Genomic DNA, 144179 nt, shown 5'->3' on the forward strand with positions numbered 1-144179 from the left:
TTTTCTTGGACATCTACTAATGACAGTTTGTAACATTACATGGAAGGACCATATATAAGTGTCATCATTTTATTTAATTGAGCAGAGAAATCATACCAGTAATGAAGTAGTCTTTGGTTAAACATACATATCTAATCTTGAAAACAGATTTGACACTCCACATGCATTACAGAGCACAGAAAACATAACTTCCTTACAATTCCAATTTTACAATAATCAATTTGCTGGTAGAGCAATCAAACGAGCATCAATGAATTATTCTAGAGAGGTTTTATTTTCAGAACACTATTTGATAGTTAAGTTATTAAAAATGAGACCACATTCTGGAAAAATTGTAGAAATGCTCTTCAACCAAAAGACAACTCTTTTATAAAGAGTGACTATGGTTTTTTTTTTATATACAAGGCATAGCGAGACAAGAAACATCAAAATTACTTGATGCATGTCAAGTTGAGGGATCTGTACAATCGCTGTAAACAAAAACACTGGGCCAGGATATACTTTAGTTAGCCTATTCACAGAAGCAAACAGAGAAACAAAATGAACTATTTCCCAGAAGACTTAGAGAAAGAGAGTGGGAATATAGTTCTTCACTATAAACATCCCTGGGGAATAATTACGTCACTCTCAGGTCCCTACACACACCATAGCTTACTCAGTATGTGTATGTCAAAATCTTAGACATCCTTCCCTTCTAAGGGTCCCATATGGACTCTATACAGATTTGTTGAATTCTTATTAATTTGTAATCAACATTAAATTGCACACCTTTAGAAAACTTCTAAAGAAGTCTCTCTCTTCCACACATGCATACATTAACGGTTAACAAAAGATAACTAATATTGTCTTATCCTCTTTTCTCCTAGGTTTTGGCACATAGCTCAGGTGCTCATTTTATTAGGGACCAAGAAGAGAGACAGCACATATTCCTCAGTTAAAGTAAGCCTTAACTTTACAAATTTTTAAACTTTTTATTCTGGGATAATTGAAGATTCACGTGCAGTTGTAAGAAATAATATAGAGATCTGTGTACACTTTTACCCAGCTGTAACGTCCTGCAAACTATAGTACAATATCACAACCAGGATATTGACATTGATACATCAAGATACAAAATAGATACATCAAGATACAAAACAGTTCCAGCAGCACAGGGGTCCCTTGTGTTGCCCTTTTCAAGTCACTTCACCTCCCTCACTCCCTCTGCCCCCAACCACCTTGCAATCAGTAATCTGTTCTCCATTCTTGTAAGTCTGTCATTTCAAAAAATGTTATAGAAAGGTCAGTGTGTGTGACCTTTTGGGATTGGCTTTTCTCATTCAGCATAATTCCCTTGTGATTCATTCAAGTTGTCGCTGTGCCATTCTTTTTTATTGCTCAGTAGTATTCCACCGTATGGATGTACCACAATTTGTCTCACCATTCATCTGTTAAAGGGCATATGGGTTGTTTCCAATTTTTGACTATTATGAATAAAGCTGCTATGAATTTTCATATCCAGGTTTTGTGTGAATACAAGTTTTCATTGGATAAGTGCCCATGAGTCTAACTGCTGGGTTGTATGACAGGTGCTGGTTACTTTTATAAGAAACTTTCAGAGCGTTTTTGCAGAACGGCTGTTCCATTTTACATTCCCACCAATAACACATGGGTGACTCGGTTTCTGAGCATTCTTGCCACCATTCAGGGTTGTCATTCTTTTTTTTTTTTTTAATTTTAGCAATTTTGGTAGATGTGTAGTGATTTCTCATTGTGGTTTTAATTTGCATTTCTCTAAAGAATAATAGTGTTGAACATCTTTTCATGTACTTATTTGCCATTTGTATATCCCCTTCAGTGAAGCGTAGGTTCATAGTCTCCATTTTCTAATTGGATTGTCTTATTTTTTTTATGGTTGAGTTTTGAGGGTTCTTTATATCTTCTAGATACTAGCTAGTCCTTTGTCAGGTATGTGGTTTGCAAATATTTTCTCCCAGTTTGTAGCCTGACTTTTCATCCTCTTACCAGGGTTTTTTGAGAGCAAAAGTTTTAAATTTTGATGAAGTTTAATTTTTCAAATTTTCATTTCATGGACAGTACTTTTGGTATCAAGTCTAAGAACTCTTTGCTTATCCCTAGGTCATGAAGATTTTCTCCTTAAAGTTTTATAGTTTTACATTTTATATTTAAATGTATGATCTATTTGGAGTCAATCTTTGTGTAAGGCGTGAGGATTATTACTTTTTGCCTACAGATGTCCACTTGCCCCAGTGCCTTTATTGAAAAGACTATCCTTCCTCCACTGAATTGCTTTTGACCCTTTATAAAACATCAGGTGGGTGTATTTATGGCTCTCTGCCTGGGCTCTCTGTTCTGTTCGGTCAGTCCATGTGTCCACACTGCTTTGATCACTGTAAGCTAAAGTGTGAGGGTGACTTGTGGGGTATTTTTGAGCATGTAGTTTGTTCCTCGAGTTTTCACCCCTTACCTATAAATAGGGGGTAAAAAATATGAAATACCCTCAAAATTACCCTACTCTTATGTATTGCCACTGTCAGGAATTCCTTTGAGCACTGGCGTATCTTACTATGTTTTTTAGTAAAGGGCACTGAAAAGTATACTTTGACAACTCAAACTCTCTTTATGCCTTAATTTTTTAAATAACACTTTTACTTATTTTAAAAATGTATATTTTCTATATATGGTCATGAGCTTTTATGTTCTATAACAAACCAAACCCACCAAAGAGGGTGTATAGTCATTACAGAAAGACAGAAAACTTGGGTCCTGCTAGATCCTTTGTGGACTTCAGTTCTAAGAGGTCTTGGATGTGTACACACAGGCTCACACAGGCCTTGAGTGCGTACACAGTTTAGTTTCTTGCAAACACAAGCAGGACTCCTGCATATAATTTGTAGAAAATATTAAATCTGTAGTCAGACTCAAGACTCAACCAGACTGAGTCCAGCACAGCTAGACGGTGCTCAGCTACCACCAATGACTGCTCTGGCAGGGGTCACAATAGAGGGTCCCCAACAAAGCTGGAGAAAAATGTAGAACAGAATTCAAACTCCCCAAAAAAGACCAGACTTACTGGTCTGACAGAGACTGGAGAAACTCCAAGAGTCTAGCCCCTGGACACCCTTTTAACTCATTACTGAAGTCACTCCTGAGGTTCACTCTTCAGCCCAAGATTAGACAGGCCTATAAAACAAACCCTTGGTAAAGTACAGCGTCGGTGAAGAAGAGGAAGACCCTCAATGAGAAAGACTGACACAGTGGCTGCAACAATGGGCTCCAGCATAATAACGATTGTGAGCATGGTGCAGGACCAGGCTGTGTTTCATTCTGTAGTACACAGGGTTGCTATGAGTTGGAACCGACTCAATGGCACCTAACAACAACACAACATAAAACAAATAATAATACATGTAGTTCAACCATGTATATGAGACTAAATGGGCACACCAGCCCGGGGGCAAGGGCAAGAAGGCAGGAGGGGTCAGGAAAGCTGGACAAATGGAAATGGGGAACCTGGGCTCAAGTGGGAGAGAGTGTTGATACATCGCAGGGTTGGCCACCAATGTTACAAAACAATATGTGTATTAATGGTTTAATGAGGAACTAATTTGTTCTGTAAATCTTCACCTAGAGAACAACAACAATAAAAAAGAAAAAAAGACTCAAGACTCAAACTTAGACCTTTTTTTTTTGGGCAAAAGCCATGGCAAATCACTCCAGGCAGGTACGTCATTCTGTTTTACATTCGCTTTACTGATTTTCCCAGTTCATGGCTACCTGTGCCTTTCCAAAACTTGTCTCATTCTGAAAACTGGAAAGCCTTTAGGCACTACTCTCTCTGCTATGTGCAGTTAATTCCAGAATCTGTACTTGGGGATTTGACTTGACTTCTCTGAGCCTCAGTTTCCTTGTCTGTAAGTAGCAATGATGGCAAATGTTTCATTGGTTGTAGGGTTGACATGCGATGACTTGTGTAAAGGGCCTGGACATGGAGTAGGCCCTCAGTTACACCAGACTCCTTTCCTTCCTTCTCTCACGTTACCTTTGCTTCCTTCCCCTCTCCTGGGAGTCTCCTCTACATACCACAGACTGAGGTGCTTCTTATTCTGGATGCCCCCTGAGAGGAGCAGTCCCTGTCAGAAACATGAGCTGCAGGGATACAGGGAGCCTGACACCAAAGCCACCCCATCCTCTTACTGTACCACCACGGCCTGCTTACCAAGGGCATGGCTGTGCACTGATTTATGTGTGTTCTCCACCGCTCGTCAACTACAGTGGGAAAAGGCTTCAGAAGTGATCTACACATTCTAGCAAACGTGCCTTCATGATACATTTGCATTCCAGCAGCACAGTGAGTAATCCATAGACCAACAGTCCTCCACTCTCTCCCTAAACACAGCACTGGGGTTGTATGATGCATGCTTAGTTCTTTTGTGGTTGCACTGCACTTGAACCCAGACACTGCTTTTGGTACAACAAGCAACAACAATACTCTCAGGATACAATGTCATCACACCATACTCACAGGATACAAAGTCATCACACCGTACTCACAGGATACAAAGTCACTCACAGGTGTAATTTGTTTTTCTAAAGAATGGAACAGCAACTGTTTTAATGTGTCAGTTTGACAACGAAGATGGCCCTCAAGTAGGTGAGTCTCGACCGCATACAACGTAAACAAAGGCTGGGTAGGTGAAGAACCTGTGTGAATGGACGATTGGCAAATGACCACTTTAATTTCAAGTCTAGCACAGTGTTCCCTGTTCATCCTCTTCTGTTCTTCAGTAAGGACGACAGGGCTGCTGTGAACCTTTCAGCAAAGAGACCGCAGACAATAGCTTTCCAGCAGTGTGACTTACAAGTTTTTCATGTTAAAGCACAAACACTGAGGTCGTTTTTCTTCCTCCATCAGGCCTTTCTTGGAACTGCTTTGAAATATTCCTCCCTTGGAATCTCGGATACCCCTCCATACCATTTCTGAAGCCAGATGTGTTCTACCCTCATCTTCATGAAGAACCACTCGTATTGACGGGGCCACTTCCTCATAACTGGGTGCCTGAAGGAACAGAGGAGAGACCACACTGAAGCTTTTCTTACCAGAGGGGTGTGCCTTCCGGAAGCATGGGTTAGGAATCCATGTTGTATGGGACCACTGTTAGAAGAACTCAAGAAAAGGCTTAAACAGAAAAAAACATTCTTTGATGGTTACAAGGGTGGGGAGAGAGGGAGAGGAGAAATCATTAAAAAATAATACTAAAATTGAGGTCTATTAGTTATTTACCAATCAAGATAGGACTGATTTTAAATGGCTGTCAACAAGACTAATTTCTCAACCTACTTTTCTGGAATCCATTATCTTAAAATAATTTTTTTTTTAATTGGTCAAAAAAGAATCTACATCTTCTCAGCCAAGTTGTATATAACCCTTCAGGCTCCAGTCGTCATCTGGGCTGAGAGAAGCTCAAACCATGCTCAAGCCAGCTAGAGTGGAAGCCAAGAAGCTGGGTATCGGAGCCTGGGAGAGCCTTAGGAAGGCAGGAAACTATAGACCCTACACCTAGTAGCTAAAAGCTCAAGATTTGAGCTAGACTTCCTGGTTCAAATCCCAGCTCCACTGCTGACGAGCTGTGACACCTTGGATGTCCCTTTTGCTCTCTCGAGCCTCAGCCTCCTTGTCTGTAGTGTGGGTGATACTGCTGGTACCAGATCAGAGGATTGTACGGGGAGCAAATGAATAAGCTCAGGTATGCATCTGCATAGCGTAAGTGCTGAGTAAGTGTCTGTTATTGTTACCTGCAGAGACCCTGGGTGGTGCAAAAGGATAATGTACTCAGCTGTTAACCGTAAGATTGGAGGTTTGAGTCCAGCCAGACGTGCCTCAGAAGAGAGGCCTGGTGGCCTACTTCTGAAAATCAGCCACTGTAAACCCTGTGGAGCACAGTGCTACTCTGACACACATGGGATTGCCATGAATCAGAGAAAACCCTGTGGAGCACACTGCTACTCTGACACACATGGGATTGCCATGAATCAGAGAAAACCCTGTGGAGCACAGTGCTACTCTGACACACATGGGATTGCCATGAATCAGAGAAAACCCTATGGAGCACAGTGCTACTCTGACACACATGGGATTGCCATGAATCAGAGAAAACCCTGTGGAGCACAGTGCTACTCTGACACACATGGGATTGCCATGAATCAGAGAAAACCCTATGGAGCACAGTGCTACTCTGACACACATGGGATTGCCATGAATCAGAGTCAACTTCATGGCAATTTTTTTTTTTAATTGTTATCATTAAACATAAAGAAGTGCTTTATGGATGGTGTCTGTATGAATTGTTAAAACGAAAAACTGTGGGCCTACGAAGCAAGTCTGTTCACAGGGAGATTTCCACTCCTGCAGTGTGCTTAGAACTGTTGAGACAAAGCGGAACCAGAGCGGACAAGGACCTTTATGTTCTGCCTCCTGTTACTTGCTGAGCCGCCTTCTCCCCCTAAACACACTGTAATATCCTGGAGGGCAGGGGCTGGGGCTCACTTTTTTTTAGACTTCATAAAAATAAGAGTTTTCCTTATATCAAAAAACATTATAGAAAAAATTCAAAGACCAACTGCAAACTGGGAAAAACAATGAAACGATATAATAGGTCAGTGTTCTGTTTTAAAAAATAATTTATGTTGAAACAATCATAAATTTACAAAGAAGTTTAAAGTACAGTAGAAAGAACTTTTTTTTCCTGAACCACGTGATAGTGAGATGCTGACCTGATGCCCTATCACTTCCAAACACTCGCGCAGCCGATGTCACCATCGTTACTTTAAGCCACTCGGTTTTGTAATCCTAACTGGGTCAGATCTGGGTGCCAGAAGTGCAGTGCTGCCATAATGAGACCTAAATCATGGGGCCTCGAGGAGGCTGACAGTGATTGATGGCTTAAAAGAAAGTAAAGAAAATGTTACTAGAAGCTGGATGAAAGGGGCCCATGTTATGCAGTGGTGAGAAATTTGGCAACACTGTGGCCTGCTGTAATATGGGAAATCGGAAACGTACCTAATGAACTCAGTGGTCTAAGAATGTGTCACCTGGCTTCTTCTCATTGTTCATCATAAAGCTCAAGAGGAGAGAGGTGAACTAACGGCTTGCTGAATTTGTAAACAAAACATACATCTGTGTTTACTTCTCTGTCTCCATACTGAAAACCACAAATGAACACTGATACACCCAATTCCAACTCAATTCCATGGAGTTCATTCTAGTTTTCTGCCTTTACGTGTTTGTAACTAATCTGTGGAAGTGAGAATCCTGGCTTCCATTATCCTCATTACATTTACTCATTTGATTGTTCTCATCTTCGTGGTTGTGGATGGCTCATCCAACTTCACATCTGCCTTTGTGCCGTTCCTCCCTAATTTATAAAATGGCCAGTTTGCCTGTTCTCATTGCCTGTGTGCATGGACACCCCCCACCCCCCACCGCCCCTTGTCCAGCTCTGACTTTTCATTACAGGCTGTCCCTCATGGATACACTCATCGCCCCGCTTAGACTTCAACACCCCTTGACAGACCACCCCTCCGTGCAGACACCACCTGTCATGGATTGAATTGTGTCCCTCCAAAACGTGTATCAACCCGGCGAGGCCATGATTCCCAGTATTGTGTGGTTGCCCTCCATTTTATAACCTGATTATCCTCCCTTTTGTGATGTGTTTTAAGTCCTAGCCTCTTTGCCTGTGGTTATGGTCTCATTTGGGAGTGAGCTGTCTGTTATGTTAATGAGGCAGGATTAGGTTACATTAAAGAGGATTAGGGTGAGATGCAACACCCTTACTCAGGTCACAGCCCTGATCAGATGTAAGGAGTTTCCCTGGGTTGTGGCCTGCATCACCTTACAAGAGAAAAAAAAGAGAGACAGGAGCAGAGGGAGAGGGACTTCCTACTACCAAGAAAGCAGAGCTGGGAGAGGAGTGTCCTTTGGACCTGGGGTCCCTGCTCTGAGAACCTCCTAGACAAAGGGGAAGATTGATGCCAAGACGCGTGGAGATCTCCAAGGAATGCCAGGCCCACAGATGCTGAAAGGAGACAAAGACCTTCTCCTGAATTCAGACTTCTAGCCTCCTAAACTGTGAGAGAATAAATCTGTTTGCTAAAGGCATCCACCTGTGATATTTCTGTTATAGCAGCACTAGATAACTAAGACGGCACCTCCCCTTGCACAAGTTCTGCCGTCCACACTGGGCTGCCCCCACGTAGTTGCCTTATCCCCTGCCCAGGCTCCAGCTCCCACTGGACAGCCTCTCGCTCTACAGCAGCACTCTCAAACTCTAGAATGCATAATGTTTCCTGGGGCAGACTTTTCAAAAATTTAGATTGAACCTTATCTCCAGAGAATCTGATTCAGTAAGTAGGTCAAGGGGCAGGGGTGGGGGGCAGAAAGCCACATTTATATAAGCATCCTAAGTGATTCTGTCTGTGGGAAGAGGCGATGAAAAAGCTTAATATCAGTCAGAACAAGGCCAGAGGCTGACTTCAGAACAAACCATCAATTGCTCATATGCAAGTTCAAGTTGAAACTGAAGAAAATTAGAATAAGTCAATGAGAGCCAAAGTATGACCTTGAGTATGTCCCACCTGAACTTAGAGGCCATCTCAAGAATAGATGTGACATGTTGAACACTGATGACTGAAGACCAGATGAGTTGTGGAATGACATCAAGGACATCATCCATGAAGAAAGCAAAAGGTCATTAAAAAGACAAGAAAGAAAGAAAGAAAAGACCAAAATGGATGTCAGAAGAGACTTGCTCTTGAAAGTCAAGTATCTAAAGGAAAAGGAAGAAATGAGGAAGTAAAAGAACTGAACAGAAGGTTTCAAAGGGCAGCTTGAGAAGACAAAGTAAGCTATTATAATGACATGTACAAAGAGCTGGAGATGGAAAACCAAAAGGGAAGAACATGCTCAGCATTTCTCAAGCTGAAAGAACTGAAGAAAAAATTCAGTCCTCGAGTTGCAATAGTGAAGGATTCCATAGTGAAAATATTAAACGATGCAGGAAGCATCAAAAGAAGATGGGAAGAATACACAGAGTCATTGTCCAAAAAAGAACTGGTTGACGTTCAACCATTTCAAGAGGCAGCATTTGATCAGGAACAGATGGTACTGAAGGAAGAAATCCAAGCTGTACTGAAGGCATTGGTGAAAAACAAGGCTCCAAGAATTGATGGAATACCAACTGAGATGTTTCAACAAACAGATGCAGCGCTGGAAGCGCTCACTCGTCTATACCAGGAGATTTGGCCAACTGACTGGAAGAGATCCATATTTATGCCTATGCCCAAGAAAGGTGATGGGTATGTAAAAAGTGTATGTGGAAATTATCAAACAATATCATTAATATCACATGCAAGTAAAATTTTGCTGAAGATCATTCAAAGCGACTGCAGCAGTATGTCGACAAGGAACTGTCAGAAATTCAGGCTGGATTCAGAAGTTGTGGAACCAGGGATATCACTGCTGATGTCAGATGGATCCTGGCTGAAAGCAGAGAGTACCAGAAAGATGTTTACCTGTGTTTTATTGACTATGCAAAGGGATTTGCCTGTGTGGATCATTAACAAATTATGAATAACGCTTCAAAGAATGGGAATTGCAGGACACTTAATTGTGCTCATGAGGAGACTGTACATAGGCCAAGAGGCAGTTGTTTGAACAGAACAAGGGGATACTGATTGGTTTAAAGTCAGGAAAGGTGTCATCACGGTTGTATCCTTTTGCCATACCTGTTCAATCTGTATGCTGAGCAGACAATCTGAGAGGCTGGACTGCTACGAAGAAGAGTGTTGCGTCAGGATTGGAGGAGGACTTATTAACAATCTGCATTATGCAGATGACACAACCTTGCTTGCTGAAGGCGAAGAGGACTTGAAGCACTTACTGATGAAGATCAAAGACCACAGCCTTCAGTATCGATTACGTCTCAACATAAAGAAAACAAAAATTCTCACAACTGGACCAATAAGCAACATCATGATAAGCAGAGAAAAGACTGAAGCTGTCAAGGATTTCATTTTATTTGGATCCACAATTAATGCCCATGGAGCAGCAGTCAAGAAAGCAAAAGATACATTGCGTTGGGAAAATCTGCTGCGAAAGACCACTTTAAAGTGTTGAAAAGCAAAGATGTCACCTTGAAGACTAACGTGTGCCTGACCTAAGCCATGGTATTTTCAGTCGCATAATATGCATGTGAAAGCTGGACAATGAATAAGGAAGACTGAAGAACTGATGCCTTTGAATTGTGGTGTTGGTGAAGAATATTAAATATACCATGGACTTCCAAAAAAAACAAACAAATCTGTCTTGGAGGAAGTACAACCAGAATGCTCCTTGGAAGCAAGGATGGCGAGACTGCGTCTTACATACTTTGCACCTGTTACCAGGAGGGATCAGTTCCTGGAGAAGGATTTCATGCTTGGCAGAGTACAGGGTCAGTGAAAAAGAGGAAGACCCGCAACGAGGTGGTCTGGCACAGTGGCTGCCACAATGGGCTTAAGCATAACAATGATTGTGAGCATGGCGAAGGACCCAGCAGTATTTCGTTCTGTGGTACCTAGGGTTGCTATGAGTCGGAACCAACTCAATGGCACCTAATAACAACAAGTGACTCTGATACACGGGGCCAATGCACCACACTGAGAAGCGTAACTTCTGGTGACCTGGGTGGTGCAGACAGTGTTCGATCGGCTTCTAAGCTAAAGGTTGGCGATTCGAACCCACCCAGCAGCTCTTTGGAAGAAAAGACCTGGTGAACTGCTTCCGTAAAGATTACAGCCAAGAAAATCCTATGGAGCATTTCTCCTCAGTCACATATGAGGTCACCGTGAGTCAGGGGCTGACTGGACAGTAGCTAACAACAACAACATAACATCTGGTACCATTCTTTCCTTGTAGGAGGAATTTGAAATGTGTGTCATGTTGACTATGAAGACTCAGTTATTTTCATTTCAAGGTAGGGCACTGACAAGGGTTGGCAGCATGTGAGAACTGTGTCTGGGACACCTCAATGTGGGGTGCTCTCCAGGGGCAGTGTCAGCCCTTTGCAAGGCCATCTGCCTGGTCTTTGCAAGAAACAACTAGAGCTGGCATATGGTTGGCAGTGCTGGGCCACGGAAGGAAGTGTGGCTCAGACCAATCGCTGTCATTGCATCAAAAAACCGAAACCGAACCCATTGCCGTTGAGTTGATTCCAACTCACAGTGACCCTGCAGGACAGGGTAGAACTGTCCCATAGGGTTTCCAAGGACTTTCTGGTTAGTGGCCAAGCTCTTAACCACTGTGCCACCAGGGCTCCTGGAAGCATATACGAACCTTGAAAACATGGCTTGCTTGGCAAATTCTACTTCTTCTGGAGACACGGCAACCATCTGGCCGGTGAGCGTTAGTCGGGTGCATCGGGGATCTTCTGGGTCAACGATATTTTTTCTGTACGCAAAGAACATTTTCATGCATCACAACAGTGATCTCACATCAGCCTGCAATACTAAGGATTTTACTAAAAAATTCAATATTCCGACCTTACATGGAGATCTCACTTGTTTCACCTGACTCAATCCAAGAATTTTGTCTTTTTTTCTCATCGTATTAAAACATAAACCTCTGATTTTCCCAGCCTGGTAAGCCGCACGAGAGAAGTCCTGGTTCTGGTTTTTGGTTTCATCTTCATTGTTGACCATGGCATTTACCCTCATTTCTTGTGAGCATGTATTTAAGAAATGCTTATCTTCCTATTGTTTTTCAAATCGATGAAGTCTATGGTTGTATTCTTAAAACTTTAAATAATGAACTTTTTTCTTAAAGTTTATAAAAAACAATTACCATGTAGGGAATTTGGGGACTTATAAAAATATATATATGCGAAAGTAAAAACCAGTGTGTTTTTAAAATAAACTTGGAATTATTGCACATTCATAGTTTTATCTTTCTTTCACTTAGAAATTGTGAACATTTTATGTTGGGAAGATCAGATTTTGAAATCTGTTTACTCACAGAATTCTCAGCTGCAGTTTACCTCAAGCACTTTTTTCTACCAGTCCTGTCTCCCGAGTATACAAAGCGGCTAGGGAGCTGCAACCCTGAGGTCGAATAATCTCACTTGGCGTTTGCGAGAGCTGTGGGGTAGCTGAGCAATAGGAAAAGCACTGTCTAGTCTCAGTGCTGACGTTCAACGTGAGGGTCGGGCGGGAAGGACTGGACCTCAGTTTCTGCTTCTGTAAAATGAGGACAATAATTTCTCACCTGCCTTCCTTGCAGGGTCCGAATGAAATGATGGATGTAAAAGCACTGTGAATATCATGAAGAAATACAGAACAGTGTTATCTTACATGTAAACACGCTGTTCTAACTTTGAGACGTTCATAAAATTGCAGCAAGTTGATGGGAGCTGGTTAAACATGGAACACCCTTTGAGGTGGTGTTGAGTCAATTTTGACTCATGACGACCCCATGGGTGCAGAGCAGAACGGCTCCATAGGATTTTCAAGGCCGTGACCTTTCAGAAGCAGATCACGAGGCCTGTCTTCTGAGGCACCTCTGGGTGGGTTCAAACCACCAAACTTCCAGCTGGCTAGTAGTGGAGCGCTTAACAATTTGCACCACCCAGTGAATCTATTCCTTTGAGATGGACTGAATATATCACTCCTCTTTTAGCTTACTGGCTTGAAGGACTTTATGGCACGGCGTTTTATTATGTAAGGCTAGGTGAGACACCTGTAAGGTGGATTGCTCTCTAATATCAGAGGAGAGAAGGTAGCGGGAGAGGTCCTCAATTTCCCTTTTGTTTGGGCCAGTTACAGTGGTGGTTCAGGGGTAGCTTTCTCCCCTTCCCTGCAGGACACCTGGTTCAATTCCCGGCCAATGCACCCAAGCGCAGCCATCACCCATCTGGCAGTGGACAACTATGTAGCTATGATGCTGAACTCTTAGAAGAAGTACAGCCAGAATGCTCCTTAGGAGCGAGGATGGTGAGATTCCGTCTCACGTACATTGGACATGCTATCAGGAGGGACCAGTCCCTGGAGAAGGACATCGTGCTTGGTAAAGGAGAAGGACAGTGAAAAAGAGGAAGACCCTCAACAAGACGGACTGACACAGTGGCTGCAACAACGCGCTCAGGCACAGCAACGACTGTGAGGATGGCACAGGACCGGGTGGTGTTTCATTCCGTTGTACACAGGGCCGCTATGAGTCGGAAACAACTCAATGGCACCTAACAACACCCACATGATGCCGAGCAGGTTGCAGTGGAGCTTCCAGACTACAACAGGCTAGGAAAAAAGGCCCGGTGAACTAACCGAAAAACCCGCCAATGAAAACCCCCTATTTCGTACCATTTGTAGACTTTGGCGTTCTGATACGGTGATTCTGTGAAGTGGGAAAAGGACATGAAAAGCATAGTATGTGGTATGAGGTAAGAGTGTGTGGGCGCTGAGCCAGCCTGTCAACCTCTGAATCCCAGCTGTGACTCAACCTCTCTGTGCCCCGGTTTCCTCACCTGTGAAAAACAGATAAACATAGTTCCTGCCCGATGGTGTTGTTGTGAGGTGTTGAGGGGGAGGGATGACAGCTTTCTTCCATCCGCTGATTTTTTTTTACCTGTAGAGGGGGCTCCACTAGCATAAGACTCTTCCCCTCTCCACTCCTCAGACTGAAATGAGTTGGTGAATTCGGAAGACACCGGACACATGTATTCAGTCCCCACCTGCCTGCAGGAAGTACACCTTCTGCCCTGCTCCTCCATGCCATAAATCAGCCAGGGGCCTGCTGCAGCCTGGGGAGGCCGGGGCCCAGTGCTGCCTGGGACTGGGTGTGTAAGTCTGTCTCCTGACGGAGCTTCTTTTCAGGAGGTTCACTTGCCCACAACTGTAAGCCACGTTTTCCATGTTGGCTTTATCAATATTAAAGGTGATATTTTGCTATTCTGTCTACTTTACTCTTTTACTTCTCAGTTGGTTTAGATCAGGTTTAGGGGTGGCCTGCCACCTATTTTCATTTAGCATGGGAGATTGTAATGGATTTTACATTTTTAAATGGTTCAAAACATAAAAAGAAGACTAATGTTTTATAACACATGAAAATTACATGAAATTCAAGTCTTGATGTGCTTAAATGAAGTATTATCGGAACACGGCCACGTCCATTTGTTTGCATACTGTCCACGGCTACTTTTGCACAACAGTATAGTTGAGTAGTTTGTGACAGAGACTGGATGACCACAACATCTAAAATATTTACTATTTTCCCTTTATAGAAAGAATTTGTTGACCTCTAGTTTAGATTGAGGACCCCTGGTGGCACAGTGGTAAGAGCTTGGCTGCTAACCAAGAGGTTGGCAGTTCGAATCCACCAGCTGCTCCTTGGAAACCCTGTAGGGCAGTTCTACTCTGTCCTATAGGGTCGCTATGAGTCAGAATCCACTTGACAACAATGGGTGAGTTTAAATTGTGAGAATGGAAGAGGGATGCTGTTTACTGAGCCCCTTGGGCCCCTACAGGAGGACTACGCCCATGAATTCACAGGAAGCACAGTGTCTGGTGTGTAGTAAGCCCTCAACGCAGCTGCTGTTTATGGGAAATTTCAAAGGGTGGGATGGCTGGAGGGCTCTTGGCAGGAGGCTTTACTCTCTAAATTTGTTAGTGGTATTGATCATGAAATATCAAGGAGATGGTAAAGACTGAGTACCCGTTGCTACAGAGTCAGTTCCGACTCATAGTGACACTATAGGACAGAGTAGAACTGCCCAATAGAGTTTTCAAGGGGAGCCTGTTGGATTTGAACTGCTGACCTTTTGGTTAGCAGCTGTAGCACTTAACCGCCACGCCACCAGGGTTTCCAGGAGAGTATCAGGTCATATATAATGCGGCCAAGAGTTAATCTATAAAATCTTAAAAGTTTTTTTTTTTTTTTTCAGGCTTAAAATGGAGACAGGCTGCGTTTGTGGCTTGTCCCCTTCCTGTATTGGGACCAGTAGCTTCTAAGGAGCCCAAGGAAATCTGGGAGCGACATACTCTACCTGGCTCCTAGAAATGTATATTTTCATTGTCCTAATGATTTGATGGAAACCGTGGTGGCGTAGTGGTTAAGAGCTACGGCTGCTAACCAAAGGGTCAGCAGTTCAAATCCTCCAGGCGCTCCTTGGAAACTCTGTGGGGCGGTTCTACTCTGTCCTATAGGGTTGCTATAAGTCGGAGTTGACTGGACAGCACTGGGCTTGGTTTTTTTTTTTCTTTTTTTTTTTGGTTTTTAATGATACAATGCCCTCCAGCATCATGGGAAAAGTTGGGTCCCTCTTTCAGCAGACCTTGACAGATTCTGGGTTGCTGCTGTGAGCATCATTTCAAATCTACCTACCCACCTACCTGTTCATTCATTTGGTTTTAAAATTTGATTAACATTTCAGAAAACAAGCCCTTTGCCTCTGAGTTGATTCCAACTCATAGGAACCTTATACAACGAGTAGAACTGCCCCATAGGGTTTCTAAGGATCGGCTGGTGAATTCGAACTGCCAATGTTTTTTTGGTTAGCAGCCGAGCTCTTAACCATTGCGCCACAAGAGCCCTACATAATTTCTAACTTTTTCCATTTTGAATCAGATATGCTTATTTAGCATTTACATAACTTCTCATATTTTAATGAATCTGATAACTTTAAATCTCGTAATATCCATGTGACATAGGTCACATACCATCACTTCTGCAGTAAAGGCTTAACTTGGCCGGCCCGAGTTGCTCAAATCATGTACTTTCCAAAGAAAGGCTTATCTTCAGGAAGCCTGAGACCCTGGGCCATGCTGTTTGGTTTGACCTCTTGGGGGCTAGAGACTGAATAGCTAAGGTCAGTAACATGGGCACTGTGTGCCTATGTGATTAAACCCAGTAAAATCCCTGGCCACCAAGGTCGCAGTGAGCTTCCCCAGTTGGCAATACTTCACACATGTTGTCACACATTGTTTCCTGGAAGAATTAAGCACTTCCCCATGCAACTCCACGGGAGGGGACACCTGCAAGTTTGTGTCTAGTTTCTCCTGGACTTTGCCCCATCTGCCTTTTCTACCTGCAGGTCTTGATTTATATCCTTTTGCTATAATACATTGTAATCACAAGCTTCTGGGTCTTGCAAGGCCTCTTAGCAAATCATCGAAACTGAGGGTGGTCTTGGGGACCCCCAAAACACCTGGACAAGCAGACTTTGGCAGGTCCTATTTTCTCAGATGGTTGTTGTTGGTGTTGTTAGATTCCATCAAGTCAGCGCCAACTCATGGTGACCTTATGGATAACAGAATGAATGTTGCCCAGTCTTGTGCCATATTCATGATCATTGGGTTGTTTGAGCTCATTGTTCTAGCTTTTTTTGTCAGTTCATCTCACTGACAGGTTCACTCATTTTTGCTGACCCTCACTCTACCAACCATGATGTTTTTTTCCTGGCGATTGGTCTTTCCTCATGATGTGTCCAAAGTAAGCGAGCCAAAGTCTTGCCATTCTCATTTCCAGGGAGCATTCTGGTTGTATTTCTTCTAAGACTGATCTGTTTGTTCTTCTGGAAGTTCACAGTATATTCAATATTCTTTGCCAACATCACAGTTCAAATGCTTCAGTTCTTCTGTCACAGATGGTACATATTATAAAATGGTTGTCTGAAGGCATGATTCATTAAAACGTTACATTTAAAATCTTGAGAAAGGTATGTCTGTCAAGCAAAGCATGTTTTGCTTATACTTAAGGAACTTGTTTTTACTTACATGGAATTTTTTCTTTATCACACGCCCTGTTGAGATGTAACAAGAGAATAAAGGTGGACATGCCCACATATTCAGGTAAATTGCTTCACACGGGACATTGTGTACCATTTGAAAGTATTACCATCTGCAGTGTTTTTGACACTGCAAAAATGGACTGCTGAATTGTGAATGTTTCTTGTGAGTTAAGATGAAAGAATGATGGGATGCAATATGTATCTGAAAACCGAATGTACACTGAATTTAGTAAAGGACCTAAAATGGATAGAAGAAAATAAGTAAAAAAAGGTAAACAGGAGCTAAATTTTCATGTGCTGAGTATATGAGAACTGGCGTCTGGACAAGACTGTCATCAGTTGTACCCAATTTGTTTGTTCACTATTAAAGCTAATTTCTTCACAAATTGCTCTGCGATGAAAGCAATGAAATTAGCAGTCATAAGTAAGTCATGACAGAATACTAACACATTTCATTTAAATAGGGAGCATTTTTGCTTCTCCACTAGTGGTGATTACATTGAATAGAAAGGAGATTACATATTTAAATAGGTAAATAGAAAACTTGCTATTTACACAGTGGGCAACCCAGCTGATCTCGATACAAACTTCCTTCCACTCTGTAGTAGACAGAATAATGGTCCCCTAAAAAAATTTTTTTTTTTTTTAAAGATATCCATATCCTAATCCTAGGAATATGTGACTGTGTTATCTTACGTGGCAATGGGGAATTAAGGTAGAAATCAGTTGACCTTAAAATAGGGAGATTATCCTGGATTATCTGGGTAGGTCCAAAGCAATCACAAAGAAGCCAAAACCACTGCTGTCAAGTCAACTCTGACTTATGGGGCCCCATGTGTTACAGAGTAGAACTGAACTCCATAGGATCTTCTTGGCTGTAACCTTTATGGAAGCAGATCGCCAGGTCTTTCTTCCATGGTGCTGCTGTGTGGGTTCAAACCTCCAGCCTTTCATTTAGTAGTTGTGCACAGACGGTTTGCTCCTCCCAGGGTGTGATGGTTAAGATTGTGAGTCAACTTGGCTGGGCCATGATTCTCAGTGTTTTGGCAGTTGTATAACGTTGTGATCACTTCCCTATTGAGATGTGATATGTGATCACCCCCGTGATGGGATCTGCTGTGAGTAGCCAATCAGTTGAAACGGAGTTTCCTTGGGCATGTGGCCTGCATCCGAATATAATTGAATGTTCTGGCTTTTGCCTGTTCTGCATCCTGCTGTTGGTTCCTGTTCTTTTGACCTTCAGTTCTTGGGGCTTGACCTAGCAGCTTACCTGTGGTCTTACATCCCTATCTTGGGTTCATCAGCCCCAACGCTGTGTGAATCAGGAGAAGCCTTGTGGTCTTGCCTGCTGATCGGGATTTGTCGATCTTCATAGCCTGTGAGCAAAAGCCCTGCTCTCTGACCTGCCAGTCTTGGGTTCGCCAGCCCCTGCTGCTACGTGAATCAGGAGAAGCCTCTATGATCCATGGACTTGGGACGTTCCAGCCCCTACAACCTCATGAGCCATTTTCCTTGATATAAATCTCTCTATATATACATATTTATATGCTTTACTGGTTTTGCTTATCTAGAGAACTGGCAGCAGCAGAACAAGTAGACCAGTGCCACACAGTGCTGCAGCCAACCCACACAGAGAGAGAGCTGAGTGCCTTTGGCAGGAGGCTTCCTGGCAGAGTGGGGTGCTTTTGGGTGCTTATGGTGGAGCTAGGCTTGCTGCTCCAAGGAGCAAGACAGCTGAGTGCCTTCCGGCCAAAGTTTACTGGTGGAGTGGTGTGCCTCCAGGCACTTATCAGTGGAGCTGAAGAGCTTTGGGACACTTGTCCCAGCAGGGCAGATGTGGGTGGTGAGGCCCGAAGGGCCGAGAGGCCAAGCAACCAGAAACTGAAGAGACAAGGAACACAGGAAGCTATGCTGCCTCGGCCTCAAAGGGTATGGCCACAACCTCTGGAGTCTCAAAGGGTAGAGCCATGGCCTCTGGTATTTCTAAGGGTGGAGTCGCCACTCAGATGGACTAGGAGAATGGTGAGTCTAAAGCTGAGGGAACAGAGTTGCTGTCCCAGTGGGCCTGGAAGCCCTGATTCTGTGCCATTCTCACAATTGTTGCTACGCTTGGCCCCGTCGTTGGAGCCACTGTGTCAATCCACCTCGTTGAGGATCTTCCTCTTTTTCACTGACCCTCTACCAAGCATGACGTCCTTCTGCAGGGACTGATCCCTCCTGACAACATGTCCAAAGTATGTGAGATGTAGTCTCGCCATCCTTGCTTCTAGGGAGCATTCTGGCTGCACTTCTTCCAACACAGATCTGTACTCAGAACTCTGCTCACCACTGATCTAGATCTTATCACTGACCCACTAAGGAACGTAGGCAGTTTGACTCAGAGTAAAAGTTTAAGAATGCTGGAAGGAAAGGCTGAGGAGCATAATTTTTTACAATTGTAGTGCCTCTGTGTACAACAGTTCACACTCTCCTTTTATCAGTTACTTGCGCAGGTCCGACAATGGAAAAAGCAATGAGTTGTTAGGTCAAATAACTATGGAGATTTCCAGGAATACTACTGTACCCAAAAGAAAGGGGGAGGGGGTGGGAAAAGAAGAAATAAGCAGAATGTGTGGCTGAGGACTGAACAACTTTGTGAGGGCTTAATATCGCACTAAAGCAAAGGTTTGCAAAGTCTGGTCCCGGAACCAGCAGCAGGAGTGTCCCACGGGGAAACTGTCCCATCACCACCGGCTGCCTTCAAGTGGATCCAACTCCCGACAGCCCCACGTGTGTCAGAGTAGAACTGTGCCCCACAGTTTCTGAATGACTGACTTTTGGGAAGTAGATCACCAGGCCTTTATTCTGAGGCACATCTGGGTGGACTTGAGCCTCAGAGAACCCAGGAATCTCTGTTTTAATCAGCCCTTCAGGTGATTCTGATGCATACCCAAGTTTGAGGATCACTAAACAACTGCAACGATCTAGGGAAGCCCAGGGAAAAAGTTACAAATGAAGCTGAGGCTGGATGGGAAGAGGTGGTTTGAAGACTGGGGAAAGGGACACTGGTAGGACAAAGGAACTAGAATTGTTAGTGGATTCCTGAGATGGATGGTGTTATGGATTGAACTGTGTCCCCCCAAAACGTGTGTCAACTTGGTTAGGCCATGATTCTCAGTATTGTGTTGTTGTCCGCCATTTTGTAATCCGATGTAACTACCCTACGTGTTGTAAATCCTAACCTCTGTGATGGGAATGAGGCAGGATTAGAGGCAGTAATGCTCATGAGGCAGGACTCAATCTATAGGATTAGGTTGTATCTTGAGTCAATCTCCTTTGAGATTTAAAAGAGAATTGAGCAGAGAGGAGAGAGACCTCATTACCATGAAGAATGAAGAGCTGGGAGTGGAGTGTATCCTTTGGACTTGGAGTCCCTGCACTGAGAAACTCCTAGACCGGGGAATATTGATGACAAGGACCTCCCCCCAGAGCTGACAGAGAGAGGGAGGCTTCCCCTGGAGCTGGTCCCCCGAATTTGGACTTCTAGCCTCCTAAACTGTGAGAGAATAAACTTCTGTTTGTTAAAGCCATCCATTTGTGGTATTTCTGTTATAGCAGCACTAGATAACTAAGACTGATGGAAACCACAGAGGTAAACCTTCATGGGCAGAAAAAAAAGGAGGGGAAGAGAAGTGGCTGCAGGCCCCTAAGAGGACTGGCTGTGGAAATGAATGACAGACAGAAGAGTGGTCAGACTCCTGCTCACCAACCTTTCTCTCTGCAACTCTCTGGCTCTTCCCAGATGGCTCTTTTAAAAGCTACTCAGACTAATTCTCGCTCTAGGAAGACAGGACTGCGTGGACAAAGGAGAAGAGGCAACACAAATCTGGACAGGGAGCAATTTATTTAGAAGATTTATACTTTGCCTTCAAAGGGAATGAGCCAGATTCAATGAAGAGAAATTGAATTCAGCTTCCGTATCCGATTAGGGCTGCGCCCTCTACTTTGGAAGGCACACCACGTCATAGGTGTTCAGAGACTCCAGGCAGAGACACGTATTGGCTATCAGCAAGCAGGTCGCTGCCAGCACGTACTTATTCTGAGTGCTCACCTGATTGAGCTCATCTAGAGAACGACTGAACAGAGTATCTTCCAAGTGAAGCTCTCCAGGACAACAAATTCCAGTGCCTGCCTTTGGAATTAGGCTGGCCGAGGTGTCTGTCTATCACGTGAAAGTATCTTCTCTTCCTACAAGAACAGTTGAAAAGATGGGGGCGGGGAGAGGGGTGGCGACGAGGCATTTACATTTCCTGAATCTCCTTTATCTTCTGCTTGGAAGAAATGAGTTGGCTCAGTACGCCGTAATTGAGTTGTTTATATTCATGACCCTAAGCGTTTAGCTGGTATTCCCAGCATAAATACAAGCCATGTCTCTCATCACCACCCTCGCCTTCATTATCTGGTCTCACAGGGAGCTCCTCTCCCTGTCAACGTGCCTACAAAACACAGGGCTGCTCACAGGATGAGGCAGGGGTCCCATCTATGTCCACACAAGTTGTCGCAAACACTCTAAGGGGAAGCATTACCTTTTCGTTGTATGTTGAATGATCTCGGCAGTATTTACCCCTCCAAGCAAGTGACTCAGAGGGATCAGCATTTTGGAAGGGCTTCCCTTCTGTATTTTATACACCTGCGTGACTTCAGCTAACTCTTGCTTTGGCATTTCCTCTTTGAAACTAGCTTCCTTTGCAAACTAGAATCTTCGCATCTCCTCTGATGTTAAACCTCACCAACCAACAGCCAGATGCTGTCAAGTGCGACTTGCGGTGACTCCATGCGTGCTAGAGCAGAACTGTGCTCCACAGGGTTGTCAATAGCTGATTATTTGGAAGTGGCTTGCCAGGCATTTCTTCCATGGAGCCTCTGGGTAGATTCAAACCTCCAGCTTTCCAGTTAGCAGCTGAGCGTGTTAACACTGCACCACCCAGGACTCCAAACACCAAAGTCTGGTCAATTCAAGTTCTAACAAGAGCCACTGTTCATAGGTAGGGCAGGTATGCATTCAACTCAGGGGAAAGAAAGTGGGCCCTGATCCACGGCAATCTTTCATTAAAAGCCTTTTGGGGAGAAAGGGAAAAAGTGTTTTTATGTCCTATTTTCTTGATAGTGAACTTGGTCTACTGAAGAACCTAGCATTTATCTAAGCTATGAGTGAAAAATTTTCACTTCAGAAAAAGTACCTCATAAACCTCTTTTGGTTTCCTCAGGATATCCTGATCTTTGAAATGAAAACGGATCCAACGCCATCAAGCAGCCTGTTGTTTAGAGAATGTCTGAGCACCTGCCTTGGCTCATTAAGAAGAAGCAGACTCAAGCCCCTGGCATTCAAGCCTACACGCTCCACAAGAAAAGGCTTTACAACAGAAGAAAAATTTCCTAGGTAGCTTTGCTTTGTCAGCCCATAGATATTGAATGTTTTCACACAACTGCATCTCTGATCTGAGCATAAATTCATTTCTTTGCAGGAACATCTGTACATTTTTATGTTAAAACAAACAAAAAAACGAAATAGCAGCCCCATGTGTGTCAGAGTAGAACTGTGTTCCATACGGTTCTCGATGGTTGATTTTTCAGAAGGGGATCGCCAGGCCTTTCTTCTCAGGTGCCTCTGGGTGGAATCGAACATCCAACCTTTGGATTAGCAGCCGAGCGTGTTAACTGTTTGCATCACCCAGGGACTCCATGTATGTTGAAGGGAGAGGAAAATGAAGAGATGAGGGGATGGCTAATTGCAAGTGAATTTATTAAGCTGGAGTCTTATTCTCAATTTGCCTTCTTATCCTGAGCTGGGGAATAGATTTCCGCTCCTAATTCATCTAATTAATTAAATGAAGGCATCACAGCACCACGAGTAAACAGCATAACAGCATAAAATGGCCTTTAAAGAAGCAAACAATTAAAAGGCAAGACACGTTTGTAGGTGTGGTTTGGCTGTGGACGCTGTCTGCTTATTGAACACGCACATGTTACCTATCAATTGTCTTTTATACCAAATGTCCTGGGAGCAGTAACAGCTGCTCCGTCGGCTTGCATCCCTCTCAGCCTGCCCGCCTGCATTCTGCTTGGATATTTGCCTTATCCTGGGCCACGTCCTGTAGGTGGAGGGGAAGCTCCCCAGCTGTCCTTGTCACGCCTGCAGGAACAGGGCTCAGCCCTGATGGCTATAGAGGAAGGCTGGCAGCTGACCCACCCTCCCTCCAGGGGCTGCCCCAGGGGAAAAGAAGATGGCTCTCTGGCCCCCCTTTCCTTCACTCAGAGTGTCCGTGGCCACATCACTTCCTCCCTGCCTGTCCTTGCTGAGGCGGCTGCGTGGAGCATTCTGGATTACTGCTCAGTTTCTGAGGGCTCTGCAGCCCCAGCATACCCTCCAGGCCCAAGAAGCCCTGGGGACCCATCCAGGAGAAAGGCCAGGCCCTGGTGTCACTGCCCACCGAGAATGGAGCGGGGAAAACCCACGCACATGGAATGCTCCAATGAGACGATAAAAATGTGATTGTCAGGATCTTTCAAGGCAACCTGCTTCAAGAATGAAGGTGCCTGTCATTTTTCTGAGGACGAGCAAGACTTCTGAAGGCAAAGGGATGAAGCGGCCTTGATTTACCGCCATCCTCAGGTCAGATGTGTGTTGTCTGGATCCCCCTGCACTGTGGGGAACGCTATCCAGCCCAGGAAAATGAATCCTGGTCTTGCTGGTGGTTCTCTTCAGACCCTGGGGTCAGGTAGGCGGGGCGGCAGGTTGGCGCTTTGCCAGGCCGGCCCTCCAAACATCGTACCAGGTGCTTGTCAGGGCAGCTCTTGGCTGTGGACACTTCTGCCAGATGCTTTGATATGCTCGGTGGTCCTAGGAGCCCCCCACTGGCTGGTGTACTCACGGGCCAGTATCTGTCTTTCTTTCAGTGCTGATGGACCGCGTGACTTTGCCAGCGTCGATGTCTCAAGTTGGGACCGCATAACTAAAGCAGTTGCAGGTTTATTTTTTTTACAGCTTTTTTCCCCAAAATGATTTGTAATTGTCTGGGCCGCACTTTGTCCTGAGATGTGTGCTGTACAATAAAAAACCAAATCTAATATACTTTGGGGGGGAAAATAAAAGACTGGAGGCAAAACCTAAAATGTGATGTTGAACGTGGAAAGTGAACCTCACATAGATGAATCAAGCCTCAGTTTAAGCAGTTTCTGGGAAATAGCGCAGCAGATAAGTTCGCTCTGGGGTGCTAACAAAAGCCTCCTTGCTCAGTAACCTTTGCTTTGAAGCATGTCTACTGGGGTTAAACTTAGTTTTGTAGATATTTATTTATGTGATATTTTAATACTTCGGAAGGGGGTAGCAGTTCCAGGAAACAGGAGTTCCACACGAGACATGGGAGTACCAATGGGTGGTGACCCTGGCTTCCTCTCCCAGGCCAGTGTTACAGGTGTGCCCAGGTGGTACCTTCTGCAGCCCTCAGGTGGCTGGGCGGGGCCTGGGGTGGTCAATTCTGGCCATGAGCAGCCTCAACCACCTACTGCTCAGATATCTGTACTTCCTGTGGGTGGCCGGCCATGAAGAAGGTCTACACGCATGGCTCAAGACCACATAGGCAAGCCTACCTGGTTATCGAGGGGGCTGAAGGAAGGCACTCTGCAACCAGGCCCCCTGTGAGTACCCCTCCTCAGTGGAATTTCTCACCACTCTCAGTTCCAGCTCTTGCCTGTTAATGCTGACATCTGCCTGGTGCCTGTCATTGCTGACGTCTGCCTGGTGCCTGCCAATAGACAATTCCCTTCCACAAACTGAGTGATGTGACGGCTTATTCATTCATCTAGATTGTCTTGCCTGTCTCAGGAACAGGTGTGTTCCGGGTTCTGGGATTAACGTGCCACAGCACAATGACTGCTTTCAGTACCTGCATGCAGGTGATCAGCTGTCTGAGGTAGGAAAACACCTGAGAAGTTAAGAAAGGTGTCCTGGAATATACTTCTAATGACAGACAGCCTGACTGACCAAGAACAGGGAGAACAGCCTATGCAAATAGAAACATTGCTTATCCTGGCTTCTTGCCATAACCCGCTGGGAAACTGGGTCAGTGGGTCAGTGGAAGCATCTCCAGACAGACTTAGCCAAGTCTCTTATTGCTGGTGTCTGCCAGCGTCGCAGGGCAAACAAGCCTGGGATCCACAGGGTCTCATCCAGGCTGCACTTTACAGCTTACTGTTGCTTTGATTATCCTCCATAAGAAGTAACAAATTTGCTTAGTTACTATGCTTTTCATGCCTTGCATAAAGAATAATAGAATTTCAGGGCTGGGATTTTCTAAAGCATCCCTACCTTCTACGGGTGAAAACAATAAACGCTCCACAGGGTGAGTATCCCAAGACCTCCTGATGCACGTCCTGCTCCCTGGGCTGGTCCCCCACAATGATCTGGAATATAGTTTCAAGCTGTGCATTTTGAATTCAGACGAAGGTGTTAGGATCAGCGTTCCATTTGTGCTTAACTATCTTTAGAAGCCTTTTCGTGTAGAGAGTTTGAGGGTCTTCATTGCACACATCTCTCAGGGTGGAACAGAAATTCATTTGAAAAACAATAAATAGACGCTGTGGTGCACCCGTTGTAGAGACCTACCGGCTCTTCCTTCACCGAACCCCTCTCTGTCCTTTCTCATAGTAACAAGAGTCGCCATTTGCCCACCTAGGTTCATGGTACCCACCCAAGGCACATCACACAAACAGCATTTCCATCCCTCATAATAACCCTGTGAGGTAGACACTATTATTCCCATTTTACAGATGACAAAACGCACTCAGGGAGGTTAGGTAACTTCTCCCTAATCTCACAGCTTGGTGAGTGACAGAATTATATTTCTCTGAATCCCAGGGTATACTCTTCCCGTTTCAAGTTGGCCAAGATACCAGTTTACATCTCAGTTTAAAAAACTGCAGGGTTCTGTTAAAGTTGTGTGAGCCAGAGAGCAGCCCATTCCCCTGCTTCTCTGCCCAAAGCATCCTGGGACCTGCGCGAGCAAGGACAAGCCAAGCCAGAGGTCTACCTGCAAAACTCGCCCTCCGATTCCGGCAGCGTCAGCGATGCCATGGGGTTCCTCATCAGATCGGCCACAGTGGGGTCCTTGGGTGACAAGTAGAAGAAAGGAACCCCAGTGCTGTTGTTGATGAGGCCATCGCTGATGGGCAGGCAGTTCCCAAAAGGCACTCCCCGGATCTAACAGACACCAAAGAAGGTTTTGTCAACGCAGAGGCATGAGCTGATCTCTGCTGAGAGCTTAGCTTGTCTCCAGCCAAGACACACAAGACCAGGGATGCGAGGGGGCATGGCACCACAGTGATTTTGACAACACACTCATTTTATTAAATTTAATGCTATTTTGGGGAGGGGCAGCGAAATTTTGGGGGAGAGTGTTAAAGCCTCTCACATGAGCCCTGCTGGTGTCCCGTTGCCTTCACTGCCTTCCTCAACATTTCTGGTAACGTTGGGACTAGAACGGAAGTCTTAACTTTGACATCTTACCTGGTTTCTGGACTTCAGGAATTTTCTATCATTGTTACTTTTAGGGCCACAGCACTGTATCATTTACTAATCGTTTTTTAAGTTGTAATCAATAACACGTCATTTTAGGACTCAGCAAGGTACGGGAAATTCTCTTGTTACACTTTTGCCTTAGAGGAAGTTAGAGAAACATGAAATAGCAATTTTTCCCACGATCACCTAGCAGTGTGGGTGAAATTCTCAGACCTACACAACAATATTTAGGTCTTAGTTTTCCCAAACCCTGCTGTTTAAAGCTTTCCATCTCCCACGGGTCTTGCTCCTTACAAAGTATACTAGCTCACCATTACCTAGCTCAGAACTCAGGGGCCGTCTTAATCTTTGGAGTGTTGTATGACAAAGGTGATAAGGGAGGGCTTTACATTTTTAAAAAATCTTTTAAGAAAACAAAATGTTAAGGAGCCCTTCAGAATGCTAGCCTCACTTCATCAACAGGTTCTGTTTTTCAGCTCCTCATAAACTATTCAGAGTCATGCTTAGCATATGTGGTGGGCGCTTGGTAAAGGTTTTCTGAATTTATTGAATTTAGATTAAATGTCAATTTTGGAAAGAGAAACTTATAATGAAGTTAATGAAAACGATGTCGGAAGTTAAAATGCATTTCTTTAATAGATCTGTATTAGACTTAAAACTGCTTGAAAAGATCTGTGTTTTAAACCAAGATAGTTCAGCTTCCTATCTTCTTATGGTGTGTTTTAGGAGCAGCAGACGTAACTGTGAAAAACCATTTGGATGCTGTGAATATCCAACTGGCAGCAGAATCTGCCATAATTGGAATAAAGTTGTCACTTAGATAATATTTAAACAAAGACGTTCAAAGCTACCTAGTTAACCACTTCATTTTACAGACAAGGAAAGCAAAGTGGAGAAAGGAGTGACTTGGCCACAGACTCAAAGCTGGTGAGATGCAGGGCTGGGGCGGGGAGAGGGGGGGACTGCTCCCTGGCCAATGTCATGTACGTTCTACAAATTATTATTATTAATAAAGTAAATAGCAGTTCAAGTTACTGCCCTGTAATATAACCCTTACGGCTATCTCGACAGCCCCAGAGACTTCTGCAGGATGTATATTTATGGGAGTTTCACCCTCATGATTGATTCATGTCCTCTCAGCTCATGAGGAATCACGTCTAACAGGTGAGTAAACATTCGTGAACTTCACAATAAAAACTGGAGCTGATAACAGCTCATTCCAGCACGCACACACTTCCCACAATAAACCTCCTTTCCAGAAAAATTCTTGCGTTCAATTTTTAACCATGTAAATTTCTGCACAGGCTCGGTTTGTATCTTTCACTCAGTCTCTGCCTCTGTCGGCAACCCTATGTCAGTAGGTAAGGGGGGAAGTTGGGGGTCCCTTGGGCAGCGCTGTGAGCTGGGAGGGGCAATAGGTGCCTTCTCTCCAATTCTAAATGCAGCTCTGGCTTCCTTTGTCCAGGTCTCTGGTCAGGCGCTGCTTATTTGTGTGTCCCTTTGACTGACGACCATAAGACAGAGCTTCAGTCCCCAACCACCTGGCAAGAAGCCTGATTTTCAGTGCCCCCCGCCCCTTGCCAGGCTAAGCGAGCATAATCTGGTCCCGTTGTTGACATGGGGTAGACGGTCCAGGTTAGCCCACCAGGCACGTCTCTAGACCTGGAGAGTACCTGCGTGACCGCCAGCGCTCCCTGCCCCACGGCTACACCGCCTGAGGTCCAGGCCGCGCCCAGGCAGACCCCTGCAGCCGGCTGTCCGGCCGGCCCGGCCCGAGGGTGCCTTACCTTCTCCCGGGCGGACAGGGTGGCCAGACAGCCCCAGGCGTTGGAGTGGGCCAGGAAGCGGGCGGTCCCGGGGCGCGGCGCCTGGCCGGCCGGGGAGGCCTCGCGCCGGTAGGAGAACATGCCGGGCGTGCCGGGGGGCGGCCGGGGGCGGCCGGCGGAGGCCCGGGGCCGCAGGTGCGCGTCCTCCTTGTGCGCCGAGGCCGGGAAGCTCTGCCTCCAGATGCGGCCGGAGTCCTCCAGCAGCGCGGGCAGCGCCTCCTCGGTGGAGACGCTGTCCAGCTCGTCGTCCACCTCGTCGGTGACGGCCCAGGACACCGAGCTCACGAGCACGTACCCCGCGGCCGGGGGCAGCAGGGCGCTGCAGCAGAGCAGCCCCAAGAGGCCGGCCCCGGGCCGCGCCCGCTCGCCGCCGCGCACCGACATCTTGGCGCCGCCGGGACCGCCAGCAGCGCCCCCTGCGGCGGGTCGGGGAGCCGGGCCTGCCCGCCCCGCAGGGCTCCTGGGGGTCCCCGGCGCGCGCCCCAGGGTGCCCGTAGCGCCCCACGGCGCGCCGCGGAGACCGGCCGCCGCCCGGCAGCGCCGCACCCACTGCGGCCCCAGGCGCCCAGGTGCGCTCGTCGCCCGCGGGACCCTCGGGCCCTGCAGCCAGACCGTGGGCGTTCGGCGCCGGCCCAGGACGGCCCCTCCACCCGCCAGCTGGGTGACCCGACAAGCTACTTCGCCCCTCTGCGCCCCACTTCCTTTATCAGAAAATGAGGAGATTGTAGCGGCACCCACTTCCGAGGGGTGTTGGGAGAATTCAGTGAGCTAATATCTGAAGGCCTTTGGAACAGTGTGTACCATGGAGTAAGCACTGTATTTTGTTAAACTAAGACGAAGTGGGAGCCCTGGTGGCCCAGTGGTAAGAGCTTCGCTGCTAACCAAAAGGTGGGCAGCTCGAATTCACCGGCCGCTCCTTGGCAACCAGATGAGGCAGTTCCACTGTGTCCTACAGCTACAGGGTGGCTGTGAGGAGGAACCGGCTGGACCACAGACGGGTTAGGGTTTTGGTTTAATACAAAGCAGGGGTTGTTATCACCATTTTACCAGTTGCTGTAGAATGGATTCGACTCACGGTGACCCCACCTGTTCCAGAGTAGAACTGTGCCCCACAAGGTTTTCAATGGCTGTAATGTTCAAAGAAGTAGATTGCCAGGCCTTTCTTCCAAGGCCCCGATGGATGTATTCAAACTGCCAGCCTTTCATGAGTAGCCTGGCTTAATCAAGCACAAATTGTGCCACCTACGGGCCTATCGCCATCTTAGAAAAGAGGAGGCTGAGCAAACGGCAAAGGTCAGGTTAGAACCAGCTCTGTCTGATGCCGAAGCCCGTTTTCTTCCTCAGCAAGGAGAACAACTATCTTATGTTTTGCCAAGGCAGGGAGGCATCGCTGCCAGTTTATCTAAAAGCAGAATCAAGCTATTTACATACAAGCTAAAATAAAGGGAAGCCAGCAGCCAGAGTGGAGGTGGCGGGGTGGAGTGGAAAGGGACTTGTGTAATTGTAGCACGACTTCAAAACATTCTTTTATTGATCAAAATTTGGATTGTTTCCAGTAATTAAGTTTTATAGGCATCCAAATAATTTTAGATTATTTATACTTTCTTACGTCTGCTTACAGCATCCACAATTTGCCCCCGGAAGACGTTTTCTACTCTAGATTCTCTCCCTAGAATCTATAGAGCTCTTCATATCACATTTATTCTAGACGAAAATAACTTGAAATAGCACTCGACTTTTGTCTTCCTTATCTACTATGGCTATGACAGAAATACCACAAGCATTTAACAGACATTTATTTTCTCACAGTTTGTTGCTGTTAGGTGCCACTGAGTCAGTACCGATTCATAGCAACCCTATGTACAACAGAACGAAACACTGCCGGGTCCTGTGCCATCCTTACGATTGTCGTCATGCTTCAGCCTATTGTTAAAGACACTGTGTCAATCCATCTCATTGAGGGTCTTCCTCTTTTTTTATTGACCCTCTATCAAGCATGATGTCCTTCTCCAGAGACTGGTCCCTCCTGATAACATGTCCAAAGTATATCAGACTTAGTCTCGCCAACCTTGCTTCTAAGGAGCATTCTGGCTGTGCTTCTTCCAAGGCGCATTTGTTCGTTCTTCTGGCAGTCCATGGTATATTCAATATTCTTCACCAACACCCTGATTCAAAGGCATCAATTCTTCTTTGGACTTCCTTATTCATTGGACAGCTCTCACACGCATATGAGGTGATTGAAAACACCATGGCTTGGGTCAGGTGCACCTTAGTTCTCAAGTAACATCTTTGCTTTTTAACACTTTAAAGAGGTCTTTCGCAGCAGGTTTGCCCGGTGCAATACGGCATTGGATTTCTCGACTGCTGCTTCCATGGGTGTTGATTGTGGATCCAAGTAAAATGAAATCCTTGACAACTTCAATATTTTCTCTGTTTATCATCATGTTGCTAGATGTCCAAATTCGGGGTGCCAGCTCTAGGGGAAGGCTTTCGCTCCCCGTCAGCTCTGGCGGAAGGTCCTTGTGTCTTTGAGCTTCTGCTCCTGGGTGATCTTCATGTGGCTTGGCATCTCCCTTTCCCCATCTCTGCTTGCTCACTTACTTGTTTAATCTCTTTTATATCTCAAAAGAGATTGATTTAAAATGCACCCTACACTAATACTGTCTTATTAACATAACAAAAAACTCATTCATTCCCAAATGGGATTATAACCACCAGTCTAGGGGTTAGGATTCACAACACATATTTTTTTAGGACACAATTCAATCCATAACAACTTTATTTTAGGTATTTTGAGAAGTGTTATATTCCGAGGCAACTAGAGGATCCATTGTCTATCCAGTCCCACTCGAGCTACCCCCTCCTCTTCCCTTCCATTCAAAGCCATCTTTCTTAAGAAAGTTTATGTAACCTCATCAGTGCTCTCCAAACTGGCCCCACTCCCTCTCCAACTGGCCATCTCCCGGAACCCTGTAAACCTCTTTCTGGTCTTTATCTTGCCTGAGCTCCTTGAAGCCTTTGTCGCTGGCTGCTGACCTCTCTCTCCTCCTTTGGGTCTTGCTTACCTCTCTGGCTGCACCTTCTCAGTCTTTTTTGTGGGGTCCTCCTCTGTCCACTGCTAAACAGTGAAAGTCTATGGGGAGGTCTGCCCTTAGCCTTCTCTTCCGGCTCTCTGTCATCTTCCTGAGTGATCTCATCTACTCCCATGGCTTCTACCCCATTCTGCAGGCTGCTGACTTGCAGACCTACATTCCTAACTTACTATGTTCCTTCTTTATCTCCCCCAAGGCTCCTACCCGGCCTCCAGAATAATGTACCTGGTGGTCTTGGAGAAGCACTACGGTCAGTCCTTAAAAACTGTCGTGAATTCAAATTCTGCCCTATCCCTTAATAGCTGTGTGATACTAGCACGTCATTTGACCCTCTGAGTCTACATTTCCTTGTCTGCAAAGTGGGGATACTGACATCTGTGTCACTGGGTGGCTGTGATGACAGTATGGGATGTTGGATGGGAAGGACTTCAGGATGGGGCCTGCATGTCACCCACACATTACATTTTCACAGAGGAGATGGATGCTCACTCCCACCTCTGGAAAGGGAACATTTGGAGAACCATTGCAGGCTTCCAGCTGTCTTCTTATGGACGCCTGCCTCGCCAGGGGAGGAGGAATGACTCAGCGGATGGATGATCTTGGGAAGAGGAGCACAACATGTGGGGATATTCTTTTCTGAGTAGCCTGCTCACCCTTCTCCTCTTCATCCCGGAGCTGGCCACCCCTGGACGAGGTGTGCTCTTGCCCTGCTCCGTCTACGGCTGAGGGATTAACCTTGGTTGCAGAACTCATTAAGAGTACTATTTAGTCAATTTTTTCCCGATTAGCTTTCTCTCTGTTGAGCTTTCTGATTTCTGAGTTTTATTACTGAGTTAGATGCAAAACTCAAAAGGGACTTAAGAGGGTGGGTGAGCAATAATCACCTCACAAATCCCAACCCTCTTATGATGGATGGATCAGTCTGGCAGCGCCTGAGCCCATGAATCAGCCTTAATTTCACCAAAAGTGGGACAGAGAGACACAAGGTATTTCCTGATGTCACGCAGTAGGGTGCAATAGGAAATATGCAACACTATCTATGAAGTGCTTAAAAAATATGAAACCTGGATCAGCTCCAGCCTCTAGATTTAACTATGAGCTTACAGAAATACAGAGGACAATGGGACAAGTTACATAAAAGAACGCTCTATAGCACAAGTAACCCAGCTTCTTCAAAAAATAAATGGCATGAAAAATCAGGGGTGTATGGTTACAGACATGAAAACATTTAGGAGATACAAAACAAAATGCAACGTGTGGACCAACTGTAAAAAGCCGTTACTGAGGTAAGTGGACAAACCTGAATATGGACCAAGTATTGGAAGATATTAAATAACGATATTGTTAATTTTGTTGGTTTAGTGATAAAGGAGTTTTTATTAGGGGGAAAACAAATTCTGTTCTAGGGGCAGACTGACGTATTTACTAGTGTAATATTCATGTATCTCACAAGGGACTTATATTCAGAATATATAGAGCACACTTACAGCTCAATAGCAAAAAAACTAAACTGTCCCGGATTGAATTGTGTCCCCCAAAATATTTGTATCGATTTGGCGAGGTTGTGATTCCTAGTATTATGTGATTGTCTACCACCACCATTTTGTCATCGGATGTGATTTTCCCAGGTGTTGTAAATCCTGTCATTATGATGTTAATGAGACGGATTAGTGACAGTTATGTTGATGAGATCTGCAAAATTAGATTGTGTTTTAAGCCAATCTTTTTTGAGATATAAAAGAGAGAAGTGAGCAGAGATACATGGGGGCCTTATACCAGCAAGAAAGCAGTATGTGGAGCAAGGTGCATCCTTTGGACCTGGGGTTCCTATATGGAGAAGCTCCTAGTCCAGGGGAAGATTGATGACAAGGGCTTTCCTCCACAGCCAACAGAGAAAACCTTCTCCTGGAGGTGACACCCTGAGTTTGGACCACTAGCCTACTAGACTACGAGAAAATAAATTTCTCTTCACTAAAGCCATCCACTTGTGATATTTCTGTTACAGCAGCACTAGATGACTAAGACACAACCCAAATAAAAAACAGGCAAAAAAAGGCTACCATTACTGAATTTTTTTTTTTTTTTTTTTTACCATTACTGAACATTTTAATCAGAGAGTCTATAGATGAGTCCTGATCAAAACGGGGAAAATGTAGAACAGAATTTTAAATTCTCATGGAATCCAGACTTTATGGACTCATGGAGGCTGCATGAACCCCTGAGGCTATTGCCCTGAGATAACCTTTAAACCTTAAACAAGAATATTCCCTGAAGTCTTCTAAAAACTAAACGACAATTTAACTAGTAGATAATGTCTACCTTGAGCCTTGTGCTCTCATAAGAACTATCTATATAGGATCAAATTGACGACAATAGCTCAGAAGATTAAATAGGGACCTTAGGGAATAGTGAGTTTATGTTAATGGGGGAGGAACAATCTGGAAAAGGAGAGTGAGAATGGTTGCACAACTTGAAGAATGTGATCAATGTTACTGCATCGTACATGTAGGAACTGTCGAACTGGTGTGTATTCTGCTGTGTGTATTTTCAATAACAACAAAATAAATTTTTAAAAATGGGCAAAAGATTTGAATAGACTTTTTTCAAAAAGGCGATATGAAGATGGCCGATAAGAACATGAAAAGATGTTCAACATCATTAGTCATTAGGGAAATGCAATCCAAAATGACGATGAGCTAACAGGTCACATCCACTAGGATAGCTATAATAAAAAAAGGCAGGTAATATGTGTTGGGGAGGATGTAGAGTAATTGAAACCTTTGTACATCGCTGGTGGGAATATAAAACGGTACAGCCATGTTGGAAAACATGTTGGCAATTCTGCAAAAGGTTAACTATAGAGTTATAATATTACCCAGCAATTCCATTCTTAGGTATTTACCCAAGAGAAATGAAAATATATGTCCACATAAAAACTTGTATACAATGCCTGGAAATTGTTGAATTGGCAAATGTTGTATTGTATAGATTTTTACAGCAATAAAAAATTAGGAAAAAAAAATAGCAATACCCCCACCAAAAGCAAAAGCCCTGGAGCAAATGAAAAACAAACAAGCAAAAAACCTGTACACAATCATTTTTAAAAGCATTATTCATAGTAGTCAAAAAGTGGAACCAATCTAAATGTCCATAACTAACAAATGGGATAACTAAAACATGATATATCCAGACAACAGAACAGTATTCAGCAATAAAAAACGAGGAAGGACCGATACACGCCAGAACGTGGGTGAACCTTGGAAACATCATGTTAAATTAAAGAAGTTAGTCACAAAGGGCACATAGCATATGATTTCATTTACATGAAACACCCAGAGCAGGCAAATCCACAGAGACAGGAATTAGATTAGTGGTTGCCATGGGCTAGGAAAGGAGGAAGAAGGAACGCCTGCTAGTGGGAACGGGTTTTCTTTCTGGGGTGGTTGTGTTTTCTTTTGTTATTACACTTACCACCACCTATCACATTACGCTTCTGTCCATCCATTAGTTCCGTGTCTATCTTTCCCAAACAGGAATAAAAGCTTCATAAGAGCAGGGGTTTGCCTGTTTTGTTCATTGATGACCCCGAGTGCATAAAAGAATAAACAACTGACAAATGCTTACTTTTTGAAGACATTGTTTTAAATTTTAGATCAGATAGCTGTTTTTGGAAATCTGTCTTCTGCCAGAATGTTAGTGGGTTCCCAGCTATCATCGTGAGTGAAGATTTATGTTCCAAGATATATGTGGGTGGAGCTATTAATAACACGAAAAAGTTTTGATGTGCCTGTCTTTCTGTAAGTACCATACTGACAATCAGTGATGTGCCCTGTGGAAATTTCTGTCTGTACAGGATCTCATTATTCATGCCATTTCACATTACTGTTTGGGAGAATACTATTATTCCTATGCATAATTGAGGATCAAATGTTTATATTCCTTATCACATTAGGTTGTATAGAAGGCTGTTGTTAGGTGCCATCAAGTCGATTCCGACTCATAGTGACCCGATGTACAACAGAACAAAACACTGCCCAGTCCTGCGCCATCCTCAGAATCGTTGTTATGCTTGATCCCATCACTGCAGCCACTGTGTCAATCCATCTCGTTGAGGGTCTTCCTCTTTTTCCCTGACCCTCCACTTTACCAAACATGATGTCCTTCTCCAAGGACTCATCCCTCCTGATAACATGTCCAAAGTATGTGAGACCAAGTCTTGCTGTCCTTGCTTCTAAGAGGGCAGTGCTGGAATAACTTCCCAGCTGATGATTCTGTGCCAGTGACGGGAATCTGTACAGATGATTGAGATCTCATTGCTGGCTGCCTGACCTTGAACCAATCATCTTCACTCAAAGGCTGTCTTTCTAAGAGAACAATTGAGATTATCACTGAGAAGTTATTCTGAGCGACTTGAACTTGATAAGGTGTGTGGTAGATTGAATGCATGAATGACTCCAGTCGTTTCCCTGTGTTAATATCCTTCAGTGGGTCCCTCTCACATGACTGTGAGCTCAGCAATGTGACATGCTTTGGCCAATGGGACAGGCACAGACTGATGCAAGCAGAGGCTTGAAAAAGTGCTTGGGTCTATCACTTCCTCTCTCAGAGGGTCTTCCACTTTTTCGACGACCCTCTAACTTTACCGAGCATGATGTCCTTCTCCAGGGAATGGTCCCTCTTGATAACCTGTCCAAAGTACGTGAGATGAAGTCTCCCCATCCTTCCTTCTAAGGAGCATTCTGGCTGTACTTCTTCCAAGACATATTTGTTCATTTTTCTGGCAGTCCATGGTATACTCAATGTTTTTTTTACCAACACCATAATTCAAAAGCATCAATTCTTTTTTGGTCTTCCTCATTCATTGTCCAGTTCTCACATGCATATGAGGCCAGTGAAAACACCATGGCTTGGGTCAGGCACACCTTAGTCCTTAAAATGACATCTTTGTTTTTTAACACTTTAAAGAGGTCTTTTGCAGCAGATTTGGCCAATGCGATGCATCGTTTGATTTCTTGACTGCTTCTTCCAAGGGTGTTGATCGTGGATCCAAGTAAAATGAAATCCTTGACAATTTCAACCTTTTCTCCATTTATCATGATGTTGCCGATTGGTTCAGTTGTGAGGATTTTTGTTTTCTTTATGTTGAGATGTAATCCATACTGAAAGCTCTAGCCTTTGATCTTCATCAGTAAGTGCTCCAAGTCCTCTTCACTTTCAGAAAGCAAGGTTGTGTCATCTGCATAATGCAGGTTGTTAATGTCTTCCTCCAAACCTGATGCCCCGTTCTTCTTCATATAGTCCAGCTTCTCGGATCATTTGCTTGGCATACAGATTGGCTAAGTATGGTGAAAGGATACAACCCTGCCACATACCCTTCCTGATTTTAAACCACGCAGTATCCCCTTATTCTGTTTGAACGACTGCCTCTTGGTCTATGTACAGGTATTCATAATTTGGTATGGTTGGCACAGTCCAATGCCTTTGCATAGTCACTAAAACACAGATAAGCATCTTTCTGGTATTCTCTGCTTTCAGCCAAGATCCATCTGACGTCATCAATGATATCCCTCATTCTGCTTCTTCTTCTAAATCTGGCTCGAGTTTGTGGCAGTTCTCTGTTGATGTACTGCTGCAAAAGCTTTTGAATGATCTTTAGCAATATTTTACTTGTGTGTGATAGTAATGATACTGTTGGATAATTCACGCATTCTGTTGGATCACCTTTCTTTGGAATGGGTACAAATATGGATCGCTTCCAGTAGGTTGACCAGGTAGCTGTCTTCTAAATTTTTTGGCATAGACAGGCGAGGACCTCCAGTGCTGCATCTGTTTGTTGAAACATCTCAGTTAGTATTCTGTCAACTCCTGGATCCTTGCTTTGTCTTCAGTGCAGCTTTGACTTCTTCCTTCAGTGCCATCTGTTCTTGATCACATGCTATCTCCTGAAATGGTTGAATGTTGACCAATCCTTTTTGGTACAGTGACTCTGTGTATTCCTTCCATCTTCTTTTGATGCTTCCTGCGTTGTTCAATATTTTGCCCAGTATTTTGTCCTTCAATACTGCCACTCGAGGCTTGAATTTTTTCTTGAGTTCTTTCAGCTTGAGAAATGCCGAGGGTGTTCTTTCCTTTTGGTTATTCAACTCCAGGTCTTTGCACATGTCATTATAATACTTTGTCTTCTCGAGTCGCCCATGAAATCTTCTGTTCAGGTCTTTTACATGATCATCTCTTCCTTTTGCTTTAGCTACTCTACATTTAAGGGTAAATTTCAGAGTCTCTTCTGACATCCATTTTGGTCTTTTCTTTCTCGTTCCCTTTTCCTTTTTTTCACGTATGATGTCCTTGATGTAATCCCGCAACTCCTGTGGTCTTTGCTCACTAGTGTTCGATGCATCAAATCTTTTCTTGATCCTCACTGCTGTTGAGTCGATTCCAACTATAGTGACCCTATAGGACAGAGTAGAACTGCCCCACAGAGTTTCCAAGGAGCACCTGGTGGATTCGAACTGCTGACCTTTTGGTTAGCAGGCGCAACACTTAACCACTATGCCACCATGGTTTCCCTATTCTTGAAATGGTCTCTAAATTCAGGTGGGACGTACTTAAGGTTGTATTTTGGCTCTCACAGACTTGCGTTAATTTTCTTCAGATTCAGCTTGTATACCAGCGAGGAGTGATGCATAAATGGTGTTGTCTCAAGCCATTAAGGGGTAGTGTAGTTTGTTATACTGCAACAAAAAACAGGCTTTGAGACCTGCTCTGTGGATTATTTCTGGCTCTTGGACGAAATCTCATCTGGGGGTAGATGTAGGGATGTCACGTTGATTTTCAAATAATACAAGTGCACCAGCTACTTTCAGTCATGAAAGCCATCTCAGTACAGTAATTAAAATGTCCAGTCCAGTGTAATCATCAAAATGTCAAACTCTGTTAAAGATAAAGACTCCTCTCTCCTGGCTGAGTGTTGCTTTATGACTTGAAGCCTTTGGTGGGGGAGGTGGGTGTGGTTAGATTCTTTGCCTCCTAGCTCTGACTCCTGCCTCAGATTATCAAGGACAGGGATTGGGGGTGGGGGCTGGGGAGCAGAGAGGCAGGTGTTGTGACCTCATGTAAGTGCTCCAAGCCTTGGCGGCTGTCTAAACCTGGCTGGCTTTCTTTTGGAATCCTTGTGTGTGCTTCTTAGCCATTCTCCAGCCAGGAACCTGCGACACAGCTCCCCCTAATGTGGGCTGGCCTTTTAATTTTTTTAAGTACATTTTCATACACACATACATAAACAAGTAATCAAATAGAATCACGAGCTTGATACATTTTCACAAAGTGATCACACCGCATGACCACCAACCAGACCAAGAATCAGAACATTAATCAGAAACTGAAGCCCCCCAGCCCACCTTCCTCCCTGTTACTAAAACCTGTTGCCATGCAGTCGATTCCTACTCAGGGCAACCCCGTGTGTATCAGGGTATAACTGTGCTCCATGCAGGGTTTAATGACTGGTTTTTCAGAAAAAAGATGGACAGGCCTTTCTTCCGGGGCACCTCTGGGTGGACTCTAACCTTTTGGTTATCAGCCAAGTGTATCACCCAACTGTTTGCCCCAGCCAGGGATTCCCTGTCATTACTCACCCTCGTTCCCTATCCTAACTTCTAACACCATGGATAGACAATCAAAATGGATTTCTCTGGTAAACCTGGTTGGATTTCTCAAGGACAGGGCGCCCAGAATGACCTCTGCTAGCTTTCAGCGATTCGAGTTTCCCACGAGTATGCAAACAAAATCCACTGTTCCCAGACTTGTAAATACTGCTGTTGACTTAGTTCCTTGACTCAGTTCATCAACTACCTACTTCCACGCAAGCAAACAAATTACACGGAGAATCACTGAACAGTGAGAATAGTAAATACCTCTGAGTTGTTCTTTGATAATTCACAACCACTCCCAGGAAGTTTAAGAAATGAGATGATATATCAAATACAGTAGTAACGGGCTCTAAAATACCACTTTTTAAAAGCCATACCGCCACCAGTTACCACAGAGCTGGTTCTGACTCCTGGCAACCCTGTTGCAACGGAGCAGGTCTGTGCTTTTCAGAACGGGATCACCAAGCCCTTCTCCTGAAGCACCTGAGGGTGAACTCAAACATCCAACTTTTTGGTTATCAGCTGAGCGTGTTAAACATTTGCACCATCCAGGGACTCCCTTTTTTAACTACAAAGACCAATAATTCCTAACGCATCCAGGAACATGTAGTCCTTAGGTTTCTTTAAAATGTCCACGAATTTAGGGAAATTTAATTAATTTCATATGTAATATGTGATGAATAAAATATCCTCGATTCTTCCCGTATATACCCAGTCAAAAACCCAGTGCTGCAGCTATCATGTTAAGCATGAGTTTTTCAATGCCTTTTATATATTATAGTCAGAGAAAAATGGATGTGGTCTAACAATGAACTATTTTTAGTTTCAACATGTTTTTAAGAGTTTTGCTACTAAGAAGTAAAAAAGGATTCAAAGCAGGACAGCATCATTTGTTGCAGACATTGTTGCATTCGAAATCCTACCTCACTTTGAGAAAGTTGGGATGGTGAACCAAAGACTGGGCCAGAGAAGGAGTCTAATAGTTTGTCTAACCGAGTTCTTCCCGTCCCTGACTGCCTGAGGGGCTCTTTCTACAAGTTCTACTTTGATTGCGGCACTACCGAAGGGGAGGAAAATCTACCACTGGTATTTTAATGCTTGGACTGGTCTGTATTTTTCAAACTTTGCTAGTTTTCTCTGGAGACCTAACCATTTCTTTACTCCCAGAGCAAGATTTCTTAACGTTTTCTTAAGTCCCAAAGTAGAAATACTTGGAAAATCCCCAAAGAAAATCAACAGAGGCAAAAATTATTCTCCAAACCAGTTTATGTGTGTGATCAAAACCAACTCCTTGAACTACATCTAAACATGAACTAGACAACACGACATCTATTATGTACATAAAGTCTTCTCCCACACCAATACGAAAGTTTTAGCATTTAACATATTTTTAAGAATCAAAATCTATCAGTTGTCTCATGCCCTATTGAAATAATAATCTTACATATTAGCATTACTTTCCCTGAAATAAATATGTTCAGAGCTTTGGGGTACATCTGACACGTGCATCACAAATTTTTGTCCATCTCTGAGGGTTATGAGGGCTTCTTGCCCCACGGGAAGGCTGAGTCTTACGGTGTTTTCGGTTTCCCTGTCTTCCAACAGTACCTGGATGAGCTACATGGGGGAAATTTTAAAAAGGAAGAGAGAAAAAGAGAAAGTTACTCTACTCCCTGCTGCAGGAACCACGCTTGACTTATTCTCCCACGCTCTCTCCCACCTTGGGAACTAACCGGGAAGACAGTGTATTTATTCCTACTTCTGTTGTTGCTGGGTGCCACTGAGTCACTTTTCACTCATAGTGACCCCATGTGACAGAGCAGAACTTCCCCACAGGGTTTTCTGGGCTTTAATCTTTATGGAAGCAGATTGCAGGTCTTTCCGACAGGTCTTTTTCCCGCACATCAGTTGGGTGAGTTTGAACCACCAACCTTGTGGTTAACAGCTGAGCACTTAACCACTCACACCACCAGGGCCTTTTACTCCTACTACTAAAACAAAACAAACACCACCGCCACCAAACCCGACTGCCGTAGAGGCCATTCTGACTCATGGTGACCCCATGCGTTAAAGAGTAGAACTTCTCCATAGGGTTTTCTTGGCTATAATCTTTAGGGAAGCAGGTCCCCAGGCCTTTCTTCTGCGGAGATGCTGGGGGTGGGGTTTGACCCATCAGTCTTTAGGTTAGTAGCTGATCACAAACCATGTGCACCACCCAGGAGATCCCAATTTCTCAGGGAACACTCAAGGTCTGACGAGGACTTCCTGGGAGTGTTCACAATTTGGGGATGGTCCAAGAAAGAGGGGAGCCTTGTGCAGAGAGTAGACAGGCGTTCTTTAGAAACAGAATGGAGGCCTGTGGTTGTTTGTGAGAAACACCCTGGAGGCACTGTGAAAGCAAGTCAAAACTCTTCCTTTAAAGACAGGGAGAGAGTGGGTGAAAATCAGAAGGGAGCGTGTACAATGTAACGTGGGTCTCTATGTGGCTGCAGGGCCCGTCATTGTGGCGGCCTTCCAGATGGATACCAGTCCCTGCATGTCCCATCCGTCTCTGAAGCAGACAGTCAGCTCAGGTTCCCATCCGGACTCCCCCTCTGCCATCTGACAAATACAACAATCACTAAGAAAGAACGACTGTGAAAACAATCAGTTGATATTGGTTGAAATGACACTCCATGGGTAGCAACGGACTGGAGAGATTCATAGATTATTATGTTAGTTTAAGTGTCAGCTTTTTAGGTAAGTTATTTAATCTGTCTGAGCAAGTCTTCCCATCAGAGAAACAGATATGATATGCTATTGGTCCCTTAGCTCCTACGGAGGTGCTCTGCTCTGCTTGGACGTGGTTAATTTAAATCCGAGTGTACAGTCGTCCCTCAGTATCCCTGGGGGATTGGTTCCAGGACCTACCAAAATCCAAGGGTGCTCAAGTCCCTTATATAAAATGGTGTAGTGTTTGCACAGAACCTGTGCACATTCTCCGTATACTTTAAATCGTCTCTACATCATTTATAACACCTAACACAATGTAAACGCTATGTGAATAGTCGTTAATGATTACCCTTAACATTTAATGTTTTCCATATTTGCAAGCACTTCATCATGAACCAGAGAGACCATCTTTTCCCCAAGTATTTTCTATCCACGGTTGGCTGAATCCGCTGATGAAGCTGGCAGCTATGAAGAGCCGACTGTATTTTCTCGGTCTGATTTAATCAGTTAACCCATGTGTTCAAACCACCAACCAAACCCAGTGCTGTCGGGTCGATTCTGACTCATAGCAGCGCTATAGGACAGAGTAGAACTGCCCCATAAAGTTTCCAAGGAGCACCTGGTGGATTCGAACTGCCGACCCTTTGGTTAGCAGCTGTAGCTCTTAACCACGACACCACCAGGGTTTCCAAACCATGTGTTAAAGAGTAGAAATGCTCCACGGGCCTTTCTTGATTTAATTTTTAGGGGAGCAGATGGCCAGGCCTTTCTTCGGTGGTGTTACTGGGTGGGTTTGAACCGCCAAACTTTAGATTAGTAGATGAGTGCAAACCGCTAGCACCACCCAGGGACCTCAAAGCCTCCATGACCTAATGCAAGCTCTACTGGAAGGTTAACGAAAGCCCATTTCTCACTCTCTCTACATTCAACAGTGACCATCACCACCCAGTGAGAAGATGTTTCTCTCCTTTCACAAAACACTGTCTTCGCCTTTATCCTACAGCTGAAGAGTCATCTATTTATTTTTTTTTTGTGCTTTAGTCCTTGAGCACATGGCCCAAAGTGAAAACCACGTAGTATGTTTTCAAAAAGAACAGGCTTTCTTTAATGTCAGCATCGTTTTTGCATTATATTTAAACATGGCTTGGCATTTTACTCTCTTGAACATTGCAAGAATGTGGGGAGCAACACATGGGCTTGGCAGACTGGAATGCTGACTTCGGTTGTTAGAGGTGCAGGGCACCCCTCCATCGTTCAGAGACTGCAGCGGCCGCAGATGTGCAGACGAATGGGGCATTAACTCCAGGCAGCTGGATGCAGACAGCACACAGAGGGCGTGCTTTTTTTGTTGATGACGAGTGCAGATGCTGAGTAATGAATACAACGAAAGCTAGATGAGTGTACCTTTTGGGTGTTCGATCGTTTAAGTCATTATAGCTAATTCGGCAGGCCTGAACAAATAGAGGCAGGCTTAATTGTTCTCTAGTGCATATTACCTTGGATTATATGATGCTTAATCCGCTTGCATTGCTTTATTACGTAGTTCAATCAAGTATCTAATGTCATCTCTATTGTTTCGACCAATTAACTATTGCAATGCATGTGTGAGGAGCTGGGGGCTTGGGTGGACAGTGTTACGTCTGGCAAAGGGCTCAGATGAGGGGGTTTTGCTAGAATAATAATAATGAATATTGGTTAGTGGGGGTTTGCTCTGTTTTAAGAAACAATCTAATTATTCTACAATGATTAACTTATTTAAACCTCATAAAAGGCCTGTGGAATTTGATATTAGATATTAGAATCCCATTTTGTCTATGAGGAAACTGAGGAACAAATAAGCTACACAACTTGCCCAAGGAAGAGGAGACATTTGAGCCCAGAAGTTAGGCACCTGAACTGCATAACCCTAGCTTATTAATTATAGTGAATGTTACCTAATTAAACAGAAAAAGAGTTGTGGCTTGAAAATATTTTGCCAGGTTGTATTGGGGCACCCACAGTATAGATAACTGGGCCTGTGACTAAGCTCATTGGCTCTGCACTGGCATCTTCCAGCCACAGGATGGAACGCCAGCCACCAGTCCAGTACCAGTGTATCCTGTGTAGTTCTACTACCTGTGTCACATCTGCGTAACTGCAAGGTCATGTTTAAACAAAAATTCCCCAAACTGAAGAGTATTTTAAATGTCTCAGAGGGCTCCTGCTTAAAACCATTTTATGATACATCCTGCTGTAAAGCTAGGCATCTCTATGAGGCAAGAAACTACCCCCTACTTGTCTTTTGTCTACGTTGTCTCTCTGGAGAACAAACCTTAAGGTGCTCAGTGTATCCACTTTTCGGATGTCTTTGTCTATCTGGCCAACAAAAGCTGAAGTCAGGGTGAAGTCAGGAACTCAAAGTTCTGAACAAGGAAGCAGCGCACGGAACAGGAGCACGGGAGCTTTGACATTTGTGTTTCAAGCACACAGGACAATCTGAAGTACTTCATATTTATATCTTCCCCAGCATCCTCTCCGCAGAGGGTGTTCTGTTCTATCTGAAGTAGATCTTGACGTATTTCTAGTTTCTTAGCAAGCATTTTCCTCCTCTTGTTGTTGTTAGTTACCGTCGAGTCGCTTTCGACTCATGGTGACGCCATGTGTGCAAAGTAGGACCACTCCATAGAGTTTCCAATGGCTGTGGCCTTTAGGAAGCAGATTGCCAGGCCTGTCTTCTGAGGCATCTCTGGCTGGGTTTAAACCACCGACCTTTCGGCCAGTAGTCAAGTGCTTAACCCAGCTACTACCTCCTTTCCTCTGTTGTGTGCCGTTCAGTCGATTCCAACTCATAGTGAACCTATAGGACAAAGCAGAATTGCCCCATAGGGTTTTCCAGGCTGTAATCCTTAGAGGAGCAGGTTGCCAAGTCTTTCCTTCTGCAGGGCCGCTGGTGGGTTCAAACCACAGATTTTTCGGTTAACAGCCAAGAGCTTTAAAAATTGTGCCGCCAGGGCTCCTTCTCCTTTCTCCCAGCCCTGAGCAAATGGCTTTTTGCGGTGGTAGTGCCTTGAAGACGGGAACTTATATTAAGACTATTTGAGTTTTCCAGAATGATTTTCTGTATTTGACTAAATGATCAGACTTCAAGATATTTTAATTAATGCCTAACTCCCTTTTTTTGGAATTAGAGCCGGTAATCCTCTGGAGAGAGGATGCTGGAAAAAGACAGTCTGGGGAGCCTGGAATCCCTTCTTTGCCAATTATTAGCTAGGTGACCTTGGGAAAATGACTCAGGCCCTCTATGAGCCTCAATTGCACCATCCGTGAAATGGGGTAATGACAACGCTGTCTCATAAGATCACTGTGAGGAAAACATGAAGTAATGCGTTTAATAAGCCTACCACAGGGAGACCATCAGTGTCTGCTCTCCACCTGCTTCCAACTGCAGCAGAAAAGCTAAAGGCTTACTCCTGGTTACCTTGGCAATTAAGAGCACCTAATTTTTTTTTTTTTTTTTTAAGACTGCCATGTTACAGTGCTGCCTCTTGCCCAGCCAGTGAGAGGAGAGGTCTGCTCACGCGGAGCTGAACGCTGTGGACCCGCGCACGTGCTCCTTTTGTTGGGGCTCCACAGAATACTCCAGAGAGGACGCTCAGCCAGGCTGGCTGCTGGCCCAGCCCTGGATGGACTCTGCCACCACGACTGGGTATGTTCTCAGGAGTGTCAGGAGCAAAGCCTTCTCCTGGGCACGGGCTGGCCAAGCGGGTCTTTCTTCAGGACTAAGTGGACCTTTTCTCTGAGAACAATGCAGAAATACTAGGCTCCATGGTTGGCACCTTATCTGTACCCAGCTGTTCCCCTTCTAAAGAGGCCCAGTTTACACCCACAAATTGGGCTTCATGATTTGGGGTCAGCACTTCACTATTTCCTGGCTCATTTTTCATGTTTCCTTCACATACACACTTGCAAAGGAGTTTTCTTATTTACAGACATGTGTCTGAATCTACTGCACAGAGGACGTCAAATGCAGCTGGGTACATGAGTTTAGCATCCCACCGGAAAAAGCAAAGACCAAATGTGGACGAAGTAGCATTTGTTGACCTGAGAGGTGCACTTCCTTTGTCCCTGTTCATATTAGTGTTAGTTAACAGGTATCTTGCCAGAACAGGTGATTAATGACGGTTTGTACAGGTCCTCAGCGATCTGAAGATCTCAGAACAAGGGCTTTGTTTAGGAAGGAAAGGACCCTGGAAGGCTCTGGTTATTTTGAGGACTGTAGGTCATGAACAGTACTATGGATTCAATTGTGTCCCTCCAAAATATGTGTCGTAAACCCTAACCCCTATGCCTGTGGTTATAACCCCATTTCGGAATAGGTCGTCCTTGTTATGTTACTGAGGCAGGATTAGTGCAGGGTGTATCTTGATTCAGTCTCTTTTGAGATATACAGGAGATTAAACAAGCAAAGTAAGAAGCAGAGATGAGGGACGATTGATGCCAAGCTACATGGAGATCTCCACGGAACCAGAAACAAGCTGAAGAGACAAGGACCTTCCCCAAGAGCCGACAGAAAGAGAAAGCCTTCCGCTAGGGCCAGCACCCTGATTTTGGACTTCGAGACTCCTAAGCTGTGAAAGAACAAACTTCTGCTTGTTGAAGCCACGCACTTGTGGTATTTCTGTTATAGAAGCACTACGTGACTAAGACAGTTTCAGGTTGTGACTCATTCAGACAGGCATGGCCACTACTCACCAACACTGAGGACAACATGCCTCTCCAAGGTCTCCTGCCTAGCACAACCCCTCATCTATCCCAAAGGGTACAAGAGAGAGCCTTTGTAAAGCGGCTAAACATTTCAAACATGCGTAGACGTTTTTGAAACTAGTACAAAGACAACCGTTGTCACTAATTTTGCTTTTCCTTAAATTAGCCTACTCCCTCCTCCCCAGTAGAGGAGTTCCAGTTGCTTCCTGCATCAGGCCGGTCTCATCTTCCTGGCATCCAAGGCACTGTCTTCAGTCTGAGTCTTACTCTTGCCTGGGCTGAGCCGTCCTCCAGTCGACATTGGAGACACTGTTGTGGACTGTTGTGGGATAAGAACAGGCTTGAGGCCAGGAAGGCCAGGGCTCCCATCTCTGTTCCACTATCTACCTGCTATGTGACTTTTTGCAAGTCACTCAGGTTCTCTGAGCCTCAGTTTGTTCGTCCATCGCACGAAAGTGATAAGAATAGATACTCTGTAGAATCGTACGGCTTTGAGATGATGTATATAAAGGGCATGGCTGGGTGGGTCCAAACTACCAATCTTTCTTCTGGTAGTAGAGCGCTTAATCATTTGCGCCACCCAGGAGCTGAATACCCAGTGCCATCGAGCCCATTCCAACTCATAGCAACCCTATAGGACAGAGTAGAACTGCCCCATGGGGTTTCCAAGGTTGTAATCTTTCCAGAAGCAGACTGCCACATCTTTCTCCCATGAAGCGGCTGGTGGGTTTGAACTGCTGAACTTCCAGTTAGCAGCCAAACTCTTAACCACTGTGCCACCAGGGCTCCAAAGGGTATATAAAAACTCATTCCTATCAAGTCAATTCCGACTCATAGTGACCCTACAGGACAGAGTGGAACTGCCCATAGGGTTGCCAAGGAGTGGCTGGTGGATTCGACCTGCCAACCTTTTGGTTAGCAGCCAAGCTCTTAACTACTGTGCCATCAGGCCTCCAAAACAAACATAACCAAACCCGTTGCCATCAAGTCAATTCTAACTCATAGCAACCTTAGAGAAGGGTATGTATTAAAAAGCCAAACTTGTTGCCATTGAGTAGATTTCAACACATAGCGACTCTAAAGGACAGAGTAGAACTGTTCCATAGGGTTTCCAAAGAGCAGCTGGTAGATTCGAACTGCTGACCTTATGGTTAGCAGCTGTTGCTCTTAACCACTACACTACCAGGGCTTCAAAGGGTATATACAAAAAAAAAAAGAAAAGAAAAAAGCCAAACCTGTTGGCATCGAGTTGATCCTGACTCATAGCGACCCTATAGTACAGAGTAGAACTGCCCTATAGAGTTTCCAAGGAGCACCTGGTGGATTCAAACTGCCGACGTTTTGGTTAGCAGCTGTAGCACTTAACCACTATACCACCAGGGTTTCCAAAGGGTATATAGTAAATGCTAAATAAATAGCAACCTTCATTTTTATTTTTCAAGATGTACCCCTGTTCAATCTTTGCAAGTTTTTTTCTACTCAGGCTCCTCCGTGTTCCCTTTCTTTAAACTCTAGGGGCATTTCAAGTCCATACCACCCCGTTTAGCAGCTAGTAGTCTTCAATTGCTTCGTTAGTGTAACCACGGCAGCTAGATGGTGAGCAATCCAAACATTCCCCATCTCTAATCGTGCCAGGCACGTGTCAGTGCTCTGCAAACATCAGCCAGCCATGGTCAACATATAAGCTGTTCTAATCACCCCTAGCAAAGTCCCGACAGCAAAGATGGTTCTAAAACTCAGTTCTTGCACAATGTGATCTTTATGGGTTTCCTATCCACCTTTGAGTTCTTACTCTCTAGAAACAACTATATGGAAATTGGGGTCCTGGGGGCTCTACCTGATTGCCCGTGGCAGTGTCCACAAGGAAGCCCAGGACCCTGAGTGTCATGCTGCTCAAGCCTGCGGCACACCAGCTCTGGCTCGTGTGTTTCAGCATCAGCTGGGGCGGTTCCCCACGTGGGCTTTCACACTCCTGAGTTGGTGAAGAATCTGGAGGGTAGAAAAGCGCCTGGTGTGGCTGGATGAGAGACTGGTCATCTGACAGCACTTCGTCGAGATTCTCCACGTCCTCCTCTACACTTGACTGAAGCACGTGAATCACATATTCCAAAAGCAGCAAGTGAAACAGATGCCAGGAGCCTACATTTAGAGAGCGACCAAAAATGAAAAGACAGGCAGATACATAAAAAAATCTCTGCGGAAATGACAGCTTTTCTGGGGCTTTTACCTCCTGTTTACCAGAGATACATTCCTGTAGTCGATCCCAAAGGGGCCGGTGGGGTCAGTCATGAGGGCAGCATTCCACACCCAGAGAACCCGAGCCAGGGCAGCTTTTGGACAGAAAGAAAACCAAACCCCAAACAAACCAGGTGCTGTTGAGTTGATTTTGACCCATGACAACCCCATGTGTGTCAGAATAGAACTATGATCCCCCATGGGGTTTTCAATGGCTGATTTTTCGGAAGTAAGTAGTCAGGCCTTTCTTCTGAGGCTCATCTGAGTGGACTCAAGCTGCCACCCTTTTGGTTAGCAGCCGTTTGCACCACCCAGGGACTACTTCATTATTTCCACCACCTACATACAATGGTGACTTTATCAGTTGTTATTCCCCAAAGTTAAATGGGAGTACCCCCAAGATTGCATTTTCCTTCCGCCTCCATTGTCTCCCTTGGTGCTTTGCTCAAAATGTCACAAAGAACATAATTCAAAAACAAGGGGACGCGTCCTACTTGTTCAACAATGATGGAATGGGTGAATGAAACATGGTTCCCCTATTTAATGGACCATCGTGTTGCTGTTAAAAAAAAAAAAAAGATTACTACGGTTTTGTCTGGTTTTCTGTATCTACGTTTTATTTTATACTAAAAGGTTAAAAACAATGACTGCAGATTCTATATAAAACCCACTGCCGTCAAGTCAATTCAGACTCATAGCGACCCTATAGGACAGAGTAGAACTGCCCCATAGGGTTTCCAAGGAGTGGCTGGTGGATTCGACCTGCCAACTTTTTGGTTAGCAGCCAAGCTCTTAACATAGCAATATGGAAAACACTTATGAGATAATAATGTCTTCAAAGGGTAGAGTACAAATTTTTTTTTGTCCTCTGACTTACCGAAACTGTCCCTGTGGCAGAGGGTCATAGCTTTGCTCACGGCAGTGAGAAGGAAGTTCCATCTTAGCTGGAAGCTGGCAGCCAATTTGATAAACTCCTCTTTGCTTCCGCTTGCCTATTAAATTTTTGTGAGAAAAAATGCTGGGGTTGATGAAAAAGTAGAACAGTGTGCTTTTCCACTGCACACGTTTGTCAGGAACAGAAATTTTGAAAGGGCCAGGTGAGAAGAGGAAGACAAACAACGTTAGGGACGAGGACTGAGGCCGCGCTCCTGAGGGGCCTGTTCCTGGTCTTGCTCCGTCGCCTGTGGAGATGATTCCAGGGCATACCCTTTGAAGTGGGGGGAGAGAGAAGGGAGGGGGAAGACTGACCTACTTTTTAAAATCCCCACACGGCTTTTAAAAAGAGGTCACTTGTCAAGCACAGCAGAGAAACCCTGCAGGGGCAGACCCCGGTCTGCCTGGAAATGGCTACAGAACTGGTGGCTGTCTCACACTGGCACTCCTGTGTGCTACGTCTGATTATGAAAAGCGGCACAGGATTCCAACAGAATGGAAATGAACAGTGTTTATTTCAAAACTGGCCGCTGCACGTGGAAATGATCACGGGATCCCCAGTACTGCCACTGCCTCCAGCGGAAAGAGGTCTGAAGAGCACTACTAACAAGGTTCCTCTATATGCGGACCAAGACATTCCCTCTACCTAGGTTTACTTGGGTCATACTCTAAAATTTACTACCCAAAAACTAGTTGCCGTCAAGTAGACTCTGACTCGTGGCGACCCCGTGTACGTAGAACTGTGCTCTATAGGGCTTTCAATGGCTGATTTTTCAGAAGGTGATCCCCAGGCCTTTCCTCTGAGGCACCTCTGGGCAGACTCAAACCTTTACCCTTTTGGCTAGCAGCGAACCGTGTTAAACACTTGTACCACCCAAACCCAAACTGAACCCATTGCGTCGAGTCAATTCTGACTCATGGCGACCCCATGTGTATCAGAGTAAAACTGATCCATAGGGTTTTCTTAGCTGTAATCTTTACAGAAGCAGATTGCCAGGTCTTTCTTCTGTGGAGCTGCTGGGTGGAACTGCCAACCTTTGGGTTAGTAGTCAAGCACAAACTGCTGGCACCCACCAAATCAAAAAATAACCAAACCCATTGCCAGTGAGTTGATTCCAACTCATGGCGACTCCCTGTGTTACAGAGTAGAACTGCTCCATAGGGTTTTCTTGGCTGTAATCTTTGTGGAAGTAGGTCGCCAGGCCTTTCTTCCACAGTGCTGTTGGGTGGGTTCGAACCGCCAACCTGCTGGTTAGTAGTCAAGTGTAGACTGTGTATATCACCCAGGGACCTTTTCCACTACAAACCAATGGAATCAGGTAAACTCCAAATGCCATTGCTGAAATGGATGCCCCTGAAACCTCTTCTAATCCAATGCTCTGTGGCCCGCCCACTCGGCTCGAAAGCTTTTCTTTGAGGAAGAGATGTAGAGACTGGTTGTGCTTCTCTTCCCTTCTGTTCCCGTTGGCAGGGAACACATAACGTACAGAGCATTTCCTGAGCTTTGGGCGGGTCTGAGCCCCTGGCAGCACCGTCCTCCTCCACCTTCTAAACCCTGGTTTCTTACCAGCTGAAACGGGGCTCTCAGGGGAGCCCTGATGTTCAACGGAGGATTTTAAGTTGAAGGGACAATGAGCGTACCAAAAGCACATGGGAACCCTCTAAGATTATTGGGAGGGTCGTGCTGGACGCTCAGAGAGAGCTCTCTCTGCACAAATGTTTAGACATGGACCCTAGCTGCACCAGGCCTCTTCTCATCTTCCCACAGTGGGGCACTTCCTGGTCCTCCATTGAAAAATTACTCCTGGGCCCAAAGTGCATGAGAACTGTGAGAGGGAAACACGTGACCAAGGTGAACACTTCCTGGTCCTTCATTGAGAAATTACTCCTGGCCCCGAAGTGCACAAGAACCATGAGAAGGAAACGCATGACCAAGGTCAGCACTTCCCTCTGCTAGCGTGCTACCAGATGCTCACAACTGACGCCATTAGTCATCTCTGACAAGCCCAAGGGCTTATGTTTTAATAGCCTGAGTATTTTACTGACAATAGTCTTTTTTTTAATCAGCTAAGCTATTTTTACAAAAGCAAGCCCTTCAAAGGCACGCAGTTACAAAAACACCATTTTTCTAACATGCCTCATTTGTGGAGGCTGAAGGTAGGGTGATGGAGGCTCGGGAAACGTGTAGTATTACATGGTTTAAATATAGGACGAGACTCTCGGGCTGATTCTACCAGGATTTATATTAATGAGCTCTGTGGGCTTATCTGGAAGCCCTGGTAGGGTAGTGGATAAGAGCTACAACGGCTAACCAAAAGGTAGAAAGTTCAAATCCACCAGGGGCTCCTTAGAAACTCTATGGGGGCAATTCTAAGGCGCTCCTTAGAAACTCTATGGGGGCAATTCACTATGAGTCGGAATTGACTCGATGGCAATGGGTTTTTTTATTTTTTTTTTGGTGGGCTTATCTTGGTTAAAGTGATAGGCTGAGTGAGAATTCAAAACAAGTAACCACCTACTGAAAGCCTCTGTCAGTGATGGTTTGTACCCCTTCAGCTATCACATGAACACAGGTCTTGGCAGCAGTGCAATTCTAGGCAGGTTACTGCTGTTATAACTAAGTCACACTTAACACCAAAAAGGAGGACTGAAAACCATACAGTAGCTGGGATGGTTACATTCAAGAAGCAGAGAATGGAAAGAGACAATTAGCAAAGGTTGGAACCGACTGTCAAGCTCCTTTCTGAGTTTTCAATTCACCTCTATGAGGTGGGGAAACCCTGGTGACTTAGTGGTTAAGAGCTATGGCTGCTAACCAAAAGATCTACAGTTCAAATCCACCAGGTGCTCTTTGAAAACCCTACAGAGCAGTTCCACTCTGTTCTATAGCATCGCTAAGAGTCAGAATTGACTCAACAGCAATGGGTTTGTTTTTTTTGGTCTGTGAGGTGGACGACTCCCAAGACTCCTGCAGTCTTCATGTACTCATTAATTATTTCTGCCCTTTACCTAGACTGAGAGGACAGTGGTCCTGACAAGGCCAGGCTGCCATGGGAAATGGGAGTGGCAGAAACATGGCCAGAGGCTTAAGGGAGGAAGCGGAAGCGGAAGTCCTATTCCTGGTACCTGGGCTCTCGGAATCTCAGCTCTCTGACACAAGCTCTCTCCTCCAGATTTGTCCATTTCTTCTTCCCTAAACAGGCCTTCCATCCTTCCACGTGCTCACTTCTCACACAGTGCTCTCTCCGGCGTGCCTGCTTCCCTTTCTCAGCTTATTTTAACGCTACCCCCCTTCACGTCCCAGAGTAAGTCCCAGGCTTCCCCAACTGCTTTATTCTTCAGGGAAGACGACGCCTCAAAATGTCAGAGACCCACAGCCCCCAGCTCCCTGCCCTGCTCACCGGTGACAGGGATGCAGCGACTTCATCTGAAGCATTCTCAGCGCTTTAAGGTGTGACTGTGGATGAAGATGATGAAAAACAAGCCACGAGACCCCGCTGAAGTAACTCCCCAGTGGCACCTTGATCAGAAGGGCCAAACCCACGCGGATCGACAACCAGTTCATCTTTGATTTTGAAAGCAAACCAGGCACTTTCCTGGAACGTGTCTGAGAACACCCAGAAAACTGCCTTCCTTCCCAGCCAGATGAAACCTCCTCCGCGTACCCGCTTGGTGCAGACACGTGCTTATGTGCACCTGTGCATGCACGTTCACTCAGGCACGCATCCACTCACCTGCACACACACATGCTCACTTGCACGCACACATTTACCTGTGCACGCATCCACTCACCTGCACACACACATTTACCTGTGCACACATACACTCACATGCACACACACATGCTCCCTTGCACACACAGGTTTACCTGTGGATGCATGTTCACCCATGCACACACACACTCACTTGCATACACACAGGCTCACCTGCACGCACACATTTACCTGTGCACGCATCCACTCACCTGCACACACACAGGCTCACTTGCACACACAGGTTTACTTGTGAACACACGTTCACCCAGGCACACATACACTCACCTGCACACGCATACACTCACCTGCACACACACAGGCTCACCTGCACACACAGGTTTACCTGTGAACGCACATTCACCCATGCACACATACACTCGCACGCACACAGGCTCACTTGCACACACAGGTTTACCTGTGAATGCATGTTCACCCAGGCACACACTCACCTGCACACACAGGTTTACCTGTGAACGCACATTCACCCACGCACACATACACTCGCTTGCACACACACAGGCTCACCTGCACACATTCACTTGTGCATGCATACACTCACCTGCACACACATACACTCACTTACACACACACAGGCTCACCTGCACACGTACATTCACCTATGCACGCATGTTCACCCATGCACACATATGCCCACCTGCACACACACACAGGCTTACTCGCACACACAGGTTTACACTCAACTGTGCGCACACATGTTCAGCTGCACACATGCTTACCCACACACCACACATGCTCACCCACACACAGGCACTCACACGTGCTCACCTGTGGTCACCCACACACACACTTACCCACACGCTCACCTACACATACTCTACCCATGTATACCCATGTTCACCCATGCACATACATGCTCACCTGTGCACACACTCACCAGCACACCATGCACACACACACACATGCACACACTTGCATGCTATGCCTGTTCTCTGAGTCTTGCCTTGCTTCAAAATCGAGAAGTCGCTGCCCTGCCCTTCACAGCCACGCAAGCCATGAACGGCTCTAGAGAAACTTCTTTTTTGTACCACAAGGCAATGGATCTTGCTAAAATGATCGACACCCACTCCTTCCCTTTAAAAAAAACTCATTTTTGTACCTGGAAGACAAACACTTGGAGATTCGAAGACAGACAATTTAGGAATACACTGAGATCTGCTGATGTTCCCAGCAAAGAAATCAAACTGCTTAAACCTATAAAGAAACAGAGGAAAACACACACAAAGATGGCTTGCCACCTAGCAGAGTTTTTCTGCGTATTTGTATGCTATGTAACCTAGGAACAGCTTCTACACGATAATAGTTCAAAGGAATTCCCTACGGCCTCCCATTAATTCCGAAGACAAAGGATGGATTCTAACAGCTGGTTTTGTCACGTCTGTGGTCATTTAGTTCCTAGTCTTGTGGTTATGCCTGTTGCTAAGCACCTCTGCCACCTGTTGAAACGGAAAGACGTACTTTGAAATAAAAACCACACCTTGTAATTATACAGAACCTGTCTTCAAATGAGCTCATTGCACAGGTCAGACATGACCTCACCTATCCTTGCCATGTTCAAAAGAGGCGTAAATGCCATGTAACTGATGGTGGAAATTAAGGCAGCTGAGAGAGTGAAGTGCTTTGCCTGGGGTTAAACACTCAGTTGGTGCTGACCTACGGGTGGGACCCCAATGTGTGTGACATCAGGTCTTGGATCCTTCACCTGGGCAGGCAACACCGAGGGTGTGCTAGAACAGCCCAACATTTAGAATGCCACTGTATACCGGGCAGGGTTTAGAAAACCAAGTAGGTTGCTGTGGCTGTGAGCTGAGGCTTGGCCAATGTTGGGCAGTGTTCAGGGGCTCCTGTGTCCCTGCTGGGCTCAGCACCATCTTGGGCTGGAAGGACATACAAGGAGTCCTGGCAGGCTGGCTGGTGGTCTTGCAGATACCTTGGGGAGCACATACCCTCCTGGGGCCCCCTGGGCTTTGACTAGGGGCAAGACCAGGGCTTGGGTGGCTGTCTGGGACTTTGGGGGAAGCCAGTGACTTGGGAGGAGGATCTTTTGGGAACTTAATGTTCAGAATTGCTGTCTGTAGCCCTTAGCCTGCTGGCTTAAGTGTTAACCTTCTGGATGCTGTATTGGTTCGAGGTGGAGGGTCCTAGGGGGGATCTGAGACAGCCAGGGGAATGGGCGGGGGCGGGGGGTGCGGAGAGCTAATCTCAAGACAGGAGGGTAGGCCTGGGCAGAGGCTGTTTATGAGCCGTAATGACGGACGTATTTTAATAACTGGTACAGCCCTACTTAAAGGTCAAAGAAAGAGAAGGGGATAATTTATTGTTGTCACCACTGTGTAGTCCTGAATCCATGTACCCATTCAGGCAATGGATACTTACAGAAGTGCTACTGTGTGCCAGCCAGCAGGCTGGGCTTATCACGACGGACAGGACAAGTGACAACCTAAAGGAGCTCACAGGTTACTGGGAGGCAGCTTTATACACAACTGAGTGTGCCAGGATGGGGTTATGTCCACAAGGGAGACGTGATTAAATCTTCCTGGGGCATCTTGGTGGGAGGGTCTGCAAAGTGAATCCCGGGGAGCCCAGCATACTGGCATTAACAATCAGGCAAAGGCCAGAACTTTCTGCCCCTTGCCTAGAGCTTGGCCCTTAATCGAGGAGGAGAGGATCTTTACTGGCCTTCAGCTGCCCTCCAGAAGCAGCTCCCTGGCTCCACCCCCCACCACCAGTGACATTTCCTTCCTTCCTTTTCTCACTACTTCTACACGGGGAGGTAGCCATGCCGTCAGCCAGCTCTCCACGCTCTCTGGGGAAGGGAGATTTTTTTCATGAAAAATTAATTAGAATTACCAGCTGGCAAAGGCTAAGAATATCCACACGCTTAGTATCACTTGTTGGTAAGATAGTGAAGTATAGTGAAAGCACAATTATTAAACTTCATGTTATTAAAAGTAACGCTTGGTGATGCTAAGAGTAATGACGGCAGAGGCTGGCAAGGCAGAGGGCTAACTAAGTCCAACTCAGACATGATGGAAGAGACGCTGTTGAATCTGTGCAGGTACAAGATGGATATACCCCCAATTTTTTTTTTCAAGTGAGACATTCCAGGTTGATTTCCAGAAATTAATATCGTCAAGCAACAACCGCACTCGTGTGCCCATTCATTTGCTAAACAAATATGTATTAGCATAGCCATGTTGGGCATTTGGGTAGGCCCTAGGAGACCAGGGCCACCAAGTGTTCCTGGGGCATTCATTGCTCCCTGCAGAAAAAGATGTGTGAGCAGATAAATTACAAAAAACCAGATAAACCAAAAAACCCAAACTTGTTGCCTTTGAGTCTATCCCAACTCCAGCTCAGTTTACAGAGTAGAACTGAGCTCCACAGGGTTTTCTTGGCTATAGTCTTTACAGAAGCAGATTGCCAGACATTTCTTTCATGGAGCTGCTGAGTGGAACTGCCAACCTTTAGGTTAGCAGTGGAGCACAAAATCAAAAAATAACCCAAATCAAAAAATAACGAAACCCATTGCCAGTGAGTAGATTTCAACTCATGGCAACTCCTTACGTTACAGAGTAGAGCTGCTCCATAGGGTTTTCTTGGCTATAATCTACATGGAAGTAGATCGCCAGGTTTTTCTTTCATGGTACTGTTGGATGGGTTCAGACCTCCAACGTTTAGGTTAGAAATTGAGTGTAAACCAACCACACCCAAACAAACCCAAACCCACTGCTGTTGAATTGATTCTGACTCATAAAGACCCTATAGGACAGAGTAGAACTGACCCATGGGGTTTCCAAGGAGGAGCTGATGGACTCGAACTGCTGACCTTTTGGTTAGCAGCTGAGCTCTGAACCACTATGCCACCAGTGCTCCCAGGAACATTTAAGTGATAATATCGAAGAGTAAATAATGTTCTGCTTTCTATTAAGAAATCCCTACATTAGTGATGGCCATGCTAGGCCCAAGCATACACCAAACACTTAATGATACAGAAAGCTGCAGAAGAAAAATTACATTTCATCTCTGTGTTGTTCTGTAGTTCATCCACGTCCACGGAGCTAGTCGGCAGGGCTTTCTCAGAAATACCCAAAGTGCCTTGGCTGATGATGGCACGTAGATCCGACTTCAAAATGTTGACTCTCCTGTTATTTCTCAGCACCGATCTCATAGTCTAAAGGTGATGGAAAAGCACGAGACTGCTCTTCATTTTACCTTTGCTGAACCCCCTCCCCGAATTACCAAGAGTTCTTGTTTAAGGAGAAAGAAAAGTGAATCTGGGTATTACCCATGACAATGGAATCCTATGTGACAAGTGAAATGTCCAAACGTCACCCATTCTAGAATTTGTCTTTCTGAAAATGGTCATCAGAAGGCCCCTGGTCAGGTGTCTTTGGGGCTATCGGGATGCTGCGGCTCCCCCTCTCCATGTTTTAATTTCTCTGCACCCCACCCAACAAGACTAAATCACTCAAGAGAGGAAAACCATGAGTGATGGGTCGCCTGCAAGGAAGACTGGGGCCCCGAAGGAACAACTGAGTTGACTGATCCCTGTGGGATTCGGGAGCTGTCTCTGTCCTTTCCTACTGGGAACTTTGGACCGTGAACTTAGCCTCTGTGAGCTGACATCCTCAGCTGTTAAATGGGGATAAGCTAGTCCCTTATGGTTTTTGGGGGCATAGTAGGAGCACTTGGTCATCCTCACAGCAGCCCCATGCGTAGGCATTATGCCTACCCATAGCTGTGGGGTTGATTCTGACTCATCGCAACCCCACGTGTGTCAGGATAGAACTGTGCTCCACAGGGTTTTCAGTGACTGATTTTTCAGAAGTAGATGGCCAGGCCTTTCTTCCGAGCTGCCTCTGGGTAAACTGGAGCCTCCAACCTTTCAGTTAGCAGCCGAGCACCACCCAGGGCCTCCAGGCGCTGTTATCCCCCCCATTTTACAGATGCGGAAGCTGAGGACACGTGGAGTGTTAAGTAAGCTTTCCCAAACAACAGGCAGTGTGGCACTTCGGTTGTGTTGAGATGAGGATCTTGCTGCCCGGTGAGTGCCAGGGCTGACCGAGTCACAAACGTGTAAGAACTGGAGATTGGGCCTGGGCCCTGAGCGTGCAGGGCGGTGTGACAGTCCCAGTGGAATGCCAGTCTGGGGAGAGTCCTGTGCTGGGAAGGTGGAGACAGGTGAACACAGGCCCGGGTGAGTCCCCCTCCGCTGAGACTGATTCGTAGCCGAGTGACAGTCCCCTCTCTCTGTCCTGCCCTGGTGCCCATAGGATTTCAGAGCAGACTCCTGGTGTCCACGTGCCAGTATCTTAGAATCCTTTTTCAATCCTCCTCTACCTTCCTTTAAAACTGAAGCTACGAAATGACTCAGAGTGGAAAGATTGGGGCTGAGGAACACGGCTGCCTGAACACACAGGGTCAACAGGACCTTGTGCAGTGTAACGGGGCCTGTCTGACCTAGGCTCTGCTATGATGGCCTTTCACCTCTGACCCCTGCCAGCCCCGTGAGGGCACCTCTGTGGGGCCTCCGACTGGCAGCTTTAAAACTACCTGTTTGCCCTGCTTTCTCCTATACCCAGAGGGAGATGTGAAGATGGGAGCCTCTCTGTTGAGTGGAGGAGAGAGGTGAGTCTTTAGCTCAGGGCGGGTCGGCCCTCAAGGCCTTCCCAGCGAGTGCCAACGAGGTCCTGACACCTGCTGTCACATGCGTGGGAGCCCCTCCCTAAGGGTGCTACCACCTGCTCTTAGGAGATACCTGCAGCTCTTAGTTTTCACTTCAGGAAATGGCTTTGTTCCCTGCGGTCTGGTTGGCTGACACCTACCTTTGCCATGTTGGAAAGGTATGTCTTTCTTCTCAGTCTTTTGACAAACACAGTAACTTCTGTTAAGAACAATACACATGGCCATTACTGATACTGTAACTTCCAATTCCTACGAATGAACGCAGGGAAGGGGTGGTGCACGTGGATCAGTGGAGAACTGCAAGGGCAGGTGAACTTGCCTTCCACAGAGTGAGGCCTCCTGGTCAAAGCCGCCCCATAGTCAGAGCATCCTCACCTACATGCTGTCCGCCAGCCCCTTCCCAAGTGGCCAGCAAAGATTACGGCGGAGGCCATTTGACTGAAACATCCCCATGTCTGTAAAAAGTACGTGATCCCAGCATCCGGCATGATTGCTCAAAGGAGCTTAGTTTGCTCATTGTTGCCCAATAACTCCGAGTACCCCTGACTTCCTCATCTCTACTGTGCTGTTCTTGAAAAACAATCAAAGGAATGGATGGGGAAAAAAAAAAACAAAACAAAAACCAAACCAATTGCCATTGAGTCTATTCTGACTCATGGCTACCCCATGTGTGTCAGAGTAGACCTGGGCTCCAAGAGGTTTTCGATGGCTGATTTTTCAAAGTAGATTACCAGGCCTTTTGTCCAAGGCACCTCTGTGTGGACTCAAACCCCAACCTGTCGGTTAGCAGCCAAGTGCTTTAAGCATTTGTACCAGTCAGGGACTCCACAAGATGGGGGGGGGGGGGGGAAGATAAAAAGAAAACATGGGAGCGGGGAGCTTTCCTCTGAAACGTACCCATCCATTCATTTGAGAAATATTTACAAGAGGTCAGCCTGTACCAGGTCTTTGTTCAGTAAATGTTGGCTGAGCTGATGGATAAAGGAGAGCTGCCTATACTCTCAAGGGACTCCCTCCCTAGAGAACGGCTCTCAAGATATGCAAACATCTTTCTAACAGCAAGGTACGTGCCCCTTCCGAAATGTGGGTTTAGGAAAAGGAGAAGCCTGTTAGGAAGAAGGTATCTGGAAGGCTTCGTTTAGAGGGTGACATTTAATCTGGGCATTAACCTTTAAGTAGGAGTTAGCCAGGGCAATGAGGGTGGAGAACGAGGAGGCAGTCCAGGCCCAGGGAACAGCAATATGAGCCAGAGAACTACCTGCTGGCCGTCCTCAGAAAACTGATTTATAAGGGAGAGCACTGGGCATGGCCAGCCATACGGGGTCATTTTCTCTCTTTCCTGTAGAACAGTCAGCAGCATCTTTTCCACATCTCTGACCCCTTACCAAAAAAGCAAACCAGATGCCGTAGAGTCAATTCCAACACATGGCAACCCCATGTGTGCAGGGTAGAATTGCTCCTCAAGGTTTTCAAGGCTGTGCTCTTTCGGGAGCAGATTGCCAGGCCTTTCTTCTGAGGTACTGCTCAGTGGGTTCAAACTGCCAACCTTTTGGTTTGTAATTGGGCACTTAACTGTCTGCACAACCCAGGGACTTCTCCAACTCCTTGTTGTTGTTGTTAGGTGCCATCAAGTTGGTTCCGACTGATAGCGACCCTATGCACAACGGAACGAAACACTGCCTGGTCCTGTGCCACGCTTACAATTGTTGTGCTTGAGCTCATTGTTGCAATCACTGTCAATCCACCTCACTGAGTGTCTTCCTCTTTTCTGCTGACTTTGTACTTCGCCAAGCATGATATCCTTCTCCAGGGACTGATCCCTCCTCACAACATGTCCAAAGTATGTAAGACGCAGTCTTGCCATCCTTGCTTCTGAAGAGCATTCGGTTGTACTTCTTCCAAGACAGATCTGTTCATTCTTTTGGCAGTCCATGGTATATTTAATATTCTTTGCCAACACCACAATTCAAAGGCGTCAGTTCTTCTTCAGTCTTCCTTATTCATTGTCCAGCTTTCACATGAATATGATGTGATTGAAAATACCATGGCTTGGGTCAGGCACACCTTAGTCTTCAAGGTGACATCTTTACTTTTCAACACTTTAAAGAAGTCTTTTGCACCTCAACACAAAGAAACAAAAATCCTCACAACTGGATCAATAAACAACATTATGATAAATGGAGAAAAAATTGAAGTTGTCAAGGATTTCATTTTACTTGGATTCACAATCAACAGCCATGGAGGCAGTAGTTAAGAAATCAGATGATGTATTGCATTGGGAAAATCTGCCGCAAAAGACCACTTTAAAGTGTTAAAAAGCAAACGTGTCACTTTGAGGACTAAGGTGCCCCTGGCCCAAGCCATAGTATTTTCAATAGCTTCATATGCATGCAAAAGCTGGATGATGAATAAGAAAGAATGAAGAAGAATTGATGGCTTTGAATTACGGAGTTGACGAAGAATACTGACTACACCATGGACTGCCAGAAGAAAGACAAATGTGTCTTGGAAGAAGTAAAGCCAGCATACTTCTTAGAAGGGAGGATGGTAAGACTTTGTCTCAAGTACTTTGGACATGTTATCAGGAGGGACCAGTCCCTGGAGAAGGACATCATGCTTGGTAAACTAGAAAAAGAGGACGACCCTCAACAAGATGGATTGATGCAGTGGCTGCAACAATGGGCTCGAACATAGCAATGATTGTGAGGATGGCGCAGGACCAAGCAGTGTTTCGTTCCGTTGTACATGGCGTCGCTATCAGTTGGAATTGACTCGACAACACCTAACAACGAGAGGGGACAGGTAAACAGTGTGTGGAAGGATCAGCGCAAGAATCCATCATGGCACTAAAGAAAAGGTTCGCCAGTCTCAACGGGTCAGGCCGTATGGACTGCAGTCTAGCACAGGAGGGGAAAGTAAGTCATTCAGCAGCTGAAAGGAGCTGCCCCAGTTTGAAAGCCAGACAGTCTTACACTCCTACAGATCTTGCTTATTCTGTTCATTGAAACCCACCTTTGAGTTTAGAGATCTGTAAGAGGGCTGGGAAGCCTTCCAAAGCATTCAGCAGCCACAGCTTAAAGTTCTTACTAAACAGCCTGACAGACTTCAGGTACTGAATAGGAACATCTTCCAAAAAGTCGTGCAGGAGGGTGTCCTCAATTCCCTGAAACAGAAGTCACACGGCACCATGTATCGGCTGGTTAGTGCAAACCTGAAACCAAGCCCACTGCTGTCAAGTCGATTCTGACTCACAGTGACCCTGTAGGACAGGGCAGAACCGCCCCCTAGGGCTTCCAAGGAGTGGCTGGTGGGTTCCAACTGCCAACTTTTTGGTTAGCAGCCAAGCTCTTAGCCACTGCGCCACCAGGGCCCCAGTGCAGGTACCCTCTGGTTACAAGTGCCAAATGACATGTGTGCCGCAGACTCAGGTGTCTGCAGCGACTGAGCAGACCACAAAAACTCTGAGAGAGGCCCCTAACTGGCCTGCAGGGGCAGCTACCACCCAGCCCAAACTAATCGTTATCACGTAGGAAATCAGGCTGGTGTGGCCAGAATTTGAATTTTTTTTCCAAACATTTAAAAATATGGATAATTGATTCAAATTAAAAACTAACAAAGAAACAACACCGGTGCCAGGCAATACAAAGTTAGGGTTGAACCGAGCCTCCCATGTTCAAGTTTTGTGTTAAGAATCTTGAAAGCACTACATTATTTCCTAAAAAAAATAAGATGAAAGATGAGGTTCAAGACTAGTAGAAGGAGGATAAATTTTCACCACAGAAATGATATATTCTTGATGACCCAAATAAAATAATTTATTTAGATATTGTTGTTGTTAGGAGCCGTCGAGCTGGTTCCGACTCATAGCAACCCATGTACAAAACAACAAAACCCTGCCTGGTCCTGTGCCACCTTCACATTCGTTGCTATGCTTGAGCCCATCATTCAGCCACTGTGTCAGTCCATCTCGTTGAGAGTCTTCCTCTCTTTCGCTGACCCGCACTTTACCAAGCATGATGTCCTTCTCCAGGGACTGGTCCCTCCTGCTAACATGTCCAGAGTACTGAGACAAAGTCTTGCCATCCTCACTTCCTGGCTATGCTTCTTCCAAGACAGATTTGTTCGTTCTTTTGGCAGTCCATGGTACGTACAGTCAATACTCTTCACCAATACCAGAATTCAAAGGCATCAGTTCTTCTTCAGTCTTCCTCATTCATTGTCTAGCTTTCACACGCATATGAGACAACTGAAAATCGTCTATCTAGAGACAGACCTTTAAAGAAAATCCTGGCAATCAAAATTTCAAAGCAATTATTTCAACTACTCATTTTTAAAATATTCTTTTGTTGAAGTTGCCCAGGAAAGAAATTTGACTTAGTTCAGGATTCATCGGATCTAGAATCACAGGCCACCACGTGTTGGCTTTTTCTTTACCTGAGGTAACACAGACGTTGACTGGATTCAAAATGAAAAGCTGGATTTAGGCAGAGATCAAAAGGCTCACGGTCCCTCAACCCCACTATCTACTCCATACAGAGCTTGAAGTCCATGGAGATTGCAGAGGTGAGGAGGGCTGTGGTTGTGACCTGAGCATTAGGGTTTCCCTAAAAGAGGATAAACCAAAACCAAACCCACTGCCATCGAGTCTGACTCACAGCGACCCTATAGGACAGAGTGGAACTAACCCGTAGAGTTTCCAAGGAGCACCTGGCGGATTTGAACTGCTGACCTCTTGGTTAGCAGCCATAGCACTTAACCACTACACCACCAGGGTTTCCCAAAAAGAGGACAGAAGCCAGCAATTCAAACAAACGTCCTCCTACCTTGTACAGCTGTACATCGTAGCATTTTAAGAGTTGGCACACGTCAGGCAATGACATAAACATGACTGTGTCTTGCTGCAGAGATTTCCAGAAAGAAGTCAGAAAATCCCCCACCTGATGTAAATAATAGAACGTATCATCAAAAACTCATTTTGTGCCTAATGAGACTAATTCCCCGTATAATACTTAATCAGCCCCGAATGATAATAGGATTAAGTTTTCTCCCAACTAACGGAAAGCTTTGCCTCTATCAGGTTTCCAAGCTGTATTTTGGAAGCTTTCTTTCTAGCAACCTCTCACGGAGTGCCTGTCAGTTGGATGGGATAATGTGGAACACATTTTCATGAGGAAGTTCTGGAAAGAAAGGTGTTTCTGGCCGCAAGGGGGCTCCTGTTGATTGTAATAGGATGCGGATGGGCCCACAGGGGGCAGACAACAGCTTAGAATAAATGTTCGTTCAATCATCGTTCAGCTCAGAAAGACGTGTAACAGTGTTATCTAAGAAGCCTTCTCCTTGCCATCAGGTCAGAATCCATCTAAGGGTTGTGCAAGCAAAAGGACGAGTGAGAGTCTACATAGGAGCCTTCTTTAAAGACTTCTGTGGACAACTTCCGTTGAGGAACAAAATGGAAGTTTTTTTCTTCTCTCGCCCCCCCCCCCCACCCCGTGTTGACTGTTGAGATTCCATTATAAAATCAGGTGGCCAATCCGAGTCGCCAGGTAACAAAAATGTTTGCCTTCCGGGGATCTCTCCAGACTCAGACATTCTGAGGCGTCACAGTCCAGGTATCTCTTCCCTGACACCAACACCAGTTGACGTGGAGTCAGTCATGACTCATGGAGACCTCATGTGTGTCAGAGTAGAGGTGTGCTCCACAGGGTTTTCAATGCCTGATTTTTCATAAGTAGACCTGTAGGCCTTTCTACTGAGGCGCCTCTGGGTGGATCCGAACTGCCAACCTTTCAGTTAGCAGTCAAGACCATTAGCTGTACTACCGAGGGATTCCTCCTTGACACTAAAAAAAACCAAACTCGTTGCCATTGAATCAATTCTGTCTCTTAGTGGCCCTACAGGACAGAGTAGAACTGTCCCATAGGATTTCCAAGGAGTGGCTGGTGGATTTGAACTGCCAACTTTTTGGTTAGCAGCCAAATTCGTAACCACTGTACCATCAGGGCTTCACACACTAGGACCTGCCAATGACTCCAGGCAAGGAGTTTATTCTCATGTGCAATCAAGTATATGAAGGGGAGTTAGGGTCAACTCTTGAGTGACATGAGTATGTATCTCTGATTTGAAATCCTGTTATCAGGGACATTAATTCTAGAGACTTCTCCAAAGAGACTCATAGACATTTAACAAAAAATACTGTAGTATGATGGTCAGAGTAAAAGTAATCCTCTTACTCTCAGGTTGGTAACTTTAGTGCATGGGCCCTTTAGGATTGGTGGGTCTGGATGAGAGCAATCACAGGATCATCTCTGCTAATTCCCTCACCACCCATAGCCAAAGGTCATCAAATCCTGTTGTGCCCTTTCCAGAAACAGTTCTCTAATCTGTCCCCCTTTCTCTCTGTTGTCACTGTCACTGCTCTAGATCTTCATCATTTCTTACCTTGAGTATGACAAAACCTCCTCACTACCCTCTCTGATCCAGTATGGACCATCTTATGTCACTGACCCCATACTGGCTTGTAAATGAATCAGAACTCCTCGGAGGGCATGAGAGGCCTTTCCTAGCCCCAGCCTACTTTCCCACCCAACTCCGGCTTCTCCCCTTTAGAGATGATGGGTGTAGCCATAGTAACCTTTGAACATCTTGCTGCCTCTGCCTGCACATTGATTTCTACCTGGGATCCTTTCCCACCCCACCTTCTGCGCATTGAGCCTCTGCTTTTCCTACCAGAGGCAGCAGCAACATGGCCTCTTTTGGAAGCACTCCCCAGCCTTCTCTGTTACTCTTCCTCTGGGCACCCAGAATATTGTAATTATACTGCTTGTCGAGAACTTGCCACACTGTATCATATTTATGGGCTTATAATGCTCCTTTTACCTCCACACTATAAGCTTCTCAGGCCTTGTGCAGAATATCTTCCTAGCTTCCGAAATGGTGCCAGTTATAGAGTAAGAATTAAATAAATATTGGATGAGTGAGTGAAGAAAGGAAGGAATATGTCAGATATCCAAGGTGGGTGGATTTTTACACCATCCCATTTTTATTAAGAGGGTAGGGGCCGTTCTGAACACATCTTGTGTCTCTTTCACTACAATGCTTTACACTGAATGAATATTATCACCAAAAGTTAAATTGTTTACAACACTAAAGCTTCTTGGGAAATCTTTCACTTAAACGTGCACTTGTTTCCCTGGATTTTTTGTTCTGTGCTACGGAAGGTAAAACTCAGAATTACCAAGGCCAATTCTAGAAATAAACCCAATCATCACAATACTCAAGACAAAGCCCTGCTTCTTTTTCAGTCGATTCCAACTCATAGTGACTCTATAGGACAGAGTGGAACTGCCTCACAGGGTTTCCAAGGAGCGGCTGGTGGGTTCCAACTGCCGACCTTTTGGTTAGCAGCTGTAGCTCTTAGCCGCTGTGACACCAGGGCTCTATGCATCCATAAAACAGTTCTTTAGCTTTATTGAAAATTCCAGGGTACATGTTAACAATACTTTATGCAAAAACAGCTGGAATCAGGGTCTAAAAAATTTCCGAATTTCTATTTAAAGCATAAAGTTACCAATATTAACACTTTGGAGAATTTCCAAATTATTAGACTGAACAGCAATATCACTTTCAGGAATATTACAAAATCGCAGCATTATAAGCATTTAGTTCAATGGATTGCCCCTAGACACCCCTTGGTCTATTAAAGAAAAATGGTTAATAATGAGTCATAATTGCTTATGTTCTATAGATAAAACCTTACCCTCTCAAGTTCTTGGTTCCTCACAATTTGTAAAATATCTTGACAATAGTTGCGGTATTCATCAGCAAGAAAAGCCATCTAGGAAAGATATGGAAAACTATTCAGCTTGCAAGTCATTTCAAGAATTCAGTGATCCTCATCGATCCTTCTGAAGCCCTCAGAGGCTGCTCTTGTTGGAATCCTGACGTGACAATAGCTGGACTCTTCACCTGGGCCACAGTGATTTTTATTTATATCGAGTAATGCATGCCTCATTGGCCTATAATTTATAGAGCTTTAATTTCAATGTCATAACTCATACAGTTCTAGGGTCTGTTCCACCTACTAAAAAGCCACTGACTTTGACACCTTTCTTCCTAAATTATCAATCCCAATTTTCTCCCTCATATTCTCCAGCCCCAATTTCTGCAAAAATCCACACATCTGTTCCCTTCTCTGTAATGGAGGGGCTCTCACTCTGGAAAAGGGTTCCAAATGGAGCCTTTCATAGGACGTGAGCAGAAGACCTGAACTTCTTCACCACCCAACCCAGGAGGGAATGTTGGTTTTCACAGATCTGGGAGAAGGCAAATATTTTCTATCTTGCACAACCATGACCAAAAGCAAAGTAAGAAGACATTTAACGCCCTAAGGATCACAGGGCATGAAACCGTAATCTCCTCCTGTGTGCAAACCTACCATTCTATAGGAGTATTTCTTTGCCAGTTCTTGCTCCCAGAATGGACATCTCCTGAATTCAGGCAAAGGGGATCCATCTGGGTCTGTCTCTACCGATGAATGGTTTTCAAACTAGAAATCGTTTACACAATGGGTTAGTTCTTTAAAATAAAATGCATTTTATTGCATATAAACCATGTAAAGATCACATTGCTACTATAGGTTCATGTTCTGTGTGACCTTTTATCTGCAGCTCTGGACGCGTTATTGATCCAACAACTTTCATTCCAAATGATTTCGACCTTCCTCTACTCTATAATTCTACAAATGATGGCTGCTAAGGAGCGGTTAGGATTTAATACATTATCAAAATGTATCATTCTTGTGGTATCTATCATAAATACTGTAGAGTTGTTGTTAGCTGCCGTTGAGTTGGCCCCCAACTCACAGCGACCCCACTCACAACAGAACGCGATGCTGCCTTGTCCTGCACCATCCCCATGATTGGCTGCGGATCAGGCGTTTGTGATCCGTAGGGTTTTCATTGGCTGATTTTCAGAAGGAGATCACCAGGCCTTTCCTCCTAGTCCATCTTAGTCTGGAGGCTCCGCTGAAACCTGTTCAGCATCAGAGCAACACGCAAACCACCACTGACAAATGGATAGCGGCTGCCCGTGAGGTGCACTGGCTGGGAATTGAACCCAGATCTCCTGCACAGGAGACGAGAATTCTACCACTGAACCACCAATGCCCCAAACTGTACAGTAAGGTACAATAAAAATCATATCTATAATTAACTTAATGTCACAAATACATTTCTACACCCTTTGTCTATATAATTGTCCCTCCTGAAATAAAACCATACCCTGTCTGGGTCATATGACTGTACATATGTATAAAGATGTTTAGTTGTATCCGAAATTGCAGGGTCATAGTTAACAAGAAAAACGAGGGGCCTAGACTCCCTCGGAGCCCTGGTGGTGCAGTGGTTAAGAGCTTGGCTGCTAACCAAAATGTCGGCAGTTAAGATCCACCAGTCGCTCCTTGGAAACCCTATGGAGGAGTTCTACTTTGTCCTATAGGGTCGCTATGAGTCGGAATAAACTTGAACACACAGCACAACAACAGACCTTCCTTGAGAATAATAAATTACAGAATAGTAAAATGTTTATATCAAGGAGGAGAAAAGGCAACAGAGTAGAAAACAAATCCCACGTTATTCCATTGGTGTTATCCGTGCTCCTGCCCCACCTGTGCAAGAAGACATGATTGTTCCTGGTCTGAACAAACAACGTAGATTTATTTTGGATTATTTTTTCAGGATTAATCCATTACAATAGACCCATTTCCATTACAATAAAGTAGGATGGAATAATTTATGCAAATTGGAAGTTTGGCTGTCAAGTTTTCCATGTTGGACTATGCCTTGATCAAGGGTTTTCCCTTTTATTCTCTCCCCACCTAATGGCTCACGGTGACAGCTCAGTTCCAAGGTGGGTATTTCATCCTTAACTTTCTCAGTTCTTAAACACTAGAGCCTCACTCACATCTTGCTCAGTAGAATCGTTCATGTGCGTTGACTGTGTTATGTTTTTTGTTTATAAACCACCTGAGGGCAGAGCATAACCCCCCTCAGGGATGGTGGTGGTGCTCAGGGTAGTGGTGCTCCTTCCCAAGCAGCCTGCACACAGTAGGGAACAGGAACCACTGGGTGTTCGCCTCCTCTATGATGGCCCCTCGCTGTCAGCCAATACATAGCATCGAGGATTAGGTGAATTCAGGGATTACGCTCAACTTGCTCAGTGTTTTAAAATCTGTACTTAACTCTTTGGTGGTCCTGAAGCCCTTTGACAATTTGATGAAAGCAACTGACCTTCTTTCTGGAATAAAGCACGTTATATGCCCTTCATTTTGTGAAGATGCCAGACTAACCCTGGATTCCTTACTAACATTTTTGCAATCGAGTAAGAGTATAAATATGTAAATAAGCATGTAAAGTAGCAGCATAGGAAGGTGACAACTCAAAGGGTTACTTGTATTGGGTGCTCACTGTTGGGTGGGAACAGCCCCACTTCTACCATTCTAGAATGTTGGCTTCTCTTGGAATCGTCTGATGGGTAGCATTCCTCGAGTATGTGGGTCTTGTTGGTGTTCCCGCTGATCCCCAAGGAGGATGGGGCTATTTCACTATTTCAGGGAGCTCACTGGCCTGACCATCCGTGCTTTACTAGTGAAGAACTAGAGGCTCCTCAGGTCCAGCACTGGGCTGGCTTCTCTCACTGCAAAGCCCTAAATGCATCTGTCTTCTCCACAGCATACCCTGAACTACTGGGTTCATCGATGCTCTCCTGACGCTGAGGTTGCTGTTATGAAACCCAGTGTCTCTCAAAGTGTGGCCCTGAGACCATCCACATCAGGATCACTGGGGTGCTTGGGGTCCATGTCCTTAGGTCCCTCTCAGACCAGATGAGGCCAGAAATCTAGAATTTCACCAGCTTCCCGGGTGAGCCTCACATACTCTCAGGTTGAAAGCTGCACTTCTCGGCAGGCTGCTCTTCGTCTGAATCTGCAGAAGTCTCTGCATTTCCATTTGGCAAATACGGCACAGCCTCACTAGCCAGAAGCAGCCAGCTGACAACGCAGCACGGGGATGTTTAAGAAACAATTACAGGAGAATGCCGAAGTGTGCTTTCGCAAAAAATAACAAAAAGCAAATTCATGAATTCCTGAAGTTAATTCCCTCAGGGCTTTCCCTCCACAGAAGTTCTTACAGGCCTAATCCTTCCATTATAAACCAGGGAAAGAAGCAATCTTTCAGAAAAAGAAAAATTAAAAAAAAAACCAAAAACATGAATTATCTTGTTTTTAGTGATTAAGGGCTATGGCTGCTAACCAGGTCAGCAGTTCGAATCCACCTTAGAAAGCCTATAGGGCAGTTCTATTCCATCCTATAGGGTCGCTATGAGTAGGAATTGACTAAACAGCAATGGAATTTTTTTTTTACAACGTAAAAAATCAGATGTCCAGAATGAAAGTGTGGTACAGAGCTGCTAAAGTTTTCATCTCTGTGCTGCGGGAGGAGAAGGCATCCAGTAAAAAGAACAAGTCTGAGGAATTCTGGTTCTGGGAAAATAATTTAGCAGAAGGGCAAAGAAAACAGTCAGAAATTCTAATTAGATTTCAAAAAAAAAGAAATAAAAAAACCCAACAACATCAAACTGGTTGCCATCGAATCAGTGCTGACTCATGGCAACCCCACGTGCGCAGAGTGGAACTGCACTCTGTAGGGTTTTCAAGGCTGTGACTGTTTGAAAGTACTGTCAGGCCTTTCTTCTGAGGTGCCTCAGGGTGGGTTTCAACCACGAACATTTCAGTTAATAATCAAGAGCTTCACTGTTCGCACCACCAGGGACTCCTTTTAGACTTTCCAGATACTATTATTAAACACAGTTTGGAATCTTCAATGGACCCAAGAAATGTCATCAGAATTATTATCATTCATTCATTCAACGGATGATTATTGAGTATCCACTATGTGCCAGCTCCTGGAGATACAGTAAGGGGACCCCTTCCTGCCATCACGATGCTCATCCAGGTACCATCTGCCTCACCTGGGTTACTCCATCAGTTCTCCTAGGTGTCTTTGTCCTTCAGCACTCTTGAGGACACTGCTCTCAGAATTATTCCTCTCAAAGCAAATGTATCCTGTCATTCTCCTTCTGAAGACTGCTTGACGGTATCCTACCATCTTCTGGATCCAATCCGGATTCCTCAGGCTGTCATTGACCAGACAGGTCAGGATGCCAACGACCAGGACCTTTCCATCTAGCTCACCCAGAGTCAGCTGTTCTCCAACATCCTCATCCTCCCCCCCTCACTGCCCGCACACATTCACTCTCCCTCCCAGCTCCAATGCAGGCTAAAAGAGAAGCCAAGCGGCCTCTCAAGACCAGCTCAAGGCCAGTGTGGTCAGCAGAATAACAGCTCCCAAAGATGTCCAGGTCCTAATCCCAGGAGCCTGTGAATATATTCCTTTACATGGCAAAGGGACTCTGCAGATGTGATTAAGTTAAGGATCTTGAGATGGGGAGGTATCCTGGGTTATCCGGTGGCCCAATGTAGTCACCACAACAAAGAAACCAAGCTCGTTGCCATCAAGTTGATTCTGACTTGTAGCAACCCTGTAGGACACAGTAGAACTGCTCCATAGGGTTTCCAAGGAGTGGCTGGTGGATTCGAACTGCCAACCTTTTGGTTAGCAGCCAAGCTCTTAACCACTTTGCCACCAGGAATCCATCATGTAATCACCCAAAACCAAAACCAAACCCACTGCCGTTGAGTTGATCCTGACTCATAGCGAGTTGAACTGCCCTATGGTGTCCAAGGAGTGCTTGGTGGATTCGAACTGCTGATCTTTTTGGTTAGCAGCTGAGCTTTCTTAATCTCTGTACCACCAGGGATCCAATCACAGGAGTCCTTAAATCAGATAACCTTTCCTACCAACAGAGAACCAGAGAGACGGCAGCGTTGAGGCAGACTCAGCCCAATGTTGCCGGCTTCGAAGATGGAGGAAGGGGGCCGAAGGCCAAGGAATGTGGGCAGTCTCTAGAAGCTAGAAGAATCTAGGGAAAGCATTCTCCCCTAGCACCTCCAGAAAGGAATGCAGCCCTCCTGACACCTTGATCTCAGCCCTGTGAGACCTGTGTTCTGTGATTTACAAAACTGTAAGAGAGTACATTTTCATTGTTTTAAGCCGTTAAGTTTGTGGTAATTTGTGAGAGCAGCAATAGAAAACTAATACAGCCTCCCCTTGGTGCTATCACTCTGTATCACCACAATCTTCCTCCCTCCCTGCCTCCCTCCCTTCTTCTTCTGAGTTTCTAAAACTACTTATGCCTGCAGTGCCCATTCAACATTGCCCTAGTTGTTTTATGTCTGTTTTGGCTCCCCAACTAAGAATCTGTATTCTATTCCAGTGTGTTGTTGTTGTGTGCTCTCAGGTCAATTCTGACTCATAGTGGACCTATAGGACAGAGTAGAACTGCCCCATAGGGTTTCCTAGGCTGTAATCCTCACAGGGGAGCCCTGGTAGCACAGTGGTTAAGAGCTCAGCTGCTAACTAAAAGGCTGGCAGCTCGAATCCACCAGCTGCTCCTTGGAAACCCTATGGGACAAGTCTACTCTGTCCTATAGGGTTGCTATGAGTCAGAATCAACTCGACAACTTTGGGTTTGTTTTTTGTACTTTTTATGGGAGCAGGTCACCAGGTATTTTCTCCCATGGAGCCACTGGTGGGTTCGGACTGCTGGCCTTTCAGTTAGCAGTTGAGTACTTTAACCATGGCACCACCAAGACAGGGATTATGTTTTATTTTTCTTTCATACCCCATTCAGCCCTCAAGACTGCTGGTCACAGCACAGGTTTTTTAAAAAGGTGTTCAATGACACTTGCCAATGAGATAGTATCAAAATACTATCATGTCCACTGGGCCAACTAAGTAACATTTAACTCATGGTGTCATAGGCTTACATACTAATAGTTCTGGTGTTCTACGTCAAAGAGCTAAAACTGTAATACAGAGACACTTCCAGACAAATTTGTTAACAACCCATATATCCTTTATTACTATTATTATTATGGGTAAAGAAACAATTAAATAGCCAATATACAACAAAAATGTAAGCCCCTTGAGGACAGGCACCATGTCTTTCCCAGCACAGTGTGTATGCTACACCATGGACACCCAACAGCAGTGGTCAAGTGGATGAATAGTTAAGGGCTACACAAAATAAGAAAAGTAAATACAGGAAAATAGTTGCGTCTAACCAAGCAATGACTAAATATTGCTAGGACTATTACAGTAAGTCCATTGTATTCACCACTCACTTTTCCTTCTTGTTGGGTGATGTTGTTATAATTCGTCGATCCTTCAAAGCCAGCAACATCTTCACTGTGACAGAACGGATAACAGAGACATCATTTTAGTCAGACACCTGTTTCTGAGCACAAGCATGAAGCTTCTTTTACAGTTAGGCTATCTGTATGGGGTATAACTTTTTTTTTTTTTTTTTTTTTAGAACACTCCAAGTTTCTATCTACAATTGGTGATTACCACCTGCTTGGAGTTAAAAAAAAAAAAATCTGTTTCTGTATCTGGGACAACCACCTATTTATTTTTAAAGGTCTATTCCCTTCAGAAGCAAGGGTATGATATCATCATGGGCAGAACTTGCACCTGGAGAAAAGAGACACTCTCCTGTAAACTTAAGTCTTCTTCCTCTCTGATTTCTGGGCTTTTGGAATGATCAATTCAGAAACGATAATCCTCTGAGTAGATGGATGTACCAGAGCACCTCACAGGCCAGGAAAACTGGTCATTAGTAACAGAGATACAAGTTTCATTTCACCAGGCCTCTTGGATTTAAATATTATGATGCAGACATTTATACACAGTGGAGAACAGATTGAGCCCTATTCACGCAGTGAAGTGCTTTTTCCTTTAATTATGGGCATTTGAGAAACAAGGAGCCCAGGGTGCCCCACTCTGCACCAGGGAATGTGCATTCTCCGGATGTCAGAGATGGTGGTGGTGGTGTCTCCCTCCCAGATTCCCACTGGTCAGGCCCAGAGCTATGCTGAGCTGAGTGTGGGCATGACTCGGTGGCAGTAGCACCCCTTCCAAGTCAACACACATTCTCACACTGATGGGTCAATATAAACATGACAAGAGAATGGTAAAGCAGCAGACTGGCGTTCTGCTCTGGAAGCAAGGCAAAAGTGGTCAAGGCAGGGTGGCCTTGGGAGGGGAGTGGGAGCCAGGGGGTGTGGAGGATGGCTTCCATCTCACAGAAGAAGATTCTACTTTCCAACCCAGCCTCTCAAAGGCCCCGAGGAGCTATCTTCTGAAGGTTTCTGTCACTCCATTCTTCAACCCACAACATGGAAAACTGCATGTAGTACTTGATAACCATTTGACAAATGTTTCCACACCATACTCTAGTTCAAAACAGGGCAGACTGAGTCAGAGTCTGAATACAAACCCACTAGAAAACGGCCCTCTTCTTCTCTTCATCTTTCAATAAGAGTTGTTGTCACGATAGAAATTCGACTTGGGACTTTTCAGTGGTAAGAGGGCTGTGGGACATAGGATCAGTTCAACCTGGAGGGTTATATGTTTATACACATAGACTGATGGGCCATGCAAGGAGAACCAAACTTGAAGAATGCCCTAGAAATTCAATTGCCATGGACAGGTGTAACAATGATGAGGTTTCTCCAGGTAAAATTTATAAACAGTCCACTGCCACAGATTCAAGGACATTACATCAACAAAAACAATGAACAATTTGTAAAACTGGGAACAAAAGCTAGAATGAAATCCGAAAAAAAGGTCAAAGAAACAGAAGTTCAGTAAATAAAAGGTTAGTAAAAAGGAATTTGGAGTCCCTGGATGGTACAAAGGGTTAACATCTTTGGCTGCTAACTGAAAGGTTAGGGGTTCAAGTCCACCCAGAGGTATCTCAGAAGAAAGGCCTGGTGCTCTACTTCCAAAAAATTCTGCCATTAAAAATCCTATGGAGCACCGTTGTATTCCGACATACATGGGGTTGCCATGAGCTGGAATTGACTTGACAGCAACTGGTTGATGGGTAGGAAAGGAATTCACTCAGAAAAATATGGTCACTAGCCTTTAGAGATGTGTTAAAAATCACTTGAGGCTTTCTTCAATAGAATCAGGGGGACAGAAATTTAAATGTTGTACCAACATGCTATCCTACTATATTTTCATTGCAAAATGAATACAAAATGGTACGAATATAGTTCCATCCATCCATCCATCCAACCATCCATCCATCCATCCATCCACCCACCCACCCATCCATCCATCTCACATCCATTCATTAAGTATTTATTAAGTGACCACTCTGTCAGTCACTATGCTAGGCCCTGGTGGATACAGCTGTGGTCAAAGTAGACAAGGTCTCTTCTCACAGAGGTTATAACCTACAAAGAAGGTAAGATGTTATGAAAATAATTGCAAAGACGTTGAGTGAGGTTATGACAGTGGAAGAATAGTGTGTTATGGGAGCTCACATCAGGGGATACAACCTACTCTCTTGCTAGTTCAGCAGTCTATATACCTGCCACTTGGCAACTGGATAGCCCAGGAAAGCTTCATTTGTGGTTAGTTAGCCTGATAAGGTTGGTACTTATCACATGACATTCTTGGGCAGCACTCTTTTGATGATAGAAACAGAAATCTGGAAACTAGAAGATATGGTTTCAGACTTAAAAGAATGACAAGAGAAACCTTCCACCTTATCACTCATCTCTCTTAACACTCTCAGTCTGACAAATCTGGAGGCCAATCAACTAAGTTGTTGTTATTAGGTGCCACTGAGTCACTTGCGACTCATAGCGACCCTATGTACAATGGAACGAAAACACTGCCGGGTCCTATGCCACCCTTAAAATCTTAATATGTTTGAGCTCATTGTTACAGCCACTGTGTCAATCCATCTTGTTGAGGGTTTCTTCTCTTTTGCTGACCCTCTTCTTTACCAAGCATGATGTCCTTCTCAAGGGACTCAGCCCTCCTGATAACATGTCCAAAGTATGTGAGATACAGTCTCGCCATCCTCGCTTCTAAGGAGCATTCTGGCTGTACTTCTTCCAAGACAGATTTCTTCGTTCTTCTGGAAGTCCATGGGTATACCCAATATTCTTTGCCAAGACCATAATTCAAAGGCATCAATCTTTCTTCCATCTTCGTTACTGTTCAGCTATTGCATGCATATGAAACAATTCAAAATACCATGGCTTGGTCCTCAAAGTGACATCTTTGCTTTTTAACACTTTAAAGAGGTCTTTTGCAGCAGATTTGCTCAATGCAATACGTTATTTGATTTCTTGACTGCTGGTTCCTTGGGCATTGATTGTGGATCCAAGTAAAATGAAATCCTTGACAACTTCAATCTTTTCTCCGTTTACCATGATGTTGTTTATTGGTCCAGCTGTGAGGATTTTTGTTTTATGTTGAGGTGTAATCCATACTGAAGGCTGTGGTCTTTGATCTTCATCAGAAAGTGCTTCAAGTCCTCTTCACTTTCAGCAAGCAAAGTTATACCACCTGCATTACGCAGGTTGTTAATTAGTCGTCCTCCAATCCTGATGCCACATTCTTCTTCATATAATCCAGCTTCTCAGATTATTTCCTCAGCATACAGATTGAATAAGTATGGTGAAAAGATACAACCCTGACACGCACCTTTCCTGACTTTAAACCAAGCAGTATCGCCTTGTTCTGTTTGAACGACTGCCTCTTGGTCTATGTAGAGGTTCCCCGTGGGCACAGTTAAGTGTTCTGGAACTCCCATCCTTTGCAATGTTATCCATAATTTGTTATGATCCACACAGTCGAATGCCTTTGCATAGTCAATAAAACACAGGTAAACATCTTTCTGGTGTTCTCTGCTTTCAGCCAGGATCCATCAGACATCTGACATCAGCAATGATATCCCTGGTTCCATGTCCTCTTCTGAATCTGGCTTAAACTTATGGCGGTTTCCTGTTGAAGACTAAGTAATGTTCTCAATTATTATGGATTTTTAAATTAAACTCCCAAGTTTATGTCACTTGTTCAATGTAGAATATGAATTTAATTCAACAAAAATTTAAAGGACAGTGGAGTTACCCTCCTCACCTTTATAAGTAAGACTGAAAGGGAAGTCGATGTTGTACAGGGGCCTGTTGCACAAATCCTAATTGAGTGGTCTATGTTATTTTTTTAACATTTAATTGAGGACTTTATGCACTGAAACAACAACAGTAGGATAGAGAAAGTATTTCAACTTTGTCGAAAGATAAGGTCACATGTAAAATAAAGCTCTCATCTCCACTTGGACAGACAGTGACAGCTTGCTTATTCAAAGGAGCTGCAGGAGTGTTTCTTACTGCTTCTGGAATGCCCTGATTTAAGTCAACAGCTCATAGTAAGGATCAACATGTAGGTTTAACGAGATGATATTTACTTATTTTTAATTAACTAAGCCCCGTGCAAGTAAAGGTCAATGAAATTATGAATGAATTGGAGACTGAATAGGAGGCAAAGTTAGAGCCAGGCTACAAGGCAGGTAAACAGAGAACCACTGCTGGGAGACTAGCTTAGCCATGAGATGGGGATTCTTGGAGGTCCAAGAGCAGGGCATCCATGAGCAGAGGACCTGGAAGACTTGGGCCAAGTGAGCACTGCACGCATTGGCTGTGATTTGCAGGCTAGAAAGTGAGGCTGTGGTGGGCAGGTACTCTCCACCAAAGGCACCTGCCACCATTGGGTTCTGTCACCCAAGAAGAGGGTGCTGGGAGGGTGAGGCCAAAGCAGGATTTAAAAAAATTTTTTTCTCTTTTATTGCGCTTTAGGTGAAAGTTTACAGCTCATGTTAATTTCTCATTCAAAAATTTATACACATATTGTTTTGTGACATTGGTTGCAATCCCCACAATGTGACAGCACACCCCCCCTTTCCAACCAGGTTCCCTGTGTCCATTCGTCTCATTCCTGTCCCTTCCTGCCTTCCCATCCTGGTTTTGGACAAGAGCTGCCCATTTTGCCTTGTATGTTTGATTGAACAAAGAAGCACGTCCTCTTACGTGTTATTTTTTGTTTTACAGTCCTGTTTAATCTTTGTCTGAAAAGCGGGCTTCGGGCATGGTTTCAGTTTTGGGTTAGCGGAGCATGCAGGGGCCATAGTTTTGGGGGTTCCTCCAGTTTTGTCAGACCAGTAAGTCTGGTCTTTTTACATGAATTTGAATTCTGTTCTATATTTTTCTCTCGCTCTGTCCAGGACTGTCTGCTGTGTTCCCTGTCAGGGTGGTTCTTGGTGATAGCCAAGCACCATCTAGCTCTTCTGGTCTCAGGCTGGTGGAGGCTGTGGTTCATGTGGTCCTTAGTCCTTTGGGTTAATATTTTCCTTGTGTCTTTGGTTTTCTTCATTCTCCTTTGCTCTGGAAGGGATGGGACCAATAGATGTACCTTAGACGGCCCGCCTGCAAGCTATTAAGACCCCAGACGCTACTCACCAAAGTGGGATGTAGAAAACTTTCTTTGTGAACCATGTTATACCAATTGACCTAGATGTCCCCCCAAGACTATGGTCCCCAGGCCCCAGCCCCAGCTACTCAGTCCCTCGAAGTATCTGGATGTGCCTAGGAAATGTCTATGCTTTTCCAAAGCAGGATTTGAGGCCACCATTTCAGATGTAAGTAGTCAGGATGCCAGCCAGATGGCCTTGTGTTCTGGGGATCAGTGCCCCCAAGTCATGTCCATGTGTGGTTCTGATTTAGTCCTTTGGGACATTTATTAGGTTGTGATCAAGAGCACAGTCACTGCTAATACATGGCTTCAATAAAACCACACAAGACACCCAGAGCTGGCTTTGCTGGGAAGGAAGGGCTTCCAGGCCAAAAAGGGTCCTTCTCCCACCTGCTCTCTGGGCTTGCAGAAAACAACCAGTGCCCAATCATCACGGCTCAGCAGTGACATGGAGACACGTCGGCCCGATGAGATCATTTGGTTCCTCATAAGCCGCCATCTCAGCAACTACTCCACGGGGCTCAAGCCAGGCAGGGGCCTGAGATGATAGGGCTTTGTAGGATGATAGGATGATAGGAAAAGGGCTCAAGAGGTGCTAGAAAGGCAAAAGGTCAGCTAGGAATGGAGGGAGGTAGAACAGGAACGGAGAGGAGCTGGGAAGAAGAAGAATTTTCCACTGTAGAACGAGCATTCTTATCTGGCTGTACCAGTTACTTGCTGTGTTACCTTGAGCAAGTCACTGGAGTCCTAGGCCTCTCAATTTTACACCCCTACAAAGGGCCAAAATCCCCCAAACTCACTACTGTCAAGTCATTCCTGACTCATAGCAACCCCATGTGTTACAGTGTAGAACTGCTCCATAGAGTTTTCTTGGCTTGAATCTTTACAGAGCAGATCACCAGGCCTTTGTCTTTGGTGCCACTGGGTGGGTTTGAACTGTCAACCTTTAGATTAATAGTCGAGCACAAACTGTGTCACCCAGGGACTCCTATAAAGGAAGAGGATGGAGTTTGATGACCCCGAGATCCTTTGCAGCTTGGAGATGCTATAACCTTTGCCAACACAGGGCCTCAGAGTTCCTTTAGGGCTTGCTCACTTGATGGTGAGAAGATTCTTTCTGGGCTTCATGAGGGGAGAGTAGAAGAAGGCCCTGTCTCTTCTGGGTAGCCAAATTTTGCAGTTCACTCCCTTCAGTGCAGACACAGCACGAGAGCGATATTTTACATTAATTAGTTTTTATAATCAATTTGGCTAAAGAAAGAGTCTGGTGTAAAGAAGACTGAGACATGGTTATACACCACGCAACTCATCTCTCTCTTTTTCCCATAAAATCTTTCAAATGTAATGTTAGCTTAATATGTTTTTCGGCATTTAGCTTTTTTTCTCCTCTAACTACAATTTGCATTTGCATTCTTAGGTTTTGACATCATTTGTCATTAATCCAGACTTGTGTTTACATCATTTTGGCACCCAAATTTGCCCTCGCAAATCGCTCTTACAGCTGTGAGACAACTTGAAGCAATTACAAAGGTAAGAGGTAAAAATGTAATAAAATCTAATTCATGTACCAGGCTTGTTCCGTGTCAGATTTCAGAGCAAAGGTGCCTCCTCTTCCAACCATTAAAGGATCTCATGTTTGCTCTCACTTAATGCACATGAAATAATTATTTTGGTTTTGATTAAGAAAAAATACCCTTAACTTGATGAATAATTATATAAGGACATGTGTCATTATGGTTGCATGAAAGCTTTATTTAATATAATTTTGATTGTACTAAATAATATACTAATCATTAAAATATATTGTGCACTGACTCATTGCTAATTTTTTTCTCCCAACAACCCATTTGTAGGGAGATGATAATGAATTATTATCCCCATTTTGCAGATGGGGTAAGTGAAACAGAACTCATAGTGCTGGAAACCAGACCTGACTTCAGATCTCTGTCTCCGGAACCTACTCTACTATTCTGTCCTTTAAAATATACCTGTGTATGATAAAATAATAACAACAACGTACACAAGAAGCAAAAAATAAGCCATAATTTTTTTTGATACTTAGAATAGGCAAAGGATCCCTGCTGGCAGAACAGTTAAGCACTCGGCTGCAAACCGAAGGGTCGGCGGCTCTGCGAGAGAGAGACCTGGCGGTCTGCTTCTAAAAAATAAAGATTACAGCCTAGAAAACCCTATGGGGCAGCTCTACTCTGTCACATGGGGTTACTAAGAGTCGAAACCAACTTGATGGTGCCTGACAAGAACAACAGCAAGATAGACAAGAACGACCTTGTAACGAACAATCTCATTTTACAATTCATTTACTGTAAGTCGTGGACTCCTGTTCGCCTTCTTGAAGCAAAACTCAGCAACTTGCAACGAGAGGTGAAGCTTCACTAAAACCCGTTGCCATTGAGTCAATTCCGATTCACAGCGACGCTATCTGACAGAGCAGAACTGCACCATAGGGTTTCCAAGGAGGAGCTGGTAGATTCGAACCGCCGACCTTTTGGTTAGGAGCTGAGCTCTTAACCACTGCACCGCCAGGGCTTTAAGCTTCGCTGGCAGCCAGCAAATAACATGTTGCATTGTAAGGGGCGCCTCTGCCTCGGAGATGGGCAAGTTGGGGATGCTTTGACCAAGTGATATAGCATTCCTGATGTCATGGGGCTTAGGATAGTTACCTGTTTTAAATGCCTTTCCCGAGCAGGAGTGCATTCTAGGGCTTCATCCTCCACGTGTATATTTTTTAAGCTACTAGACAACAACGATGTAATACATATATATTTTTTAACCTTAACAAGTCCTAACCAGCCTTGAAAACCTTAGGGTGGACAGGGCCAAAAAGCAGGTTGCAACTTGGACATCTTGTAAGTACCTCAAAGTTAGGCTCTCTGGGCCTCCTGAGAGCCCAAGAAGCCTCGGCTCCTGCTCTAAGCCCCAACCCAAACGCCAAGCCCGCCCGAGCTCAAGCGAAGAAGCTCCTTCTTGGGGCCGAAGAGACCCTTTGAAGGACAGGGGCCTATTTACGGAAAATTGCACTGGCAATCAGTGTTACATTGCGGACTGATCCCTCACAGCTGGTGGTGGACGTGGTAATTAAACAAAAAAAACGGTTGCCCTCAAGTTGAATCCACCGCATACTGACCCTACAGGACAAAGTAGAAATTCCCAATAGAATTTCCAAGAAGTGGCTGGTGGATTCGAACTGCTGACCTTTTGGTTAGCCTCCCAGCTCTTAATCGCTGTGCAATGGCCAATAGATACTGCCCATCAACGCCCCTCCTCAAGTGGCTCCCAGGGCATGCGTCCTGCCTGCCATACCCTAGTGAGGCCTCTGCTGAAGGCATGGCTTCTGCCCTCTCTGATGTCGTTCAGTTTGTGCTGCCCGCAATTGCCAGGCCAGCGGCATCCTGTGAGCTAGCTTTTCTCCAGGGTAGTGTGGTCTGGAAGATGAACCCTTTGCCTTTTTCGCTTTGTCTGCACAAACTCGCCAGCTGTGGGCCCACAGCCCTTGACTCTGTAGGCTTGGGGCACTGCTGAGGCCACCCGAGCTCATGCACTGGCAGAAGAACAAAGGGCTGGAAGAACAAAGGAATGGAATGTCAAAGGCACAATTTTAGAAGCTTTTTAAAGGCCTTTAACACGCTAAGTTGGAAAAGCTGAGTGTGTGTGTGTGTGTCTGTCTGTCTGTGTGTATTGGGAGTAGGGCTGAGGGCAAGGATGAGGAAAAAAAAAAAAAACCAGTTGCCATCAAGTTGATTCCCACTCATAGATACCATATAGGACAGAGTAGAGCTGCCCCATAGGGTTTCCAAGGAGCAGCTGGTGGATTCGAACCGTCAACCTTTTGGTTAGCAGCTGAGATCTTAACCACTGGACCACCAGGGCTCCAAGGGCAAGGATTAGTTTCTACATATCCTGAAAAGAACCTAAAACTCTGTATGATTGATTTCAGAACTTGCATTAGATACACCAAATGTTGTATCTACTGGCAATCCCCGGGTAACGCGGGAGATCTGTTCCTAACTCCGTCTTTAAGGCGAAGTTGTAGGAACAGGTGTGTACGGTTCTTACTTAGCCTTACTTTAGTGTGGGAAAAGGTCGAAGCCTTTTCAATGATTCAGAAGCTGCACTTGAAGTAAATGAAGGTGATTATGATGAAGAATTTGTTTCAAGCAGGGGTTGGTTCAGCAGCCCTGGTGGCACGATGGTGAAGCGTTCAGCTGCTAATCTAAAGGCTGGAGGTTCGAACCCACCAGCCGCTCCTGGAGAGAAAGATGTAGCAGTCTACTTCCCTAAAGATTTACAGCCTTGGAAACCCTAATCCACTTAACAGCAGTGGGTTTGGTTTTGTTTTGTTTTGGAGGGGGTTGGTTCAATCTTTTCAAAGTGAGCACAAATTCACAAAACATTCAAGGGTAAGCGGGAGTTGTCTGTAAGTTGGATGTTCATAGCCAGGGGACTGTCTGTATTTGGAAAATGACAAAGGTTTTCCCTAAAACATGTTAGCCAGGGGTTTTGCCTGAGAGGTAGAGAATAAAAATGGGTGAAACAGAGCTGTTTCTCTAGATGTGATAACTGCACACACACACACACACACACACATATGCATGCACACACCTGCCCTCCAGCCCCCACCACCCCCAGGCAATAATAAGGTATTTTGGCCTCGATTCTTTGGTGAGTTCAGCAATGCCCAGGTCCAAGTCTCAGTTTGGTTGCCAAACAAACAAGCCTGGAATCTGGGGGCGGCCTTTCCCTCGTAACATCATGTGGCCCCCACAGAGGTGTAGGGAGGGTAAATGTTCTGCACTCTGTGAGGGGGTCTTTTTCATTTGGTGCACACTGCACACGGAGAGTCATTTTCATTTAAAGAGAAAAATAGCCTCGGGCTCTTCGTTTGTTTTAAAACCCAAACCTTGGCCTCGCCTTGGTTCAGGGCCGCCACGGCCTCAGCAGTTTTTAGTGAGACTCACCACAACGCCCCACCCCACTCAAGTGAAAACAAATGCTGTCGGCCTGGAGGGACGCCAGGCCCCATGACCCGCTGCATCGCCACCTCTTCAGGTGTCCAATTAGGTGAACTCCCAGGGCTGATGACCCCTGGCTCTGGGTCATCTCCCCCTGCTGCTCTGCGGTACCTTCCCTCCCCCATCTTTCTGGTACCCTGGCAGCTGAGAGAGGCCGGGGACAGATGGTCTTAAGGGCCTGGCCATCAGCATTTCTAAATTGATGGGGCTTGGAAGGGGCGATATGGAAGAAGTGGGGAGGAGAGAGGGCTTGTCTTGAAACTAAATTTCTTTAAATTAGACTGCGGGCTTGTTTGGAGTGCTCAGTGGTGGTAGTGATGGATGTCTCTCCAAACCACTCCTTTGCTACCAGCCCTGGTTCTCGGCCAATTCTCTTTATAGGATGTTATATGATCTTAGTGATGTTTCCATTTCTCTCCTTAACACAAGGTCAAAAAAAGACAAACAAGATGCCCTTGAACAGACTGTAAACAGCTCCATGACTCAGAGGGTTGCTTTTACAGGGGCGGCACTCTAAGAGCTCCTAGCAAAGTGTACCTTAAAACTAAAAAAATAAAATTCCTGTCCCTCCCTTAGGCAAATGTTAGTAGGAGAATTCTGTACATTTGGCCTCAATTGCCGTACCAAAAAAAAAAAAAAAACCGTTGCCGTCGAGTTGATTCTGATTCATAGTGACCCTATAGGACAGAGTAGAACTGCCCCACAGGGTTTCCAAGGCTGTAATCTTTACAGAAGCAGATTGCCACATCTTTCTCCCTCGGAGACACTGGTGGGTTTGAACCACTGACCTTTCAGTTAGCAGCCGAGCACTTCACCACAGCATCACCAGGGCTCCTTTATAGCTACACAGTAAGCCTCACTAGCTGGTAGAGTCATTCCTTCCATTTTATTCTTCTTTGTCAAGATTGTTTGAGGTTTTCTAGGGCCTGTACCTTTCCATGTAACTTCTGGAATAAGCTTGTCTATGTCTACAAAATAAACCTGCCTGAGACTTTTTAAAAGCAGGTTTTTTGATATTCATTAATTCACACTCCCAAGAATTTACACAATCAAACAATCACCCATTTAAAGAGTACAATTCAGTGTTGGTTTTTAGTATACCCGCAGGGCTGTTCAACTGCAGGAAAGGTTACACCACAGTCATGTAACCGCCATCCTTAGAAAGGCCTGCTCGCAAGGGTGGTCCTTGGCCGGCACCTGGGGATTCGGCTCTCACAGCGTTCCCCATCAACAGGGAACCCATAACCGTGGCCCACTGTGCCTCGACTGTTTGTGCAAACGATGTGGTCTGTGTGGAGCACCTGATTTCCTTCTGGGAGTCTATAATTTTGTGCATACTGAGCAGAGCCACCACCCATCTGTCGGTTTGTCACATGGTGGTGGCTTGTTGTGTTGCTGTGGTGCTGGAAGCGATGCCACCATTATTTCAAATACCAGCAGTCACCCACAGTGGACAGGTTGCAGCAGAGCTTTCAGACTAAGACACTAGGAAGAAAGGCCTGGTGACCTACTTCTGAAAATTGGCCAATGAAAACCCTACGGATCACAACAGAACACTGTCTGATAGAGTGCTGGGAGGTGAGCCCCCTAGGCTGGAAGGCACTCACAATACACAGTGCCTGCAACAACGGACTCGAGCATGCCGCAACGGTGAGGATGAAGTGAGACTGGGTAATGTTTTGTTCTGTTGGACACGGGATCACCCTGAGTCAGAGCCAACCAGATGGTAGCTATCAACAACAACGACAAAGCAGAGAGGGCCTACGTGACCACCCCCTAGAAAAAGCCCTGGGCACTGAGTCCGTGATGGGCTTCCCTGGGCAGAAATGTCACTCACATGTTGCTGACTTTTGTTGCTGGGGAAGGAGTGTGCTCTGTGTGACCCCTCATGGGAGTGAGTGTACAGAGGCCTACACGTGGGTCCCTCCGGGCTCTGCCTCTGTTTCCCCTACGATCCAGCTGTGTATCCTTACTATGTGGCTGTAATAAATCTTAGCTGTGAGTACAGTTATGTGCTGAGTCCTGTGAGTCCTTCTACCCAATCTCCAAATATGGGGGTGGTCTTGGGGACCCTGAACACAGCGGTGGCAGCAATGGGATTTGCTAGGATAACCCTGACTCATTGAAAAATGGCTGCAGTGTTATTTGGGGAAAAGAAAGAGACAGAGGTTGGTTGTTTGCTGTGTATACAAATGTTCGAACTGCTGACCTTTCAGTTAGCAGCAGAGCGTTTAACCACTGCGCCACGAGGGCTCCTTATAGCTATATAGTAAGCCTCACTATCCGGTAGAGTGAGTCCTTTTATCATTATGGGATGTCCCTCTTTGTCTCTAGTACTTTCTTTGCTGTGAAGTCTACTTTATTAGATATTAACATAGTCATTCTTGCTTGTTTTTTTTTTTTTTGGATTAATGTCTGTATGGTATCTCTTTCTCCATCCTTTTACTCTCAGCCTATCTATGCCATGAAATTTGAAGTGAGTTTCTTGTAGGCAGCATAGTTGGGACTTGGTTTTTGATTTTCTATTTTCCTTTTTCTTGATCCACTCTGCCAATCTTTGGCTTTTGATCAGTGTATTTAGGTAATTTACACTTAGGGTTAATTATTCGCAGGTGAGCACGTGAGGCTGCCATTTTATTATGTTTCCTTTGATTCTCAGACCTCTGTAATTCCTGAGAGTTACTTGAACATCTTTTAGGACTCCATCTTGATTTAATTATAGCATTTTTGAGTGTAGTTTTTTGTATAATATTTATAGTGGTTGCTTTCAGAATTGCAGTACAGTTGTCCTCCTTTACCCGCAGCAGATATGGTCCAAGACCGCGGCGGATGCCCGCAGCCGCGGGTAGTACTGAACCCTGTATATACTACGTTCTGTCCTGTTCATACACACCTATGATAAAGTTTAATTTATAAATTAGTTACAGCAAGAGATTAACAACAATAAATAATAATAAAATACAACAATTATAACAACATAGTGTAATAAAAGTTATGTGAACGTGGTCACCAGGCGGGATGGAGTGGACGGCAGGAGATACCTTCACGCTATTCATTTAACATGTGCAGACCGCGGTTGACCTTGGGTAACTGAAAGTGCAGAAAACAAAACCTGTAGATGGGGGGGGGGGGTATACATATATACATATGTGACTTTTCATAGTCTCCCCGTATTAACATTTTGCCAGCTCTAGTGAGGTGTACCAGGGGAGCCCTGGTGGTGCAGTGGTTAAGAGCTCAGCTGCTAAACAAAAGGTCGGCAGTTCGAATCCACCAGCCACTCCTTGGAAACCCTATCGGGCAGTTCCCTCTGTCCTGTAAGGTCACTATGAGTAGGAATCAACCCGACAGCAGCAGGTTTGGTTTTTGGGTTTAGTGAGGGGTACAGGAGACCTCAGTTTCATTTAGATCCCTTTACCGTCCCCATTTTCAAATACCTTTGTGTTGAATATCAGAAGGTGTTAGAAGTTTTGTCTCAATCATCAAATATGATTTATAAAACTCATGAGGCTAAGGATAGTCTATTGTATGTACCCATATTCCTGCTCTTCTCATTGTTCTTTTTCTCCTGATATTACAAAATTCCTTCTTTTACTTCATTTTTTTTCCTCTTTGAAGAACTCCTTTTAGCCCATCCTCAAGGGCAGGTCTGCCAGCTGCAAAGTCTTTTTGTTTTTCTTCATCTCAAAATGTTTGTATTTTCTCCTCATTCCTGAAGGATAGTTTCTCTGTATATAAAGTTGGTGGTTGAGAATTCTTTTCTTTCAGCCCTCGGAAAATACTGGGCCACTTCCTCCTGGCCACCACAGTGGTTTCAATGAGAAATGCACTGTCTTCAAACTGGTGTTCCCCTACAGCTAGTGTGTCATCTGTCTGGCTAATTTCAAGTCTTTTTCTTTGTCTTGAGATTTCAAAAGTTTAATCTGCAGAGCCTTTGTGATGCTATTTTGGTCGTCTTGGTTTATTTGGTGCCATGGGGCTCCCACTGGTCCCTGCTGGTGCTGGCTGAGAGGGGAGCAGGGCTTTCCCCAGGCTGAGCTGCCAGATTTCTCTCTCTCTCTCTCTCAGTGGAGAAGGAATCCCCCCTACTGGTACTCCCACTAGTGTCCCTTGTTGCTTCTGGGCCATAGATGAGAATCTCGGACCTTCTTGGACAAAAATGTTTCCTGGACCCGGTTGCTTGCTGCAGCCCTTTTGTTGGTCCTGCCTGCCCTTCCTGGTGTCTCTGGGTTGAAAAGGAGAGTCTTGAGCTGCAGGGACAAAGGGGTTTTCCCAATGGGCAGCTTGTTGTAGCTGGATCTCTCTTACTGACTGGCTGGCCCTCCTCAGTATCTCTCAGAGAAAAAGGGGAATCTCTGGCCTGGTAAGGAAGAAGGGTATTTCCCCTTTTCCCCTGGATGTTTATTTTTGGTGGGGCTCCCAATTGATCCTCCTTGCTGGTGGTGAAGGCTCGCCTGATACTGCCAGAGGGACCCCTGTTGGATCTGGAGGAAGAGTGAATCTACTTGGGCTGTTTCTCCTTGCTAAGTAAGGGTTTGGGAAACACCAGGTGTGTGTCCCTCCTTTTGTTGGGTGGGGGATGGAAGATGCCTGGCACTGTGCTGCTCCCAAAGTTCTGGGCTCCCATATCACCTCTCTTTCTTAGCACCGCCTTCCAGAGTTCTCCTTTAAGTGTCTCTTGTATTATTTCCAAAGTGCTTAGCAGGAGGGGGTAGGGAGAACCAGATCCACGCCATCTTGTCCTGACTAGAAGTTCCCGCCATTATATTTTAACTTCTTAGGAACAATGATATCATTAAGCACTCCACTCACTATTAATATTTAGTTATAATGTATATATCATCTGCTTTCAGGAAGTAACTAAGCTTGTGTTAAAAATTGTGTATAGGGAACAAGATGGTATAGACTCACTTTTCCCTGTTCCTCCCTTCTTTTCTTAGATACAGCTAAATAGCCTGAAAATTACTCATTAGATAATGACACAAGGACTCTGGAAGTAAGAAAGAAGAAGGCAGGCTGGCTAGGGGCCTCAGAACTTAAGGAACGATGGTGTAGTAAGTTTCTTGGGTTTTCTTTTTACCACCCATATGCCCCTGAACTAGATGTTGGAAAGACCTGCAGCCCAGAACTGTCAATAAGTATAGACAAAGGACCAGGGCAAGGGAAGCCCAATAGGGACCTAGTGGGGGGCCCAAACTCCTGCTCCACACCTGGGGCACTGGCCAGCTGGCTGGTCCATCTGCCTGGGCAGCAGTGAAGCCCCTGGGCCAAATGAACCCCAGTTTCTCACCTGAGACACCAAAGGGTGGGTCATTTTACCCACAGGCGGAAGTGTCAGCAGAGCCTGGACTATCTTGCCCTTTACCAAGCAACATAAAGAGACCAGACCCAGCTAATTTAGCCCTCCCCATCCCCCACAGAAGGTGGTCCAGTGACACTAGGTGGCCCAGGGAAGCCCACTGCACCCCTGTACGTGGCACCAGTAGAGACTGATCAGAAGTCTCAGCAGCATCAGAAGGTGGGGAAAGTATACTTTAGATCATAGAGACTTTTTTTTGTGTGATGATCGGAAAAGTGGCTCTGAATGTGGATGTGGTGAGCACAGCACAACCAAAGTAAAAACGAGTGTTTGAGCACATATGGATGGGTATAAGCATACTGGTATACAGGCAGGTACAGGTGTGTACATAGGCGAGAACAGATAGAAGTATCTGTAGGTAAGTGTACATACAGGTACATGGGTTCAGGCTCATATATCATTGAAGACACAAATACAGCTACTCCACAGACATAACCAAACACCTTCCAAGATTGCTTTGTTGGGTTTGAAAGTTTAGGACCATAGTCTCACGGGACAACTTAACCAACTGGCATAAAATTGTCATCGTTAGGTGCCGTCGGGGCGATTCTGACTCACAGTGACCCTACGCACAATGGAACAAAACACTGCCCGGTCCTACGGCACCCTCACAATCGTTGCTATGCATGTGCCCATTGTTGCAGCCACTGTGTCGATCCATCTCATTGAGACTCTTCCTCTTCCTTGCTGACCCTCTACTTTACCAAGCATGATGTTCTTCTCCAGGGATTGATCCCTCCTGATAACTTGTCCAAAGTATGTGAGACATAGTCTCACCAACCTTGCTTCTAAGGAGTGTTCTGGCTGTACTTCCAAAACAGATTTGTTTGTTCTTTTGGCTGTCCATGGTATAGTCAATATTCTTCACCAACACCACAGTTCACAGGTGTCAATTCTTCTTCGGTCTTCCTTATCCATTGTCCAGCTTTCACATGCATATGAGGCAACTGATAACACCATGGCTTGCGTTCAGGGGCACCTTAGTCCTCATGGTGACATCTTTGCTTTCAACACTTTAAGCAGGTCTTTTGCAGCTGATTTGCCCAAGGCAATCTGTCTTTTGATTTCTTGACTGCTGCTTCCATGGCTGTTGATTGCGGATCCAAGTAAAACAAAATCCTTGAAAACCTCAGTCTTTTTTCCATTTATCATGATGTTGCTTATTGGTCCAGTTGTGAGGATTTTTGTTTTCTTTATGTTGAGGTGTAATCCACACTGAAGGCTGTGGTTTTTGACCTACATCAGTAAGTGCTTCAAGTGCTCTTCACTTTCTGCAAGCAAAGTTGTGTCATCTGCATAATGCAGGTTGTTAATGAGTTTTCCTCCAATCCTGATGCCCCGTTCTTCTTCATATAGTCCAGCTTCTCTGATATTTGCTCAGCATACAGATTGAGTAAGTATGGTGAAAGGATACAACCCTGATGCACACCTTTCCTGAGTTTAAACCATGCAGTATCCCGCTGTTCTGTTTGAACGACTGCCTCTTGATCCATGTACAGATTCCTCATGAGCACGATTAAGTGTTCTGGAATTGCCATTCTCTGCAATGTAGTCCATAATTTGTTGTGGTCCACACAGTCGAATGCCTCAGCATAGTCAATAAAACACGGGTATCCTCTGTGTTTCTGGTATCTTCTGCTTTCAGCCAGGATCCATCTGACACCAGCACTAATATCCCTGGTTCCACATTCTCTTTTAAATTTGGCTTGAATTTCTGGAATTTCCCTGTCGATATATTGCTGCAGCCACTTTTGAATGATCTTCAGCAAAATTTTGCTTGCATGTGATATTAACGATATTGTTCAATAACTGCCCCAGTTGGTCGGATCACCTTTCTTGGAGATTGGTATAAATCAGTTGGCCTGGTAGCTGTCTTCCGAATTTCTTGGCATAGATGAGTGAACACTTCCAGCACTGCATCTAATTGTTGGAACATCTAAATTGGTGTTCTGTCAATTTCCGGAGCCTTGTTTTTCGCCAATGCCTCCAGTGCAAGTTGGACTTCTCCCATCAGTTCCTGATCATATGTTACCTCCTGAAATGGCTGAACATCGACCACTTCTTTTTCGTATAGTGACTCTGTGTATTCCTTTCATCTTCTTTTGATGCTTCCTGAGTCATTTAATATTTTCCCTGGAGAATCCTTCAACTCGAGGCTTGAATTTTTCCTCAGTTCTTTCAGCTTGAGAGATGCTGAGTGTGTTCTTCCCTTTTGATTTTCTATCTCCAGGTCTTTGCACATGTCATCATAATACTTTATTTTGTCTTTTTGAGCCACCCTTTGAAATCTTTTGTGCAGCTCTTTTACTTCATCGTTTTTCCTTTTGCTTTAGCTACTCGACGTTCAAGAGCAAGTTTCAGAGTCTCTTTTGACATTCATTTAGGTCTTTTCTTCCTCTCCTGTCTTTTTAATGACCTCTTGTTTTCTTCATGTATGATGTCTTGATGTCATTCCACAGCTCGTCTGGTCTTTGGTCATTAGTGTTCAACGTGTCAAATCTATTCTTGACATGTTCTCTAAATTCAGGTGGGATATACTCAGGGTCATACTTTGGCTCTCGTGGACTTGTTCTAATTTTCTTCAGTTTCAACTTGAACTTGCCTATGAGTAATTGATGGTCTGATCTGCAGTCAGCCCCTGGCCTTGTTCTGACTGATGATATTGAGCTTTTCCAACATCTGTTTCCACAGATGTAGTCGATTTGATTCCTGTATATTCCATCTGGCGAGGTCCATGTGTATAGTCACGGTTTATGTTGGTGAAAAAAGGTGTTTGCAATGAAGAAGTTATTGGTCTTGCAAAATTCAATCATGCGATCGCTGGCATTGTTTCTATCGCCAAGGCCTTATTTACCAACTATCAATCCCTCTTCTTTGTTTCCAATTTTCGCATTCCAATCACCAGTAATTATCAATGCATTCTGATTGCATGTTTGATCAACTTCAGACTGCAAAAGTTGGCAAAAATGTTCAATTTCTTCATCTTTGGCATTAGTGATTAGTGCATAAATTTGAATAATAGTCATATTAACTGGTCTCCTTTGTAAGCATGTGGATATTATCCTATCACTGAGAGTGCTGTACTTCAGCCTTGGCATAAAAGAGTTCACAAAAATCGTGATCTGGATCCTAGTGAGGTGAGTAGTGTCTGGGGTCTTAAAAGCTTGCGACCAGCCATCTAAGACACAACTACGGGTCTCTATTATCCAGGAGCAAAACAGTAAGAAGGTAACCAAAAACTCAGAGAAGAAACAAGACTACATGAGCCACAACCTTATCTACCATGAGACCAGAAGAACTAGATGGTACCCAGCTACCACCACTGATGGTTCTGACCGGGGTCGCAATAGATGGTCCCAGATAGAATGGGAGAAAAACGTGGGGTGAAACTCAAATTCTTGTAACAAAACAAAACAGGCAAATTGGAACAGTCGACAACAGAAGACTCCCTGAGACACTCTTTAAACCTAGAACAAAGCCTATCCCCTGAGATCACCTTTTAGTGAAATAGCAGAGTGGCACACAAAATAAAGGGTATTACCCATAAGAGCAATGCCCTACTTAAAAACAATTAGCATGAGACCAAAAGGTCAACAATTACTTAAAAGCAAAGACAAGAAGATAAGGGGGCAGGGAAACCAGAGTACTGGAAAGGGAACAAACAGAACAAATTAAAGAGAATGCTGACACATTTTGATAAATGTAACTAATGTCACTGAACAATTTGTATAGTCATTGTCAAATGGGAACCTAAGTGATGTGTGAACTTCCATCAAAAACTCAATAAAGTATTGTAAAAATAATAATAAGAGCTCAGAAAACTACACTTTCATTGGGGCTACAGCCCACAGAAACAGGTCAGAACCTAAATGCTAAACCTAAATGAGTTGACTGCCTGCTAGTATAGAAGATTTAAAAAGGATCAAGAGCTTCCTAACATAAATATGGGGTGGAAAATGATACTGGTGAAGAACGAGCTTCTTGGATCAAGTAGACACATGAGACTATGTTGGCATCTCCTGTCTGGAGGGGAGATGAGAGGACAGAGGGCCCAGAAGCTACCAGAATGGACAGGAGGAGGGAGAGTGGAGGGAAGAACTGTGCTGTCTCATTAGAGGGAGAGCAATTAGGAATGTATAGCAAGGTGTATGTAAATTTTTGTATGAGAGACTGACCTGATTTGTAAACTTTCACTTAAAGCACAATAAAAATTAATTTAAAAAAAGAGCTTCCTAACATAATAACCAAAAATATCCAAGATATAATAGAAAATCACCCGTTATGCCAAGACACAGGTAAACTACAATTTGATCAAGAAAAAACAATCAACTGACACCAACACTGAGATGAATCAGATGTTGGAATTATCTGAAGAGGATTTTAAAGCCGACATCATAAAAATACCTCAACATGTAATTACAATTCTCTTGAAAATGAAAAATAAATAAATAGAAAATCTCAGCAAAGATGTTATGCAAAAGAACCAAATGGAAAATATAGAACTGAAAAATACAATAATTGAATAAAATACAATGACTGAAATAAAAATCATATACACAATGCCACAATAAAAAATCATGCAAGTATGTAAAATAAATACATCAGAAGCTAGAGAAATATGCTTAGGACTCTTTTGGAATGTTTGCTATGTGCCAGAGGGTGTTCTAGGCATTTTCTTCGCATAAATTCATTTAGTTCTTATAACAGCCCTATGGAGTAGATACTGTTATTATCTGACATTAATGGAAAAGGAAACTGAGGCATGGACAGGTTGAGCGACTTGCCCAGGGTCACACAGTTTACTAATGGCAGAGTCAGGCAGTCTGGTTTCAGATCCTCTTCTCATGGGACAACTCAGTCAATTGGCACAACATAGTTCACAAAAATCATGATCTTCATCCTAGTGAAGTAAGTAGTGTCTGGGGTCTTAAAAGCTTGTGAGTAGGTATCTAAGACACAACTACGGGTCTCTACCACGTATGGTACTGAACAGTATTTTTCTGCCTCTTCGGGAGAATTAAATTTATTACAGTAAAAAACAAATCTCAACAGGCTATCTCCTGTGGGGGAGTGGCAGTCAAAAGCCTCCTAATTGGTCTCTCTACCCTTTCCACATACTTTGGACACGTTATCAGGAGGGACCAGTCCCTGGAGAAGAATATCATGTTTGGCAAAGTAGAGGGTCAGCAAAAAAGAGGAAGACCCTCAACCAGGTGGATTGACACAGTGGCTGCAACAATGGGCTCAAACATAGCAATGATTGTGAGGATGGCACAGGACAGGGCAGTGTTTCCTCCTATTGTACACAGGGTCACTATGAGTCAGAACTGACTTGACAGCACCTAGCAACAGCCCCTTCCCCTACCCTTGTGCCCCAACAGTCCAGTCTCAACACAGTATCCAGAAGGATCTCCATTTAAAATGCAAATCAGATTGTCTCCAGAGACTCCCCACCACCCTCAGAAGAAGATCCCAATCTTTCCCAAGACTTACAAGGTCGCTGGCTGTGTTTTCAGGTTCTTTCCCCCCACTTTCCTGCTCATTCACCAAGGTCCATCCTCAGACTTTCTTGCTGTTCTTTGAGCTCATTCCTGCCGCAGGCCCTTTGCTCTTGCTCTTTCCTCTGCCTGGAATGCTTGCTCACCAGACTTTTACTTAGCTGACTCCTCTACTCATATTTCTGCTTAAATGGCATGCCCTCAGGGAATCCTTCTCTTTCTCCATTTTATTGTCTCGATATTGTTCCTTTTTTATTGTCTGAATACCCCACTAAAGCATAAGAGGAGAGATCTTATTTATTATGCTCACCATTTGCTAGAAAAAGAACTTGGCTTATTGTAGGAACTCAAATATTGGTTGGATAAACAGATAAATTAATGAAAGATAAGTTATATAATTTATTATTGCCTGACAGAGAGATGAACTTTTTAATTTTGAGACCTAATTTTCAAGAGAAATGCACTGCACAAATCTTTGTTTAAAAGATATATAATAAAACTGATATTTTAGTCAGAATATTTCAAAAATTATTAACAATAGGATACTGTTTTTATTTATTGTAAATCCATACTTCAACTATATAAGCATAATACATCTATAAATTTATAACATACATTTATAAATTTATTATAAATATGTATATGTTTGAAGCTCTGGTGGCATAGTGGATAAGAGCTCAGCTGCTAATCAAAAGGTTGGTAGTTTGAATTCACCAGCTGCTCCTTGGAAACTCTATGGGGAGCTCTACTCTGTCCTATAAGGTCACTGTGGGATGGAATCAACTCAATGGCAATGGATTTTTTTTTTTTTATGTATGTGTTTATTATATTTTTGCCTTTTAAAATATATACTTAGTATTTCTTGAAATGTGGAATTGGTAAGGAATCTATCCTTAAATCTTGATGCTTTGAAACAACTTTTTAATTGGCCAAGACTTTAAATTTTATCTATCAAATATCAAATACTTGTTGAGCATAGAGTACATGAAAAGTGTGTGCTGCTGGGCTTATCTTATGTAGGAGCTAGTGTTGACTGCTAACCGAAAGGTCATGGGTTTGAATCCATGAGACAGAGATGTGCCAGCCTGCTTCCATAAAGATTTATAGCCTTGGAAACCCAATGGGGCAGTTCTATTCTGTCCTGTAGGGCGGCAATGAGTTGGAATTGACTTGGTGGCAGTGGGTTTGGTTTGGTAGGGTTGCTCTTGTCTTTATCTTTGTCCCCTCGCAGCCCTCTTCTTCCTTGCTGATGATAAAGTCTATTTTTTTCCTCAGAAAGGCCAGCTTCAGCCCCCCCTTCTCCCATGACATATGAAACCCCATGTCCTCAGGACACTGATGGCCTCTCACACCTGCCGAATGCCTGGCCTGTGGTTATTGTTGGTGTTGCCTTTGAGTTGATTCTAACTCACAGCGACCCCATGGGCTATAGAACAGGACTGTCCCATAGGTTTTCTAGGCTGTAATCTCTATGGGAGCAGATTACCAGGTCTTTCTCCTGAGGAGCCAAGTACGTAACTATTGTGCCGGCAGGGCTCCTTGCCTGCCTTGTTAAATATAACCCCTTGCTGTCAAGTTAATACCAACTCATAGCCACCCTATAGGACAGCCACCCCATAGGGTTTCCAAGGAGACCCTGGTGGATTCGAACTGCCGACCTTTTGGTTAGCAGCTCAGCTCTTAACCACTGTGCTATCAGGGCTCCCTGTTAGTTGCCCTTTTTTGTGTGGGTGTAAGGCTCTTCAAACTGTGTGCTAGTTGACTGACTATTGGGTGTTCTAGGCAAACAAAGAAGTTCAGGCTACAGGTCCAGCCTGTCAGGTATGCACAGGTCAGCGAGTGAGAGACTACACTGGCCAAAGGAAAGTTCTAATGATAACTGAAATAAACCACCTCACATCTACTCCGTTTCCTAAGGTCTCTATTTTTGGTGATGCTATTTTTCCATCTCTGTGACTAAGGTATGACTAAGAGATGCAAGAGGGAGGTCTGGTTTGCAGCAGAATGTAATGACTTTATTTGAGGTTTTGTGGAACAGGCTTGGCTGAGTCATCTTTGCCCCCCTCCACTGACACTGAATCAACTGTTGACACCCAAAGACCCTGCCTCCATGAGGTCTTTCAAATCTGCCTCCTCTTAGTTCAGGTGCTCATTTGAGTGAGTACAACAACATCTGAACCAGCTCTAGTCTCTTCACTCTCTCCTTCCCCATCTATCCTTCTTAAACTCCAGTTTCAAGTTTTCAGTTCTTCAACAGGGATGTGCTTCCACAGCTCCAGCCCTTGTGGAGGTTTCAATGATGATATCATCCTACTCCTCAAAGGAGGCCTCCATTGGCCACGGACTTATAAACACTTCGTGCCCCAGCCTGGAGTTCAAGGCCCTCTGAGGTCACTTCCCAGGTTTATCTTCTGTGGCAGCTCCATACATATCCTGTAGTGCAGGAAGCCTGCACCTTTATAACCCTTGTCTTTACTCAGGCTCCTCCCTCAGCCTGGAATGGCCTCTGCTCGCTTGCCTCCCTCTCCCATGCCATTCTGTCCACCTGTCACACTTCTAATCTGTCCTTCATGGCTTCGCTCAAATTCGAACTCCATCACAGGGCCTTCATGATCCCATGAGCAAGATGTGTGCTCTCCCTCTCTGACTTCCCCTGTAGGACCTTTTGTAGGCTTCTCATACCCATCACGTTACACTTTCTATCAAGTTACGTTATCTCCCCTATTAAACTATTAGAGAGAAGAGCCCATGTCTTATGCATCTTGTAGCCTTCTCTTCTCTTCACCTCACAGCTGCCTTATACATGGGGTGTCTTAAACAAATGGTGACCATGTAGTTTGTTGTCCAAACCAGAATACTTTTGAAACTGAAATTATGCTGGACTACAAGTGAAACTCAAATTGTCCTTGGCTACTTGGACATATGGTCACCCTGTTTATGCAAAATGAGGGCTCAATGTATAGTTTATGAATTTAGCTGAAACACTGACTGCATAGATAGATGGTGTGCACTGTGAAAGAGCGGAGACAGGAGCCCTTACTAGAGCCAGCATTGTCATGGATGGTCCCACTGAGCAGGCGGTCCCTAGGGTATGTCCAGAGAGAAGGAATGGGATTCACTAGACAGAGAAAATAAGGAATGACGTTCTGGGAGGATAAAATGATAGAAGCTGTTATAGATTGAATTGTGGCCCCCAAAAATGTGTACCAACTTGGCTAGGCCATGATTTCCAGTATTTTGTGGCTGTCTACCATTTTTTAATCTGATGTGATTGTTCTATGTGTTGTAAATCCTAACCTCTGTCATGTTAATGAGGCAGGACACAATCTACAGGATTAAGCTGTACCTTGAGTCAATCTCTTTTGAGGTATGAGAGAAGTGAGCGGAAATGAGAGGGACCTCATTACCATCAAGCGAGAAGAGCCAGAAGCAGAATGCATCCTTTGGACCTGGGATCCATGCACTGAGAAACTCCTAGACCCAAGGGAAAATTGATGACAAGGACCTTCCCCCAGAGCCGACAGAGAGAGAAAGCCTTCCTCTGGAGCTGGTGCCCTGAATTTGAAGTTCTAGCTTCCTAGACTGTGAGAGAATAAATTTCTGTTTGTTAAAGCCACCCACGTGTGGTATTTCTGTTACAGCTGCGCTAGACAACTGAGACAGGAGCAAATGCAGAAACACACTTGACATATTCAGAGAAAGGTACGTATGGCAGAAGTTAATGATTTACATTGGGGAGAAATAGGCAAAAAGATTGGAAAGTAGAGCAGGAAGGAACTGGGCCCCTAATACCAGTCTAAGGGCGGGGGTGCAGTATTTCTGAGCAAGAAAGAGACAAAGCAAATGCAGAATTTTGGGAGATTAGTCTGGTGACGGTGTTTAGGATGGATTAGAATGCAGAAAGGCTGTGGAAAGGGAGGCCATATGGTAGTCATGGAAATAATCTCCGTGTAAGATGATAAGGACTTAAAGGAAATATTGGCAAACAAAAAGGATGAGTCAAGAGAAAGTAAAAAGGAAGAGTCAATAGGACTTTGTGACTAGCTGCATCTGGCAAGGGAGAGGAGGGAGTCAGGGATGCCTTTGGGGTGACTCTTTGTACAGTTGCTATCCATTGGTATCACAGATTTAAAAAAAAAAAAGTAAAGAGGCAGAGGCAATGTCCAAGATGATTATAAGTTTAGATTTCTACATTTTGAGTGTGAGTTACCAGAGGGTCAACTACATGGAAATGTCCAGTAGATAGGAGAGCCTATGAAGTGGGAGGGATAAGGAGCAGTGACAATGATTTAGGAGCCATCCACAGGAGGCGAGAGGTGAAAGATAAGAAAGAATGAGGTGCCTTAGGGACAAATGGTAGGAACAGTGCCATTGAGGATCGAGGACTGAATCTTGGGAAATGCCTGCACTTTATGGAGAGGGGAGAGAAAAGGAATCAGAGAAGGAATCACCCTGGGGAAGAAACTGGGTAATGCAGAATCCTGAGGACTGAAGAAAGGTTCAAGAAGGAGGTGGCCAAATTGTATCAAATTTTGCAGAAAAAAGTTGAGAAAACTCGCTTCATGAAAAATGGCTTTGGCCATTGGAATGATGATGAAACTATCTAAGGAAATAAACCAGAAATGAGTTTATCTGCCAATGATGTCGCCAGAGGCCGAGGTTCCACACAAGAAAAAGATGCATTGATGCGATGTGTGTGTTTCCATCCTTAAGAAATACTTAATGGCAGAGCACCCCAAAAGTCAGTTAGATACAACTAAAATCTGAATGGTTCTAATATTAACCAGATTTGTGACCTCGGATGACCAAAATACCCAAATGATACTAACCTCTGATATCTCTTTTCACCCAGAAGGTAGCGATACTGGGCATAGAAGAAAGAACTTTTCTTGATACAGATTCCATCATAATGATACCTGAAAAAAAAAAAAAAGAAAAGGTTGTCTCAAAAATCATGTCAAACTACCTCCATGCTCTGTGTTTCACGGAGGATGCAAAGCAGGCTAGTGAATCGGGACTTGGAATTCTCTGGGTTTTATCACTGATTCCATTTATCAAAAGTTAATCAGTCATTCAGCCTAATCAGTTAGGTAAAGAAACAATTTCATACTACGGCATATATGTTATTGTTGTTGTTGGAACCGTGGTGGAACAGTGGTTAAAGAGCTCGGCTGCTAACCAAAAGGTCAACAGTTCGGATCCACCAACCGCTCCTTGGAAGCCTACGGAGCAGTTCTACTCTGTCCTATACAGTCGCTATGAGTCGGAATTGACTGCAACAGATTTGGGTCGGTTGGATTCCTGTTGTTAGCTGCTGTCGAGTCGGCCCCTGGTCCCTGTTACTCCACGCACAACCAACAAAATGCTGCCCGATCATGTGCCATCCCCATGATCAGTTGCAGATTGGAGTGCTGTGATCCATAAAGTTTTTGTTGGCTGGTTTTTGGAAGTAGATCACCAGGCTTTTCTGGTCCTTCTTGGTCTGGAAGCTCTGCTGAAACCTGCTCAGCATCATATCAACACGCAAGCCTCTACAGACAGACCATGGTGGCAGCACATGGGTGCACTGGCCACAAATCAGATCTGGGTCTCCTGCATGGAGGGTGGCAATTCCACCACTGAATCACCAATGCCCCCATTTCATACATGTTAGCCTTGAAATGGGCTTGAGAATCCCTATCCTAAAGGTGCTCTGGTGGCGAAATGGTTAAGACATTGGCTGCTAACCAAAAGGTCGGTGGTTCGAATCCACCAAAGACTCTGCGACAGAAAGGTCTGTTGATTTGCACCCATAAAGATTACAGCCTAGGAAATCCTGGGGGACAGTTCTACTCTGTCATATAGGGTCACTGTGAGTTGGAATGGACCTGACGGCACACAACAAAAACAATCCTAGACAGCAGCGACAGGAAAAGCCTCTCACTGCCACTGCCACTAACCTTTTCAAAGTGAAGTGGAGGGACACCTTTCCTGTATTGAGAACTGCACCCAGCTTCTCAGAAACCCAGTAAGGAAGCCGGCTGGGGTCCTTCTCTGCAGCCCAGGTCCTCTTCACCGCTGAGCCCGTGAAATTCCAGCAGCTTGTTTGGGCTCATCACAGCAGACCAAAAAGGTTTTAGTTACTGTCCCGTGCTGGGTTTGGCAACCTCTTCCACTATCCTTAGTTCCTTCATGGGTGACAAACCACTTTCCTAATTTGGGTTCAATCCCTTCTCACTGATTTCCCGTCCGGCCTTGATTTAAAACTAACACTAATGATGGAGTGACAACATGACATGCTTCACTCAGTAACACTGGAAGAGCCTTTTGTGTGTTAAAAATAGAGGTTAGGACCACATATCCTGAATATAATTCAAATATGCTAATTAGACGGTACTTAGGACTTTCAGTTCGAAGAGTAATTAAAACTGTTCCATTATTCTATGTAATTATTTAAATATTTCAATAATTAGACATTTACATGTTTAAACACTTAAAATGTTTAAGAAAAAATCATATGATGACCGTTGTACTTGAACAAAACTTCCTAAGGAAATGGAGACCCATGTTTGGTTCTAGGGTCACCTGAATTATTTCAGGCCCTAGGATTTAATTTGAATTATGGGAACTCTTTGGTAAGAGTGGAAACCCTGGTGGCACAGTGGTTAAGAGCTACAGCTGCTAACCAAAAGGTCTGCAGTTCGAATCCTGTGGGTGCTCCTTGGAAACTCTATGGGGCAGTTCTACACTGTCGTATAGGGTCGTTATGAGTCCAAATCAATTTGACGGCAGTGGGTTTGGCTTTTTTGGTTTTGCTGAGAATTATTTAGTTTTTTTTTGTTTTGAATTTTCTTGACATCTATTTTGTGATTTTTCAAAGGCTTGTTTTTAAACATTTTAAATTAAAAAAATAAATATATATATGTACATATAAATCTACCTGGCACTTCCTCTTGTGCCTAGCCTTCTGGTTCCAAGGTCAGGAAAAACCAAGTGCACAAGCTAAAAAAAAAAAAGAAAACAAAGAAGCCAGATTTAAAGTTGTAATTAGAGAACCCAGAAATAAAATTTCCATTTTTTTCTCTTAGAATGTTTAAATCATATTTCTTCTTTTTCGTTGTAACAAAAAGATATGTAAATGAAATTTGGAAAAATCACACAAGTATAAGGAAGAAAACATATGATTCAGAGACAACTGCCACTTTAATGTTGTTCCTTCCAGTCTTTTTTCCAAAGCCTCAATGGGTATATATACATACTACATGTATATATATTAAATCACTGAGATTGCACAATTAGCATGTCTGCAGTTTTCATTCTACTTTCTCCCCTCAACATTGTATCATAAGCACCTGCCCTTGTCATTAAAAATCTCTGAAAACACGATTGCTGTTGTTAGGTACTGTTGACTCAGTTCCAACTCATAGTGACCCCATGTACAACAGAACTAAACACTGCACTGCCCGGTCCTGCACCATTGTCACAGTCCTTGCTATGCGTGAACCCATAGCTGTAGCCACTGTGTCAATCCACCTGGTTGAGGGTCCTCCTCTTTTTCGCTGACCCTCTACTTTACCAAGCATGATGTCCTTCTCCAGGGACTGGTCCGTCCTGATAACACACCCAAAATACACGAGACAAAGTCTGGCCACCTTTGCATCTAAGGAGATTTCTGGCTGTACTTTCAAGACAGATTTGCTCTTTCTTCTGAAGTCCACAGTATATTCAATATTTTTCTCCAACACCATAATACAAAGGCATCGATTCTTCTTCAGTCTTCCTTATTCATTGTCCAGCTTTTGCATGCAAACAAGGCAATTGAAAATGTCACGGCTTGGGTCAGGTGCACCTTAGTCCCCAAAGTGACATCTTTGCTTTTTAACACTTTAAAGAGGTCTTTTGCAGCTCACACACAAATCAATAGGAAAATCACTAATACCCCAGGAGAAAATGGTCTGGTGGTAAAACGTACACAGACAAGATGTTGCTGTTGTCAGCTGCCGCTGAGTTGATTTTGACTCATGGTGACCCCATGTGTTACAGACTAGAACTGCTCTGTAGGGCTTTCTTGGCTATAATCTTACAGGAGATTGACACAAAGTTTGTTCCACAGTACCAATGACTGGGTTCAAAATGCCCGTCTTTGGGTTATCAGTCAAGTGCAAACGGTTTGCACCACTGTTACGGACTGAGTTACGTCCCCACAAAACACGTGTTAGAAATCCTAACCTCCATACCTGTGGTTCTGATTCCACTTGGGATGGGTTGCCTTTTGTTACGTTAATGAGTCAGGATTAGTGTAGAATGGATCTTGAGTCAATCTCTTTTGAGATTTAAAAGAGATTAAACAAGCAAGCAAGAGAAGCAGAGATGGGGAAAGATAGATACCATACCACATGGAGATCTCCAAGGAACCAGAAAACAGAAGCTGAAGAGACAGAGACCTTCCCTCAGAGATGACAGAAGGAGAAAGCCTTCCCCTAGAGTCAGTGCCCTGAATTCGGACTTCTAGCCTCCTGAACTGTGAGACCACCACTCATCTGTCAGTTTGTTGAACTGTGGTGGCTTGTGTGTGGCTGTGAGCTATGCCACGAGTTTTTCAAATACCAGCCCATGGGCAGGTCCAATAAAACATGGGAAACAAAGATGGAGTAGCCTTTGTGATTACTCCCCTGACTCCTGCTGGCTATATGTGAGCACATGAGTGTTTGTGTGTGTGCGTGTGCATATGCGTGCCCGCCCGGATGAATTACAAACGTGGCTATCTCTGGACAGTGAGGCTGCAGCTGATATGAATTTTTTTCTTTTTTTATACACTTTTCTCTAATTTCTGCATTTTCTACAAAGGGACATATTACTTGTATAATCAGAAAAAACATCAGGAAGTGTTATTTTAAAAGAGAAAGTCACCCTTCCAGAAACTCCCTAACCCACGTAACATACTACATCCACCAGGAGTGAGCACTGCCCACCACATGTCCAATCCTGCCAAAAAGAGCACGAAGCAGTCTGACATCTGCACAGGAACTCAGGGTGGAATCAGCTCCGTTCCCGGGGAGGAGGGAGGAAGCGAGAATTAGGTATTCTGTTGTTTCTCTTGTAAACATGCTTTGTGGTCATATCCTTTTCCCCTTCTCCTCCCCCTCCATTTTTAAATGCTACAGTCACAAGCTCAGCTGCACAGGGCCCCTTCCCAACACCAGCTCTACTGAACTGGCCCACTCTTCGGGCAAATTTCCAAAGACGACTTAGTGGTAGTGCCTGAGTGTCTTGGGAAATGGATGATAAGGGAAGATGAAAATGTAAAATAAATGCAAATTATTAAACACTGGAATCTCGTTTTAACTTTGTCTTTGGAATACTCTTCAGCGAAACTGCTCTAGAGATGAAACGACTTAAAACAAGATTTTAAAAAGATGTAGAAAAAGAGTTTTTTGATTTCTTAGAAAAGGAAGTAGGGATCATACAGAGCCGATACATGTCAAGCCAAACACACCCACTTCCCTCTGATAAGGCCTCCGGGGGGGGGGGCAGATAAGGAAAACGTTGTAGCGCCAGGATCCCCAGAACTCAGCAAAGCCTTTGATGACGTTTCCTAATGTTCTGAGTGATGAAATGGCAAAATCTGGGCTGAATGATAACATGGCCAGGGGAATTCCTGGCTGATCGGAAAACCTGACTCAGAGACACCTGGTGAGCTCCAGAGTGTCCCTGCGGTCTCCCACGTAGCCGTATGGCTGTTGATTTATTTACTGAGTATGTGAACAGAGGGATGAGAGAGTTGGTGTTTAAATATGCGCACTTCGCCAAGTTGAGAAGACTGGATGACCTACCTAAGATTCAGAGGATAGAGCTGCAGGCCAAAACCAAGATGGCAAAGTATAACAAGAATAAAGAAGTAGCTACTTCTGAGTTCAAATAGTCAACTACATAATGATAATCTAAGAACTATAACAATATTTTGTACAGTCATATGTCGCTTAACGCCCACGGTATGTTCTGTGAAATAGGACGTTATGTGATTTGGACGTTGTGCGAACACCATATTATGGATGAAGGTCCTTTCGGGCACTGGCTTCAAGAATAAGGAGGTTTCTTTTGTCCATATTAAAAACTCCCTCTACAATTGGTTCATCTAAGGCTTCAACAAATTCTTCCTCTGCCTTCCCGCTGGCACTGACAGACTCACCGCTCACTTACACGTTATGCAGTGAAAAATGTTGTTTGAAACACTTGAAGCACCCAGAGCTGGCACTAAACTCAGTACGGCAGTCTGGTCCTGCTTTTTCTTTAAGCATCTTGGACAAGCTTCATGTCTTAGCTGTGATTATCCATGTGCTGAGAGGGATTTGCTTTATGTTTGGCCCTCGATCCACGTCATCAGCAATTTCTCCACAACTGATGCCGTTCCCTCTCGCGTTTTCCTTAGCCTTGTGGCTTTCAGCACAGCCAATCCCTCAACAGCTTGAAGAAGTTTTTGTTTTTGAGGATCAGCGTGATGATCGAGTGTGACATTCCCACATCTGCCAAGTCCCATTCTCTGATCTTTTTTTTTTTTTTTTTATTATACCCTTCTGGGACCACGAACGTAAACGTGGTCAGACGTTGGCCAAAGGGACGTTATGCGGTGCATGACTGTTTTTACATATAGCATTTTACAACTTACAGAGCAGCTTTGGGAGGCCTAGCAGAATTTCGATTCATGTGAAAAAATACTTAAGGGTTATTTTTGCCGACCACAGCTTAAAATGAAATCAACAGAGTGACATGGAAGGATAAAAGACTGAAGTTGCATTAAGGGACAAGGTAAGGGTTCCTGTCCTCTGAACGCTCCTGAGGCACTGAGGCACTGAGTTGCCACCCTGGAGCCACCTTGGGGACATCAACAAATTGAATGTATAATGAAACAGGTGGGCAGGAAGTTGAGGGATGCATACTGAGTATGGAAAAGTGAAGACAGGGAAACTTGAACAATCATTTCAAATATTTCAGCAGCTGTATTTACGCAGCTGTGGTATTAAATGGTTCTAATACATATTCTATGATTATCAAAAGTGCAGTATTTTCACCAATGACTGGAAATTTCAGGGATAAGGATTTTGGCTGAATATAAGAAGAATGGATCTAAAAATGCCAAAATTTTGAAAAAAAAATCAGAACCCACAGGATTGCTGTGGGAGGGTAACTTGGTTAACAGTGTAGGAGGCAGTTTGACGCCATCTCTTCAAGTTGCAGGGTCAAACACTTCCTGACCCTGAAATTTGACTCTTAGGATATACACACTCAAGAGAAGATTTTCACATCTAGAATAGGAGACACATACAATCACATGTAGAGACGTGTACAAGAATGTACTAGAATAGGCGACATGTACGAGAACGTTCATAATAGTAACATCTGGAGACCATCCAAATGCTTGTCAATGGGGTGGGTTTATGAATAAACTGTGACATATTCTACAACAGTCAGATGAATTTAGATGAATCTTAAGAATATAATAGTAAGTCAAAAAACTCCAAGAGACTACAAACAACGCATATCCTTTTCAAATAAAGTTAAACCACAAAAATAAAAATATGCTTTTTAGCAGTATATATGAATGCAATAAAACCATTCTTTAAAAAGCAAGATACTAATGGACAGGATAATGGTTTCCAGCAATGAGAAGGGCAGGGGAGTGGGATGTGGGGGAACCAGCAACATGGTTTGTTGTGGGTGGTGGGCTCACAGATATTTATCACATTTAAAAGAACTAAACAACCAAATGGGGTCAGGCCATGCATGAATCAATAATGAGAGTGCATCACGAACTAATCAAATTCTGTCCATCTGAGCACCACTAAAAAAGAGGGAGAAGGAAAGAAGGAAGGAGAAATGGAGGAAGAAAATTGAAGTAGCAGCTTTGTGGCACAGTGAGCAAGCTGTTTGTCGCCCAGATCATTTCAGTCAAAGCCAGATGGCTTCCCAAAGCAGTAGGCTGTGCAAGTTGGGCACTGCACCAAGGCCCTAAGGAGGAGGACAGTGGGTTGGAAAGCCAACCTGTGCACCACTCGCCAAGCCACAACCGCTGCAGGGCTGCACTGGTCCAGAGGAAGAAGCTGCAGAAATGTGCTTCCCTTCACCCAGTTCTTTGCTCCTGGGGCTGTCTCAACCTGTAGAGGGTACTTTCTTTCAATAAGAAGCTCCCCACCAGGGGTGCTTTAGAAGGGATCTTGCCTTGGGTGTGGAATTGGACCAGATGACCTCCAAGGTCTATTTGAACTCAAGGATTCTTTTGGGGGTGTATCAAGGTGAGTGGAAAGAGCTCTGAATCACACTTCAGGGTACAGGATTTCCTGCTCAAGCACTGCGACAAGCTGTGGGACCTTCAGAGGCCCTGGTGGTGCAGTAGTTAAGCGCTAGGCTGCTAACCAAAAGGTTGGTGGTTCAAACCCACCAGCCGCTCTGAGGGAGAAAGATGTGGCAGTCTGCTTAAGTAAAGATTACAGCCTAGAAAACCCTATGGGGCAGTTACACTCTGTCTCACAAGGTCGCTATGAGTTGGAATTGACTCAATGGCAATGGCTGGGACTCTCAGCCTTAATACACTCTAGGTTTGTTGTCTGCGCCACAAAACGAGCTGATGCTACCTGCCCAAGCTAGGTGGCTGTGAGACAAGACAAAGCACTAAAGATGCTGGCTGTTCCCTCCCCACTCACATGCCCTTCCTTACAGATCTGCTGGGCACTACAGCAGAAGGTCAGGGACAGTAGGGGACAAAGAAAGCACGGCAGGCACCATGCAAGCTGCCATTATGGGAAATTAGAAAGCTGGTGAAGGAAGCTAGAAGCTAGCTTCTAGGGAAGAGAACAGAGCAAACCAACAGAAAGCAGCAGAGACCCAGGGGTTTAAAGGCCCATCAGAGGGAGAGAGAGGAGTGACTGGTGATTGGGATCTAGTCCTGTGCTGTTTGAGATGGGAACCACCAGCCACATGTAGAAACTCAGCATTTAAAACGTGGCTTGTCCTAACCGAGATCTGCCGTAATTACGAAATACATACTGAACTAAGAGTATTTAGCATGGAAAAAAAATCTTAATGATGTTTTTTATCTTGATTCCATGTTGAAATATTAATATTTTGGATATTTCTTGTTAAAGACAATATGCTAAAATTAATTTCACTTTTTCAAAAACTTTTTAAACCGAGGCTACTGGAATATTTAAAATGACGTTTATGCCTCCCATTACATTTCTCTTGGGCCTCGCTAGACCAGATTCTGTGAGGCCCTCTCCAGCTTCTTGCCACTGGATGAGATGAGCTAGCCCCTTTCCTTTAAAAATTCTCCTTTTAAACAGATCTGCTTTAAAGAAAAATCTAGAAAGAAACATTCTTTCTCAGTGTTATTTGTAAACTCAAGATACGAGTTTGTATTTGCAGTATGACTTAAGTGAACCCAACCCCCCCCATGCACACTATTTTAGTCTAATGAAAATTTCACAGTGGTTATTTACAATTGGGGAGCCCTGGTGGCACAGTGGTTAAGAGCATGGCTGCTAACCAGAAGGTTGGCAGTTCAAATCCGCCAGCTGCTCCTTGGAAACCCTATAAGGCAGTTCTACTCTGTCCTATAGGATCACTTTGAGTTGGAATTGACTCGATGGCAACAGGTTTTTTATATTTATAATTGGCAGTATTTTTCACAGAAAAAGATAGCGTAAGAATGGCACTTGTTCTAAAGTCCATTAATAAAATCACACTTTTAAATTAAAAAAAAAAAAGAACTCCTTTTAACTGGTTTTGAGTGGGTGTCTGTTCCTGAAAACTAGATGGAAAAATGCCTTGAAAATAAATACCTGCATGCCTGAAAATATTACTATTTTAAATTTAACAGTAAGTCCCTTGACTTATTCATTCCTTCTAGTGACAAATCTTTCTGAGTTTGTCTTCTAAATACAACCTAAACCCGACCCCTTCCCACCACCTCCACTACTGCAGCCTTGTCCACGCCACCATCTCCCCCATTCACACAGACTCCCCTCACTTCCCTGATCTGACCTCCCGGCACTTTCTGGTTGCCTCTCCTGAGATACAGCAACTTCCTGGCTGCTCAGGCTCCCTGCTGCCTCAGGGCTTTTGTGCTGGCTCTGCCTGGACCACTCTTTCCTCAGATGTCCACATGCTCGCTGCCTCACTTCTTGGATGTGTGGACTCAAATGTTACTTTTCAATGAGGCCTTCCCTGGCTGTCTTCTCTAGTGTCACACCTCTTCCCCGGAACACACACACACACACACACATACACACATAGCTTTCTCTCTTCTTCTGCTGTTTTTCTCCTTAGATTTTATCACCATATAATACACTATACTTTGTTTATCTGTCTCTGCCAACTGGAACGTAAGTCCTAGAAGGGCAGGTATTTTTATTGGTCTTGGTCACTCTTGTGTCCTCAGCATCTTAATGCCTGCCACATAGCAGGTGCACAAGAAATATTTGTTGAATGTGGAGGTCTCAGAGAGACTATCCTTGTGCCAACATTTGCTGTGTGCTGTATGGTTGTCTTAGTCATCTAATGCTGCTATAACAGAAATACCACAGTGGATGGCTTTAACAAAGAGAAGTTGATTCTATCACAGTCTAGGAGGCTAGAAGTCCGAACTCAGGGTGTGAGCTCTAGGGAAAGGCTTTCTCTCTGCGTCAGTTCTGGGGGAAGGTTCTTGTCCTCAATCTTCCCGTGGTCTAGGAGCTTTTTACCACAGGGACCCTGGGTCCAAAGGACGCACTCTGCTTCTGGCTCTTCATTCTTGGTGGTAAGCTGTCCCTTTCCTCTCTGCTCAATTCTCTTTTATATCTCAGAAGAGACTGACTCAAGATACAACCTAATTCTGTAGATTGAGTCCTGCCTCATGAACTTAACTGCCTCTAATCCTGCCTCATTAACATCATAGAGGTGAGGGTTTACAGCACGTAGGATAATCATATCAGATCACGAAATGGTGGACAGCCACCTAATACTGGGAATCATGCCGCAGCCAAGTTGACACACATATTTGGGGGACACAATTCAATACATAGCAATGGCCTTAAGCAAAGTTTGTGGATAGAAGGGTTTATCTCCAGAGGAAATCTTTAGGAGCCAACCAAATTATCGAAACCATTGGTTTTCCGATACCACAAATTGGATCATAGGGCTTGTGCTGTGGCTAAATTGACGTTTCTATGACGAGAATAATAGCCCATCAAATCTGGCTCCTGGGGAGTGTGTGGAGCTACCACAGTCATATTCCTTTGGGTGTCACCCCTCTACTCCCCACTCCTGGCTCCTCACTATGAAGTGTGGACCAAAAAAAGCTTTTTGAGAGCAATGTTTCATCTTGGTGGCTTTCCAGAATGAAGCTAATTATGCTTCCTGAGATCTCATTAGGCCCAAACAAATCTCAAATTTTCCCCATAAGTTAATTCGCTTACAGTTTTACTCAATGAATACCATATGTATTTTTTATCTTCACAACCTACCTTCCCAAACGTTGCTGGGTTGACTTGATTCTGAGGGTTTTGCCCACAGGTTTCCATGTAAATCTCATATATGAGACAGCGGGGTACACTGTAACCTTCACAAATGCAGAAATTATCCAGCAACCTGGGGGGAAAAGAGGACCAGGGAGAGGAAATTGTCATCTCTTTTTCTAAAGCAGGACCTTTGGATAAGACCCAAGGGTGGGATCCAACCAAGTGAAATAATATGTATAATTTATTGACTGGAACCCAGAAAAGGACACCAGCCAGCACCAATAACTCTTGTTCTCAGCCCAGTGTTAAGCGTATTGATTATGGGCTTTTAGATTATCAACATGATGGTTTTTTTTTTTTTTTTTTTTTAACTACCAGCAATATCTCTGGGGAGAAGAGCACATTGAAAAGAAGAACAAATTATCGAGCTCAGTGGACACCATATCACTCATACACCATTAAAAAGGTCACAGCCAAGAGCTAAAATAATAGAGAACTACTTACTTGCCAACACACAAACAATACCCTCACGTAAAGTCCATCAACTCCACAGATCCCACTCAGAGCCCCTCACTCCTGCAGGTTACTCTGGGAGTTGGGTATGGCTTCCTAATTAATCCCTGTTTGCCTGTGATGGGCATGTGGTCCACAGCTGTTCTCCCATCACCCCTCTGCCTCAGTAGCAGTTTCTTGCATAGTTCTTGAACGCATGTCATGACATTTAGGGCCAGCCACTATATTTTGATTCTTTGAATTGCAATGAGGCATAAAAAGCAAGACACCAGGAGACAGAAAGGAAGTAATCTTTCAATTTCTTTTATTTCCTGTTCAGTACAGAACCAAGGAAACCCTGATGGTGTAGTGGTTAAGTGCTACGGCTGCTAACCAAAGGGTCAGCAGTTTGAATCCACCAGGCGCTCCTTGGAAACTCTATGGGGCAGTTCTACTCTGTCCTACAGGGTTGCTGTGAGTCGGAATCGACTTGATGGCACTGAGTTTGGTTTGGTTTTTGGTTACAGAGCCAAGCAGGAGTCCCTGGTGCCAACAGTTAATGTGACTGGCTGCTGATCAAAAGGTTAGAGGTTTGAGTCCACCTAGAACACCTTGGAAGAAAGGCCAGGCAATCTACTGAAAATTCAGCTATTGAACCCCATGGGGCACAGTTCCACTCTGATACACCTGGGGCTGCCATGAGTTGGAATTAATCAAGAACAGCTGGTTTTTCCACTGGTTTCCAGAGCCACACAATACTTGAGTGTTACCTGCAGTGGTTGTGGCCACTGCCCAAGGAAGGATCTTCAACTGTCTAAATGCCCCTGGGCTGTGGGGCTGGCATGGTGCCCTGGCAAAGAAGGTGGGCATCGAGGGGCTTTGCCTGCAGTTCACAGGTCACAGCTCAGTCCCCGTGGAGATAGCCAGGTGCCTGTTTCGGAGAGGTGTGAGTGCGGGAAAGGGTGTGGGAAAGGTGGTGAGGACGGCCTGGGTCAGAGAGTGCGGGTCCATACTGATATCCAATCCCAACCTTCCCTTTCCTGGTTTGGGATTAGGCAGTCAGGTTTCTCTTCATTCGTTTACGGAACTACATAAATAATGTACATACGTGGCTTCTCCTTTCTTAGTGATGCCCAACAGCTTATTTTGTGGGATGAGGCATCCCTGAGGCCTACGCTTACTTCCCCTAAGAACTGAAAACCACAGTCACAGTTGTTAACCCCATCAACTTTCCAGAGGAAGGAAAAATCAATGTATTAGGTATGCAGTCTCCCGTCCACGGAGGGAATTTTCTGAGAGGTTCCCATTACATCAGCACAGGATCCAGACACTTCACACAATGGCGATGGTTTAAATACAGCTGCCTCTGCACCAGTTATTTAGCTGAAGATTGAATACAGGGTGCTATCTACTCCTTTTGTTAAGATACCACTTGTTGATATACGAAAAACCCTGTACCTCGAGGTACATGGAGCCCTGGTGGCGCAGTAGTTATGAGTTCGGCTGCTAACTAACCAAAAAGGTCAGCAATTCAAATCCACAAGCTGCTCCTTGGAAACCCTACGGGGCAGTTGTACTCTGTTCAATAGGGTTGCTGTGAATTGGAATCAACTGGACGGCAGCGGGTTTTTCGTGGTATCACAGGAACATGTCAGCTACGCTTGGGGAGCTACTATCGAATGATATGCATCAAGTTCAAACAGACCTGCGGAAATTCAAAGTTGTTTTGTTTATTCACAGGTGCTATTGATTTCGTCAAGGAGTCCCTGAATGGCACAGACAGTTAAGCAGTCGGCTACTAATTGAAAAGCTGGTGGTTCGGATCCACCCAGGAGAAAGTCCTGACAACCTACTTCCATTGAAGATCACGGCCATTGAAATCCCATGGGGTGCGGCTCTACACTAGAACATACAGGACTGACTCAATGGCAACCGGAACTGAGGCACCGGTCAGGGATAACAGTCCCCTTAAAAAGGTATGCCTACTCAAAAATTATACAACAGAGAACCCCTGAGGGAGCAGGAGAGCAGTGGGTTGCAGACCCCAAATTCTCATAAAAAGTCCAGACTTAATGGTCTGACTGAGACTGGAAGGACCCCGGTGGTCATGGCCCCCAGACCTTCTGTTGCCCCAGGACAGGAACCATTCCCGAAGTCAACTCTTCAGACACGGATTGGACTGGACAATGGGTTGGAGAGGGATGCTGGTGAGGAGTGAGCTTCTCGGATCAGGTGGACACTTGAGACTATGTGGGCATCTCCTGCCTGGAGTGGAGATGAGAGGGTGGAGGGGTTAGAAGCTGGTGAAAAGGACACGAAAAGAGAGAGTGGAGGGAGAGAGCGGGCTGTCTCATTAGGGGGAGAGTAATTGGGAGTGTGTAGCAAGGCGGGTATGGGTTTTTGTGTGAGAAACTGACTTGATTTGTAAACTTTCACTTAAAGCACAATTAAAATTATTAAAAAAAAAAAAAGTATGCCTGCCTTGAGTGCTCTTTTAAGATCTATCTATATGGAATCAAATTGACAAAGCAACTCGAAAGAGTAGCTAGGAAACTTAGGGGGCAGGGAATATATGTTAATGGGGAAGGAACAACTCAGAGGAGGGTGAGAATGGCTGCACAACTGGAAGAATCCAGTCAATGTCGCTGAATTGGACATGTAGAGACTAGCATTGGTGTATGTTCTGTGTGCATATTGGCAACAACAGCAACAAAAAAATAAAATTAATTATTTAATTTTAAAAAGCTCTACAAAATACTAACTCTTTAAAATGAACTCTAGTTTAAATTTTTGCTAATTGTTCTTCCTGGTCACAGACGTTTGTTTGCTCCAGTCCGCCATGGATGGTTGTTCTCCTATTTCAAAGTAACATCACCGAGTCTGTTATCTGGCAGGACAAGTAACACGTAATAATGACGATAATACAGGTCTGTGACCAAAACCTTCCAGGTTTTGAGCCTTCTGTTGCTGCTTGGTCACCTTGCTTCTCTGATGCTGGTGCCCCAACAGATTCACCCCCCCATTTTTGACTGTCTGCTTTTGGTTGTTTCTCAAAAGTTCCCAGCCAAATCTAAGGCTTGCCTGTGGTAGGCAGGCAGCATACAAAACTGAGCAAATTAACCAAACCAAATCCAATGCCGTCGAGTCGATTCTGACTCATAGTGATCCGACAGGACAGAGCGTAACTGCCCCACAGGGTTTCCGAGGAGTGTGGTAGATTTGAACTGTAAACCTTTTGGTTAGCGGCCAAGCCCTAACCACTGAGTCATCAGGGTTTCGATGAGCGGTTTTAAACTGAGCTTTAGTGAATCCTGCAAGGGTGTCTCTGTTCAGCTTCATGCTTCTCCCTCCACTCAAACAGTCGTCATTTCAGCCTTTAGTCTCCACACACACAGGAAACGGATTGTGACCATCACCCAGTGCCTCAAAACCTCCCAGATCCTGCTTTAAATCCTGACTCTGAGACACCTCAGCGTTTTTGTGACTCCACCTCACGGTGACCCCGTGTGTGTGAGAGCGGAACTGGGCTCCCAGAGCTTTCAGTGGCTGATTTCTTCAGAAGCAGATCACCAGGCCTTTCTTCTGAGGCACCTCCGGGTAGACTCAAGCTTCCAACCTTTTGGTTAGTGGCCAAGCGTGTTAACCATCTGCACCACCCAGAAAGTCCCCTTTGGTGGTATATGATTATAAAGTTGTTCAAGTTTGGAATGGAACAGGTCACAGCGACCCTATAGGCCAGGGTAGAACTGCCCCATGGGATTTCCAAGGAGCAGCTGGTGGATTTGAACTCCCAACCTTTTGGTTAGCAGCCGAGCTGTTAACCACTGAACGACCAGGGCTCCAAATTCCTTGCAAAGCTGCATAATATCAGTATTTTCCAGGTCTGGCTGTCAGACCAGGTGGATTGTCAAGATTTCAAGAACATTCATGATCTCTTCCTGGTGCGGTGTGGTGAACAAGGGTGATGCTCACCAGCTTGAGAGGACATGAGCCTGGGTCAGTCGCTCCCACATTTTCTGAGTCCTCCTTTTCATCAAATACCGTGAACTCCCACACACTGCGTAGGGATTACAGCACCCTTTGATTCAGCCTGATCAAAAGCTACTATGACTCCTGTGCCTTTCAAAATAAACTCGTATTTTATTAATTATAAAAGAGCCTGTAGGGATGTGAAAACGTCCTGTTTACACACGGGAGACAGTATTCAGTCTACAGGCAGTGCTCAGCATACATGTGGATTTGAAGATGCTCGGGGTTTCCTCTGGGGTCTGTGGGTGGTGCAAGCTGTTTGTGCTTGACTACTAACCTAAGGGTTGGCGGTTTGAACCCACCCAGCGGTGCGGCAGAAGACAGGCCTGGTAAGCAGCTTCTGTAAAGATTACAGCCAAGAAAACCCTACTCTGTATCAGAATCGACTTGACGGCTACAGGTTTCGGCTTTCCTCTGAGGTTGGAAGCCAGGGACCCATCCAGTCAGGCCCGCCGGGTAGGCACAGCCCCAGAAGGGGAAGTCAGCTCACAGCAAGCTCTCGACCACCCCTCTGTAGTCCCTGGATGGCTCGCTGTTTCTGCAGCTCAGGAAACAGAAACCTCTTATTGCTGCCCAGATGTCCCCGTGCTCCCCGAGACCGTCCAGCTTTCTGTGGGGCCTTTCTTTCTCCTCAGAAAATTTATCATGTGTTGATGACAGTGTTACTGATGTCTCTAAGAAACCTTGGGGACCTAACAAGCAGCTGACTGGAAGAAGAAACAATTGGAAAAATACTGAAAATGGAGCGTTTCTTCCAGGGGACAACAGTCTCCGCTCTTCCACTGGGAGCCTGAGTGAGCTGGCTCAGCTGTGTGTGTCTGCACAGCTAGCCGTACCCGCTGCTGTTCCTCTGAGCAGCTGGTCTCCTCAGCCATCCTGCGCACCCTCCAGGACGCCAAGGCTCTGGACTATCAACTGAGGAGCTATATTTTTAACACCGATATTAATACCACCAGTGATGACGATTAGTTAACTTCTGCCTCACATTCTGCCTGAGGCCTAACGACCAACCTTCCGTGATAAAACGACTCCCCTCCTCACCCTCTTCCCAGACCTGAAGCGCATGACCCCTGTCTCAGAGGTCTGTCAGAGCAGGAACGGCTACCATGGGACTTGGATTAGTTGGGGCTCACTGCTAAAATGGCCTGTTGTGTTGTTAGGTGCCAATGAGTCGGTTCTGACTCATAGCGACCCTCTGCACAACAGAACGAAACACTGCCAAGTCTGTGCCATCCTCACAATTGTTGCTGTGTTTGAGCCCACTGTTGCAGCCACTGTGTCAATCCATCTGGTCGAGGGTCTTCCTCTTTTTTGATGACCCTCTACCTTACCAAGCATGATGTCCTTCTCCAGGGACTGGTCCCTCCTGATAACATACCCAAAGTACATGAGATGAAGTCTCCCCATCCTTGCTTCTAAGGAGGATTCTGGCTGGACTTCTTCCCAGACAGATTTGTTCATTCTTCTAATAGTCCTTTGCATATTCAATATTCTTTGCCAGCACCATAATTCAAATGCATCAACTCTTCTTCAGACTTCCTTATTCATTTTCCAGCTTTTATATGCATGTGAGGGGACTGAAAATATCCTGGCTGGGGTCAGGTGCGTCTTAGTCCTCAGAGTGACATATTTGCTCTTCAACACTTTAAAATGGCCTACACCACCCTAAGTGCCTTCAGTGACCATTTGAAGCAATTTAGGGCACCTGCAGGAGTCCCTGAGTGACTACTAACCAAAAGGTTGGTGGTTAGAACCCACCTAGAGGTGCCTCAGAAGAAAGGCCTGGCAATCTGCTTTCATTCTGTCAGTCCACTGATGAGCCTTAGTAGGACATTTAGGTATTTTTTGAATCTTTAATCATTCTTTCAAGCCTCTGAGTCATATTTCAAGTCTTGGAAACTCTAATTTACTAAATGGTGACCTTAAATAGTTAACAAAGTCATATTCAGAGTTTTTTCTTGTAAGGAGAGCCGATGGGCTGAGGGGCCTGGGTTAGTGAGTGTGAAAGAAATCCAGGGCTGCTGTGGTGAACTGTGAAAATCTGCACTGCCTTCAATGTTTGTTCTTTTTATTTTCTTCCTCTCAGTGTAAGATAAAATGTGTCAAAGAGTTTCTTTTAGGGGGAAGTGGTAACTGCTTAGGTATTTTAGGGTTATAACAACAAACATACCCTTCATTTTTCTACTTCATTTACATAACTTTCAGATAGTCTTTCCTGAGAAAAATTCCTTGAAATGTAAGAAAAATAATGTGGCCTGATATCTAATAGTTATTCACCTTATAAAACTGAAGTTCTAGGACTGGTTTCAATTATTTTCCTATTTATCAAGAGCTACAAACCCAGGAGGTCAGTCCCAAGTGCTAAGGGTATTTTTCTTGCTAGTTTTTTTTTTTTTTTTTTAATTTAAATAGCCAGAAGTGAATTTCACACACACACACAAAAACCGTGTAATGCATTGTTAAAGCTAAAGCCTGCTTTGCTTTAAGTTAGAAAACACCCTACTTTGGGTTTCATACTAAAAGAAAACATTTCCTTTCCGCACCAACGCCCACATGCTTTCAGATATACTAGTAAGCCCACTTCAACCAACAAGACCCCCGGTGGGCTCCGCCTGGATTGCTTCCCGCGGGAAGTGGGAGCATCAGGGAAGCCCCCAGATGGAAAAACAACACTGTCCCAATCCCAACTCCCGACCAAAAGGCTGTGTGTGGGGTGTGTGTGTGTGTGTGTGTGCGCGTCTGTGTCTGCGTGTGTTCAGCTTTAGAAAGCGCTGGTTCTGGGGGTGACCGGGGGTCCTTTTAATCCTGGCCAGAGGTCCTGAGGGCACAGCAGAGCTGTGAGCGACCCTTCGCCCCTTCTGTGCCCCCCACCCCTTTTCCATCCCATCCGCCCGGAACGCCCCCCAGTCCCGACCTGGCCCCCGGGCTCCCAGTGGGAAGGCTCCCTGGTGCCGCCTGGCTTCTCACCACTGCATGATGGCGCTGTGCAGGCCCTGTCTGCTCTCGCCGCCCGAGGGCGAGGCCGGCACACTCTCCGCCATGGCTCGGAGCCCGGGCCGAGCGGCGTCGAGGCGGCAGCGGCTGCCGGGGCGTCCGCGGGCCTGGGCTGCACCGGTCCCCGCCGCCGCTCCAGGTGTTTACTTTAGAGCGGGGCGCGCGGCCAGGGCGCGGGGCAGGACGCGGGGCAGGATGCGGGCCAGGAAGCGGGCGCAGGCCGAGCCCGCCAGGCCCGAGTGGGGCGCGCGACCCAGGACGCACGGGCGCGCCTGCAGCCGGCTGTGCGTGTGCGCTGGCCTTCTGTGGACCAAACGGTCCAAAGATGGAAATGCACACAGCCCTCTTCCCACCTTTCTATCGAACGAACAAATATCTCTTCCAACCAGGTTTTGAGCTAGCGGTATGGTTGTCAACTCTGACTCCGCGTGGGAATTACTTGGGCAGTTTTCAACCAGACTGATGCCCAAGCTCCATCCCCGACGACTTCTAAGGGTCGTTTGTGAACTGAGAGAACGGAGGCTGCGGGTAAGGCAGGTGCCCTAAATTACTTCAAGTGGTGATCTAAAGTCCTTAGGATGGGGTCACACAGTGGTTAAAGGGATTGGCTGCCAACCAAAAAGTGGGTGGCTTGAACCCACCAGCCGCTCTGTGGGAGTAGGCTGTTTGCTTTTGTAAAAGATTTGCAGCCTATAGGAAGCCCTATAGGGTTGCTCTGCGTTGGAATGAACTCAATGGCAGTGGGCTTTTGGTTTTAGTAGGTCGGTGTAGACCGTTTTAGCAGTGACCCCCTTTTAACAGTGAACCCAAACTAATTCAAGTCCTTTGCCAGAACTCCCAGAATTCTGATGTAGTTGGCCTGGGCAAACACGTCAGTCTAGCACATCCAAATTGAGAAACACTGGTCCTGGGAGTCTTAGAAAATCTCCAGGCTTAACAGCTCTGGGAATGGGGGCTGGCATCAGGATTTTTACCAACATGTCCCTTCCCCCCAGCCCCCACCTGCCCACCCACGCAGGTAATTCCAGCATACAGCTCTGGTTGAGAACTGCTACCCTAGTTGTTAGTTGTTGTTAGCTGATGTTGGGTCTGTTCTGATACACAGAGACCCTGTGCACAACAGAACAAAACACTGCCCGGTCCTGTGCCACCCTCACAATCGTTGTTATGCTTGAGCACACTGTTGCAGCCACTCTGTCAATCCATCTCGTTAAGGGTCTTCGTCTTTTTCACTGACTCTCTACCAAGCATGGTGTTCTTCTCTGGGAACTGACCCCTCCTGGTAACGTGTCCAAAGTATGTGACACAAAGTCTTGCTATCCTTGCTTCTAAGGAGCATCCTGACTTTATTTCTTCCAAGATAGATTTGTTTGTTCTTCTGGCAGTCCACGGTTATATTCAATATTCTTTACTAACACCATAATTCAAAGGCATCAATTCTTCCGTGGTCTTCCTTATTTATCGTCAGCTTTCACATACGTATGAGGCGATTGAAAACACCACGGCTTGGGTCAGGTGCGCCTTAGTCCTTAAAGAGACGTCTTTGCTTTTTAAAGATCCTAAAAATCTGCAGCCAGACCTTGGCAGCCCTTGCCCTCAAGAGCTGTTTATATTAATGTCGGTGCTGGGTGATGTTGAAGGAGGTACTCCCTTCAAGCCTCAGTTTCCCTTTTGATAAATTGTGTTGTTGTATATTAAATGAGCTAATACATGGCCAAGCATGGGGCATAGTAGGAACTCATTAATACCAACCATGGGCCCCTGGGTGGCACAAATGGTTGAGTGCTCAGCTGCTAACTGAGAGGTTGATGGCTCAAGTCCACCCAGAGGTGCCTTGGAAGTAAAGCCTGGCAATTTACTCCTGAAAAATCAGCCATTGAAAATCCTATGGAAAATTCCTGACGTACGTGGAGTCGCCATGAGTCAGAATCAACTCAACGGCAACTGGCTTCATACCAATGATTGCTGTGGCTGCAGACTGTTTCAAGCTGCCTCAGAAGGATCGTTTACTCTAGGTGGAAAACATACTTGAGAAACACTCCTGGAAGGAGGGCAGAGATTCATTCGATAAACAGCCTGACCACCTCCCACCAGAGCTGGATTAAGGCATGTGATGGCCCTAAGCATTGATAACCTGTGGTGCCCCCTCTTCTGCTTGCTCACACATTCGAATGGGATATGAGAGTTTTATATATATACACATGTATATACACCCACTCTTCACTTATTGACATGGTTAGGTTCCCAAAACCAGGTCATTATGTGAAAATCGGAGTTATGTGAAAATGGAAGATAACCAACCACGTCAGATCCCAATATGGAGGATGACAACATCATTACATAACTGCCAAACCACCGAGAATCATGGCTCAGTCAAGTTGACACATAACCGCAACCATCACAGCGGCACTATCCTCACCTCGAACCTCGGCGTCCGGTACTGCCAGACTTACATCATTAACGCACAAAATAGTAGATTTTTTTACTATTGTCATAAATGTGAAATGTTGGATAACCAGATAGTCGATAAGCAGGAGTAGGTGTGTCTATATCTGCGGGTATGTGTCTTAGCTATCCATGATGTAACTTCTTTTTAAATGCAACTATAATATTAGTGATTGAATGCAAAAGCAGTGAATGCCATTTTAGCAGAATGAGATGAACAATTTCACCTGTATTTCACCAGAACTGTACAATACAGATTAGTAAGTAAACACAAGTAAGCCTGTGCATACCTTGCTTAACGTAAGCCAGTGTGTACCTTCCTTACTGGTTAATCCGCCCCTCTCAATAGGCAAGGTAAGCACGTGCTTAGGGCATCAATAAAACAGGGGCACCAGTTGTCCAAGGCAAAGACCCATAGATGCAAAGCAGACAGGATACAAGGAAAAGCGAGCACCACAGTGGAAGAGAACTGGCAGGGTTCTAAATGAAATTGATACCAGCTCCAGTGCGTGAGAATGTGCCCACCAGAAGTAAAGTTTGGGGGAGACATTGTAGGACATTCACTGAGGAACTGTTAGAGGGGCCTGAGCCCTGAAATTTGACCAGGTCCTGGTGCTGACCCAGCATGGTAGCTGGTTCTCTTTGGAGAGCTGCACTAGGAATCACAGCAGCTAACCTCAACATGGTCCCGAAGCTTCGAGAGTTATCTGGGGGAGAGGGTAGCCAAGTGAGTGGAAAAGGCCATATAGTCAGGGCCTGTCTACCCTATTTATCTTCTCAGCTGAGTTCCTCAGTTCAGGGCTGACTGCTTTAGGAAACCACCCAGGAGGGACAGATGACCTTATTTCACCCCCTCTCAGGCCAGGAGCCAAGGGGAACCACATCTTGAGAGAATCCCCAGGTAGAAAACCCCTGCAAGGGTGGGAGGCCAACCGTGTAGGTAATAAGCAGGTTGGCAGCAGCTGGCTTTAGGCAGTGCCAGGAGATGCCGTTGAATAGGTAAAGCTGAATGGTAACTACGACTAAGCACTAGCAGGAAGAGAGAGGAAAGGAGGAACAATGAGATGAAGTGCTATGGCAAGGACTTCCCAAGTCAACCGTCTTGAGTTCAGCCCTCCTTCTCTGGTTGTTTCTCGAAGTGGTAGGTCCCTCAGGACTCAGCAGCGAGCATTGTATGGCTCCTTCATCTGCTTTGCTTTGACTGCTGAAATACTAAGCCTTCTGTGGTGGGGCGAGTGAGCCCTTCTCAGTGGTCTGTGGAAGCAGAGGATGTGGCTCCTTACCGTCCCTCAGGCTGCTTCTGCAGCTACCGACCACCAGGAAACTTGCCAAGGCACCACTCATTTCCACAGAGACCAGAAATAACCAAGGGAAGAGCATACTGCTATTTAGGGCAGACTAGAGGTTCTATTGGGAAACCCTGGTGGCTTAGTGGTTAAGTGCTATGGCTGCTAACCAAGAGATTGGCAGTTCAAATCCACCAGGTGCTCTTTGGTAACTCTATGGGGCAGTTCTACTCTGTCCTATAGGTCGCCATGAGTTGGAATTGACTTGAGGGCAGTGGGTGGTGGTGGGTAGAGGTTCTATTATGTCATGGCTGGTTATATAATATTTGCATATTTATTGAGCACCAACCGTGTACCAGGCACTGGGACAGGCCTTGGGAATGCAGTGGTAAACCATGACCCTCTGGTTAACCAGTAGTCTCTTCACCTGTTTATTGTATCAAATGTTAGTGTTGTTAGGTGCCATTGAGTTAGTTCCATCTCATAGTGACCCTATGTACAACAGGACGAAACACTGCCTGGTCTTGTACCATCCTCACAATCCTTGTTATGCTTGAGTCCCTTGTTGCAGCCCCTGTGTCAGTCCATCTCACTGAGGATCTTCCCCTTAGATGCTATGAAATGCAAACATTATCTCACCTTGGACCAGAGCTGTTGAGGTCCGTTGCTTAGAGAACTATAGAAACGAGGCCACTGAATCAATTCACCAGAGGGCCCTTCACCAAAGGGCAAGTTAGTTCCATCTATGACAGGAGACATCTGGTCCCCCAAGCTTGAGTAAGCCATCTTAGATGCAGACTTGGAGTAAGCACAAGCTCATGTGATGACATTTTTAGAACACTTATTCACAGCCATGGTTTCCTGAGGCCTGTCTTCATGTGCAAAGGACATTGACTTCTGCTTACAGCTTTTGTCATAACAGCATTAATTCAGGCTTTCTGTTGAGTTGGGTATATACTCCTACGGACCATGAAGCGGAATTAGGTAGAAAATCCATTTTCTTTTCTATGTATGTCTAATTGCAACTGACTAACAAAAAACTTCACTACACAGCATTCATGGAACAAACAGCCAGACCTGTGCATGTGTGCTCTCGGGCCTGAAAAATCCCGTATCTTTCTTCTTTCCGTTCAGCATCTTCACTCTAATGTCTAATACCACTCCAGGAGAAAATAAAGCTTTAAGTTTATATCAAGTAGAATTCCGTGGTGTGATAGACAGGCTTTGTGTGGCCTTCCTTGCCATGGTCTTGTAACTCCTACCCAAGTGATTGGGTGGGACTGTGCAAATAAGGTTAACTGTGGCCCACCAAGGGGATTGGATAGCTTGCTAATAATGCAAATACAGTTCACGTGGGGGTGGGACAATGCAAATAAGGCCTAATGAAGGCACTGGTCAGTTTTGCCATCCTGCTAGGCTTAAAATGAGCCATCCCAGAGACAGGAAGGAGAGGATCCCACTACCATCGAGGAAGAACAGCCAAGAGCAGTTCCCTTTGGACCAGGGATCCCTGCATTTAGAAGCTCCTAGAACCAGGAGACCAACAGAGAGCCATAATACTGAAGACAGCAAGAAGTGGTGGCAGAGAAATAGCTGCAGGTAAGAGCAGGAGAGTCCAGCAGGGGAGACCGGCAGGAGGCGGTGTGGTGGGCTTTCCAGCCCACAGAGAGAGAAAGCTGAGTGCCTTCAGAAAGGAGGCTTGCTGGAGGAGTAGGGTGCCCCCAGGCACTTGGTGGAACTTGGCTTGCTGACCCTTGGAGCTGGAGCTGAACACCTGCAGACCAAGGCTTACTGGCAGAGTGGGGTGCCTCTGGGCATGTAACGGCAGAGCTAAAAGAGCTTTGTAACTGTTGCCCGAGCAGGGCAGAGGCCAAAGGGCCAAAGGGAGGCGTGTCACTCCTGATAGAAGAACTGTATCCTGAGCATTCCTGAACCTGAATTGTAAGCTGTTACTTCCCTAATAGACCCCATAATCATAAGTATTGTCTGTGAGTTCTGTGTAGCCATTGCGATTAGTTGTAGAACCCAGTAGGGCAGCAGAGATTGCGCTGGGAGGGATGGTTGGCGTCACAGTTGGTAAAGGCGGTGGTGAGAGGAGGCACGTCTGATCTCCACCTCGTAGGAATGAGCCTTGGGCTGCTGATCTTGACTCTCCTTTCCCCTTGGGAAGTTAGAGGACCTCAGACACTGCTGCCAAATCGTTTTGACAAATTCCGGTTCCTTGCTTCACATTTTATGCACACAAAGCTTTTTCTCCCTCTGCCAGAGAATACATCTCTTTGAGCTGAGCAGTGACTTCTTTTGCCTACTTTGCTGTTATTATTTCCACATTATCCAATTAGCCTCAGTTCAAGCGTTTACAAGGGCACCAGCTGTGCCTGATCTTTGCACAAAACCATCTCTGATCCTGGCTGCTTAATTTCATTCAATTCTTGCAGTTTTTCACTTTCTGTGGATGTACCCAGGTGTCTCCAGGCAATAGGTGTATTTTTAAATAAACCTAATGAGCCTAATAGCATACAGTTAACAATGCAGAAAGTAGTTAGCATCTCCCCGGGCAGAGCATTACAGAGATCAGAAAAGTTTACATTCCGTTTCCAGCTGGAAGTGACTCTCTAAAACTGTTGGGCTCTAAACCAATAAGCTGTGGAGATTTTCAGACTATACTGGAGCAAAACAGTTTCATTGGAGAGATTCCAAATCATTTATCATACGTTAAAATTTTCCTTGGTCTAGATTCACCTTCTGAGTAGCTGGCTCACGGCTGCAGTAGAAATCCAGGACACACCTCCCTGACTGGCATGCATGTGATGGGAAAACCAGGCTTTACCAAAAACCCAGCTCTGCCATTTCTTGATCTGAGACCCCTGATTTGGAGCACCGCAGAGACATACTGTTGTTGTAGACGTTGTTTTCCCCAACTCACAGTTTTCCGTTTTTGCAGAGGTCACGTGGAAGGCGGCCACATGCAGCATGATAAACGGCATTCCCTGCAGAGGAACTCTGAGAACATGTGGAACGCAAACCCACAGCCTTGCTCTGCACAGAACGCTGGAAAATTGTAATTTGTAGTGTAACGCACTTCAACTCTTTACCGTTAAAAGTGGGTTTTTCTGGAAGTCTGAGAGAAAACCAAGCAAACACAAAATGAAAAGTAGTTTCCTTTTCTGCAGAGAATTAAAAACCAAGCTCACTGCCATCGAGTCGATTCCAACTCATAGCAACCCTGTAGGGCAGAGTAGAACTACCCCATAGGGTTCCCACGGCTGTAAATCTTTAGGGAAGCAGACTGTCTCGTCTTTCTCCCTTCGAGCAGCTGTTGGGTTTGAACCACCGACCTTCCGTTTAGCAGCGGATTGCTTTAACCACTGCACTACCAGGGCTCCTTTGCAGGGGATTAAAAAAAAAATTAAATTAAGTCATCTTATTGGAGTTGTCACATGACATTGACTGGTGCTTTCCCAAAACAGAATTGTCTACAAAATCACAAGTCGCCCCGTAATTCATTTACTAATTTTCCCAAAGAACGGACAAAGGCACACTAAAGCAAGTACGCTGGATTTCTGTAAATACTATTTTACAGGTTTTTTTTGCAGGTGTGAGGACATCGTTTTTTAAAAAGCAGTTTTAAAATTATAGCCTTAGCGGAGTTTCTGGTGTGACAAACCTTCACCTTTTCTCAGAGCTCATATTACTCTTTGCTCAAAGCATACCCAAACAGCTGCTTGCTCCCTGCCTGTCTGCGTGGAACTATTTCACGATACCATCCCCACCATGAAATGAATTTCACTACAGCATGCCCGCCAAAAATGTGTTATACACGTTTGTCACATCTTTCTCAAAGAAGCTAGAGGACGTGGGACTAAATTTTAGTAGGTCATGTGATACCCTCCTGCTGATTTAGTGTTTCTGTCCAGTGGAATCCCCAGCAGAGAGATGGAAAGAGAATACTTTATTAAAAGCATCTGCCTGTGTGCTCTGCTGAAGAACACGAGGTCACCAGGAGTTGGAAACGACTCAGCAGGAACTGGTTTAGTTTTTGTGTGCTTTGCTGGAGAGCGGGAGTAAAGCCTCCCAATAGGTGCTTCCGGTCCAGTTGCTATCGAGTCCATTCTGACTCCTGGCGACCCCATGTGTTTTAAGGTGGAATTGCTCCATAGGATTTTCAGCCTGTGACCTTTGGGAAGTAGATTGCCAGGCCTTTCTTCCAACGCACCTCTGGGTGGGTTCGAACTGCCAACCTTTCAACTGGTAGTTAAGCACTTAACCATTTGTACCATCCAGGGACTCTAATATATCCTTAAAGACTACTAAGGTACATTTGTTGAGACGAAAATGATGACTTCGCTTGTGTTAAAAATCACTAATATTAAGACCCCCAAAAGCCAGTCCAAGATGGAAACCATTGTCAAGATTGTCTTTCTCAAAGGCAATTTTCACGTGTCTTCACTGTGCCAATGCCTGAAAGGCCTGTTCAGTGTCTCGCAGCCACAGCCTATGCACAGCTGAGCACTCCAGGTCACACCTCTCCTGCCTGCCTCTCTTTATCCCAGGTCATAATTCTCAGTTTGTCGACGTTTCTTAGAACCTTGCTCAGGAAGCAGATGGGCGAGATAAGCTGAGGTGAGAAGCCATGGGAACCAAGGGAGGAAAGCCAGAGCAGGTGGACGCGTGACAACTTCCTAGTTCCAGCGTGGCTCGGTGGTCCCCCCTGAAGCTGACTTTTGCAGGATTCCTGTAAGTACTCCGACAAACTGGCTTTTCACTTGAGCTGCTTTGAGCAGATTTCCTTTTCTTATACTAAACAGATGACTTTCTAATACATGTCATTTATCCTCTCAGTGAGGAGCCTGGGAGGAGCAGGCTGCTTCGAAACCAACCTGGAGTTGACTATTTCAAAGTGAATTTGATGCGTCATGGCTAAACAGAGGGAGAGCTGCAGTTGAGTCATTCATCCAACAGATATTTACGAAGGACCTACGTGAGCAATATGTGCGCTGGGGATCCCAGTGAAGAAACATTGTGGTGGTCCCTGCCCTCTTGGTGCCCCCATATTAACCACCGTTTCGGGCAAAGCATGGGAATGAAAGTAGGGCTACCTCAAAAGGTTCTGTGAAGTAGAAAATACCAGACAGTAGTTGAAGGGACTTGTCAGAAGGGTCCTGCAGCTAAGGGCCACAGAAAGGTCCTCTTGGCAGGGATCAGAGGGGAAGCCCAGCCAGACCCCAGGGCCTGCAGAGCCCACAGGAGGGTGGCTGAGGTCCAGTCACAGCCAGCCACAGACATTGGCAATGGCTGCTGCTAGCTAGAGTGAGCAGCACGCAGGAGGACAAGGGGCATTGCCTCAGAGCCCAGAGGCAGCAGAGAAAAGTGCAGTGCCTGAGATGGAATATGGGGTCTGTTCCTCCTGCTTCCATAATGCACGTGGAGAATTTATCTGAAACGGTGCCAGTGTATACCTGGTGCCCTGGTGAGGTTATTTTTACTTCTCTTTTTCACTCTGAAGAATGCCCTGGTTTAGACAAAGAATTACATGGTTCACCTACACAATCAGCCATGCCTCTTCCCGATATGCCCTGGTGTCATCTTGAAGAAAGACCAACCAACCCAAACCCATTGCCGGCATGTCTATTCTGACTCATAGCGACCCTATAGGACAGAGTAGAACTGCCCCACAGGGTTTCCAAGGAGCAGCTGGTGGATTCGAACTGCCGACCTTTTCTTTAGCAGCCGAGCTCTTAACCACTACACCACCAGGGCTCCTAAGAGAGGTGGAGGAGGGAAATAAAAATCTGAGTGATAAAACCATGTTTATCTAAGGAGACTGGGGACGCTTTCAGTGGACTGAATCATTACGTCAGGCTAACTTTATCATCTAGGATAAAATATAGACCCCCCCTGCCCCCGCCCCAGTATTCAGCACAGGAAGAGGAAATGCCTTCTTAAGCTCTCACGCGGAGTTTTGTGAGTCCACCAACGCTGGATGCTGTTGCTTGCCCCGTTTTTCAGAGGAGGCAGAGATTTGGAGTGACTTTGTCCAAAGCCACACAGCCAATAACTGGTGGATCACGTCAGGCCACATGCTTACCCACTCTGAGGGTGAGGGGAGTCCTAAGGGGCAGTTTCCTGGTTTGTAAAATGGGGCACCAAAGTACCTACCACCCGGCGTAGCTGTGAGCACGGAAAGAAAGCAAGTTGGCACAGCCTTCAGCCCAATGCCTGGCACATAGTAAGTGTTCAATAAACTTGACTGTTGCCTATTTTACAGCTTCCCTTGGAAACAAATAGTTGAAATGATTTCAGTTATTTAAAACGTTTGGTATGGTAATAAAAAAAAATAGTATTATAGTTATACGTATTTTCTAATTTTTTTATTGTGCTTTAGATGAAGGTTTACAGAGCAAATGAGTTTCTCATTAAACAATTAATACACGTATTGTTTTGTGACATTGGTTGTCAATCCTATGATGTGTCAACACTCTCCCCTTCTTAACCTTGGGTTCCCCATTTTCTGTCCCCTCTGCAGTCTCATCCTTGCCCCTGGGCAGGTGTGCCCATTTAGTCTCATATACACGGTTGATAGTACATATATTTTTAAATCCTTATCCAGTTTTGAGATACACACTCCAATATTTGCAGATGGCATTCAGTGATGTCTGAGATTTGTTTCAAAGTTTACAGTTGGCAGTGGTGGAGGAGAACAGATGAAACAAGATTGGCAGGTACTGATCACGATTGAAGCTGGGCGATGGGTAAAAGGAGTCCATTCTATTCTGCTCTCCACTTCTGTGTATGTTTGAAATTGTCCATAAAAAAGTCATATATGTATATATAAAAAATATATATATAATATATATATATATCTGGAGTTGTATTTTCGGGGATGATGAGATGTATTTACGCATACACACACGCATGCACACACAAAAGTTTCAGATCTGCCCAAACCATTTGTTGTTGTGGTCTGTATTTAGGTGCCACCAAGTCAGTTCCAATTCATAGCTACCACATGTACAACAGAATGAAAAACTGCCTGGTCTTGTGCCATCCTCACAATCTTTATGCTTGAGTCCATTGTTGCAGCCTCTGTGTCAATCCATCTCCTTGAGGGTCTTCCTTTTTTTCTCTGACCATCTACTTTATCACGCATGATGTCCTTCTCCAGAGACTGATCCCTCCTGACAACATATCCAAAGTATGTGAGACAAAATCTTGCCATCCTAGCTTCTAAGAAGCTTTCTGGTTGTACCTCTTCCAAGACAGGTCTGTTCGTTCTTTTGGCAGTCTGTGGTATATTCAATATTCTTCGCCAACACCACAATTCAAAGGCGTCAATTCTTCCTGAGTCTTCCTTATTCATCGTCCAGCTTTCAATGCAAACTCTAGTATGTGATTAACGGTATAATTGTTGTTATTGTTGTTCTTAGGTGCCATTGAGTTGGTTCCGACTCATAGTGACCCTGGGTACAACCGAATGAAACACTGCCTGGTCCTGCACCATCCTCACGATCGTTGCTATGCTTAAGCCCATTGTTGCAGCCACTGTGTCCAACCTGAGGGGCTCATCTTCAGGCACTATATCAGACAATGTTAGCTGCTATCCATAAGGTTTTCACTGGCCAGTTTTTTCAGAAGTAGATCACAAGGTCCTTCTTCCTAGTCTGTCTTAGTCCGGAAGCTCTGCTGAAACCCATCCACTGTGGGAGACCCTGGTGGTACTTGAAATACCTGTGTTGTAGCTTCCAGCATCACAGCTACACGTAACCCACCACAGTATGACAATCTGACAGATGCATGGTGGATAGTGTAACTATCAATATGGCCTCAACACTATGACTTAGTGTTCTTCAACACTCTTGCAACTAGGTGTTCCTCAAGAATGTGTTTCTTTTTGAGAAACTCTCAGATACTGTATCTGTATCTGTATCTTGTGGTTCATTGGCTTGTAATCACATTAAAGGATCTGAGAAAGTCCTGCAGTAAATTAGCCTGATTTAGCTGTTTCTCACGAAGTTACTTTAATTTAATGTTCTACAGAGTCTCTCCCCTCCTTTTTTCCCCATAACATTGATTAACATCTAGTAGGACGCCAGGGTTCTGTGGAGCTTGGTTTGAGAAATACTGGTATAAACTACATCATGGAATAAGTCAGATTTTGTGGGCTGTCCGGCAAGTTTAGGCTGCTGTTAAATAACACGGTTTCTAGGGGGTTCACAAGAAGGAAGCTTGGTGTTCTTGTCTCACCCTCCCATTGTCCGCCCTTCCTTCTCCTGTCTCCCCTTCCCATCTCCCCAGCCTTAGAGAAGAGAAAGGGGCAGCCTCCGGAGCACATGTCAGCAGCGGCTCCTCCGAGGCAACAAGAGCACAAGGCTGTGGAAACGTTCCCGGCTCCTCGGGGTCTCGGTGACGACTCTGCACTGCCTTCCCTCCCCATGACTGCAGCAAAACTCAGACTTTGTTTCTTGTGTCAGGCATGACTGAAGTCAGGTGTCCCTAATTGGGGCTTGCTCTCTCCAGGGAGGGATGATGCATGAAGCTAAGGACACGTATTTAGTCACAGTTTACACATCCAACATTTTTATAGGATTCAAATAAAACTTCCCTGATTTTCCTCTTAGCTAGCATTTGAGCTTGTGTTTTAACTGTGCACTGAAAAGCGCTATGAAATCTGAATAGGCTTGGCAATTTAGGATTTCCTTGCTCAGGAAGTTTTATTTAAGGAGAATGAGTGTGATCATAACTTTACAATGAGTGTGACCATAACTTATGAGGAGTCATAGAATCGGGTCACAGACAGTTATTTATCCGCCCACCACCCCACTAGCCACTTCCCTTTCCTATAACCCTTCTGCAGCCCAGCCAGCGGCCCCTGCACCTTCCTCCGCAGCTTTCAGGCGGGCTTCCCTCCGTCCCTCCGTCCACGTCCCCTGTGGGCACTGGGATTCCGCAGCCACCCACCCCTTCGCTCCACTCCCTGCCCCCTTGCCTTCTCTATTCTTGTTTCCTTTCTTTCTCTCAGCGTGCAGATGGCTGGGAAGAGTTAGTAACTTTTGGACGATAGTGAAGATTATGATCCCAATAACGCTGGTGCTGAAAACACCATTCCTTAATACAATGGCCATTACCGTTGAGTCACATTTGCTCAGGCCTTTACAGCCTACAGAGCACTTTCGCGTCCACTGGCCTATGGAGTCGCCGTTTTCACCTTGTAGATAAAGAAACAGAATCCCGGGGAAGCTAGGCCGTTTGCGCGAGATCATACTGTCGCCATTCGTAGAGCTTGAATCACTAAATCTGTTCTCTGCCTCAGTTTCCCCCATCACTCACAGTTCCCCCACACCCTGTATCCTCAAGTAACCAAAAGTGAACACAGCAACACGGTCACCCACTTAAGGCCTTCTTTCCTTGCCAGAGATGTAAGCCTAAGGTTTCAAACATGTCGACGGCACTGGGTTTGTCTGGGTTTCAGAAATTACTCAGATTGGAACGACTGCTTCTCAAGCCTCATCTTACTTGTCTCTCTCTAGCCTCCTAACGCAGACAGCTTGGAGTTCCTGGAGGAGGTACAGGTTTGTGTGTCACGGTGCCTTTGCACATGCTGCTGTGTCTGCCTGGAATCTCTAGGTCTCTTTTCATGTTCTCTTGGCTAAATGCGGCCCAGCCTACCACAGAGGAATCTCCCCTGGTCCTGAAAGCCTACCATGACTGAATCTCCCCTGGTCCTGGAAGCCTTCCCAGAGAACCCCTCTTCTTCATTCAGTTTAAGTGGGGGTCCCCAGTGCCTTCCCATGCACAGGACTTTGCATGGCTGTCCTTCCTCTATCCAGTCAGCTACGGAAGGGCAGGGACTGACTACCATGTGCTGGGCAGATACTGGTAGATGCTGAGCAAATGTTTGTTGAATGACTAAAAAAAAAGAGAAATGTCCTCAAAGAAGAAATGACATAAACGTGAGTTTTGTATTTCTCAAGGACAATTTCTTGCATCTTTTGCTTTAGCATAATATTTTCTATTTCATCAAGTGAGGGCAATGTTTTTGTTTGGACTCGTCCTAGGGAGCCATCACTTGAACTTCCTGACTTTGTTGTTTTTGCAACATCAGATACTGCCCATCATAAAGAGGCCTGCTGTATTTGATTTCCTCTGCAAGGAAGAAAAACAAAAAACAAAACAAAAGTTTCCATTTATCACAAAACCCAGCACAGGAAAGCTTAAACAATGACTCCCAAGTTCAGCACTCATGTTGCTAAAAAAAAAAAGAAAAAAATTATGTGTCTTATGCAGGGAAGAGAGTTTCTCAAATCCAACTAAGGCAACTCTTCTTCCTGGAGAGAGAAGCTTTGCCAGTAATGAGAGGAACGCTCGCACTGCAGGTTGAGGGTGATGAGACTCCTGTGGGGGTCCCACTGGGAAGCAGCTCTATTGAGTTTTGATGACGGAGATGGCTGGCAGCCAATGAGTTGCAGCATCTTTGGACAATGCCCATGTTTAAAAGCATACCATATAATCATGAAAAAGTCCCAGCTTTATGGAGGAAGGGTCTACCATGAAATAAACACCACCCTGGTTGAGCCCTAGGTGTTGACTTTTCTCTCACTGTACTGTGCGGCTTGGAAAAAACAAAAGCTCAGTTTTGGTCAGATTGGCAGATGCCCCCGGGGCAGGAAGAACATCAGAGCTCACTTCTTGTCTAGGCTTCCACTTCTACTCAGATTTTGGCTTAGTAATTCCTTACTATCTCATCAACTCTTTCATATCTTAAATATATTTTTTAGTAGTATACATCGTCTTCATTGTTTTTCAGCGGGACTAGGGTCTGAGTAACCTAGTCCACCAATCTCTCCTTGGAAACTCCATGGAGCAGTTCTACTCTGTCCTCGAGGGTCGCTATGGATCAGAATCGGCTGGACGGCAGTGGGTAGCAGTAGTACTTTATCCAAGGAGCCCTGGTGGCACAGTGGTGAAGCGCTGACTGCAAACCAAAAGGTCGGCAGTTCAAACCCACCAGCTGCTAAGCCGGAGAAAAATGTGGCAGTCCCCTTCCCATAAAGATTTATAGCCTGGGAAACCTATGGGGCAGTTCTATAGAGTCACTTTGTCAGAATCAACTTGACAACACACATCAACAACAACAGTACTTTATCCTAATATAGTTGTCCCACAGAATCTGAACAGGATAGGTTCCAGAGTCCAAGTTCTTTACATAAAATGGTGTCGTTCCCCCCACCGCCCCATAGCCCAGGAATAAACAGTGTTTGCTATGAAGTGGAATAGTAGTGCTGGGCCAGGTCAGGGTGGGATGAGACTATGGATCAAAGCAGCAGGCACTTTGAAGGACAGCTGCATCCAGGCCTCCCGTCCAAGCTGCCGTCGGAGCCAGGGGTCCCTCAGGCAGGAGGCCCTGGGAGACTCGTGACGTCCAGACTCGAGGTCCCTCAGGCTGGACGTCCTAGGTGACTTGGGACACCCTGACCCCCGGGTTCCTCAGGCTGGAAGCCCCAGGTGACTTGCCCCCCCCCCCCCCGCCAGCTCACACACACGCACTGTGCAGAGAGTGCTAGGTCCTGGGCCTGCCAGTCTTGTTCTCTCCTTCCCACTGAGACATGCTCCACTGGATCCTCAGTCAGGCCAAGAAGCCCCGAGGGTAATAAGTTCGGGACCCCATCCTAGTGTCCCCACTTGTCCCAAGTGTGCCTGGGTGCGACTGCCTCTGCCCCCTGGGGGCTTCTTCCTTCACAGCCACAGACCCTTCCTCAGCGAGCTCCCTGGCTCATTGCCCCCCGGGCCCTTTTTTTTTCTCCTCCCACCCCCACCCCGAATGTTTTCTAGCCTTGGTTCCTTGAATCCCTGGATGCGGATCCCTGGATGTGGAGGGCCACCTCTACTTGATACCACTTTCAACTAATATTTTATCTACTTTATTTTTTACACTAATAAGTCAACCTTCCTGCACCCACCAACCGGGTCAAGAAATGGAATCTTGCCCCTCTTGGCCCTTCTCCATCACAATTCTTCTCTCCCACAAAGATCATCAGTCACGGACTTTTATGGTAAACCCATCTTCGCTTTTTTTTATAGTTTTACTACTTAAATTTGTGTCCTTACAGAATATAGTTTGTTTTGCCTGTTTTATTATGCATGAAATCATATGATTTTTTGCATCAGAATTTTTCTTATTTTGTTGTTAATAAATAGAAATAAATTTACTTGCATGTTGATTTTTAACAGTTTTATTGAGCTGTAATTCATATCTCAGTAGCATACAATTTACCCATGTAAAGTGCAAAGTTCAATGGCTATTAGTGTATTCTCAGAGTTGTGCATATATCTCTACAATCAACTTTAGAACATTTTAACCCTTTGCCATCAGGTCGATTCTGACTCATGGTGACCCTATAGGACAGAGTAGAACTGTCCCATCAGGTTCCCAAGGAGGGCCTGGTGGATTTGAACTGCTGAGTTTTGGTTAGCAGCCGTAGCTCTTAACCACTACGCCACCAGGGTTTCCAAGAACATTTTATTTACCCCCAAAAGAAAACCTATACCCCTTAGCTGTTACCTCCCAATTCCCCCATTAATCCCCCCAGCCCTAGGCGCCCCCTTTTTATCTCTATGGGTTTGTCTATTCTGGACATTTCATATAAATAGAATCAAACAATGTGTCGTCTTTTGTGGCTGGCATCTTTCACTTAGCATAACGTTTTCAAAGTTCCATGTTGTAGCCTGTATCAGTACTTCATTTCTTTGTATTGCTGAATATTATTGCGCTGTGTAAATGTACACTTAATATATTCATCAGTAGTAGATGAACATTTGAGATGTTTCTGTGTTTTAGATGTTATGAAAACTGCTGTTAGGACCATTTCTGTACAAGTTTGTGTGCGGATGTATGTTTCATTACTCTTGGCTCTATACCTAGGCGTGGAATCGCTGAATCATATACAGGCATACCTCGTTTTATTGTGCTTCACAGATATTGTGTGTTTTAGAAACTGAAGGTTTGTGGCAACCTTGCGTCGAGCAAGTCTGTCAGCGCCATTTTTTCCAACAGCATGTGCTCACTTCGTGTCTCTGTGTCACAATTTGGTAATTCTTGAAATATTTCAAATTTTTCATTACTACTATATAAATATATTTTTATATGTGTTATGGTGATCTGTGATCAGTGATGTTACTATTGTAATTGTTTTGGAGCATCATAAACTGCGCTCATATAAAACAGCGAACTTAATAAATGCTCTGTGTTCTGACTGGTCCACGGACCAGGTGTTCCCATCTCTATCCCTCTCCTCAGGCCTCCCTAGTCCCTGAGACACCACCATGTTGCAATTAATCCAATTAATAACCCTACAGTGGCCTCTAAGTGTTCAAGTGAAAGGAAGAGTCATACATCTCTCACTTTAAATCAAAAGCTAGAATTAAGTTTAGCAAGGAAGCCATGTTGAAAGCTGAGATAGGCTGAAAGCTAGGCCTCTTGCACCAAACAGTCAAGCTGTGAATGCAAAGGAAAAGCTGTTGAAGGAAATTAAAAGTGCTACTGCGGTGAACACGCAAATGATAAAGAAAGCAAAACAGCCTTATTGTTGATATGGGGAAAGTTGTAGTGCTTTGAATAGAAGACCAAACGAGCCACAACATTCCCTTAAACCAAATCCTAACCCAGAGCAAGGCCCTAACTGTTTTCAATTCTGTGAAGGCTGAGAGAGGTGAGAAGGCTGCAGAAGAAAAGTTTGAAGCTCGTAGAGGCTGGTTTATGAGTTTAAGGAAAGAAGCTGTCTCCATAACATAAAAGTATAAGGTGAAGCATGTAGAAGCTGCAGCAAGTCATCCTGAAGATCTAGCTGAGATAATTGATGAAGGCGGCTACACTAAACAACAGATTTTCAATGCAGGTAAAACACCCTGATACTGGAAGAAGATGCCATCTAGGACTTTCCTAGCTAGAATTGAGAAGTCAAGGCCTGGCTTCAAAGCTTCAAAGGACAGGCTGGCTCCCTCGTTGGGGGCTAATGTAGCTGGTGACTTTAAGTTTAAGCCAATGCTCATTTACCATTCCCAAAGTCCTAGGGCTCTCAAGAATTTACACTTAATCTACTCTGCTTGTGCTCTATAAGTGGAACAACGAAGCCTCGATGACAGCACATATGTTTACAACATGGTTCACTGAATATTTTAAGCCCACTGTTGAGACTACTGCTCAGAAAAAAAGATCGCTTTCAAAATATTACTGTTCATTGACAGTGCACCTGGTCACCCAAGCACTCTGATGGAGATGTACAAGGAGATTAATGTTGTTTCCATGCCGTTCATTTACTAACACAACATCTGTTCTGCAGCCCATGGATCAAGGAGTAATTTTGACTTTCAAGTCTTACTATTTACGAAATACATTTCACAAGGCTATAGCTGCCATAGTGATTCCTCTGATGGATCTGGACAAAGTAAATTGAAAACCTTCTGGAACGGATTCACCGTTCTAGATCCATTAAGAACGTTGATGATTCGTGGGAGGAGATCAAACATCAACATTCACAGGAGTCTGGAAGAAGCTGATTCCAGCCCTTATGGATGACTTTGAGGAGTTCAAGACTTCAGTGGAGGAAGTAGCTGTAAATGTGGTGGAAATAGTAAGAGAACTAGAATTAGAAGTGCGGCCTGAAAATGTGACTGGATTGCTACAATCTCCTGGTAAAACTTTAAGAAATGAGGAGTTGCTTCTTATCGACGAGCAAAGAAAGTGGTTTCTTGAGATGGAGTCTACTCCTGGTGAAGATGCTGTGAACATTGTTGAAATGACAACAAAGGATTTAAAATGTTACATAAACTTAATTGATAAAGCAGTGGCAGAGTTTGAGAGGTTGACTCCAATTTTGAAAGAAGTTCTACTGTGGGTAAAATGCTATCAAACAGCATCACATGCTACGGCGAAAACGCTCATTAAAGGAAAAGGCAATCAATGTGGCAAAGTTCACTGATGTCTTATTTTAATAAACTGCCACAGCCACTCTAACTTGTAGCAGCCACCACCCTGATCAGTCAGCCGCCATCAACATGTGAGGCAAGACCCTCCACCAGCAAAAAGATTACGACTCACTGAAGGCTGAGATGATGGTTAGCGTTTTTTAGCAATATTTTTTTAATTAGGGCATGTACATCTTTTTAGACATAATGTTATTGCACACTTACTAGACTACAGTATAGTGTAAACATAACTTTTATGTGCACTGGGAAACCAAAAAATTCATGTGGTCTGCTTTATTGTGATATTCACTTTATTGTGGTAGTCTGCCTGTAGCAACTTGATTTTGTATGTTGACCTTTTATCCAGCCGTGCTGCTAAATTTGATTATGAATTTTAAGATTTCCTCTACAGATTTGAATTTTCTATGTTAAAATTCTGTCAGTTGAGGAAATGAGAGCTTTGTTTCTTCCTTTCCTGCTATTTTATTTATTCCTTACATCATTATTACCTCAGTACAATATTGAGTAAAAGAGGTGATAGTGAACATCTTTGTCTTGTACCCATTTCAAAGGGAACGCTTTCAATGTTTCATAGTTAAACATATTTGCGATAGTTTTTAGGTAGATAGCTTTTATCAGATTATACACTTTTCTTTCTTTACCTAGCTTACTAAGATTTCTTTGTTATGTCATGGCTCATATTGTGTTTTATCAAACATCTTTTCCTGCATTTATTGAGATGATCATGTGATTCTTCTTTATAAACTGGTAAACGTAGCAAACTCTGCTGATTGTTATTCCTAGAATGAACTCAGCTTGGTTATGACGTATTAGCCTTTTCATGAGGTTGTTCATAATATTGCTGGATTTTAATTCCTAATATTTTATTTAGGATTTTTTCCATCTGTATTCTTGACTTAAAATGCTGTATATTTTTCCTTTAGTATGGGTTGGAGTATCAAGAATATGCTTGTCTCATACATTGGGTTGGGGAAGATTACCTCTTTTTTTATATTCTGAAGCATTTGTGCAATACTGGTGTTAGCTTGGAAATGCAGGTGGCATAGTGGTTAAGAGCTACGGCTACTAGCCAAAGGTCGGCTGTTCGAATCCACCAGGTGCTCCTTGGAAACACAATGGGGCACTTCTACTCTGTCCTTTTGGATTGCTATCAGTTGGAATCAACTCCATGGCAACGGGATTTTTGTTTTGTTTTGTTTTCAGCTGTTAGCTTGATAGAACTGTACCTGGATTTTCTTTTTTTTTGTGTGCTTTAAGTGAAAGTTTACATATCAAGTCAGTGTCTCACACAAAAACCCATATACACCTCGCTACACACTCCCAATTACTCTCCCCCTAATGAGACAACCCGATCTCTCCCTCCACTCTCTCTTTTCGTGTCCATTTTGCCAGCTTCTAACCCCCTCTGTGGAACCCTCTCCACCCTCTCAACTCCCCTCCAGGCCGGATATGCCAATATAGTCTTAAGTGTCCAAGAAGCTCATTCCTCACCAGCAACCCTCTCCAACCCATTGTCCAATCCAATCCATGTCTGAAGAGTTGGCTTCGGGAATGGTTCCTGTCCTGGGCCAGCAGAAGGTCTGGGGGCCATGACCACCAGGGTCCTTCTAGTCTCAGTCAAACCACTAAGTCTGGTCTTTTTATGACAATTTGGTGTCTGCTTCCCACTGTTGTCCTGCTCCCTCAAGGATTCTCTGTTGTGTTCCCTGGCAGGGCAGTCATCGGTTGTAGCCAGGCACCATCTAGTTCTTCTGGTCTCAGGATGATGTAGTCTGTGGTTCATGTGGCCCTTTCTGTCTCTTGGGCTCGTAATCACCTTGTGTCCTTGGTGTTCTTCATTCTCCTTTCATCCAGGTGGGTTGAGACCAATTGATGCATCTTGCTAGCGTTTAAGACTCCAGGCACCACTCTTCAAAGAGGGATGCAGAATGTTTTCTTAATAGATTTTATTATGTCAATTGACTTAAATGTCCCCTGAAATCATGGTCCCCAGACCCCTGCCTCTGCTACGTTGGCCTTCGAAGCATTCAGTTTATTCAGGAAACTTCTTTGTTTTTGGTTTAGTCCAATTGTGCTCACCTCCCCTGTATTGTATGCTGTCTTTCCCTTCACCTAAAGTAGTTCTTATCTACTTTAGTGAATACCACACTCCCACCCTCCCTCCCTCCTCCTTCTCGTAACCACAAAAGAATGTTTTCTTCTCAGTTTAAACTATTTCTCAAGTTCTTATAATAGTGGTTTTATACAATATTTGTCATTTTGCAACTGACTAATTTCACTCAGCATAATGCCTTCCAGGTTCCTCCATGTTATGAAATGTTTCACAGATTCCTCACTGTTCTTTATTGATGCATAGTACTCCATTGTGTGAATATACCTTAACTTATTTATCCATTTATCCATTGATGGGCACCTTGGTTGCTTCCATCTTTTTGCTATTGTGAACAGTGCTGCAGTAAACATGGGTGTGCATATATCTGTTCGTGTAACGGCTCTTGTTTCTCTAGGATATATTCCAAGGAGTGGGATTGCTGGATCATATGATAGTTCTATTTCTACCTTTTTAAGGACGCACCAAATCCATTTCCAAAGTGGCTGTACCATTTTACAGTCCCACCAGCAGTGTAAAAGTGATCCAATCTCTCCACAGCCTCTCCAACATTTATTATTTTGTGTTTTTTGGATTAATGCCAGCCTCGTTGGAGTGAGATGAAATCTCATTGTAGTTTTGATCTCTAATGACTAATGATCGTGAACATTTCCTCATGTATCTATTAGCTACCTGAATGTTGTCTTTAGTGAAGTGTCTAGTCATATCTTTTGCCCATTTTTTAATTGGGTTATTTGCCTTTTTGTAGTTGAGTTTTTGCAGTATCATGTAGATTTTAGAGATGAGGTGCTGATCAGAAATGTCATAGCTAAAAGCTTTTTCCCAGTCTGTAGGTAGTCTTTTTACTCTTTTGGTGAAGTCTTTGGATGAGCATAGGTGTTTGATTTTTAGGAGCTCCCAGTTATCAAGTTTTTCTTCTATATTCTTTGTAATGTTTTGTATACTGTTTATGCCATGTGTTAGGGCTCCTAATGTTGTCCCTATTTTTTTCTTCCATGATCTTTATCATTTTAGATTTTATATTTAGGTCCTTGATCCATTTTGAGTTAGTTTTTGTGCATGGAGCGAGGTTTGGGTCTTCTTTCATTTTTTTGCAGATGGATATCCAGTTATGCCAGCACCATTTGTTAAAAAGACTGTCTTTTCCCCATTTAACTGTTTTGGGGCCTTTGTCAAGTTATCAGCTGCTCATATGTGGATGGATTTATGTCTGGACTCTCAATTCTGTTCCATTGGTCCATGTGTCTGTTGTACCAGACCAGGCTGTTCTGACTACTGTGGCGGTATAATAGGTTCTAAAATCAGGTAAAGTAAGGCCTCCCACTTTGTTCTTCTTTTTCAGTAATGCCTTATTTATCCGGGGCCTCTTTCCCTTCCATATATAATTGGTGATTTGTTTCTCCATCTTATTAAAGAAGGTCGTTGGGATTTGGATCGGAATTGTATTAAATGTATATATCACTTTTGGTAGAATGGACATTTTCACAATGTTAAGTCTTTCCTATCCACTAGCAAGGTATGTTCTTCCACTTATGTAAGTCTCTTTTGGTTTCTTGCAGAAGTGTACTGTAGTTTTCTTTGTATAAGTCTTTTACATCTCTGGTAAGATTTATTCCTAAGTATTTTATCTTCTTGGGGGCTACTGTAAATGGCATTGATTTGGTGATCTCCTCTTTGATGTTCTTTTTGTTGGTGTAGAGGAATCCAACTAATTTTTGTATGTTTATCTGGTATCCTGATACTCTGCTGAACCCTTCTATTAGTTTCAGTAGTTTTCTGGAGGATTCCTTAGGGTTTTCTGTGTATAAGATCATGTTCTCTGCACATAGAGATACTTTGACTTCTTCCTTGCCAATCTGGATGCCTTTTTTTCTTTATCTAGCCTAATTGCTCTGGCTAGGACCTCTAACACAATGTTGAAAAAGAGCGATGATAAAGGGCATCCTTGTCTGGTTCCCAGTTTCAGTGGGAATGTTTTCAGGCTCTCTCCATTTAGGGTGGTGTTGGCTGTTGGCTTTGTATAAATGCCCTTTATTACGTTGAGGAATTTTCCTTCTATTCCTATTTTGCTGAGAGTGTTTATCATGAATGAGTGTTGAACTTTGTCAAATGCCTCTTCTGCATCAATTGATAAAATCCTGTGATTCTTGTCTTTTGTTTTATTTATATGGTGGATTACATTAATTGATTTTCTAATATTGAACCAACCTTGCATACCTGTTATAAATCCCACTTGGTCATGGTGGATTATTTTTTTTGATATGTTATTGAATTCTATCGGCTAGAATTTTGTTGAGGATTTTTGCATCTACATTCGTGAGGGATATAGGTCTATAATTTTCTTTCCTTGTGGTGTCTTTCCCTGGTTTTGGTATCAGGGATATGGTGGCTTCATAGAATGAGTTTGGTAGTATTCCATCCTTTTCTATGCTCTGAAATACCTTTAGTAGTAGTGGTATTAACTCTTCTCTGAATGTTTGGTAGAACTCTGCAGTGAAGCCACCCGGACCAGGGCTATTTTTTGTTGGGAGTTTTTTGATTACCTTTTCAACCTCTTCTTTTGTTATGGGTCTATTTAGTTGTTCTACCTCTGTTTGTGTTAGTTTAGGTAGGCAGTGTGTTTCTAGAAATTCATCCATTTCTTCTAGGTTTTCAAATTTGTTTGAGTATAGTTTTTCATAGTAATCTGATATGATTCTTTTAATTTCAGTTGGGTCTGTTGTAATATCACCCCTCTCATTTCTTATTCAGGTTATTTGCTTCCTCTCCTGTTTTTCTTTTGTCAGTTTGGCCAGTGGTTTATCAATTTTGTTGAATTTTTCAAAAAACCAGCTTTTGGTTTTGTTAATTCTTTCAAATTTTTTTTCTGTTTTCTTTTTCATTTAGTTCAGCTCTAATTTTTGTTATTTGTTTTCTTCTGGTGCCTGTGGGTTTCTTTTGTTGCTCTCTTTCTATTCAAGTTGTGGGGATAATTCTTTGATTTTGGCCCTTTCTTCTTTTTGGATGTATGCATTTATTGATATAAATTGGCCTCTGAGCACCACTTTTGCTGTGTCCCAAAGGTTCTGATAGGATGTGTTTTCATCCTCATTGGATTCTCTGAATTTCTTTATTCTATCCTTAATGTCTTCTATAATCCAGTCTTTTTTGAGCAGGGTATAGTTCAGTTTCCAAGTGTTTGATTTCTTTTCCCTGCTTTTCCTGTTATTGATTTCCACTTTTATGGCCTTATGGTCAGAGAAGCTGCTTTGTAATATTTCAATACTTTGGATTCTGCTAAGGCTTGCTTTATGACCTAATATGTGGTCTATTCTAGAGAATGTTCCATGTGCACTAGAAAAGAAAGTACAGTTGGTTGCTGTTGGGTGGAGTGTTCTGTATATGTCTATGAGGTCAAGTTGGTTGACTGTGGCATTTAGATCTTTGGTGTCTTTATTGAGCTTCTTTCTGGATGTCCTGTCCTTCACCAAAAGTGGTGTGTTGGAGTCTCCTACTATTATTGTTGAGCTGTCTATCTCACTTTTCAGTGCTAATAGAGTTTGTTTTATGCAGCCCTGTCATTGGGTGCATAAATGTTTAATATGGTTATGTCTTCTTGGTATATTTTCCCTTTAATCATTATATAGTGTCCTTCCTTTTCCTTTCTGATGGATTTAAGTTTAAAATCTATTTTGTCAGAAATTAATATTGCCACTGCTGCTCTTTTTCGATTGTTGTTTGCTTGATATATTTTTTTGCATCCTTTGACTTTTAGTTTCTTTGTGTCTCTAAGGTGTATCTCTTGTAGGCAGCATATAGATAGATCTTATTTTTGAATCCATTCTGTCACTTTCTGTATCTTTATTGGTGCATTTAATCCATTTACATTCAGGGTAATTATGGATAGGTATTTAGTGCTATCATTTTGATGTCTTTTTTTGTGTGTTGACAGTTTATTTTTCCCACTTGATTTTATGTGCTGAGTAGATTTTCTTTATATATTGTCCTTTCCTCATATTTGTTGTTGTTGATTTTGTTTCTGCTGAGTCTCTATTTTTCCCTAGTATTTTATTTTGATGAGTAGGATAGTTTGTCTCTTTTGTGGTTACCTTATTATTTACCCCTATTTTTCTAAATTTAAAACTAACTTTTATTTCTTTGTAACACCTTATCTTCCTCTCCATATGGAAGGTATATGATTACATTTCTTAGTCCCTCTTTATTATTTTAATGGTGTCTTCTTTTATATAATAACATTGCTGTTACCTTCTTTTGGGCTTTTTATTTATTTATTTATTTTAAAATCTTGCTTTGTTTTCTTGGATTTCCCTGTCTGGATTGAGTTCTGGTTGCTCTGCCCAGTGTTCTAGTCTTGGGTTGATACCTGATATTACTGATTTTCTAACCAAAGAACTCCCTTTAGTATTTCTTGTAGTTTTGGTTTGGTTTTTACAAATTCCCTAAACTTCTGTTTATCTGGAAATGTCTTAATTTCACCTTCCTATTTAAGAGAGTTTTGATGGATATGTGATTCTTGGCAGGCAATTTTTTTCCTTCAATTTTTTAAATATGTCATCCCATTGCCTTCTTGCCTGCATGGTTTCTGCCAAGTAGTCCGAGCTTATTCTTATTGGCTCTCCTTTGTAGGTGACTTTTCCTTTATCCCTCGCTGTTGTTGTAATTCTCTCTTTATCATAGGTTTTGGCAAGCTGGATTATAATATGTCTTGGTGACTTTCTTTTAAGATCTAACTTATGTGGAGTTCGATGAGCACCTTGGATAGATATTTTCTCATCTTTCACAATATCAGGGAAGTTTTCTGCCAACAAATCTTCAGCAATTTTCTTTGTATTTTCTGTTATCCTTCCCTGTTCAGGTACTCCAATCACTCGTTTGTTATTTCTCTTGATGGAGTCCCACCTGGTTTTTAAGGTTTTTTTCATTTTTTTAGATTCTTTTATCTGATTTTTCTTCAAATATATTAGTGCCAAGTGATTTATCTTCGAGTTCAGAAATTCTAGGTTCTACTTGCTCAATTCTGCTCCTGTGACTTTCTATTGAGTTGTCTAATTCTGTAATTTTATTGTAAATCTTCTGAATTTCTGATTGCTGTCTGTCTATGGATTTTTCCAGCTTATTAAACTTTTCATTATGTTCCTGAATAATCTTTCTAATTTCTTCAATTGTTTTATCTGTGTGTTCCTTGGCTTGTTCTGCGTATTGCCTCATTTCCTTCCTGATGTCTTGAAGGGTTCTGTATATTAAACTTTCATATTATGCATCTGGTAATTCCAGGAATGCACTTTCATTTAAAAGATCCGTGGATTCTTTGTTTTGAGAGCCTGTTGAAGTGATCATGGCCTGTTTCTTTATGTGACTTGATATTGACTGTTATCTCCGAGTCATCTATAAGTTATTGTATTAGTTTATGCTTGCTTACTGTGTCGTAGCTGCTTGCTTTGTTTTGTTTTGGTATACCCCTATGGGTTGCTTGAGTGAGCTAGCTTGATTATTTTAACCTTTGGAGCTCTGGTGTCCTGTCCCCAGCTGGCTAGAGCTGTTATCAGGTATATCAGTCTAGGAGTCTGTTCAGTTTTCTTGTATGAATTCAGCTCAGGTTTCCAGGTAGCTGATATCAAGTGTGTGGTACAGGCTCTGTCCTACAGTCTTAGAGGGGCAGGGGTGATTGGCATATATACCTGTATCTGATTGCAGCAGGGGGTCACACTCTGAACAAGGCAGGAGGCTGAGAACTGACCCCCAAGTGTCTCTGAGGAAAACATGTCTCTGTTCCCTAGAGCGTGCTGGTGGGTGGGTTCTGCAGAGGGACCACGGGCACCCAAAGTTTTTGGTTGTAAGGACTGGCAGGTACCAGTTATCTTTGGACCCGTGTCGCGGGTGGCTGGGTGACCTGAGTGGAGCTACCAGTCCTTAGGTCCCTGATGTGGGTAAGTGAGGACCTTGTTTAATACGCAAAGC

General features: G+C 44.6%; 3 protein-coding genes and 1 non-coding gene across 4 annotated transcripts; all 4 read right to left on the reverse strand.

Moving 5' to 3' along the window:
• Positions 1 to 1672: 1672 nt before the first annotated feature.
• Positions 1673 to 28583, reverse strand: CREG2 (cellular repressor of E1A stimulated genes 2). The gene is made up of 4 exons (XM_010593558.3): positions 28161 to 28583; positions 25886 to 26055; positions 11375 to 11488; positions 1673 to 5059 (listed from the first exon to the last, which is right to left on the reverse strand). Exons 1-4 carry the CDS (start codon positions 28581 to 28583, stop codon positions 4912 to 4914), a joined length of 855 nt encoding a protein of 284 aa, XP_010591860.2. The 3' UTR covers positions 1673 to 4911.
• Positions 28584 to 39929: 11346 nt separating this feature from the next.
• On the reverse strand, positions 39930 to 59874 carry RFX8 (regulatory factor X8). Its single transcript, XM_064268517.1, has 5 exons — positions 57351 to 59874; positions 54433 to 54527; positions 49505 to 49619; positions 48230 to 48531; positions 39930 to 40554 (listed from the first exon to the last, which is right to left on the reverse strand). The coding sequence occupies exons 1-5, from the start codon at positions 57502 to 57504 to the stop codon at positions 40378 to 40380; spliced, it is 843 nt and encodes a 280-aa protein (XP_064124587.1). The 5' UTR covers positions 57505 to 59874; the 3' UTR covers positions 39930 to 40377.
• Positions 59875 to 63757: 3883 nt separating this feature from the next.
• LOC100666551 (DNA-binding protein RFX8) lies at positions 63758 to 110318 on the reverse strand. The gene is made up of 7 exons (XM_023552519.2): positions 109890 to 110318; positions 101333 to 101394; positions 99243 to 99329; positions 73321 to 73384; positions 67456 to 67566; positions 66778 to 66855; positions 63758 to 63958 (listed from the first exon to the last, which is right to left on the reverse strand). Exons 1-7 carry the CDS (start codon positions 110049 to 110051, stop codon positions 63758 to 63760), a joined length of 765 nt encoding a protein of 254 aa, XP_023408287.2. The 5' UTR covers positions 110052 to 110318.
• TRNAR-CCU (transfer RNA arginine (anticodon CCU)) lies at positions 68115 to 68185 on the reverse strand. The gene has a single exon. It is a non-coding gene; the product is annotated as a tRNA-Arg (tRNA).
• Positions 110319 to 144179: the final 33861 nt, after the last annotated feature.

The sequence above is a fragment of the Loxodonta africana genome, chromosome 15, assembly GCF_030014295.1.
Source record: "Loxodonta africana isolate mLoxAfr1 chromosome 15, mLoxAfr1.hap2, whole genome shotgun sequence".
In the NCBI taxonomy this organism is placed as follows: Eukaryota; Metazoa; Chordata; class Mammalia; order Proboscidea; family Elephantidae; genus Loxodonta; species Loxodonta africana.

Excerpts from the sequence above, each read along its gene's own strand:
- LOC100666551 (XM_023552519.2), bottom strand. The coding sequence starts at position 110,051 with ATGACAATTTCCTCTCCCTGGTCCTCTTTTCCCCCCAGGTTGCTGGAT. Across the intron at positions 73,385-99,242 it reads GGTGAAAAGAGATATCAGAG|TGAAGATGTTGCTGGCTTTG; the intron begins GTTAGTATCATT and ends GTTCTGTCACAG. Across the intron at positions 67,567-73,320 it reads TCACCCAACAAGAAGGAAAA|TTTGAAAACCATTCATCGGT; the intron begins GTGAGTGGTGAA and ends AACGATTTCTAG.
- RFX8 (XM_064268517.1), bottom strand. The coding sequence starts at position 57,504 with ATGAGATCGGTGCTGAGAAATAACAGGAGAGTCAACATTTTGAAGTCG. Across the intron at positions 49,620-54,432 it reads TCCAAGTGTTTGTCTTCCAG|GCAAGCGGAAGCAAAGAGGA; the intron begins GTACAAAAATGA and ends AAAATTTAATAG. Across the intron at positions 48,532-49,504 it reads CTGCCACAGGGACAGTTTCG|GCTCCTGGCATCTGTTTCAC; the intron begins GTAAGTCAGAGG and ends CTCTAAATGTAG.
- CREG2 (XM_010593558.3), bottom strand. The coding sequence starts at position 28,583 with ATGTCGGTGCGCGGCGGCGAGCGGGCGCGGCCCGGGGCCGGCCTCTTG. Across the intron at positions 11,489-25,885 it reads TCGGAGGGCGAGTTTTGCAG|AAAAAATATCGTTGACCCAG; the intron begins GTAGACCTCTGG and ends CTTTGCGTACAG. Across the intron at positions 5,060-11,374 it reads AAGCAAGCCATGTTTTCAAG|GCACCCAGTTATGAGGAAGT; the intron begins GTTCGTATATGC and ends CTGTTCCTTCAG.